This window comes from Mesoplodon mirus, assembly GCF_964341445.2.
Source record: "Mesoplodon mirus genome assembly, contig: HAP1_SCAFFOLD_880, whole genome shotgun sequence".
Taxonomy (NCBI): Eukaryota; Metazoa; Chordata; class Mammalia; order Artiodactyla; family Ziphiidae; genus Mesoplodon; species Mesoplodon mirus.
Window position 1 is genome coordinate 43,718 of NW_028295160.1, and position 144,179 is coordinate 187,896.

Below are 144,179 nucleotides of genomic sequence, written 5' to 3' on the forward strand. Positions count from 1 at the left end.
TTCACTGACAACCCCCATTCTCGATTCCACAGAGTGGAATTTCCCTAGCTTAGTCAATTATCTTGTTATCTCAGTTAACTGAGAATTTCCAATTTAGATATTAGATGTTCCCAAAGCTAAATTTACACTCAAAAAGTGAAGCTTCTGTTTTTAGAAGCTTGAGTCAGCTCAGTCTGAAACTCAGCCCCACCTCCCCGGTCTAGCTGTGTGATTTGGGCCAGTTCCTTAACCTTTCTGAGTCCCATGTCCATGTCATCAAATGAGGATAATAATGATAATAGTAGTTCTCACCCGCACAGGATTTGTTTTGTGGATATAATTCTGTAAATATATATACAGAACATACATAGATGATGTATAAAGCCATGTGAGATACAGTAAGTAGTCCATAAATGTATGCTGTAGCTGTTTGCATTATGTATGCTACTCAAAAGATTATGATCTTTCTTTCATCTCACATCCATCAGAATGGCTACTATAAAAAAAAAAAAGGGAAATAACAAGTGTTGGTGAGGACGCAGGGAAAGTGGAACCCTTGTGCCCTGTTGTGAGAATGTGACTTGGTGCAGCCACTATGGAAAACAGCATGGCAGTTCCTGAAACAATTAAAAATAAAATTATCATATGATCCAGCAAGTCTACTTTTGGGTATATATCCCAAAGAACTGAAAGCAGGGCCTTGAAGAGATATTTATACACCCATGTTCATAGCATTGTTTGCAACAGCCAAAAGGTGGAAACAACCCAAGTGTCCATCAGTAGATGAATGAATAAACAAAATGTGGTGAATCCACACAATGGAATATTATTCAGCCTTAAAAAAGGAAGGAAATTCGGACACATGCTACAGCATGGATGAACATGGACATTATACTCAGTGAAAGGATATTATACTCAGTGAAAGAAGCCAGTCATGAAAAGACAAATACTGTTATGATTCTACTTATATGAAATACCCAGAGTAGCCAAGGTCATAGAGACAGAAAGCAGAACGGTGGTTGCTGGGGGCTGGGATGGGGGGACAAGGGGAGTTGTTGTTTCATGGGTGCAGTTTCAGTTCTGCAAGATTCAAAGAGTTCTGGAGATGGATGGGGGTGATGGCTGCACAACAGTGTGAATATATTTAATGCCACTGAACTGCACACTTAATAAAAGTGGTTAAGATGGTAAATTTTATGTTATGCATATCTTACCACAATAAAAAAAAATGAGAAAAATGAGATCACGATCTAGCCCTTTCCTCTGAACTTTTTCCTGTTGGAAGCCCTCCATCTGCTGGTGAGAAACTAGTCCCATCAATTGCTGTGCTGGGTACTGACCAATGAAATCAGCCGCCAGTTCCCAAACAGGGGACAAAACATTCCCTGAGGACTGGTGAGACCAAACAGGTGAACCCCCAGAGCGAGGAGCACTTGGGGAGAAGCCAGGGGTGAGGTGGGGGTGAGGGGGGAGGATGGGAGCACGACCCAGGCAGGAGGACAAGCGCGATGCAGATGGGGAGCCAGCAAGTGCACCCTCCCAGGCCTGTTTCACTCCGTGGATTTCCCCACAGAGAGTCCACCTGTCACCTTATGTCTCAAAATGCAGGTGTTCGCTTAGAATAACAGAAATGTGAATTAAAATGACACAGGTACCATACTTCACCTCGTAGATCAGTGAAGATCCAATGGGGGGTCAGCACCCTAGGCTGGGGAGGGAGTGGGAGACGGGCGTCCACTGCTGGCAGGACACCACATCCGGAAACCTCTGGTGGACAATTTGGCCATGCCCATCAGAGCTACAGCTGTATGTGTCCTTTGACAGAGCAGACATACCTGCACGTCCGTGAAATGATGCAAATAATAGGAGAATCCCAGCAGCCTTGTTTAATAATAATAAACAAGACTATGGTGTAGGCTCTGGTTCTTTTCTGAGAGGCAGCCCAGAACTGGCAGGGGCCAGGAAAAGGGACGAGAGTCATCCGGCTGGATGGGATCTGGGGTGTGTGTATGAGATCAGTCTGGCTTCACGACCCTCAGATCCCACGCTAGAAGGGCTGACACAGGCTGGAGAGATGGCTCCACCCATGAGAAAGGAGATGGCTGGCAGGACACTGATCACCGAGGGTGAGGGGTGGACACCAGCATTTCATCCCCCTGTCATGTCTGTTCTTTCTTTTTCTCTTCCATCTCCACCCTCGTAGCTGCAACCCTGCGCTGACTTGGGCTGTCCTAGAGCTCAGTCTTCTAGGGATCCTGGGACTTCCCCAGGGTGGGACTGGGGGAGTCCCTGGGGAGGGGTAGGGTCAGTCAGCCCTTCATTGTTTACCCTTCGCTTCTCTTTTCCTCAGAACAAAGTTTATTGAAAGAATACACACACACACACACAAGCAGGAGTTCTGCTGATCAAGAACGGAGAGGGAGGGAGCACTGATGTTGGGGTTCTCAAAGTGTGGTCCTGGAACCAACTCCAGGCGACTCCATTCCCCCCACCTGAACCTGGGGAGCATATAAATGTGAAGATTCCTGGGCCTTATCCCAAACCCACTGGGTCAGAAGGCCTAGGAGTTCATGTTGAACAACCACTCTTAAACATACGGAAAATCCAACAACCACTGGCTTTGGTGTTTCTTCATTCTGGAAGAACTGAGTCCCTTTCTCAGCAGAGTTTAAATAACAGCCACATCCAACTCTAAAGATTACACTTTACAAGGCACATCAAATCATATAAATTATAACTTGCAAGGTTTAGCTGTGAAATGAGCAAGGCTGAGGCTTTTGAGCCATGTAAAATGGGAGAGGGGAGATTGTGAATAGAGCTCCTGATGGCTCGCCTGCACACAGCAGCTGGGATGTTCACTGGCAGGTCTCCCCCTTGTTTACAATCCTTCAAGCCTTCTTCCCACTGCTTTTCAGATAAAGATCAAAACACTTACGGTGACATGAAGGAGGCCGACTTGTCCCTTAGACCTCCTCCTTCCCACTCTGACTTCTGGACGCCCTGGTTTTCTCTCAGTCCCTTGGATTCACAATATGCTCTTCCACCCCAGGGCCCTTGCACATGCCATTCCCTTCTCCTTTTGTCTAGTTAAGTCCTCCTTGTCTTCCATATTCCTTTCCTTTACAGCCCCAATGTTGGAATGGAATTAGTCACACCTTTGTGGGATCATTTGACTTATTTCTCTCTCTCCTGTCAGCTTCCTGATGGCAGGGACCATGTCCAGTTCTGCCATCACTGTACCCCTAGACTAGGCTCGGTGCTGAGGCTCTGGGTAAATACTGTGCAATGAATGAGTGATAGCAAGAGTTATCACTGTTGACTATAAACAGTTCTCACTAGCCTGGCTATAAACAGGCTTCCTATTGCCTTAGGGAACCAAACTCCTTACAGGATATAGAAAAAAGTCTGGAGGGTAAAACCCTGCAAATATCAATATTGATTTTTCCCTGAGCCAAATGATTACAAGTGACTTTTATTTTCTTCCTTATATTTTCCTTTCTCCCAATTTTTAAAAACAAGAAGCATGTAACTACCTTCCATTATCGGAAAGAGTAAATGATGTCAAAATACTACGATACCAATAGTCAAAACAACGTCAGCCTTGCTGATGAGTAGAAATCTTTAGAAGCATGACTGCCTATTCTTTAGGATTGATCCAGGCAAATAAAACAATCTTTTTTATTTGCTATATGTAACCTCTGGGTAAATGCAATGATGACTTTTTAGTAATATAAATCCCTGAATTTTTTTTTTTTTTTTTTTTTTTTTTGCGGTACGCGGGCCTCTCACTGTTGTGGCCTCTCCCGTTGCAGAGCTCAGGCTCCGGACACGCTGGCTCAGCGGCCATGGCTCACGGGCCCAGCCGCTCCGCGGCATGTGGGATATTCCCGGACCGGGCACGAACCCATGTCCCTTGCATCGGCAGGCGGACTCTCAACCACTTCGCCACCAGGGAAGCCTAGTGACGTATTTCTTAAGCTAAGTCCGAGGAGCAGTAAGCAGTCAATTATTTATATACAATGAATGCAACTCAATTTCTGTCTAGTTAATAACTGTCCTCATTAGTTCCCTTTTCCAAATGGCTTATTAATGTCAGTGGATCCTCATCTCAACCCTGTGCACCTCTGAGGATTCTTCTCAGTCTCTGTTTTAGGAGACCATAATAATGATCATTGTGTCATTCACTGAGCACCACATGCCAGGCTCTTTATATGCATTTCTCACTTAATCCTCAGAATAACCCTGTGAGGTAAGAGGTTTACAGACAGGGAAAAGGAGCTCAGAGTGATTAAGTAATTTGGTTGAAGTCACTCAGCCACAAAGTAGCCTAATGAGATTCAAACCCAGGCCTGTCTATCTCCAAAGCCTGTGCTTTTAAAAATTACTACAGTTTTCTAATATCATAGTCCGGTTCAAAACAGAGATCTCTGTCTCTACTTTAGCCAGACAGGAAATAAAACTACCCCAAATCTATGCCTTGTTAGGATAAAGAAGAAACTACAGTTCTTCTTCTTCTTCTTTTTCCTCCCACTTTGCACACTGCACAGATGTTCTGTGTCCTTGAAGGGAGACCATATCATGGAGGAGAATCTCACGGGGAGATTCATGGAGTTATCTTTAAATCTGTTGCGTTTACAATAAACATTCTCAGAAAACTAGGAATAAAGGGGGAAATTTCTCACTTGGTAAGAACATGTATAAAACCCTACAGCTAACCTCCTACTTAACGGTGAAAGAGTAACTGCTTTCCCCTAAGGTCAGGAACAAGCGAATATAAGGATTTATACACTGCTCTTGTTCAGCAGAGTCCTGGAAGTCTTAACCAGGGAAATAAAGCAAGGAAAAGAAGATTCAAGGCATTCACATCTCCTTTTCTGAAAGGAGAAATAAAATTGTTCTTATTTGCAGATGACATGATTGTTTATGTATAAAATCCCAAGAAATCTACAAAAGCCCTTATATAAGAAAGTGCAGTTAAGGTTGCAAGATACCAAGAAGCATACAAAAATCAACTGTATTTCTATATACTGTCAATGAACATGTGGACACCAAAATTAAAAATATAAAACCATTTACAATCACTCAAAAAAAAAAAGAGAGATATACTTAAGTGTAAATCTAACAAAACATGTTCAGGACTCGTATGCTGAAAACTACAAAACACTCATGAGAGACACTGAATAAATGGAGAAATATACCATGATCATGAATTGGAAGACAATGTAGGAGTATATCAATTATTCTCACATTGTTATATAGGATTAAACACAATTCCAATCAAAATTACAGCATGATATTTTGTATATACAGACAGGCTTACACTAAAATGTAAATGGAAAGGCAAAGGAACTAGAATAGGTTAAAAATTTTTTTTAAAGAAAAGTGAGAGGAATCACTCTACCTGATTTAAGACTTACATAGCGACAGTAATCAAGGCTATCTCATAATGGTAGATCCATTATGACAAATAGATCCATGAAACATAATAGGGAACTAAGAAGTAGCCCCCATAGAAAGTATGGCCAGATTATTTTTGACAAACTTGCAAAAGCAATTCAATGGAGAAAGGATAGTCTTTTCAACAAATGCTTCTGGAACAACTAAATATCCACATGCAAGAAAAATGAACTTTGACCTAAATCTCACATCATTAACGACAGTGAACCCAAAATGGTTCATAGATTTAAAAATGAAACTATAAAACACTTAGAAGAAAACATAAGAGAAAATCCTCAGGGTCAGGGACCTTGTGGCATGTTCTTAGACATGACACTAAAAGCATGATCTATAAAAGAAAAACTAACTACCTGGACTTCATCAAGAGTTAAAGCTTTTGCTCTGTGAAATACTCTGCTAAGAGAATGAGAAGACAAGCTACGGATGGGAGAAAATATTTGCAAACCATCTATCTGACAAGGGACTCATATCTAAAATACATAAAGAATTCTCAAAACTCAATGGTAAAAAACTAAACAATTCGATTACAGACACTTAAAAGATATGAAGAGATATTTCACTGAAGAGGATATGCAGAAGGCAAGCACGTACATGAAAAGACATTTAACATCACTATCGATTTGGGAAATGCAAGTTAAGACTATGATGAGATACCACTACACACTTACTAAAACAGCTAAAATGAAAAACAGTGTTTATGCTAATTGCTGGTGAGGATGTGTCTCATACATTGCTGGTGGAAATGAAAAATGGTACAGCCATGCTGGATAAGTCTGGCAGTTTCTTTACAAACCGAATATACATAAACACATATGTTAATCCATGCAATCATACTCCTGAGCATTTATCACAGAGAAATAAAAACTTATGCTCACACAAAAACCTGTATACAAATGTTTATAGTACATTTATTTGTAATAGCCCCAAATGGAAACAAAATGTCCTTCAAAAAGTGAATGGTTAAACATAGGTGATACGTCCATACCGTGGACTATTACTCAGCAATAAAAGAACAAGCTAATAACCTAAATGGATGTCAAGGGCATTACAATGACTAAAAAAAAAAAAAAAAAAAAAATCAATCGCAAAGGTCATAGATAAATGATGAAAATTATAGAGACGGAGAACAGATTAGTGCTTTTCGGAGCGTGGGGACGATGGTGGGAGGAGGAATTGTGACTATAAAAGGAGCATCACAAAGGACATCTCTGATGATGGAATACTCCTATATCCTGAGGGCCACACCCAAATCCACACGTGGTAAAATGGCACAGGACTCCACACATGCTTCGTGCCATTCTCTCTAACATTTGTGCATCTATAATTATTTCAAAATAAAGTTTAAAAAAATCTGTTGAGTGAAGTCTGAGAGTGGTCTGCCTTTCACAGTCCTAAAGGGATTCCATTGCATTTCTCTTTCTGCTTCAATATTTTAATCCCTTTCAAAATGTTAAAAGGCTCAAAGCCACTGTTTTTATAATTCCTTACTTACAATTTCTTCCAACTTCCTTGGCTGTCAATGAGCTGGGACTGTGGACCAAGCCACAGCTAATTCAGAGAATGGAATGAAATGAAGTGAGAGAGCACTGAGGCCATGCCCAGGGCTTACCCTGATTTACTACTTGGAGGTACGGGGGCACGGGAGGGCTCTGAGGGGCCCATAGTCTCCAGAAGCTCTGGAAAGGGCGAGAGGCCATTGCTCAAGCTGGGCACTTCAGGTGGCCGTGGCTGCCACACGCGGAGCAGGTGAAGGTCAAGCATCAGCTCTAAGCCCACCTTCCAAACCACGCCATCAGGGTGGGACACTGCAGACATAGTCAGCAAAGGACACAGGGCCCATCGCACTTTGCACTGTGCTCATTCTTACCACATGTGCCAGGGAGACCCAGCACATGCCGGGATTGGTTATTGGTGGCACACCGAGGAAGGCTGGGACTGTTAGCCAGAGGCTGTGCTTTACAAGAGACTGGAGTCCACAGAACAGTAAGGACTTTTGGTGGTGTGAGGGGTAGGGAGGGTCGGGGACTGGCTAGGAAGAGGTCTTACCTCTAAAACAAGGTCTGAATTTTCATGCCTTCCAATCGTAGTGCTTTTATTCAGGACAAAATAGCCTTCTGCACTCTTTAGATAGGCTTTCATATTCTCTGCTTTCCCTATAAAACGTTTTCAGAAAACAATTTTGTTAGAAAAATACAGTCCTCTAATTATTCAATGTCATATTTAGAATGAATGGAATACACCATAATGTCCACAGGAGAAGTCAGCAGAGGTAGGAGTGGATAGCTGGATTTAACAATGATCACAATGATAATTCTGCACACTTTGAAGACTGTCCTTTTAACAGTGATAGCCGGCATAGATGAGCTTGCTTCTGATCACAAGAGGACATCCTTTATGTAACTCAGAGCACAAACAAGCAATAGCAAAAAAAAAAAAAAAACCCAAACAAATCTGAATTCCACTGATAACCGCTCTCCACCTCCCATTAAGCTTAGTTTGGGGTTAGTTATCTGACAGAATCAAGTACTCAGTGTTACTAACCCACCACTTACTAGCTCTGTGACTCTGAGTGAGTTACTTATTCTCTCTCTATGCCTCTGTTTCCTCATCTGTAAAATGGGGCTAATAATACTCAAAGAGTTTTGTGAGGATTAAATGTGAAGCATCTAGAATGGTGATTGCTACACTAAACACCCATTTGTCCTACTGTGATTGTGACTGTTATTAATCTTGGGCTTCTGAACTTTGACTCAAGAAACCCCAACTTCTACAGAGCTTCTTAAAGTGTGGAAGAGTCAGTCATCGAGGAAATGGGCATTAGAAGATACTTTCTTTTTAAGTCACCGCATTCCTTCATATATTTAGGTTGAAAAAAAAAATGATTTCCAAAGACAAAATATCAAGATTATAGCTTGGCTGTACGGTCAAGACTCTGTACGTATCTTTTGCTGGCATTTTATTATGAAAATGTCAAACACACAGAAAAGTTGAAAGAAGTGGATGGTGAACTTCTATAGAACCACCACCCAGATTCTACAATCAACATTTTGTTCTATTTGCTTTATCACATATCTACCCATCTATACATTTTATATTTTAATGCATTTCAAAGTAAATCCTATACATGGTTTTAAATTTTATTTATTTATTTTTGGCTGTGCTGGGTCTTCGTTTCTGTGCGAGGGCTTTCTCTAGTTGTGGCAAGTGGGGGCCACTCTTCATCGCAGTGCACAGGCCTCTCACTATCACGGCGTCTCATGTTGTGGAGCACAGGCTCCAGATGCGCAGGCTCAGTAGTTGTGGCTCAAGGGCCTAGTTGCTCCGCAGCACATGGGATCTTCCCAGACCAGGGCTCGAACCCATGTCCCCTGTATTAGAAGGCAGATTCTCAACCACTGCGCCACCAGGGAAGCCCTATACATGTTTTTTATTTTTTTTATATTTATTTATTTATTATTATTATTATTTTTTTAGTGGTACGCGGGCCTCTCACTGTTGTGGCCTCTCCCGTTGCGGAGCACAGGCTCCGGATGCACAGGCTCAGCGGCCATGGCTTACGGGCCCAGCCGCTCCGCGGCATGTGGGATCCTCCCAAACCGGGGCACGAACCCGTGTCCCCTGCACCGGCAGGCGGACTCTCAACCACTGCGCCACCAGGGAAGCCCATATATACATGTGTTTTAAAACATAAAAATTTCAGTGACTTCAGCTGGTTCCAAGATGTTGATGATAATTCACATGATATTTGAATTCTGATCCATCTCAGTGCCATGTCAAAGATAGTCTCTTTTCTTTATTTCCTTTTTTTTTTTTTTTGGCTCTGTTGGGTCTTCGTTGCTGCATGCGGGCTTTCTCTAGTTGCGGCGAGCGGAGGCTACTCTTCCTCACGGTGCGCAGGCTTCTCACTGCGGTGGCTTCTCCTGCTGTGGAGCATGGGCTCTAGGTGTGCAGGCTTCAGTAGTTGCAGCACGTGGGCTCAGTAGTTGCGGCACTAGGGCCCTAGTTGTGGCTCGCGGGCTCTAGAGTGCAGGCTCAGTAGTTGTGGTGCACTGGCTTAGTTGCTCCGAGGAATGTGGGATCTTCCTGGACCAGGGCTCGAACCCGTGTCCCCTGCATTGGCAGGCGGATTCTTAACCGCTGAGCCACCAGGAAAGTCCCCAAAGTCTCTTTTCAACTGAAAGGTCACTGAAGTGTGAAGTTGTTAGACTGTGGATAAAAACAAAAATCATCTAGGTGTGACCGTAGAGGGTCTCCGGTCTGGCTCTGCTTTCCATCAACATCTCCATCATCATTCCATCACTGAATCCCTACTAAGTGCCAGGCACTGGGCTATCCTTTTACACACATGGCCTCTTTTCATCCTCAGAACCACCCTGCGAGGCAGGTGTCAGTATTGTCCCGCTTTACAAATGAGGAAACTGAGACTCAGAGAAGTTAAGGTCACACAATAGTAAGTGTGTGACAACTCTGAGCCTTTGCATGTAACCAGTGTACAAACCTCCAGTGCTGCTGGTGGGGCAGAGTAGGGGTGGGGGAATTGCACTGTCTGCTGACACTTGGGACATGTAGTAAAAGAAAGTCCTTGAAACCAGCATTCTATCCTCTGAAAGGAAGACGAGACCCTACCTGGGGGTAAGAGAAATAAAAATAAGCAGCATAGTTTATATTTGTAAACTTTGAGGCCTGTGGATGTCCCACAAATATTGATGCTTTCAGATAATGAGAAATACATTTGATTAAGTTCGCTGTCATGTATACAGGGGAAAAGACATTTCCTCTTCCCAAAGAACCATGCTCTGCTGCCTTCAGTTATTAATCTTCAATTGCAGAGGACCATGTTAGCACGCAACACATTCAAGTCTAATTAAGCTAAAATGGAAACTTCCAAGAAATGTCTCTTCTGCAGGAAAACCACAGGAAACGCCACTAATCGAAAACTTAAACTTGGATCATGTGCATATTTGTTTTTTAGCTCTCACCCCAGACGTCCCCAAGGCTGGGGTCTTCTCTCTGCTCAGACGTCCCCCCTCGGGGCAACCACCTGACTGACCACTCTGGCTAAAGGCACCCTCAGTCATGTTATTCCCCTGCTAGTTTTCCCCTGCTGTGTTTCCTTCCTTGTACTTATCATTCTCTGACATGTTCTTGTTCCTTTCTTTAGTTATGCTTGCTGTTGGTTTCTCTTTCACTAACATATATGTTCCTGGAAAACCAGGACTGTGTTCATTTTGTTCAGAAGCAATTCTTCATGGGTATTTTGTGTTTGTACCCATCTTCAGAGCAAAGGCATTGAAAGATTTTGTCCTGCACTCACTTTCCGAGGATGCTTGTATGGCAAACAGCCTGGGAGGATAGAGGTAATGTTTCTAATAAAGATAACGGCTCCTTCTGGGGCAAAAGTTGGGCAAGTTTGCTTGCAGCCCCTTTCAAAGATTGCAGTTTCCTGAGTTTGGAGTTCCTTACCTGGGACACAGACCCACTGTGCGCACAGCATCCACACTGGCTGCTCTGCACCAGCCCGAGGGACTTTCAGGGCAACAGGAACCAATGTGCATATGCAGCTCTGCTGCCTTTTATGTCAGCTGTGCTGTGAGTAATCAAGTTCTTTGTTTCTGGCCCAGGAGTCTCTTGTCTTCTGCCAGGAACTATAAGCTGGGCAGGCTAACTTACTAACTTTCAAACAGGGTCAAATGTCAGACCCTTTGCAGTTCCTGCCAGTTCTGTGCATTACCCCTTCTCCAGGGCAGGGGGCGGCGGGGGGGCAGAACCTGACACATAGTAGGTGCTTGGGAAACACTTGCTGAGTGAATGAAAATACAAAGGACACCTCAAAGCAAGTCAGTACAGCCAGCTGGCTAGGAAGCTTTGATAGTAACTACCTTTCATTTTTCCTGTCAGTATCTAGCTTACATGACTCCTTGGAAAACCTAAATTCTATCTCTTTAGCTTTTGGATTGGACAATATTTCTCCACCTTAATTTTGCCCTGTGCATCACTTCCTTGCATGAAAACACTGTCAAAGTAATTTGAATGTGTGGAGCTCTGTGAATTCGTTCTTACTCAGCGCCATGGAGCACCATCCATAGGAAAGAGCAAAAGGGCTTCAGTCATCTGCGTTCCCCCGACCACTTTGGATGGCTCAGAATTGGGCTATAGGAGCAAACTTTCTTTTGAGGTTTACAGTGGCCTCAAAGTTCCTTAAAGAAGGGGAGTTCAGGTAAGGGGCGGGTGTGTGTGTGTGTGTGTGTCTGACCATTGGGTGGGTGTTCTCCATAAATCATGGGAAACAGGGGTTCCTCTCTTAATGCCAGCTATACCCACAGGACATCCAAGAGCTGGTGCCCAGGAGAGGCTTAAAGCTCCGTGCCGCCTCCCTTGGGGGGCGAGGTAGGGGCTGCACTTAGGAAGGAACGGCTGGTGTTGGGGCACTTTTTCTGGGGTGCTCCTGGCGACCCGAGCCTGAATCAGAGAGTTCGGACTCGGCTGGCGCCGGGTCCCCTGCCTACCCCAACGCCCTTGACCTCGCAGGGCTGGCCTCCTCCGGCCCAGGTTTCCGCCCGCCGCCTCCTCGCGCGCCGCTCTCACCTGGCCAGAGGAAGAAGCCCACGCCTCGTCCTCCGCCGAGAGCCCTGACCTCCGCTCTGCCGCCCTCCCGCGGAGTCTCCGGGCGAAGGCCCGCAGCCCGCGCGCCCGCCCGGCCTTTTTACAAACGTCGCCACGGCAACGCCATTCTGACGGCCGAGCTGGGAAGGGGCGTGGCGTGCGCGGCGCCCGAGGATGAGGGGGAGGTGCGCTGGCAGCACCCGGCCAATTACAGCCCGCTGCAGCGCTGCGAGCCCTCCCCGACCTGCCCGCTAGAGGATGGAGAAACAGGCTCAGTGTTCACAGAAGTAGCTCCAAGTCTTACAGCGGGGAAGGAGCAGACTCAAGAATCCTTCCTACTGACCTTAGCTCTAGGTTCGCTGCGTTGAGGAGGGGGTGGTCAGGCGTGGGAGGGTAATGGAGCTGAGCCACGAGAAGCTTGGAGGTTAGTACCCCCCGTCCCACCCGAAACTCTAGTTCTCTCTGTTGTGGAGGAGAAAACAGAGTAAGCTGGGGGGGACCATCACTTCTGGGGGTGGGGGTGGAGATGGGAGATGGGTGGGGTGGAAGGAACACTTCTGAAAGAATGGAAGATTCTCCCACGTGCTAGGAAAAGGGTATTTACAAGCCCACAGCCTTACTGTTCCTGTCCTTCCCTGTCAAAACTCGCGTTTATTCATTCATGTGTTCTTTACTTCTACAAACATCACCTGAGTCCCTACAAGGTCAGACGGTGGCCCCAGTGTTGACCTGGATCAGATCCTTAAGAAACCCCCCCGCACTCCCCATGGGCACGGGGCTGGGGGGATGGAGCGTGTGGAGAAGACATGCAAATGCCAACTATCTCCCCTCACCCCATGACACCTTTTTCAAATCAGCCCCTTCTGTCTGGGAGCAGAACAGCCCTGCTGACTACCTACAGAATGCCTCATTTCCCTGGCAGGAAATGACGGACAAGGTGCCCCAAGACAAACTCAAAATATTCATCTGAGAAAGATGAAAGATGGCAGACTCCACTCTAGTCAATTAGAAGAAGATATAAGAGAGAAAAATCATGGAAATCGATATGGGATGGAATATATGGTAAAGATGCTCCCACATGCCTAGAGGCTCTTGGAAATGCACATTCCCTGGCACAGACCTCAGAGATTCTGATTAAGCAGCTCTGGAGCATGGTCCAGGAATGAATTTGTTGCATTCTTGCAAATTCCTTGTGCATTTGTTAAAAGCTTGGCAGAACCTCAGGACTTATTCAACCCTGCAGTTGAATAGCAGAGCCCTCCCAGCACTTGTGCCTAGAAATATTTTCCAGGCCCTCAGTCAGCCTGGAAGGTTCTGCCTGGGTTAGTTCCCTTCGACCAGAAAGACCTTAGGAATGTATGAGGAGTGACCACAGAGGCCGGGGCCCTGAGTGGTAACTTCAGAGGAACAGAGAGGGTCAGGCTCAACTCTCCAGGCACATTTCTGCCTCAGGGCCTTTGCAGTTAATGTTTCTTCTCCCTACAGGGCAATTCCCCCAGGGATCTCCTTCAGCTCCTTTAGATTTTTACTCAAATATCACCCTATTTAAAAGGGTCTTGGAATTCCCTGGCGGTCCAGTGTTTAGGACTCGGTGCTTTCACTGCCTGGTTCGATCCCTGGTCGATCCTGCAAGCCCCATGATGCCACCCAAAAAAACAAAACAAAACAAAAAACACCCCCCAAAAAACATGAAGAACAAAACAAACACCTCACTCTATTGCTCTTCCCTTCATCTTACCACTCCTCTAACATGCTATTTATTTAGTTTCCTTCTCTTATTTTTTGTCAGTCTCCTCACTCCCAACTCCCCCCTGCCCCCCAACTTAAGCTCCATGAGGGCAGGGATTTCTTTTCTCTTTTGTTCACTGCTGTATCACCAGTACCTAGAACAGTGCCTGAATGAACGAATGAGTGAATGAACAGGGGCAACCCTTGCCACCCGCCCACAGCCTTGCCTCCTACTCTTGAGCTGCTGAGCTGAACTGTCCTTACCCCAGGACCTAGGCTTCTGTAGCCTTGGCCCTCCCCAGCCCCACCCCCATCTCCATGCTTGTCTTCAGTCTCATCAACATGAGCACAGAATGCAACCCTGCTCACTGCCAGTCAGACCCTATGGAGCCCATCCAGGCCAGCCTGGAGCCGGAGCTGCCCATGGCCCCCTGATAGGCTTGGGAGAGCATCTGTTACCATTAGTCCATCTCTCGATGAGGAAATACTAAATGGGGAACAAAACTGACATTCAGGCTCACTGGAGCAGAAATTGCCAAATCTTGAAAGGATCCTGCCGCTCCCCACAGGATGCCACAGTCATGTCAAAGGGTGTGTGAAAGTCTTAAAACCCAGTTCCATGTCATCCACTTAAATTTCAAAAACAGAAACTAAAATACCCCAATAACTCATGGCTTTATCATAGCATGTCCTGGGCTGAGTGAGAGTTGTACTTTGCGATGATGGGGTGTTCAAAATACTGCACCTGGGGAATTCCCTGGTGGTCCACTGGTTAGGACTTGGTGCTTTCACTGCCATGGCCCGGGTTCAATCCCTGGTGGGGAAATTAAGATCCCGCAAGCCACATGGCATGGCCAAAAAAAAAAAAAAAGAGATTTCTAGCTTATATGGGCTCCTTGGTGATGCCTGTAATCAATCAATCTTATTGAGCTCTGGGTGGCTACCAAGGCTGTACCGTATCTCCATCAACATCAGGATACTGGTGTCTGAAAGGCCTGGGTGCAGGTCCCAGCTTTGTCATTCCCAGCTGTCCTCATAATACTGGAGCGAGTAATGTTAACTCCGGGCTTTCCACCCGCAGGGCTCTGTCCCAGTCTTTCCTGTGGATCATCTCATTTAATCCTCAGCATAACCTGGGGCAGTAGGTGTGTGTGAAACACCTGGAACAGGGAGCTCTGCAGAGAAACGCTCAAAAATGTCGTGACAGGTATTATTTCTATCACATCACTCCCACTTGAACAGGAAAATAAGGCTCAAGAGACATGGAGGTATGTGACCAAGGTGACACAGCCAGAAAAGGATTTGAATCTAGATGACTGTGATGGGAAGGTATTTTCCCCGGGGACCACAGGTGACAGGTGTCACAGCCACGAGACACCCATGCTCACCACCTGCTTTCCCTCAGCCCTGAACAATCTGGGCTTCTGGCTGTCCTGAAGTTTTGGCAGTGCCTGCAGCAAGAGGGGGAGGGATCTGAGGCCAGGAGCCGGTAGCTGGGGCTTGCCAGGGACCTCTCCTGCCACCCTCTGCGCTTCTTTCCTGCAGGACCTCTGCCCCATAAAATCTCATTGGGCCGCAGTTACCTTCCCTGGGCTGTCCTTGACTGGGAGAGCCCATCCACTGTGCCCCCTCCCCAGATCTGCTTGTTGTCACCTGCATTCCAACAATAAATGAATGCTGGCCTCCTGCCTGGAAGAGGTAGGGAGCTTGCCCAGCCTTTAAGGGGTAAGAGAGCCAGGGAAAGAGCTGGAAAAGGAGAAAGGGAGAGTAAAAGAGAGAGAGAGCGCTCGAAGATCAGGAAATAGCTAAATTGTTGAGTAGGTGACAGATGGGAGAGCAAAGGGCCACTGGAGGCTCCACAGTCCATTACTAACCTGGTGCGATGGGCTAAGGAAATGCAGGTTTTTATACACACACACACACACACACACAGGTTCACAAAAATAAATTCAAACCACAAAATCACAGCTGGTCACTGAGGCCTTCTGCGGCTGTGCTCACCCCCTTCCCCTGTCAGAAAATGAGAAGTCACCCAGGTGTTTTCTCAGATAGAGAAAAGGCTGGTTGGGACGTTCATCTCTTGCAAATCAGAGCTCTGCCAGGGAGCTTCCCTGGTGGCGCAGTGGTTGGGAGTCTGCCTGCCAATGCAGGGGACGTGGGTTCGAGCCCTTGTCCGGGAGGATCCCACATGCCGCGGAGCAACTAGGCCCGTGAGCCACAACTACTGAGCCTGCGCGTCTGGAGCTTGTGCTCTGCAACAAGAGAGGCCGCGATAGTGAGAGGCCTGTGCACCGCGATGAAGAGTGACCCCCGCTTGCCACACCTGGAGAAAGCCCTCGCACAGAAACGAAGACACAACACAGCCAAAAATTAATTAATTAATTAATTTTTAAAAATTAAAACAAAAACAGAAAACACTGTCTCTAAAAAAAAAAAACAGAAAAAAAAGCTTTGCCAGGGAGGTCAGTCTGTATGTTCTGTTTGAAAACTGCAGATGAAGGGTGCTGATCCCACCTCTGATCGGCCTGGTTTCGTTTGTTTGTTTGTTTTATTCTGTCTGTACCTCACTTCTCTCACCTGTAAAATGGAGGTAATAACAGCATTGACTGTAAAGACCACATGGGTTAATATGTGTGAAGTAGTAAACTGTGCCCGGTACCACAGACTCCTTCTGTGAATGTCCGCGTTGCTGTCTGTCTCTTTGCTTGTTTTTGTTGTTTTCTTGATGATGTGGGAGGACAGCACCATCTCAACCCAATCACAGCCATCCTGGGGAGAGCTTTGATTTGCATCGTCTCAGTCCCAACCCAGAGCAAAGTTGACCTCTGAACACTCGCATATCATCTTGCTTGTTGCCCAGGGACCTTTCTGGGTGTGGGTGTCAGAGGCAGGCTGAGCTCCCCTGATCGCTGCTAGAGGGATTCTGAGAATCCAGCTGGTCTCTGTGGGGTGGCACCTGCAGGACAACTCCATAAATTCGACTTGCAGGCATCCAGGCAAATCAACCTCCACTACTTCTTTTTTTTTGAGATTAACAATGAACCATTATGAATGAGGTGAACCAAACTAGCTAATATTTATTGAGGCTTGTTAGGTACCAGCTGCTATGCCATGCACTGTTTTATTTAATTCTTAGTGCAACCCATTTTACAGAAGCGGGCTCAGAAAAGTCAAGTAACTTGCCCAGTTACAAATCTTGTAAGTGATAGGTCCAAGATTCGAACCCTGGCTGTTTGACTCCAGCATATTGTCATTTTTGTAAACTTTTGTTTTCAAAACATAATCTACATCTCGAAAAGAGCACAACTGATAAGTGTACGCTTGAAGAATTTTCACAAAGTGTATGCACCCACCCTAACCAGAACCCAGAACCAGAAGCAGAACATCACCACCCGCCCCCGCCCCTCCGAGAAGACTCCCTGTGCTCACTTCTGGTTACCCCCTCCCGCTTGTCTGACTTCCAATCATAGATTAATTCTGCTTGTTTTTGAACTTCATGGAAATGGAATCTTACAGATTCCATTTGCTGCCTGGTTTCTTTCACTCAACTATGTGAGGTTCGACCACGTTGTCTGATGTAGCTGTGGTTCATTCATTCTCACTGCTGCATTGCTTTACACTCTGTTATCTATTCCTGCAGAACAAATTATGGCAAACTTAACGGATCCAAAAAACACACACTTATGTCACAGTTTGTGTGGGTCAGGAATCCGGGCACTGCTTAGCTGGGTTCTCTGCTCATGGTCTCTCCCAGGCTGCAATGAGGGAGGTGGCCAGGGCTGGGGTCTCATCTGAGGCTCAGCTGGGGAAGGATCCTCTTTCCAGTTCATGTGGTGGTTGGCAGGATACAGTTTCCTGAGGGTTGTTAGTTAGTCTGAGGGCCTCACCTCCTTGCTGGCTGTTAGCCAGAGATCCTGCACTGTTTCTTGCCATGTGGGCCTCTCCATAAGGTGGCTTGCTTCATCAAAGCCAGTGAGAGTCCTTAGAGAGAGTCTCCAGGCAAGATGGAAGTTACAATCTTCTGTAACATAATCACAGTAATGACATGCCCATCACGTTTGCAGCATCTACTGATTAGAAATAAGGTACAGTCCTGCCTACTCGCAAGGGGAGGGGACACAGAGGTGTGAACACCAGGGATAATTGGGGGCCGTTGTGTATGCCTTTTGGTCTGCACATGTGCACATATCTCTTGGGTATATATCTAGGAGTAGAATTTCTGGGTCCCACATACGTCCCGCTTTACGAGATTCTGCCAAACATTTTTCCAAAGTGCAAGTACCCTCTACACTCCCTCAGCAGGCTATGAGCTTCCCAGTTAGAGCACATGCTTTCAATACACTCCTCCCCTCTCTCCTTACAGAAGGGGTGTTTGAGCTGGGGCTCTTCGGGACGACAGGTCCTAATTCTGGGCCCATGTCAGAATCACTGAATTCCCGGGCCGCTTCGCCAGACATTCTGATCATTTGAGGGCTCAGATACAAACTGGAAGGTCCACTCCATAAGGCGAGGATCCCTGTACCCTTGGTGCCCGGAGCAGTACCTGGCAGCAGTACCTGGCAGGTACCAAGGAGCTGGCACTCAATAAATGTTTTTTTGATTAAGTGAATGAGTTTAGGAAATATTGTTCAAGAGATGGGCCCCAGGGCGGGTATAAGCTGCTTAAACGGGAAGGAAACTTTGTTGTGACTGAGGCTGTGTTCATTTTTCTGGGAAGAGGGCTCAGGACCTCAACCAGGTATGTCCCCAACAAAGGTTAAAGGCCGCTGTGATTGGATACTGTCCAGCTTAGTTATTTTATCACATGAAGAAAGAATTGGTCCCGGGGTAGGTGGCATGGGAACTGTGGACAAGGTCCCATGGTCCTTAGAAGTAAAAGGCGAGACAGTGCTTGCCTGGGGTGGCTCATAAACTGAGACCTTGCTTGTTTTGACCTTTGACCCATGGTAGCTCTTTTGGTACATCTAGCCACTGCCTGGCCTCTTGGGACCCTCCCTGTGTCTGTCTGTTGAACAGAAAATTCCAGAAGGCCTCGGTGCCCTGAGTTTCCATCAGGGGCAAGCCAACATGAGCCCTAGCTTTTGAAAAACCCCTTTCAATCCATAGAAAGCCTCCCAGTTTATCTGGTTTGAGATGACCTCATCCTTTGTCACCTTCTCTCTTGTTTTCTGGAGGTTGCTCAGCGTCTTGCTGCTCTCTGCATTCTTTTCTCACGTGAACAGTGCACCTATTTTGGGCATTTTGTCGTTGTTGTTTTGGGTCATTCCCATCACACATTTTTTGTATTCCTTTCCAGTCAGATCAACCTCATGCCTCTCTAGACATTTCTTCTCAGGTTTCCTCTGAATCATTTCGTTCGGTCTAAATATGTCCAGTGTTTCCTCCTTCCTCACTGCACTCCACATAGACCCTCTCTTTTCCCCGGAATAACTGTTCTTTTCTTTCGAATCCCTGACCCAAATCCTCATCTTTCACCATGTTTTCTGACTTCTCCTAAGAACTGATTGTTTTTTGAAACTTAAGCCTCAAATATCATCCCTTCTAATCTGCGTCTGAATTTGGATCACGGTCAAGAAGCAGGCGAGACAGGAATGTGGCTGGGTAATTAGGATCCTCAGCAGAAGGGCTGAGTGTTCATCGGGGGGTCAGAGGGGCCTGGGGATGGAGGGAGAGGTATCTTCTTCTGCCTCGGGTAGGGCTTAGGGTGGGGTTGTCAGGAAAGCGCTAAGAAAAAAGGACCCATTTGACTTGAGTTCTGAAGGAAGAGTAGGATTTCCGGAGGTAGAGCAGGGAGAGCAGAGGATAGTCCAGGGAAGGAGCAGTGGGAATGGAGGCTAGAAGATGAGTCATCAGAGATGCTAGGGACAGGAGTACAGAAGGAGAGGGGTGGCCAGGTGCTGAGACCGCACACTGAAGGTCCATGGTCAGCCTTCAGATATGTTTGTCTGGCTTTCCCAACGTGTTAAAAGACTTTTAATTAGTTGCTGAAGGAATAGGCCTCCTTCTGTGGAGTGACAGAGAAACCTATTCAAATTGTCTTTAGCATGAATGCAAATTCACTGGTTACCAAAAATGAAAATTCTAGAGGGAACCTCTGGGTTCAGGCTCAGATGATTTCATGAGGCCTTGGCCTCTCTCCAGCTCTCAGGGATTCTTTGTACCATGTGGACCCAACCTTAGACAGAATCTCTGTATAATGGTCACAAAAAGGCGGCCAAAGCTCCAACCCTTACATCTTCTCAGCTTTAAATTCCATAGGGAAGTATAGGAGTCTTTTTCCTAAGCTTCCCCCAATGGCCTCACTGCTTCTCATTTTCTCTGGGTGGGTCACAAGCCCATTCCTGAGCCAATTATTGTGGCCCAGGAGACTGCTCTGATTGGCTGAGCTTGAGCCAACATGCCCATCCCTGCAGCCAGAGGTGGAATCAACAGCGTCTCTGAGAAACTGGACTGAGACTAGGAGAAAGGTGTTGTCCGCAAAGGAGGATCATAACGCCATAATATTTTAGAAGAGGTGAATTGTTATTAGGTGACGAAAACCAGATGTCTACCACAGTAGCCAACATGTACAGATCATTAACATCTGGATTTATGCCTTTTTTTGTGAAAATGGGAATATCTGGCAATACCTGGACTCTCTTCTTGTATATAGATCAACAATCTGCTGGGGATGAGTAGAGGCTCCCTCTTTAGATACAGCCTATGTTCTGCCTGCCCAATGCACTGCTCATATTTCCTCTCTGGCTCCTGGAAGCACTTGAATTTTTATTGCCAGCATAATTTGATTCTGTAAAGAAATCTGTTTTTCTCACCAGAATGGAAGAGGCAAATGTACAGGGGTCAAATAGCTCTCCTGGGCTCCCACAAACTCCTGAGGACAAATGCCTGGCCATTTTTAATAGTCTCATTCCTTGCTCATTTTAAAAGCCTTCTTTAAAAAAAATATTGAATACATAGTGATTTTAGAATCTGTTATCTGATAATTCCAACATCTGAAGTCTTTGGGTGGGAGTGGCAGAGGGGTGGTGTCTCAATGTCTTGTTTGTTGTGTCTGCTTACTCTGGCTCATACTGACTTATTGCTTGGATGTTTAGTAATTTGACTGTGATCTCATTCTTGATTGAACTTAATCTGTGGGAATCCTGAGGGGTCTGATTCCTGGCTGCTTTTCTCTCGGAAGTCTTTTTTGTTTGTTTCAGCTGGATGCCGGGGATGCTAATAACCTCTGAACACTGACATTTATTTCCTCAACTTGGAGTTTTCCCACTGAATACATGGAGTGTAAACTTGAGCCCCAGACCCACGTGGTTACAAACCTTCAGGGTGATCATCATCATCATCAGTATTGTGGCCATTATTAGTTTTCCCCTCCAGAGCCACATTGAAAACTATAGGTTTTCATAGGCTCTCTTTTCTGAAAGTCCAGAAAAAAAAATTTTTAAGCCCTCCTCTTGCCAGGGTGTGCAGCATCTTTGAGGGTGCCAGCTTAATACAGGCATCTTAGACTTGGTTAGCTCATCTTGCAAAGGCCCAAGGCTTAATCTCCTGTTTCCTGCACTTACTAAAGGCAAATGGCTTCCTCATTTGCTTATGCTTTGGTTGTAGCTCACTCTGTTTGTGTGTGTGTCTGTATGTTCCTTTGAGATTGCCTACATAAAAATTGTTTTTTATTATGGGATTTTGGAAACACACACAAAACTAGAGAAGCCTGCGATTAACTCCATGTATTCATCATCCAGCTTCAACATTTTCCCAGTGTTCTCTCATTCTTTTTTCTTCCTTTTTGAGTTTTTTTCTAGGTTAATTTAAAGCAAGTTGTGTCATTTCACCCATAAAGACATCCTAACTGAAAGGACTTTTTGTTCCTTTACATTATCCCCGCCTTGACATGATCACAGCTAAAAATACTTATAATCATTCCTGAATATCATCTAATATTCAGTCCATGCTCACATTTCCTTGATTCTCTCAGAGATATCTTTTTTACTTTTATCTTTGTTAGAATCAGGATCCAGACAAGGTCCACACATTACACTTGGTTGTTATGTCTCTGAAATGTCTTTAATTCTGTAACAGCAACACCCCGCTCCTGACCTTTTTTATCCCCCAGCCACTGATTTGTTGGAGAAACTGGGTCTTTTGTCCTGGAGAACATTCACATCCTGGATTTGGCTGATCACTTCTTCTTGGTTTCAGTTAACTTGTTCCTCTTTTCCCCTTGTTTCCTGTAAACAAATAGTTAGATCTAGAGGTCTGAGGAGATCAAAGTCTTTTTGTTGTCCAGACGCCTTCATAGGTGGTACTGTGTGATCCATCCTGCATCACACAGTGAGCACATAATGTCTGGTCATCCTGTTTTTAACGATATTGAGATTGAATGGTAGGTCCAGTGCTAACAGACTGAGCCATCCATTACAAAGTCCCCAACGGCTTTTTTTCCCCCAATAATTAACATTTTTAATTATTCATTATGGTAAAATATACATAATATAACATTTACCATCTTAACCATTTAAAAATATACAGTTCGGGCTTCCCTGGTGGCGCAGTGGTTGAGAGTCCGCTTGCCGATGCAGGGGACGCGTGTTCGTGCCCCGGTCCGGGAAGATGCCACATGCCGCAGAGCGGCTGGGCCCGTGAGACATGGCCGCTGAGCCTGCGCGTCCGGAGCCTGTGCTCCACAATGGGAGAGGCCACAAGAGTGAGAGGCCTGCATACCGCAAAAACAAACAAACAAACAAAACACACAAGTGGCACAGAGGAGGCCAGAATCTTGAGAATACCTGGGCCCAAGGAAATCTTGGAAGATAGTGAGTTAAAGAGAATAGTGAGGATAATGACGATGGTAGGAGAGCATGTATGCTTTGTGGTCCTATGTACTAAGGGTTTTGTATACAAGCTCCCATTGGGAAGGCTACGAGCTAGGTGCCATTTTTATTCTCGTCTTAAAGAAGAGGGATCTGAACTAATTAAGCAGAGGGAAGGTTAGGAGCTTTTCCTGGCTGAGACCACAAGACACAGCAGTGGTCACGCGTCCTAGCCAGGACTTGATTGGCTGGAGATTTGATTGGCAGGAGAGCTGAGCGACTTCTCCTGCCAGAAGCAGCCGGTGCCCTTCAGCCTTTCTTCCACTTCAAGCCCTGAGAAAGGGCTTGCGTGCTTCCCAAGTGGCAACTTCTGTGCATTTAAAAATTTCCTCTTGAAAATCCCAGCCTTAGCCCATTCACAAAAGGTATCTGGGTCCTTTCTTGGCCGTGGCCTAGTCGTATTCACCAAAGAGAAGAGCGCGTCCCATAAGAGCTGGCGGCTTTGGGAGGACCGGGGAAGGCGTCAGCTGGCAGGAAGCTCCCTGAAAGAAATAGAGGAATCCCCACCCATCCATGAGCTGCCTATTCTTCCCCCTTAGAAACGGGGCTTGTGATATGCCAGGCACTGCAGGCATTTTGCCATTTAACCCTCCTGCTGCCCCACGGAGTAGGCCCCTTGCTAACAGTTTTGGTTGCTTTTGTTGAGGAACCTGGGATACAAAGGTCAAGCCATTTACTCAGGGTCATTCGGGGCAGTGGTGGGGCTTCACCCCTATTTCTTTGACTCCAAATCTGGCCTCTGAACTCTGAGAGACACTGCCGGCTTCTCGAGTGATGTGGGAAGTGGATTCGAGTGAGCACGGCCTGGGCAGCGGTTCCCGTCCCTCTTCCACATGGACAGAGCCACAGACCAGTTCGCTGTGAAGGCCCAGCATCTTATACCAAGTCTCATTTTCACAGCCAGAGATATTAGTGTGGAAATAGGACTTTTGATTCTTGAAAGGTCTGCTTGGTGAAGAGATGGTCAAACATTAAAACTACAAACTCCATTTTTTTGGGGGGGGGGCAAGTCTGAAGCTTAAGATGTGTAATTTCATCTCAGTGCTTCAACCTTGCCACCTCTGTGAACGGGTGAAGAGTTTCAAAGTTTTATACAGGAGGCTAAAAACTAAGGCTCCTTGTGAAAATACTAAGTGTAAAACTTAGGAAAGAGGAATTCTACTTTCCGTTCTTTTCTGCTTAAAGACAACGAAGATATACTCCCTGGAAGGAACGGATGCCAAGACAGATGTATACAAGTGCCCTTTAGGATCCAGCAAAACTTTCAAATGTATTATTGTTTTCTTCCCGACAAACAGGGATTTCTGACGACATATTAACAACAAGCCTGAAATGCAAACCTGAGTCCTGGAGTGAAACCCCCAGGAGCAATGGTGCGATGTATCCAAGGGGGCCACCCTGGTAAGGGAGACACAGAAGGAGGGGGTGTGGAAAAGTGAACATGGGCGGGGGAGGGCAGCAGGTGGGGAGGGAATCCTGTTTCTGCCACTTAGTAGCCAGGGAACAGTACCCTCTGTCAACTCAGCTTTCCCCTCTCTCTAAGGGGCTGACACTTGCCAGCATCCCTTGAGGGTTGATGGGAGAGATGAAGCATGTGCGGTGTGGAGCAGGTGCCTGTCCCTTGGTAAGTCTTTCCCCCAGTTGTGAATTCCACGAGTTTGAAAGCTTCTAGTTGTAGCTCTTCTGGGGACCCTGACACAGGTTCAGTTTGGCCATTTCAGACCCTTCTTGGCTGAGGGATGTCCAGCGCCAAACAGGCTGGCATGTCCCTTGCGTTGTGTGTGAATGATGCAGCCCAGGAATAATGCATGTGAAACCTCATTATGTAAATCCTCAGGTTTTCAGTACATGACAATGGCTTTTTTGGGGCCCTTCTCTGTCCCATTCTGTGGTCTGGTGTCTCTGCTTTGGGACCTAGTCTGCCAAGCCCTGGGGGCGGGGGTGGGCACCTTGGGGAGGGGTGAGCTCTCCAGAGGGCACATCAAAGGGAAAGTCACAACTCTGTCACTGGCCCAGCTCTCCCTGGCATTGCTTGGTGTGAAAGGAAACTGTCCTCTGCCTGAGGCAGCCCCATGTCACACACAGACTAAGGCCTGTGATGTTTAATTCACAGCAGTGAGCACTGGAAACACCGCATCCAGGCTCCCTCAGAGCAGGACGGCCACTTTTCATTTCTGGGGCTCTAAGCCAGAGAGCCTGCTGTCTGGAAACCTATTGCCTGGAAGGTTCGCAGGATGGAGGGCAGGCTTCTGCAAGGAACTATCTGACCATCACCTCCTGGTTGAGGAGAAGGGCACCCTTCTATGACCTTGGCCTCCTTAGAGCTCATGCAGGCAACAAACACACACATACAAATACACACACATGCCAACACACAGCACATACTCACATGTACACACATACACGCAAGCATGCGTGTACAAATACACAGCCCCAAGTCAGAAAGACTGGTGTACTATTCTGGCTACTCAGAAGAGCAAACCCAAATCTTTATTCTCAGAGAGCTTATTCCTCGGTGTATCCCTGGCACCTGGCAGAACAATGAAAATCAGAAGCGCCGCCTTTAAAAACACTCGGGCTGTTCACTCAACTGATTGTGGTCATCATTGCAGGAGGCAGGGAAGTCAGATCATGATGCTGGACACCCTTAAGCTCAGTACAGTGCTGTGTGTCAATTATGTCTCAATAAAACTGGTAGAAAAAAGAGTTATCTGGATAGAAAGAACAAGATAAAATACACGAATTATCAAAAGTTAAAGAAATACAGACAAGCTAGACTATGAGTCTCAGAAAGCACTGTTCACAACAGCCAGGACATGGAAGCAGCCTAAATGTCGATGGAGGAGTGGATAAAGAAGATGTGGTACAAATATACAGTGGAATACTACTCAGCCATAAAAAAGAATGAAGTAATGCCATTTGCAGCAACATGGATGGACCTAGAGACTATCATACTATGTGAAGTAAGTCAGACAAAGACAAGTATCATATGATATCACTTATATGTGGAATCTAAAAAAAAATTATACAAATGAGCTTATTTACAAAACAGAAACAGACTCACAGACTTTGAAAACATACTTATGGTTACCAAAGTGGAAATGTGGTGGGGAGGGATAAATTAGGAGTTTGGGATTAACATATACACACTATTATATATAAAATATGTAATCAACAAGGACCTACTGTATAGCACAGGGAACTCTACTCAATATTCTGTAATAACTTATATGGGAAAAGAATCTGAAAAAGAATAGATATATGTATATGTATAACTGAATCACTTTGCTGTACACCTGAAACTAACACAACACTGTAAATCAACTATACTCCAATATAAAATAAAAATTAACTTAAAAAAAAGAAAGTTTAAAAAAATAGAGGCAAGCTAGACTATGAGTCTCAGAGAGGTTAAGCTGACATATATATATAGAATCTAAAAAAAAAAAAATGTTCTGATGAACCTAGGGGCAGGCCAGGAATAAAGACACAGATGTAGAGAATGGACTTGAGGACATGGGGAGGGGGAAGGGTAAGCTGGGACGAAGTGAGAGAGTGGCATGGACATATATACACTACCAAATGTAAAACAGATAGCTAGTGGGAAGCAGCCGCATGGCACAGGGAGATCAGCTCAGTGCTTTGCGACCATCTAGAGGCGTGGGATAAGGAGGGTGGGAGGGAGACACAAGAGGGAGGGATGTGAGGATATACGTATGCATATAGCTGATTCACTTTGTTATACAGCAGAAACGAACACCACACTGTAAAGCAATTATACTCCAATAAAGATGTTAAAAAAAAAAGCTGCCTGAAGTCACACAGTAAATGGCAGAACAAGAGTCTAAACCTAAGTCTGCCTAACGCTAAAGCTATTCTGCCACCTTCCTTTGCAATGAGCGAATGCATTCTGTGCTGCCTGGATCCCACTGGGACCTCAGTTGGCTGTTTCTAAAGGGAGCTGAGGGGCAGCCTCAGAGGCTCTGCTCCGAGCAGGGACCTCTCACCTTCTGCTGCCTGATCGCCCTGGTGACCCTCTTCTCCTGGTGCAGCCGCTCTTCCATGTGCGCCAGGGCCTCCTTCAGCAGCGCCTTTTCTTTGGCCTCTTTGCAGATGTCGTCCTTCAGCTTTGCCACCTGTGACTGGTACATCTGAACCGACACTTTGCTCTGCCTGAGCACACAGGAGAGACAAAGTCTCTTTTCTCCTCAGCTTTCTCACTCACCACCAATGCTCCCGACCTGGGAGATCCTCAGAACACTTCCATATACGCTTGGCTTCGCGGTTTCCTTACAAGTTGGGGGAAGGCTGAAGATGTGGGGACTAGAGGGCAGAATAAATAGCCCATTGGCTGTGGACGTGCAGCATGAAGGGGGCAACGGTTATGCTACCAGCCCCTCCCAATTTCCCAGAGAGGGTGGGGGAACGGATACCACTGAAAATACGCTGGAATTACGAAAAGCACACACATGGTGAAACATCAGACACATTTATAAAAGGTGCACCTTATTCCTTAACAGTAGGGTACTTTAACTGCTGCTTTCTTGCCCAGAGACTTGGGTCCATCAGGCCCTGAGTCACCATCCCGCCTCCCCACTCCACACCCAGGCCTCTGTCCTCTTGTCCTGGTCCCTACGGGTCTGCAGCTGCGCCGAGGTTTAGCCTGGAGAATGGAGGCCTGGGCCTTTTGCCGGGGACACGGGCCATACTTGAGCTGTTCAATGTCCTTCTCGTATCGTCTCAAAAGCTCCTCTTTCCTCTGCAGCTGGTTCTTGAGTAGGGTGATCTTATCAAACACCAGGTACAGGTCTCTTTGTCGAAGCTGGTGGACTCTCTCCCTCTCTTTTGGGGAGAGGTGTTTCATGGACACGTGACCTGACATATCTTTGATGTTCAGCATAGTCCCGAGGGTTTTGCTCATATCCAAGTACTACGAGAAAGCGTTTCACAGGTAAGAGGCCTGGCCCAAGACCGCTGGTGGCCACTTTGAGGAGGCAAACGTCTAATTCTGTTTCATTCATTTTCTGCAGTTGCAGAGAAGAAACACATGCTTTGCAAATGAGTGCATTTGGGGCTTTTAGTAGGACTTTCATTTTCCCCCGCATCCATTTACACTATGCCTTTTTGAGAATTGGGGGGAGGGGTGGAGGGGGAATGACAACAGACATAAACATTCATTCTTACTACCCAGTCTTGCAAGGAATTGGGCTCTGCAATTTCCAGCCCATGCTGGGATAGGAGATGGGTCTCGTGGACCTACTGTAACAACTAAACATGTATGTGGAGTTGATGTTTAAACTATCTGCAGGGCACGCAGGTTTGGACAGGAGGGGACTGATGCTGGGTATACCTACCAGCTTTTCACTAAGATCTAAAGCCTCAGCCACATCCGTTTTCCCTAACTTCTCAGAGACCATGATGGACCCTGGGCTGGAAAGGCCATTTTGAGGCTGAAATAAAACAAAAGAAAAAAACTCACTTGGCATTCCATTATGATTTTCTACATCCAGAAGAATAACCCAAAGAATAATGCAAGAACTGGAAAAAATAATTTGAGAGAGTTGATTTTTTATATCATCTTTATTGGAGTATAATTGCTATACAATGGTGTATGTTCGTTTCTGCTGTATCAAAAAGTGAATCACCTATACGTATCCATATATCCCCATATCCCCTGCCTCTTGCGTCTACCTCCCACCCTCCCTAACCCACCCCTCTAGGTAGACACACAGCACCGACCTGCTCTCCCTGTGCGATGCAGCTGCTTCCCACTAGCTATCTATTTTACCTTTGGTAGCGTGTGTGTGTATATATGTCCATGCCAAGAGAGTTGGTTTTAAATCCATTCTGACTCTGTGAACTGCTTTCTTTATGACTGTGTTCCTACCCCTTCAGAGCACGACTGCCTTTGAAATGATGCATCACTTGTGCCGTTCTTTGGCCACCGTCTCGTCTATCTTCCCTTTAGGCCAGTGGTTCTCAACCGGGGGTGACTCTGGCCACCATACCCCCTCCAGGACATTTAGCAATGCCTGGGCACATTTGTGGTTGTCATAATTGCTGCTGGCGTCTAGTGGGTAGAGGACAAGGATGCTGCTAAACACCCCACGATGCATAGGGCAGTCTCCCAAACAAAGAGTTACCTGGCTCAAAAAATCAGTACCGCTGATGTTGAGAAGACAAGCTCCAGAAAAATGGGGACCATGCGGCTTTTGCTCACTATCTCCCTCCTTGTGCCCAGCATGGCACCTGGCAATGAGTGGTGCATAGTGGGCATGTTTGTTGAATGAACGAATGAAGGTTAAGTGGAAAATAGCCTCCCTCCTTTTTATTAAAGGAATCTCATTTCTGTGCAGCAGAAACCATACCCTCACAAAATTTGGCCCAACCTTCTCCTAGCTCTGGAACCTGGTGGGTGGGCATCCCTTCAGAACCTTTCCAGAGACAATGCAGATAGTGTTTGCAGCTGCATCTCCCTAAGGCCCCAACCAGCCAGCTGGCTGTTGGAAGCCCAACTGACTGCATGGAAAGGCCACCAGACTGAATAGGGGACCTGATCTGAACGACCACAAATAACCATAATAAGACTCCTTAAAAAATAAATTGGCTTTTAATGCTTGCCATGAGCATCTCTTAGCCCTAGCATTTGTTGGCACTACCCTGAAAACCTCTGAGATTTTAAAAAAAACAACTACAAAAATATAAAGGCCCCCAAGTGACTGTGATAGACAAGAGTGGACATATTTGTCTATGTATCTATGGAGATGAGAATAAAAGAGGGTATCTGAAGATGACAATAAACCGGGCAGATCTGCTGCAAAAAGAACCTGAGATGCTGCTCAGTGTCTTCAGCTACCCTGAGCTGCATCCTCTGTACCTCTCCAGACGCCCCCTCTTTTCCTGAGGGGAGGGTCACTAAGGAAGAGCCTGGGCTACAGGATCCAAGCACGCAGTCCCCACCCGGTCTCTGCAGGCTAGCAGACACACCACCAGGGACACACCCCTGGTGTGTCTTCAATCATTATTCTGTGACCTTGGGTGAGGTACTTGACCTCCTGAAGCCTTAATTTTTCTTATCTGTTAAATGGGGACAATAATAGTAACTATGACACAAGGCTGCTACGATGGTTCAATGACATAAGGCATGGAGCCGGCTGAGCTCAACGCCTGGCACACAGTAAGCAGTTCACAGATGTCAGCTATTCTTCCTCCTGCTCTTTCGTTTAATTACTGCCAACCTTGGAGGATTGAGAGTTGGGAGGTTTCCTGCTCTGTGGTGTCAGTGGTGGGATGAGGGCTTGTTGCCAAGGGGAAGGTCAATCTTGGAAGCAGGACCATCAGGACATGAGATCCAGCTGAGCTCCCCACCTGGAGACGGTCCCTCCACTCCCAGCCTCAGAGAAGGAAGGTTCGATTTTATCAGGAAAACCAACACATTTCTGAAGACTCACATCTCTAGACGTGTGAGCAAATGTCTAGAAAAATTGTAGGAGAAAATGCTGGTACAGAGAGGATGGCTTTATTATGTTTTCCAAAAGCTGGTTTAGACCAGCTGCCGCAGCAAGCCACGCTGATCAGAGCTGTCCATTGTCATGTGTCAATCAAACACCCGATCAAACATCCATTTAGGATACAGGGCACCTTCAACCTAACAATCAAATTACTTCTGAAAATCCTGGAAAACACAAACTATGCTCCCTAAGAAAGGAAGGTTTTCTTGGACAATACTCTTTAAAAACTGTTTGACAATAATAACTATCATCTATTAAAGTGCTCGCTATGAGCTAGGCACTGGGATAAGCACTTTACATAATGATCTCCTTTAATTTTTCCATCATCATTTTACAGCTGGGAAATTGAAGTCCCAAAAAGGTTAGGAGCCTGCCCAAGGTCACAGAGCTTGCAGAGCTGGGATTAGGACACAGGTCTCTGATTCTAGAACTTGTGTCTTCTTAATCATCATGGCTCCCTTCTGCTGCCCTTTATGTGTTCATGTTTTTCAGTTTATAGCAAAAAGCAAATGTTAGGCAAGCTCATGGCATAATGTTGTACATTAGCTTGTTGGATATTTTCTGCAGAATATAACATGTGATGTGAAAAGGAGGGCCCAGAGATTGTCCGGGCCAGCATCAGTGCAATGTTATATCATGCTGTACACGATGGGAAGCCGCCTTTCTATTCAAACATTGGATCCCTGGTACGGCCAGGCACCAACCAGTCCATACAGGTGTTAGCCCATCAGGGAGGACCTGGCCTCGAACCAATGATGTATACAGTGGTGCCAGGGCACACGGCTAGTGTCTGTCCTCATGCCCACCCTCCCCACGTGTCAGTCAATGCAGAGACAAAGTTTCTTTGGTTACCGTTCCGATCTCTACTCTTGAAAAAGTTGGCAAGTCAGGTTTTGCATCCAATATTTTCCGAACATTTTTTTCCATCCCGAGGGTCTTTAAGTCTAGAAATGATTCATCCATGTGGTCCTTGTGGTCTATAAAAGAAATAATTTACACTCAAAAGAAAGGCTCAGGAAGAAGTTACTGCATGTAAAAGTCACAGCTGCTATTTACTGGACACTTACCACAGGCCAGTACTAATTAGCTCACCATCCTCCCTTGGCAGGTGAGGCATCGAGGCCCAGAGAGGTGACATGACTTGTCCAAGGCCACACAGCTCATATGAGGCTGCAGCCTCCCAGGGCGGGGGCACTGAGGGGGAACCTTCGGCCACAGGTGTGAGGATGGACTTGAACCCAGGCTTCTGTGTCCTAGCCCAGGGCTCCACCCAGCAGCAAGCTTGGTTTCTTGAAAGCCCTATTCCCTCTAAACAGGGTATTTATCCTGGGAAGTTCCCCAAGGTTGGTCCTTGCACAGCATGCGTCTATGAAAAAGTTTCCACTGGGCCACAGTGAAATAAGAAAAAGAAGGACAAGGTTCTGAGTTTTTCATGAAATCCTGTTTATTTAATATCAAGGCCTGCTCTTGACTCTGAGCTCATGCCTACACATCTATTTTTTTTCCTGCCCATCTTTTTTTTATAACTATGTTTTTTTAGTTATGAAATGATGGGGATAGAAGATGGTGGTCCTGGCAAATTGGTTAGTCCCTAAAGTGAACCCTCAAGTCTGGGGCCCATGGTTCTCAGCACAGAGGGGTGACTAGGCAGGAGGAAACTTACTTGACAAGCTGGCCTTCTCAAGTTCTTTAATTCGCGCACGAAGCTCAGATAAGGCCTTTTTCTGACACTGAATGACTTCCTCATGTCGGGACCCTTTGCACTTGGCTCCTAGATCACTGAAGGACTGCTCCTGTGGCCAGAATGGTGAGGACAGCAGCTTTATCAGTGATCACAATCTCACTCTCTTGTATTTGAAGAAACATGAACAAATCATGGATTAGCAGAAACCCTGTCACTTACTTAGTACCTTGGAAAATATCATTACAGGGCTTCAGCAGAGAAGGAATTTAAAAATTTCATTTCGAATACAAAGTCACATCTAGGAAGATTTCCAACTTTCCTACCTACTTAGCATCATTATAAATAAGAGATCCCCCCTATGTTCCCTCCCCATGTTTTATTTCTTTTTTTCTTCTAATGTTCTTCTAAGCTTGGGTTTCCACTTGTTGTCATTCTGGTCTCATCTCTGAACAATCACATCAAATTTGCTCCTGGAGGGGCTTTTTTTTTTTGCCTGCACCATGAGGCATGCGGGATCTTAGTTCCCTGACCGGGGATCGAAACCGCGCCCCCTGCAGCGGAAGCACAGAGTCTTAACAACTGGAACACCAGGGAAGTCCCTGGAGGGGCTTTTAGTTATTTATTTTTTTTCTGCGTTATGTGGGCCTCTCACTCTTGTGGCCTCTCCGGTTGCGGAGCACAGGCTCCGGACACGCAGGCTCAGTGGCCATGGCTCACGGGCCCAGCTGCTCCGCAGCATGTGGGATCCTCCCGGACCGAGGCATGAACCGGTGTCCCCTGCATCGGCAGGCAGACTCTCAACGCACTGCACCACCAGGGAAGCCCCAGGTGGTTCTTATCGGCCAACTTGGGGAAAACCTTCTTCTCAGACTTTGTGGCTGAAAATGTAGTCTGCAGAGCTGTGCTATCGGTACCAGCTGGGAGCTGTTCAGAAATGCAGAATCCCAGGCTCCCCCAACCCGAGACCTGCTGAGTCAGAATCTGCATTTCAACAACATCCCCATATGATCCATGGACACCTTTGAGTTGAGAGGTGCCACTGTAAAGTATCCTCTAATTGGCTGGTTTCTGGAAAAGTAAGTAGCAGTTTGGGCCATGTGTTTCCCCTGATATGCATGAAGAGAAAGACTGAAATACTATTGGTTGGTCTTGCACACACTTAGACACAAACCAGGAGCCGCAGTAACGACTGGGATTTGTATCAATAAAATCAGCTGCGGTATATAGACAAAGTAACATTTCTAGACATTTCAATAACCTTGCCTCTTCAAGTTGATCTTCAAGTTGATCTCTGAGTTTTAGGATTCAAGCTTCATGTTAATTCCTCCTACATCATTCACCCTCTTTAATTAATTTAGTTCCCAACAAGGAGTTGCTGAGATTCCTCCATCTAAGTACATGCCCTCTGCTTCTCATAGGAAAGCCCATTTCATCAGTTTCCAGTAGTAAAGAGAAGGATGGGGACCACCTTACCGATTTCTCTGCCATTAGCCGCTTGACTCTGGCTTTCAGCTTCTCCTCTTGCTGTAGCCTTTCCTCGGTCAGCTTCTCCTTCTCTGCCAGATGCTGCCGTAACTCTTCTTGCAGCAAATACTGCTGAGTTTCCCGAGAACTGTTGATCTTCATCTGAAATGAGGGGAAGGGGAACTGCAGCTGATGGGGGACAGGACTAACGCAGGAGTCATTTCCACTACCTTTGGGGGCGGGACAAAGGTTCACGAAACTTTCTTCAAAACACAGAAAAATGATGCTTAGCTTAGTAACTAATAGCGAAGTAGTAGAGCATCGTGGTTAAAAGCTCAGACTCTAGATCTAGATAGAATCTCAGCTCTAGTTCTTTCTAGACACTTCTTCGTATAGAAAATAAGTGGGTGAACTAAGGCAGGCCGTCTTCCTCCTCATTCATCCCTGCCGGCCGCTTGGGTGCGGGATTCCGTGGAGAGCATGGGCCCGTGAAGGGGCTCTGCAGCACGCCTACCTGACCTACTGCCCTTTCCAAATTGGCTTTAATGAGGTTTGCTCTGTTCCTCATTTCTTTCAGCTGAAGCAATTTCCTTCTGGAATCCTGCCGAAGCTTCTCTTCAACCTGAAAGGATGATGAAACCGAGGGCTTGCTGCTAATGTGATCATCATGCCCTCTGGGGAAACTCTTCTGGGGGGGCTAATGGCAGTGGGGGAGTCCCTGAGGGGTAGGGACAGCTGCAGCCCAGCAGCAGGGGTCACAGGCATGCACAGGGTGGAGGCAAACTCACAGGGAGTTCCCCCCTAGGGGAAAGGGCCGAGCTCTGCACCCGGGGCTCAACTATGTTCTACCGCACACTCCCATCCCAGCTCGGTCCCTAACCAGCCGTACGACACTCGGAAAGTTACTTCACTGCTCCGTGACTCAGTGTCCTCATCTGTCAAATGGGGATGATGATACTAGTATCACTGCATAGAGTTATTGTGGGGATTCGATGTTTGGAATAGTGCTTAAGGGCTCTGTGAGTGTGTTAAGTACTGTTGTAACCTATGAAAGGTGGACGGGAATGTCCGCCGTACAGTCTCGTTCTAATAACTCGTGATGGGTACTTGGAAATGTTATGATTGGGTTTATTATCATAACTGTTTGTCGTTACCACTTTGAGCACACTCACTGGTGGTAACCTCTCTGGAGGCTTGCCAAAGCAATGTCTATTAAGAATTGCAGCCTGCCAAGGGAGGCCTTTAAAGTGGAGAAGCTTGCCTACTTTTCCCCCCTTGCTTGGGTAACAGTCAACACACGGTAAGCTTGGACGTGCTCCACGCTACCCTTGGCTGGCCAGTGTAGGCCTCGCAGCTGCTCAGTTCTTGGATGCACCTGCTGAGCCCTGGGCCCTGGCACTAACAGGAAATGAGGCAAACTCTCGTAAATAAATGGAAAGTTTTTGTGCTGAAACAAATTCACAGGCTGTTTTTTTAGGGATCTGAAGAGGGGGATCACAGGGATGTAATAAAAGACCCAGAAAAGCCCTTAAGAGCTTTCTTCTGAGTAGTGTGGTCCAGTGGAAGAGCCTCTACCCAGCTCCGTTACCTTGGAAAAGTCATCTAAGCTCTCTGGGCCTTAGTTTTCTCCCAGGTCTAAACATGCTCTGACTTCTATGTCAGCAGCCTTTTTCATATGCTGCAAAAGCCAAGTCCAGCCTTGGACTCTGCCCTTATCTGTGCTCTGCATGAACAGCCCCCGTTCCCGTCCCCAAGCATCAGAGTCACCTTCAGCGGCCGCCCTGCTCCCTCTCTCACACTCGGGGGTCTCATGCCTGTCCTCCAATCCCTCTCACATGCAAGCTGGACTGTGACAAGTGGCCTCCTCGCCTCGAGTTTAGTTTCTTCCAGTGCAATCTTAACGGTACTGTGAGAGTTACCCAGCTGTAAGGCAGCTCTGTCCAACAGAACTTTCTGCAATGATACAGGTACTCTGAGCGAGGCTGTGTTGTCTAATACGGCAGCCACCAGGCACATCTGGGGATCGAGCACTCGAAATGGGGATGGTGTGACGGAGGAACTGAACTAAAAATTTTAGTTAATTTTCATTAATTTCAGTGTAAACAGTAGCATGTGGCTGTTTGCTATGCCAGGGTCACTGAAGTCAGACGAACCTGGAGTCAGACAAAACCGACTGTGCCATTGGGCTAGTTACTTTACTAGTAACTAGTAGCCTTGACTTTCTCATCTGTAAAATGGAGAGGATGATTTCTAGATCACAGCGCTGTTGTGAAGATGAAGAGATGAAATGTTCAAGGTAACTCCTAGTACGTGAGAAATTGTAACTACCATTTTCACCCTGATTACTGTCCACGAATGTCATTGCATCAGTCACTTGTTCAGAAGCCTTAGTAGCTCCCCACTGCCTGTGTGGTACAGAGCTCAAGCACCTGAACTAAGGCAAAACACCAAGCCAGGGATTCAAGAAGCCCCTACGAACTCAACGAGGTAAATAAAACTGAATCCACACCTAGATAAACCATAATAAAACTGCTGGAAATCAAGGGAAAAGACAATCTTAAAAGCAACCGGAGAAAAAGACAGATTATGCAAAGGTACAACAGTTAGGCTTACAGATGACTTCTAAATAGAAATAATAGGAGCCACAAGACAATAGTGACATATCTAATGCTGTATCTAATGTGCTGAAAGAAAAGAATTGCCATTGTAGAATTCAATACGCAGTCAAATGTGTTTTAAGATTGAAGGTAAATATACATCTCCAGACAGACACACAGGCACATTTGAGAATTTGTCATCAGCAGAGCCACAATGAGGGAAAACATTAAAGGGTGTTCTTCAGACACAAGAAAAATGAACCCAGGTGGGTGATCAGAGATGCAGAAAAGACAAGCAACAGTAAGGGTAATGTGTGGATATGATACTGACTATAGAAAAACACTAATAATGTCTTGTGGGGTTTTAAGTATCAAGAGGAGTTTAGAAAATGACAGCAATGGCTTATAAATCTGGAGGGGGTAAGTGAAGTTAAGGTGTTTGAAACTCCTTGCACTGTCAAGGAGAAGGGCATAATTATCAACTACTATTGCCTCTTGGTAAGTTAAGAATGCAGGGCTTCCCTGGTGGCGCAGCGGTTGAGAGTCTGCCTGCCGATGCAGGGGACATGGGTTCGTGTTCTGGTCCGGGAGGATCCCACATGCCACGGAGCGGCTGGGCCCGTGAGCCATGGCCGCTGAGCCTGTGCATCCGGAGCCTGTGCTCCACTACGGGAGAGGCCACAACAGTGAGAGGCCCGCGTACCGCAAAAAAAAAAAAAAAAAAAAAAAAAAAAGAATGCATATTGTAGTCTTCAGGATGACTACTAAGAGAATAGTAGAAGAGTGAAAAACTTAATTAATGTGTGATTTTGGTGAGTCAAGGATGAATGCTATTGTCTTACTATTACTAAGAGAATAGTAAAAAAGTGAAATATTTCCAAGCTAATAGAGGGGGAAAGTGGAATAAGAGAAAACCATCCACTCAGAAGGAGGCAAGAAAGGAGAGAAAAAGGAACATACCACAGATGGTACATCTGGTATTGAGCAAGAAGGTAGATTTAAACCCCAGGACACGAGTAATTACATGATATAAATGGACTAAAAGTCAAAATTGTCAAACTGGATTTTGTAAAAATGATACGCTATCTGAAGGCATATGTCTAAACCTTAAGACAAAAATTGACAGAGAACATATGAAAAAGATATGGTATGAAAACTCTAACCAACAGAAAGCCAGTGATGAAGCTAAATGACAAAGGAGACGTTAAGGGAGAAACGCTACTAGAGATGAAAAGGGACATTTCATGATGATCTAAAGTTTTGCTCTACAGGAGGTATTAGGATTCTAAATTTATATGCACCTAGTAACACAGCCTCAAAATATATAAAGCAAACATCGTTCATATTAAAAGAAGAAACACACAAATGACAAACATGTTGAGATTTTTAAAAACATTCTCAATGATGGAACAAAAAGACAAAAAAAACAATATGAGAATTTAAGTTGGAACAACATCATTGGCAAACTTGATTTAATGGATCAATTCTTTCTTAGATAATTTCACAATTAAGATCTGAAGGCAGTCTAGGGTTGTGGTTACACACAGGAGCTTTGGAGTCAGGCAGACCTGGATTCAAGTTCTGCCACAACTACTTTATGCAAGTGAACTTGGATAACTTCCTTCACCTCTGTGAGCCTCAGTTTTCCCGACTGTAAAGTGGGGTTAATACCAGTATAGACCGCATGGGGTCATTGTGAGGATGAACAGAGATGATGCAGGTGGAGTGCTGGCCCCAGAGTGGTTCCCAGGCCAACCTGTCCCTGCCATACCTTGCTCTTTTCCCGCAGCGTCATAGAGATCAGGCTCTGCTCGGTACTGCTCCTTTTCAGCTCCACCCTGAGCTTCCTCATTTCTTTTTCCATGTCATGGATTTGCTGAAAGAGTTCCAACAACAGGGAAGTCAACTTCACAACTCATTTCATCCGGTTCATTAAGGCAGAAACCTAGTCTGGGATTCGTTAACTCCTTCCCTTGGGGGACAATTCCAGGTATTTGAGGCAAAGTAGACTTTCTTTCAACGGATGCAATGAAAGTGCTGGGTGAGGGAAAATTTGAGTTTCTTTTGAAGATCAGCATGGATCCTGGATTAAACAGTACAAGATACCTATCCACTCATTAGAGTCTCTTTCCTTGGGGCATATTTTTGAGTTCAATCTAAATAAGGGCTGTTTGGAAGACACAATGGGCACAGTTTGGAAGAAAAGAACAATGACATTTTTCTTTTTTCTCATTTGAGGCAGAGAAGTGTGCTCCTGACAGAGAGAAGAACACATGTCTCCTGCCTCCGTCCCAGGCACCGTCCTTCCCAACGGATGGAAAACGTATGCCTGGTGATGTGCACGAGGGTTCGGGCCGGTACAGGGGGTGAACATTTACATTGAGTGGTCATCTTTTCATTGTATTCATTTTTATGTTCACCTTCCATACAAGGCCAGTGATACATTTGCTTTTTATTTTGTTTTTATGAATTGTTGTAAAATTGAATGTATTTAAGTAAAAATACTTCAAGAAGAGTTGTGTTAATAACAGTGTTCAGGGCTGTGATAAAACTTGTGACAGTGGATCATGAAAGTCTGGGCATCACAAGTCCAGGGGTAGGGACCACGGTGAATTTCTAGCAGCATACGGTGGCCACCTCCCGTCCCTTTCCCCAGGGGAAACCTGATGAGGGGCCTTGAGCCAACTGCCCAGAAAATCTGGGGAGAGTGTGTTTTCCATGGTCTTTTCACCCATCTCTTTGAGGCCAGCAAATCAAAGAATTAGGAGACTACATTAACAGACAAACACCCAGAAAGCCCCAGAGCTTGTGCTAGCTAATGGGCCAAGGAACCCCTCCAAAACCCTCAAGGCCACAATCTAGGCTTTCAGTGGACACCTAGGGGTCAGGAGGTTCAACGCACGGTTTTGCAGAGTTTTAACTCTTTCTCTTGGGCTTCCCACTTCTCCTCCTGGGCATCTTCCTTCTGTAACTCTTCTTTCAGCACTGAGCACTGTGGAGAAAAAGGACAAGGCCACGGGGGCTTGGCTGGGGGTCCCAAGTACCTGTGTTCATGCCCAGGAGTGTTTCCTGCTGTATAACCCAATCACACCTCTGAATTCTGAGAGGCGAGACCATTTGTGTGATGGGAGCACGGGATCCTGCAGTCCTTCCCAGTTCACCCCTCTCCTGAGTTCTGAGGAATAGAGCATCTAAGTTCCTCTTCAAAAGCCAGCAAACTTCACTGCAGGGGAAATCCAGCTTTGTAGACTCTGGGTACTTAGGGTGCAGGAATTGGGATGTTTTCACGCTGTGACCGGTGAGGGTGGAGGGGGCCGGGCCAGTGAGCTCGGGTCCATCTTAGGGCTTTTGTGCAGGTTGCATCTCAAAGACACAACTGCCCCGACTGGTGTGGAGGGGTAAACGGAGCTGTCTTGCCCGAGGGCGGCTTGGCAACAGGCATTAAGGGCATAAGGATGGATGTGCCTTCTTTTGACCCAGCAATTCCCACTTTAGGAATGTACCTTAAGGACAATGACTGGAGAAATAAGTAAATCTGTAGTTTCAAGGATGCTCTTCACAGAATTGTCAGTAACAGTGGAAGAAAAAAAAAAAGAGGAAACAACCCAAGTGTTGTTTAGAACAGCAGACCACTTTATAACACTGGGTACATCCAGGAGAAAGTATGTAGCTTTTAAGACGAATGATAAGAGCGTTGATTTATTAGCACGGGAAAATAGTAAGTATTTAAAAATTTTAAAAATGTGCATAGTATAAATTAACTATAAAATGATTGATTGATTGATTTCTAGGCAATATATAGAAATAAGACTGGAAGAACATACATGAAAATATTAACACTGATTACTGAAGGTAGCATTTCCTCTCCTCTCTTTTTATTTTTTCTTCTCAATGTCATCTACTTATTTTTCTAAAATTAACACACATGATATATGTCATTAAAAAAAAAGGCATATCAAATGTTCACAAGAGCAGTACCCTTGGTGGTGACGAGCCCTTGTGCTATTGGCCAGCACAGTCTAGAGGAGAAGGGACCTCATTCTGAGGTCAACGAGGAAGGGGAAACGGGGACATAAATCATCCAAATGCACTTCAGGAGGTAGAAGAGCCAAGCAGGTGCTGTCTTTGCAGATTCCTTCTACTTAGCACCAGCTCTGCATCCCCTTCCCGTCCCCAACACACACACACACACACACACACACACACACACCCCACATTAAACAGCTATAGCACATGCCTGGGAAGACACTCTGCTTGGGAGAAACGAATGCAGAGGGCTTGGCCAGGCACCCGACCTCGGGCAGAGGCAGAAGAGCACAACGAAAACCAGCCTCCCACTTCTCGGAAAACGATTTTGTCATCCCCATTTCACAGATGGGGAAATGGAGGCCAAATAAGTTACAATAAAAGAAAGCTCTGGGATGGGACCCTGGTCTGTCTGATCCCAAAGCTCGTGCAGTGCCTTTCACCAGCTCCAAACTGGGTATGGTACTACGTTCCAGGTGTTACTTACTGTGCCTTTCCTTGGAACCTCAAGATCTGTTCTCACCCCACCCCCATGCAGACCTAGCTATCGGGTAGCCTCTGGGAATCTCTGAGTTGCCACCTGAGATGAAAGCTTTGAGGTTTTACCTTGACTCACAGAAACAGGCACATCATACAAATACTGAGAAATCTTATCCTATAGGGGCAGGATTCTAAAGTTAGCATTGAAGGCAAGATTTGCAAATAGTCAAAGTTACATGTAAAAAGCTCTTTGCTTGCCTACCACGTTCATCTTCCATAGAGACATTCTACACACTAAAGTCTAAGGAAGAAATGAGCGTCTGCGTGTTTGCATCTGGATCTTCAGACGTTCTGCTGTGAAGACAGTTATGAGAACCAGCGGTGCTGGGACCACGATGCAGCCGTGTGGTCATCCATGCTCACAGAGAGATCGTATTCTGCTTAATATTAAACTTTGTACTGGCAGTATATGCTCATAGGTGGGTTTGTTGCTGGGATTAAACAAACTCATTTATAATAGGGGTTAGAAAATGTTTGCTGGATGTGAAAATATATTATGCTTCTTCTGAGCCACATACACACTGTCCTTTGAAAGGCTTCAGAGAAGTTGGCCACCTGCCCAGCAGCTACCCTCCCTGTGTCCTTGGGCACTGGCCTCATCTCACCACCGTGTGTCATGTAACTCCACTGTGTCTGCTTTTTGCAGCTACAATTTGCTGATGACCCGACACTCACTCTGGAGCTGAGGGCTTCGAGCTGGTGATCCTTTTCTTTGTTCTCACTTTTCAGTTGATTCACCTCCTGTTGTAGTTGTTGAACTTGACCATCCTTTACTAACACGTCTCTTTGCAAAGATGACACCATCTCTGTAAAAGAACCAAACCAAACCAAAACAAAAGACTCATGGAGGTGAAAGAGGCAGGAAGGATTATTGGCAACACCATGGCTGTCAGCCAACGTTTGGACAAGACCTTCCAAGCCTGGGCCACCACCGGTGCCCGCCTAGACCTGGGGAGGCTTTTTCCAAGGGTCCCAGAGCAGGAATGGGAATGAGAGCAAAGTCCACGGAACAGGGTTTGAGGCTTCAGTGAGAATGAGGGGCAGTCAGCACCAGCGAGAGGAGAAGCCTTTGGGGGCCCCTTGTGGGCACAGGCCAGCCAAACCTGGGAGGAGAGGCCACACCATGGACCTGGGGAACAAAGTCCCAGCACAGGGAAGGTCTAGGACTTCTTCTCCAGAGGCCAGGAGACGGGCGTGTGGCAGAGGGCACTGCTGGACACTATTGATGGGGTGGTTGGTTTCACAGTCCTCTGAGTTTGGACCCCTCTCTACCACTTATTAGCTTGGTGGTCTTGGACAAGCTATTTCACCTCCCACTGTCTGTCCCACACAGAGTTATTGTAAGGGTCAAATGATGCGATATGTCCCAAGAACACAAAGTGGCTAAATTATGTTTGTTACAGGGCGCCTATGATTTTTCTCAGCAGCCAGCTTCCAAAATGGCCCCAATGATCCCTACCACCTAGAATTCATGCCTTGTGTAGCCCCTCCCAACCTGAATAGGGCTGCCATGGGTAACCAATATGATACTCTGGAAATGACGGACTGTTTCCTCTCAGGCTGGGTCATAAAAGACACTGTGGCCTCCTCTTTGCTCTCTCTCGAATTACTCACTCTGGGGGAAGCCAACTGCTGTGTTGGGGAAACTCAAGCAGCCCTAGAGAGAAGCATGTGTGCTCAGGGACTAAGGCCTCCAGCCAATAGCCATATGAGCAGCCATTCTGAAGGGGGATCCTCCAGCTCCCCCCGAGGCTTTAGATGACATGACTTATGCCCCAGCCGACATCTTGACTGCAACTCATGAGAACTAAGTCACCCCCCTCTCAAATTCCTGAACTACAGATACTGGGTGAGATCATAAATATTAGTTGGGGATTTATCCATTACATTTTGGGGTAACTTGTTATGCAGCAATAGATAACTACTCCATTACTGTAGTATCATTTTTTAAAAACATCTTTATTGGAGTATAATTGCTTTACAATGGTGTGTTAGTTTCTGCTTTATAACCAAGTGAATCAGTTATGCATATATATATCTCCCCATATCTCTTCCCTCTTGCATTGTAGTATCATTTTGAATAAAAGTGGGAAGAAGGGTGCATAAATGCAGTGGTATTGGGTTACCTCATACGGTTCTTTTCTTAAAAGAACATCAGGCCCAGTTTTAGTGGTAGGTTTCAATCAAGAATGTCTATGAAATAAAGCACAAAATGCTCCAGAATTTCATTTTAAAAATGAGCTTTGCCTCCAGGACACAGTTCAGTTACTTGGAAATCCCTCTGGGGCTTGCCACACTTTGAGTGGGTCCAGCCCATCTCAAGCATTATCCCAACCCAGGTCTGTCCGACTCCCTGATCGGAGAAGGTGGGATCTGAGACAGGCTTGATGCTTGGATGAGGTTTCACTGGCCGACATACGGGAGGAAGGTGAGGACCAGCGAGTTCATCCTTCCATTCCTGGTGCCCAGAACAGCACCTAGCCTGGGGGAGGTGCTCAGAAAATATCTGAGGACATCCCAAGTGAGGGAGGAGAATAAGCAGAGACCTGGGGGCAGCAGGGGGTGGGGCTGGGTGTGATTAAGTTGCAGAGTGAGGCAGAAGAAAAGCACAGATTCATACAGAGATGGGGATTCACGTGCGACTCAATGCTATGCCTGGCTTCTACAGCTGTGGGCATGTTTCCTGCTACGCGCTGGCTGCCTTCAGAGTGATGTGCCCCTCCGAGGCTCACTGCCTCCTCCCTGTCACCTGCTTCTCTCCCTCCCCTCGTCTGAGTGGTCCCATCCTCTTCAGGTCTCTAGGCATGTCAGTTTCGGCTTAAAAAACTCCACTGGATTCCCAACACCCTTGGAATAAAAACCCAGACCCCCCGACCCTGCCCAGCCCCACAATCCCCTGTTCACTCCACGCAGCCTCGCTTGCCCTTGGCTTGTCCTTGCCCACCTGAAACAGGTCCTCTCTAAAAGAAGGACATAGCCGTGGAGGATACAGCATAAACTGGTTAGAATCGGCTAGGTCCAAGGGGGCGTAAGATTCGAATTCCAGGGGGAACTGGAGCCCCATTACAGGCTCATTGTAACACATGAGCGAAATGACACACGCACCAGCACCAGGACTGTTCCGAGGCTGACCATAAAGGTCAAAAAGTGGGTGGTGGGGCTTCCCTGGTGGCGCGGTGGTTGAGAGTCTGCCTGCCGATGCAGGGGACATGGGTTCGTGCCCCGGTCCGGGAAGATCCCACATGCCGTGGAGCGGATGGGCCCGTGAGCCATGGCCACTGAGCCTGCGCGTCCAGAGCCTGTGCTCCGCAACGGGAGAGGCCACAACAGTGAGAGGCCCGCGTACAGAAAAAAAAAAAAAAAAAAGTGGGTGGTGGCCCAATGCCTCGAAATCCCCGCCCCTTCCCCAAAATATTAGAGTTGTCCCAATCCTCCCACTCATTAGCCTATAAAATTACCCAGCCCATAAAAACTAACCGCCCCATATTTGGGGGCCTCTAGCCTTCTGAGATGGCCCACACTCTGTCTGTGGAGTGTGTTTCTCTCTAAAGAAATCCACTTCTTACTTTGTCTCTCACTGAATTCTTTCTGCATGAGACATAAAGAACCTGAGCTTTAGTAAGTCCCGAGACCAGATGCGTGATCTCGATTAAAAGATAGTGGGTTCTGACTGGGTTCGAGTCCCAGCCCACGGGTTCAAGTCCCACCTGAGTTCCATGGTTGCACACCCACTAAGCTGGTCCCCCTTGGCCTCCCCCCTTGAAGCGCTGGCCACCACGACACACAGTTTATTTTCTCCACAGCACCACTGCTCTCTGAAGTGGGCTTGTTTATTCATCCGTTTACTTTTATTGTCTGTCACCCCCTCCCAAATCTGTGAGTACAGGAATCTGACTGTCTTGCTTGGCTCTCCCTCACCGGAGCCTGGAACGGGGCCTGACACCTAGAAGGAGCTCAAGAAACATGTGGAAGCAATGAAGGAATCCAGGGAATCAAAGCTCAGTCACAGCTGTGCGTTGGCTGCCCCTCTCCCAACCCAAGCCCTTTATCAGGGGACCACCTCTGATCAAATTAGAAAATGGTTTCCTTTGGGCCCAAGTGCACTCGGCTGAAATGGGTGAGACTATGGGTGCCTTAAAGGAGTGACCCCAGTTTGTCCATGCTCTAGTTTGCACTCAGGCTGCTTTGTGGAACCACCCAAGCCACAAGGCGACCTGTGTTCTCCCTGGTGGGGCCAGTGCTCAGGAGACCTTGTAGCCAAGAGATACCATTCTCTCAAATATTTACCAGGCCCTGCCCTCGGAACTGGGTGGCAAGAAACCTACACTGAGGGAGAACTCTAATGCACCGACACGGGTGATCCCTGAGGCTGCACCCATGTCACGGGCACAGGTGCGCTGGTTGACTGGTGATGTCTGCAGCGGGAGGGCAGAAGCTCTGGAGCCTGAATGCAGAAGGGCCTCACCTGACGTGATGGCGGCGTCCCTCCTTAAGTTCTCGGCCTTGTGCTTCAGGGAGGTGATATCCAGGGTCTGGCTCAGCACCTGGTTGTAGCCTTGCTGTAGGGCACTGATCTGTGGAAGGAGGCAACACACAGTCAGAGGGGGCCAGCCAGGCCTGCAGGACACGCTGGTACTTCTCCAACGTTGGGCAAAGAGTCGGGCTGATCTTGGATCGGGGTGTTGGGGAAACCAAGGTTTTCAGTTGTCACCAGTGGAAGGGGCAGGAGGGGCCTGTTCCTTCAGTGACCACCATGTCATCGGTCCTCAAGACACGAACCTTATCTTTGTGGCCACCCAGGGGCTCGGGTGCTGCTGTCTTCCTATGACCTGTGGGTTTTCAGCCATAAATAGACCAGCTGTTGGTTCCAGATCATCCAGCACTGACTGGATGCACAGCAAAGTTCAAGAGCCGGGAGCAGGTTATGAAATGAATTCCCTCTAATGAGAATAGAGGGTAGTTTATACCTCACAGAACACTCCAGAGTTTACAGAGCCCGTTCACACATGCTACACTGATACTCGTCACAGCGTTGCTGAAGGCTGACGTTCCCATTAATGTGCCCATTTTGCAAGGGAGCCAGGTTGAGACTCAGAGAGGCGAGGCCCCCTGCTCGGCATCACGTGGCTGGTCAGACGTGGAGTCTGATTCAAACCCAGTCTTTAGTTGCCTGGTTCCTCCTTCCCAGGTGGCTCTAGGAATGAACGTGAGAAGTTGGAGGCTGTAAAGCATGGCATGGACTCGGGAGCCGGACTGTGGCCTTCAAGTCCTGTCTCTGCCAGTTAACGGGCTTTGTGAACACAAGGAGGACACCATATTCTGTTTCCTTTTGTTCAGTCTGCACGCGGGGTGATGGTAGTCCCAACCTGATAGGATTGTTAGAAGTATTTTAATAAGTAAGCATGTGTACAAGTGCTCAGATCAAGCCTGGCACACGGCACAGGGGGAAGAGCTATTGACGGTCCTCTCCTCTGACTACCCACGGGGTGTTTTTTTTCTTTTGTTTTGGGTTTATTTTGGTTTTTTTTTGCGGTACGCGGGCCTCTCACTGTTGTGGCCTCTCCCATTGTGGAGCACAGGCTCCGGTCGCGCAGGCTCAGCGACCATGGCTCAGGGGCCCAGCCACTCCGCAGCATGTGGTATCTTTCCGGACTGGGGCACGAATCCGTGTCCCCTGCATCGGCAGGTGGACTCTCAACCACTGCGCCACCAGGGAAGCCCTCACGGTGTGTTTTAGCTTCAACTTCCCTCGTCCGTCTCTGGGGAAGGTAGTTGGTAATCTTTATGTGTGCATTTGTAAGCCTTGCCAGGCTCACTTAAACGCCAGTGTGGTTGTTATTAAGAGGAAATACAGGGGCTTCCCTGGTGACGAGGTGGGTGACAGTCCGCCTGCCGATGCAGGGGACGCGGGTTCGTGACCCAGTCCGGGAAGATCCCACATGCCGCGGTGCGGCTGGGTCTGTGGGCCATGGCCGCCGAGCCTGCGCATCCGGAGCCTGTGCTCCGCAATGGGAGAGGCCACAACAGTGAGAGGCATGTGTACCACAAAAAAATAATAATAATAAAAAAATAAAGGAAATACAGGAATCGTGGGTGGGAGCACCACAGGCCAGCTCTATCTATGGCTGCTGTGAGCACCCTCTAAGTCCATGGCTAAGAGCCCCCTCAAGGGCGGGCCCCCCTCCAGGGGTCTAGGTCTACACGTGGGGTGCGGAAGGCTCTCCATCAAATGCAACGTTGGTAAGGGCCCGAAAGTAGCTGCCAGGCCTCAGCCTCCACAGAGCAGGTACCCGAGAGGCCGGGAAAGAGAGCTGGGCCCAGAACCCCCTCCCTCTCGGTCTGATGTGGCCAGACTGCTTGTTCTGAGTGGCCCGGACATTCCCACCTCAAGGTGCACTGTGGGCCTTTGCCCTGTGATTTTTCAGATGTCAGGCCTCAGTACTCCCACAGGGACACGTTTATTGGGGCATAAATGTCAAGCAATCCGTAGACAGGACAAGAGCTAGCTTGTTTTTTTTTTTTTTTTTTTTTTCGCTGTACGCGGGCTTCTCACTGTTGTGGCCTCTCCCGTTGTGGAGCACAGGCTCCGGATGCGCAGGCTCAGTGGCCATGGCCCACGGGCCCAGCCACTCTGCGGCATGTGGGATCTTCCCGAACCGGGGCACAAACCTGTGTCCCCTGCATCGGCAGGCGGACTGTCAACCACTGCACCACCAGGGAAGCCCCACTAGCTTGTTTTGATAGATCAAAACGGAAGTGACAAGGAGAAGGATGCAATTTCTTTTCTTTTTTTAAAAATAAATTTTATTTATTTATTTATTTATTTTTGGCTGCGTTGGGTCTTTGTTGCGGTGCATAGGCTTATTGTGGCGCCTTCTCTTGTTGCAGAGCCTGGGCTCTAAGCACACGGGCTTCAGTAGTTGTGGCACGAGGGCTCAGTAGCTGTGGCGCACAGGCTTACATGCTCCACGGCATGTGGGATCTTCCCAGACCAGGGCTCGATCCCGTGTCCCCTGCACTGGCAGGCGGATTCCTAACCACTGTCCCACCAGGGAAGTCCTGGGTGCAATTTCTTTGTTCTCCTAAGGTAAGGTTGCCAGATTTAGGGGAGGAAAAAAGGATGTTCACTTAAAATAGGATTTCAGATAACGAATAATATTTTAGTGCAAATGTGTCCCATGCAATATTTGGGACACACGCTAAAACGAAATTCTAAAATTCAAATTTAACTGGGTGTCCTTACTTTATCTGGCAACCCCACCCGAAGAGAGTTCCTAAACTTCAGTCATTCATATACCACTTTCACCATTTTTCCCATGTCTCTTGGCTAGCCCCACTATAATTTCTTAGCATTTTTCGTAGAAGCAGCTCCCTTTTTAAACTTAAAAACGTGCATTAAATTAAAAATAACTGTTATAAGAGTAAATAGAGACTCAGTGTCTTAAATAAAAATAATCCCTCCAAAAAAAGAAATACAGGAATTTCCCTGTTTACCATCAGACCAGGTTGCGGGCATCACGCTAAAAAAAAAAAAAAAAGATTGGGGGGAGGTGTTGGGCATGCCCAGGTAATGGAGTTCGGGCGTGCTGATATGGCCACCAGATGGCGCTCACAGCCTTTGGTCTTGGTTTGTGTCCTTGGAAATCTTGTCATTATTATTCTGGTAGAATTAACAGAACCGTCAAGGTCTCACAAGTTTTCTGACTCGTTTCATGCACCATCATGGTTCAGAGTCTAGGACATTTGGGGCACTTACACTTACTTTTTCCCTGGGGCACCTGAGACATTATTGGGGGGGGGGGTCTATGCTAGAAGTTGCGGGGACACAGGCCACTCTGACCCCCACTCTCCCCAAGGCTATACTTTTGCATGTTTGTGCTTTGGAAACTTTGAGTGAAAAAATTCTTTCACATCTTACTTTTCTCTGTTGGGGGGAAATACAACTTTTCCATAAAAGGTCCTTGGAACACTGAAAGTGTTTGTAAGCTCTTCTCAGCTTAATGCTTTTATTTGCATGATACCAGAGATAGAACACACAGAGACAAACTTCCAGAAGGGAAAACATACGTTCCCCTCTAAGACTCCAGTGGTTTTGACAGATTGAAAATATTTCAATCTGAGTGTCAGAGTTTTAGGATTTCGGATTGCTGGAAAACTCCAAAGAGTCTTCAAACCTCTTTGATACTTTTACTATCAAAGTAAATATCCATATTGTTTGTAATGGCATAAATTCCAAGATGTTTAATGTCTGTTAAGCTGTGTAATAAAATGGGCACTGAATCATAAGAAAGTTAAGAGTGCTAGGAGGAGTGATTGTTTCAGGATGATAATTTGGCTTCTAATTAGCACAGGCGTATAAGAGCACATGGAGGTAAGAATTTTCTAGTGATATTGTAGCGGATCGAAGATCTCTGAGAGCAAATCATTATGCACACACCTTCGGGGACCAGGGAAAACACATAAAGTAATCAGAACCATAAATCAACCTGCCATGTGGCTTATACTTCTGGTGGAATGCTCTGCAGGCAGTAGAATAGTTAAGAAACTAAAATGTCAGTGGATGAAACTCGATTTGAGTTCAAACCGATGGAGCCTCTGGTTCATATATGCCTTGCTATAAAATATTCTTCTTCAGTTATAAGTGAAGCTCCAGTGGTAGGGGAGGCAAGAGCATGATGCATCAGTGTAATTATTTCTAGATAATTTCTTTGTAAAAAAACATTTTTCCCCCAGATATCGGCAGCCACTTTAAATAAAACTCAAATTGGGACCGGCTGATATTCAAAGATATGTGGAAATTATATAATATTCTATGTCAAATATATTTCAATTATTTAAAAAAAGGTATGTGGGGAATTCCCTGGCAGTCCAGTGGTTAGGACTCTGTGCTTCCACTGCTGGAGGCCTGGGTTTGATCCCTGGTCAGGGAACTAAGATCCTGCAAGCCGCATGGAATGGCCAAAAATAAAAAAGGTATGTGGGAATAATTCAGCCTCATCCATGTACCTGAAAAAGACATGTCATTTTCTCAGGAAAGCTCTGAAATGGGAGAATAACTGAAAGGAATATTTCAGCAAAATTGTGTTCAGTTCAAGAAAAAGATGCTCATTAATGTGTCAGCTACCTGTCAAGGTAGCTGTTTGCACTAATAATTCCTACAGGACCTGTTACTTTCATTGTTTTTTCAAAACCAGGTTTGAAGGAGAGTCATTAGTTCATTTACATATTAGAGCATGTATTTGTTGACTTGTTTTTTCTGTCTCCCTCACTAGAGCATAACAGGGGGAAGGATCATGTCTGTCTTGTTCTCTGCTGAATTCTCAGAGCCTGGAAGAGGGCATGGCACGGGATAGGCCCCCCAAAATATTTCTTTGGATTAATGGACGGATGGATGGATGGATGAATAAAGAACAAACAAACAGACACGGTCCTAACAGAGTTCTAGAAGGTTACTGGGCCCAACCTTTGCCTTCATGGAGCTTACAGTTTCCTGCTAGAATCTCCTAGGTTCAGCATACACAATCTGTGTCCTTTCTACAGCACCATTTCTAGGATTGAAACTGTGTACCTAGAATCGGTTACAGAGGGAAAGACAGTAAACAGAGAACAAGAGAACAAGGGCCCCCAAGCACTGACTACGTTTTTTTTTTTCTCTCTCTTTTTTTTTTTTTTTTTTTTTTTCCGTACGCGGGCCTCTCACTGTTGTGGCCTCTCCCGTTGCGGAGCACAGGCTCCGGACGCGCAGGCTCAGCAGCCATGGCTCACGGGCCCAGCCGCTCCGCAGCATATGGGATCCTCCCAGACCGGGGCACGAACCCGCATCCCCTGCATCGGCAGGCGGACTCTCAACCACTGCGCCACCAGGGAGGCCCTCTCTCTCTTTTTTAAAAATGTTTATTTATTTATTTATATTTTTCTTATTAGTCACCCATTTTATACACATCAGTGTATACATGTAAATCCCAATCTCTCAATTCATCATACCACCACCCCCACCCCCTGCCGCTTTCCCCCCTTGGTGTCCATACGTTTGTTCTCTACATGTGTCTCCATTTCTGCTCTGCAAACTGGTTCATCTTTACCATTTTTCTAGGTTCCACATATATGCGTTAATATAGGATATTTGTTCTTCTCTTTCTGACTTACTTCACTCTGTATGGCAGTCTCTAGATGCATCCACGTCTCTACAAATGACCCAATTTTGTTCCTTTTTATGGCTGAGTAATATTCCATTGTATATATGTACCACTTCCTCTTTAACCATTCGTCCGTCGATGGGCATTTAGGTTGCTTCCATGATCTGGCTGTTGTAAATAGTACTGCAATGAACATTGGGGTGCATGTGGCTTTTTGAATTATGGTTTTCTCTGGGTATATGCCCAGTAGTGGGATTGCTGGGTCCTATGGTAATTCTATTTTTAGTTTTTTAAGGAACCTCCATACTGTTCTCCATAGTGGCTGTATCAATTTACATTCCCACCAACAGTGCAAGACGGTCCCCTTTTCTCCACACCGTCTCCAGCATTTGTTGTTTGTAGATTTTCTGATGATGCCCATTCTAACTGGTGTGAGGTGATACCTCATTGCAGTTTTGATTTGCATTTCTCTAATAATTAATGATGTTGAGCAGCTTTTCATGTGCTTCTTGGCCAGCGGTATATCTTCTTTGGAGAAACGTCTATTTAGGTCTTCTGCCCATTTTTGGATTGGGTTGTTTGTTTTTTTAATATTGAGCTGCATGAGCTCTTTATATATTTTGGATATTAATCATTTGTCAGTTGCTTCCTTTGCAAATATTTTCCCCCAGTCTGAGGGTTGTCTTTTCATCCTGTTTATGGTTTCCTTTGCTGTGCAAAAGCTTTGAAGTTTCATTAGGTCCCATTTGTTTATTTTGGTATTTATTTCCATTACTCTAGGAAGTGGATCAAAAAATATCTTGCTGTGATTTATGTCAAAGAGTGTTCTTCCTATGTTTTCCTCTAAGAATTTTAGAGTGTCTGGTCTTACATTTAGGTCTCTAATCCGTTTTGAGTTTATTTTTGTGAATGGCGTTAGGGAGTGTTCTAATTTCATTCTTTTACATGTAGCTGTCCAGTTTTCCCATCACCACTTATTGAAGAGACTGTCTTTTCTCCACTGTATATCCTTGACTCCTTTGTCATAGATTAGTTGACCATAGGTGTGTGGGTTTATCTCTGGGCTTTCTATTCTGTTCCATTGACCTATATTTCTGTTTTTGTGCCAGTACCATATTGTCTTGATTAGTGTGGCTTTGTAGTATAGGCTGAAGTTAGGGAGTCTGATTCCTCCAGCTCCGTTTTTTTCCCTCAAGACTGCTTTGGCTATTCGGGGTCTTTTGTGTCTCCACACAAATTTTAAGCTTTTCTGTTCTAGTTCTCTAAAAAATGCCATTGGTAATTTGATAGGGATTGCATTGAATCTGTAGATTGCTTTGGGTAGTAGAGTCATTTTCACAATATAGATTCTTCCAATCCAAGAACATGGTATATCTCTCCATCTGTTGCTAGCATCTTTAATTGCTTTCATCAGTGTCTTACAGTTTTCTGCATACAGGTCTTTGTCTCCCTAGGTAGGTTTATTCCTAGGTATTGTATTTTTTGGTTGCAGTGGTACCTGAGAGTCTTTCCTTAATTTCTCTTTCAGATTTTTCATCATTAGTGTATAGGAATGCAAGAGATTTCTGTGCATTCATTTTGTGTCCTGAAACTTGACCAAGTTCATTGATTAGCTCTAGCAGATTTCTGGTGGCATCTTTAGGATTCTCTCTGTAGAGTATCCTGTCATCTGCAAACAGTGACAGTTTTACTTCTTCTTTTTCAATTTGGATACCTTTTATTGCTTTTTCTTCACTGATTGCTGTGGCTAGGACTTCCAAAACTATGTTGAAGAATGGTAATGAGAGTGGACATCCTTGTCTTGTTCCTGATCTTAGAGGAAATGCTTTCAGTTTTTCACCATTGAGAATGATGTTTGCTGTGGCTTTGTCATATATGGCCTTTACTATGGTGAAGTAGGTTCCCTCTATGCCCACTTTCTGGAGAGTTTTTATCATAAATCAGAGTTGAATTTTGTCAAAAGCTTTTTCTGCATCCATTGAGATGATCATATGGTTTTTCTTTTTCAATTTGTTAATATGGTGTATCACATTGATTGATTTGCATATATTGAAGAATCCTTGCCTCTTTGGGATAAATCCCACTTGATCATGGTGTATGATCCTTTTAATGTGTTGTTGGATTCTGTTTGCTAGTATTTTGTTGAGGATTTTTGCATCTATATTCATCAGTGATATTGGTCTGTAATTTTCTTTTTTTGTAGTATCTTTGTCTGGTTTTGGTATCAGGGTGATGGTGGCCTCAGAGAATGAGTTTGGGAGTGTTCCTTCCTCTGCAATTTTTTGGAAGAGTTTGAGAAAGATGGGTGTTAGCTCGTCTCTAAATGTTTGATAGAATTCACCTGTGAAGCCTTCTGGTCCTGGACTTCTGTTTGTTGGAAGATTTTTAATCACAGTTTCAATTCCATTACTTGTGATTGGTCTGTTCATATTTTCTATTTCTTCCTGGTTCAGACTTGAAAGGTTATAACTTTCTAAGAATTTGTTCATGTCTTCCAGGTTGTCCATTTTATTGGCATAGAGTTGCTTGTAGTTGTCTCTTAGGATGCTTTGTATTTCTGCGGTGTCTGTTGTAACTTCTTTTTCCTTTCTAATTTTATTGATTTGAGTCCTCTCCCTCTTTTTCTTGATGAGTCTGGATAATGGTTTATCAATTTTGTTTAACTTCTCAAAGAACCATCTTTTAGTTTTATTGATCTTTGCTATTGTTTTCTTTGTTTCTATTTCATTTATTTCTGCTCTGATCTTTATGATTTCTTTCCTTCTGCTCACTTTGGGTTTTGTTTGTTCTTCTTTCTCTAGTTCCTTTAGGTGTAACGTTAGATTGTTTATTTGAGATTTTTCTTGTTTCTTGAGGTAGGCTTGTATAGCTATGAACTTCCCTCTTAGAACTATGGGATGCTTTTGCTGCATCCCATAGGTTTTGGATCGTCGTGTTTTCATTGTCATTTGTCTCAAGGTATTTTTTGATTTCCTCTTTGATTTCTTCAGTGATCTCTTGGTTATTTAGTAACGTACTGTTTAGCCTCTATGTGTTTGTGGTTTTTACAGGTTTTTCCCTGTAATTCATTTCTAATCTCATAGCGTTGTGGTCAGAAAAGATGCTTGATATGATTTTAATTTTCTTAAATTTCCTGAGGCTTGATTTGTGACCCAAAACACGATCTATCCTGGAAAATGTTCCGTGTGCACCTGAGAAGAAAGTGTAATCTGCTGTGTTAGGATGGAATGTCCTACAAATATCAATTAAATCTATCTGGTCTATTGTGTCATTTAAAGCTTGTGTTTCCTTATTAATTTTCTCTTTGGATGATCTGTCCATTGGTGTAAGTGAGGTGTTCAAGTCCCCCACTATTATTGTGTTACTGTTGATTTCCTCTTTTAGAGCTGTTAGCGATTGCCTTTTGTATTGAGGTGTTCCTATGTTGGGTGCATATATATTTATAATTGTTATAGCTTCCTCTTGGATTGATCCCTTGATCATTACGTAGTGTCCTTCCTTGTCTCTTGTAACATTCTTTATTTTAAAGTGTATTTTACCTGATATGAGTATTGCTACTCCAGCTTTCCTTTGATTTCCATTTGCATGGAATATCTTTTTCCATCCCCTCACTTTCAGTCTGTATGTGTCCCTAGGTCTGAAGTGGGTCGCCTGGAGACAGCATATAGATGGGTCTTGTTTTTGTATCCTTTCAGCAACCCTGTGTCTTTTGGTTGGAGCATTTGATCCATTCACGTTTAAGGTAATTATCGATATGTATGTTTCTATGACCATTTTCTTAATTGTTTTGGGTTTGCTTTTGTAGTCCTTTTCTTCTCTTGTGTTTCCCACTTAGAGAAGTTCCTTTAACATTTGTTGTAGAGCTGGTTTGGTGGTGCTGAATTCTCTTAGGTTTTGCTTGTCTGTAAAGCTTTTGATTTCTCCATCGAATCTCAATGAGATCCTTGCTGGGTAGAGTAATCTTGGTTGTAGGTTCTTCCCTTTCATCACTTTAAGTATATCATGCCACTCCCTTCTGGTTGGTAGAGTTTCTGCTGAGAAATCAGCTGTTAACCTTCTGGGAGTTCCCTTGTATGTTATTTGTCATTTTTCCCTTGCTGCTGTCAATAATTTTTCTTTAATTTTTGCCAAGTTGATTACTATGTGTCTCGGTGTGTTTCTCCTTGGGTTTCTCCTGTATGGGACTCTCTGTGCTTCCTGGACTTGGGTGGCTATTTCCTTTCCGATGTTAGGGAAGTTTTTGACTATAATCTCTTCAATATCTTCTCGGGTCCTTTCTCTCTCTCTTCTCCTTCTGGGACCCGTATAATGTGAACGTTGTTGTGTTTAATGTTGGCCCAGAGGTCTCTTAAGCTGTCTTCATTTCTTTTCATTCTTTTTTCTTTATTCTGTTCCGCAGCAGTGAATTCCACCATTCTGTCTTCCAGGTCACTTATCCGTTCTTTTGCCTCAGTTATTCTATTGATTCCTTCTAGTGTGGTTTTTTTTTTTTCAGTTATTGTATTGTTCATCTCTGTTTGTTTGTTCTTGAATTCTTCTAGATCTTTGTTAAACGTTTCTTGCATCTTCTGGATCTTTGCCTCCATTCTTTTTCTGAGGTCCAGGATCATCTTCACTATCATTATTCTGAATTCTTTTTCTGGAAGATTGCCTCTCTCCATTTCATTTAGTTGTTTTCTGGGGTTTTACCTTGTTCCTTCATCTGTTACATAGCCCTCTGCCTTTTCATCTTTTCTGTCTTTCTGTGAATATTGTTTTTGTTCCACAAGCTGCAGGATTCTAGTTCTTCTTGTTGCTGCTGTCTGCCCTCTGGTGGATGAGGCTATCTAAGAGGCTTGTGGAAGTTTCCTGATAGGAGGGACTGGTGGTGGGTAGAGCTGGCTGTGGCATTGGTAGGCAGAGCTCAGTAAAACTTTAATCTGCTTGTCTGCTGATGGGTGGGTCTGGGTTCCCTCCCTGTTAGTTGTTTGGCCTGAAGTGACCCAACACTGGAGCCTACCCAGGCTCTTTGGTGGAGCTAATGGCAGACTCTGGGAGGGCTCATGCCAAGGAATACTTCCCAAAACTTCTGCTGCCAGTGTCCTTGTCCCTTGGTGAGCCACAGCTGCCCCCCACCTCTGCAGGAGACCCTCCAACACTAGCAGGTAGGTCTGGTTCAGTCTCCTATGGGGGTCACTGCTCCTTCCCCTGGGTCCCAATGCACACACTACTTTGTGTGTGCCCTCCAAGAGTGGAATCTCTCTTTCCCCCAGTCCTGCCAAAGTCCTGCAATCAAATCCCACTAGCCTTCAAAGTCTGAGTCTCTAGGAATTCCTCCTCCCATTGCTGGACCCCAAGGTTGGGAAGCCCGACGTGGGGCTCAGAACCTTCACTCCAGTGGGTGGACTTCTGTGGTATAAGTGTTCTCCAGTTTGTGAGTCACCCACCCAGCAGGGATGGGATTTGATTTTATTGGGATTGCGCCCCTCCTACTGTCTCAGTGCGCCTTCTCCTTTGTCTTTGCATGTGGGGTATCTTTTTTGGTGAGTTCCAGTGTCTTCCTGTCGATGATTGTTCAGCAGTTAGTTGTGATTCCAGTGTTCTCGAAAGAGGGAGTGACAGCATGTCCTTCTACTCCGTCATGTTGAACCAAATCTGACTACGGTTTTAAGCAGAATTATGCACTGAGGCCAAAATTCATCAATGACCAATTGCTTTTTTATCAACTTTGTTGAGATATAATTTATGTACAAGATCAGTGGCCAATTTTAAAGTAGTTCTTTAAAACTTAAAAAAAATTTTTTTTTTCTTTTGGATTTAGTTTCAGGAGGAAGGAAGTTGACTGGTAAATCCAGACATTCTGGGTGGAGATTTTTTGGTGAAATTCCCTATAAATGAACCAGCAGCTGCCTTCAGGGTTTGATAAAGGCCTCAGTGTTTGGAACACTGTGGGGTTCCTTCTCCCCATCTCCAGCTCTTTCTGGCTGGGTCCGGGTGGGTGTGAGAGGTGGTCACTGAAGCGACAGGAGTTGGGTGGAAATACAAAGTGGGTGTGAAAGCATGAGGTGTACAAGGTGGCAGAGCTGAGCCCAAATCACATCACTGTCTCTCACTTGCTGTGCAAGCTGTATCAAGCTCCTGGGCATCTCTGAGCATGCCTCAGTCTCCTCATCTGTAGAATGGCATGTGTCAGAAGACTGAGGTTTAAATAGCTAATGAGGGGACTTCCCTCATGGTGCAGTGGTTAAGAATCCCCCTGCCAATGCAGGGGACAGGAGTTCGAGCCCTGGTCCAGGAAGATCCCACATGCTGTGGAGAAACTATGCCCGTGGGCCACAACTACTGAGCCTACACTCTAGAGTCCGTGAGCCACAGCTACTGAAGCCCTCATGCTGCAACTACTGAAGCCCACGTGCCTAGAGCCCATGGTCTGCAGCAAGAGAAGCCACTGCAATGAGAAGCCCATGCACCACAGTGAAGAGTAGACCCTGCTCACTGCAACTAGAGAAAGCCCGTGCACAGCAACGAAGACCCAATGCAGCCATAAATAAATACATTAAATAAGTAAATAAATAAATAAATAAGCTAATGCACCCAAAGCACCTGCACCGGGGCCTGAACATGGTAGGCACTTAATCAAATCTAATATTGTTCTTACAAGGCTAGAGACTTGCCAACCCTGCACTCCCTGGAACTGTACTCCTCACCATGCTGTGCTCACTGCCCATTTCTAACTACCCGGGTGGCTCCCCCCAGGCTCTACCTGAGAGCTGTCACCCTGTGTTGTGACCCCAAGGCCCCGACCCACTTGTCTCTGAGCCCTACCTGGTTTTTCAAGCTCTGGATCTCTCTCTGTTGGGCATCGTCCTCTTCATGCAGAACCTGAAACTTGGGCGGGATCACCCTCTCCTTCTGCCTGGAGGTGGCTGTTTCCAACAGCTTCTGCCTCAGGTTGGCCACTTGGTTCTGCAGGCTTGCTATCACGGTGTCTTTGTATTTAGATTCAAGTTCAAAATCGGAGAGACGGCTGACTTCTTTTCCCAGCAGCAGAATTATTTCATCCTGGGTGGAGGACAGATGGGAAATTTACTAGGTGTGGGTCTGGGTGTAAGGCTGAGCCCATTTAAAGAAAGACAGGAAAAATATGGTATCATTCTTTGGGAAGGTGAGGGCAGGCAGGGAGGGAAAAAGCAGACTTTCAAGGCTATCTCTGTCACTTGGAAAATCTCATAGAGACAAGAATTGGGTTAAAATGAGGTAATTGTATATAGACTCCTGTAATGGATGTCTATACCTCACAGGTACGGAAACTTTTCTCTCCCCGAGAATTAGACTTTCATATTAAGAACAACCATCCCACTTGGGAACTTTTGTTGCTAGAAAGTTTACTTAGAGTGTTTTCATTTATAATATTCAGCCTAGCACACTGGGGACCTAGGAAAGGTAGTTAGGAAAACAACATTCTGTTTGACCACATTCTGCCTATAATGAGGGTTATTTGTTTTAACTTAAAACATTCTGAACTATTTGTTTTCCCTTTCCTCTCTTCTAATATTTCCTGCCTCTTTTGGCTATTCATGTATGAATTTTTTCCAGGTAACTCAATCTGGAAAGTAAATGAGACATGAATACTGATTTATTTGCATGGGCTCATGTAAACTTTTGGCTGGAAAAACAAAATTGCTGGTAGACTGTACCCACAGGTATAATTAACCCTGTCCTCCATCTCTCCAGTGATAAAGATCTGCAGCCAAAGAATTGGTTAGGTTTTCCAAAAAAGGAAAAAAAATTCCCCCAAACTTCTCACCAGACGTTATCAATAAAATGTCAGAAAAACTGAAGAAGAAGAAGAAGAAGAAAAAATTCCCCAGAGGCCTTTTCCAAAGCAGTCACGGGAGGAGGTAAACGGGTAATTTCTGGGCCAGCTCATTCCCAGGACAGCCGTCCAGTCAGCCTCACGACCTGCTAGCTCCGTGACCTGGGGAAGGACAGGGTCTTGCTCATGAGAAAGCCTGTCTGACATTGCCAGCTGCTGCCAGGGGCCTTCCTTTGGATCCTTGTGAAAGTTGGTGGCAAAACTTCAAGAGAGAGCATCAGACATATTCCCTACTCCTGGGCAGTTTCCCCTGTTTCACCCTGTTATGATCAGCCAGGTGCTTATTCATTTCTCATGCAACAAACATTCATCGGGCAGCAACTAAGTGCCAGGCCCCGTGCCAGTGCTGGAATATAAGAAGTTTGCAGAGGGCAGTGGACAGCTGTGGGTTCTGCTTTCCTGCTGAGGGTCCCCTTGCCCTTCTTGGAGGGAGCGTTCCTCCTTCCATTTGGTCTGGGTAGGACTGTCAGTCATGTGCCCTGCTCCTTCCTGTCCCACCTCCCCATGTGCATGTGGCCCAAGCTGGTCAATCAGAGATTTCACACATCGATTACAGAGGGAGAGGATCTTGCCTTCTTTTGGATCATGTAGGCTTGTTTGCCTGAGTTTGTCTTTTCTAACACACAAAGCCAGCCTTATGAAAAAGCCAGACACTGAGGGAAACAGAGGGGAGAAGTTGGTAGTGGGGAGGTGTTCTGATGACATTATTCAAGCTCCTGGATCTAGCCATACCTGAAGCTAGTGGCCCTTTAAATTTTCCAATAAGATGAGCTAATCAATGCTCCCACTCGAGCTAATTTGTTTATTGTCACTTGAAGGAGTCCTGGCAAGTCAGGGTATAAACGACTTATAAAGAGAAAGAATTATTTCTATTATAAATAGGAAAAATGATAAATGGCTTATAAACATTTTCTATAAATAGAAAAAATTATAGTGGTTGCACTATATTTCCAAGTTAAAATTGAGGCGGGTTGAAAAATGGCTACAAATACTTTGCAGTTTTGCCATCCAGTCTATTTCCCCACCCGCTAGTCTGGGCTGGCCCCGTGACTAGCTTTAACCAACGGAATGGAGTGGAAGTGATGCTGCATGATCTCCAGGCAAGTTCTTACAGGCTGTGCAGCTTCTGCTCTGGCCCCCTGGGAACCCCGAGACCACCGTGCTGTGATGAAAAACCACATGCACAAAGGGGCGCACCAGTCCAGGCGTCCTGGCTGAGGCCCTAGATGTGGGAAGGAGGCCAATGGAGACCGACCACCAAACTGGCCAAGCCAGCGGCTGACTGAGGCCGCATGAGTGAGGCCAGGGGACGCGAGCAAAGGAACCTTCCAGGTCAACCCATAGATTCTGGGGAATAATGAATTGCTGTTTGAAGCCGCTAAGTTTTGGGATGGCTTGTTACACAGTGATAAATACAGAATCTGAGTGTGGCTTCTCGCCTTTCTGCAACATTTTTCAGAGTCTGGTCCCAGGATGCCTGGTTGGAACCCCCTGCCTCCTGAAGGTTTGGATTTCCATGTCTGACAAGAACCCCAGGTAGGTCTCCTCCTCACAAACTCTGAGAATTGCTGCAGGAGCAGGCCCTGGCCCTGAAGGAAAGCGAGATATTATAGACTGCTTCTTTTAGAGTAACTTTCGAGTCGTGTCTAAGTGGGGAGAAATTGACCTGGGCCCTTCCCAGGATGGCTTGAATCCTCCTGTTCTGCTCGCATCCCTGCTTTAAACCTCTCTGGTTCTTTAACGAGTCTCTTGGCCCAGGCCTCCCTGACTTCAGTGCTCACTTCCTCCTGCTAGGAATGTGTTTTTGCATCACTGTTCCATCACTGAAGGTTGACCAAGTGATTACTGTGTGGGAGTTAGAAGTACCCGCTGAGAAGCTAACCAGACCTTGCTTTGAATCCTAACACTGCTCCTTGCATTGGGCAGCCTTGAACACATTACTGAACCTCTCTGAGCTTCAGTTTCCTCATCTGCAAAGTGAGGCTGATAAAATCTAGTTTGAAGATGGTGAAGATTAACGAGCTAATAAATGTCAAGTGCACAGGACATGGCCCAGCACACAGTAGGTGCTCAGTACCTTGTAGTTGTAGATGTTATTTGGGATAAAATGAGCAGTGGCCAAACCTGGCTGAATGTCTTGGGAGGAAGAGGTGGTTTCTTGGAAGTAGGAAAAAGGGACGGTCCTTGAGACACAGAGAACAAGAGGCAGTGGCAATCTCTCCATGGTCCCTCTTGCTGCTGTAGCTCTGTGCTTCCCCGAGACCCCTCACCTTATCGTACTGGGCCAGGTCCTGATCCACAAAAATTTCTCTGTAGGGCTCTGCCCCAGGAATTTCCTCGGCCACTGATTGTTCCGACAGTTCCGCGGCGTTGGTCCACACTAACACACAAGATCAACAGAGAATGCAGAGTAGACTGTGAGTTTCCCCAAAGTCTTAAAGAATATTTTCAGATTAACCTTCACATTCATGAGACTTATGCACTGAAAGCATTACAGTAGGACTGGAAAGGGTAAGAGCGGCCTCATTTCTCTTCCCCAGCATTAACTGCACTGATGCACTGTGGTGTATCTCTTTCCAGACTTTTTTCTATGCTGCATAAGAGCTGATGACCTTGGGCAAGTCATTTGCTCTCTCTAAGCCTTCGTTAATTTAGGATCACTGATAGTCTCTGCTATAAAGGGCTATCTGGAGATTAAATAAAATAATGATATAGAGCAGGGGTTGGCAAACTATGGCCCTGCGGCCAAATCTGGCCTTCTGCCTATTTTTGTAAATAAAGTTTTATTGCAACACAGCCACAGTGATTGATTTACATATTATTTATGGCTGCTTCCCAGCTACAAAGGCAGAGCTGAGTAGTTGCAGCACAGACCATGTGACCCACAAATCCTAAAGTATTTACTATCTGGCTCTTTACAGGAAAAGTTTGCTGACCCCTCATGTAGAGCATTTAGCACTAAACATTAGCTATATTTTTTTTATTGCAATCATATCTTTTCAAAAAACAAAAATGCATTTACATGATAGAGATTCTTATCCAGCTTACTTTTCAGCTAACAATATCAAAAACATTTTCCCATGTCAGTATTTGAGGCTGTACTGGGTTCTATTCAAGGGTAGCATTGTGGTCCATTGTCCAACTGTGCCAAACGTGTTTAACTAGGATCCACTTGATAGACATTTAAGCTTTCCTAATTGTTTTCTTATTTACCCCAATATTACAAGGCCTGCTTATATGACTTTTGGGGAGTATGGCATTGTGTTTGGGGGTCCCACTCTGTATCAAATCAGACATCTCGCAATTCACTCACATCAACACTGAATACATTTTTTTTTATTGGTGTAGAAATGTTTGTAAAGATTTCTATAATTCTACTTGTGAGACCACTTGGGCCCAAGCAGCGTATTTTAAATTTCCAAGTGACTATGGTTTCTGGACAGTCACTGCACATTCTTATCTTCTTGTGAAGTGAGAAACTGAACAATTTGTTTTCAGTGGTGATGAAACTTTAATGAGTATTAACATTAATGATGAATGAAGCACGCACTGTCATGTTTGTGGACATTCATCATTTATTCATTTTGCTTCTGCATTTTTTATTTATGCATTTTAGAGTCAAAGATTCCTGCCCCCCAGCCAGGTCTCAAACCTGTTTGTGGACCCCAGAACCTCTAGTGGACATAGCTGATGGCCTGTGGTGCCCAGAGAATGCACAGCCTTGCGTGTTGAATGAGCAGCCCTGGCCACAGTGTTTCCTGGGGCACGAGGAACAGAAGGGCCTGGAACTTCAGCAGCTGCCCATTTTCTCTCCCTCCACCTCCCCAGCTAGGTCCATGATTAGAAAACTTTTACTTGAAGCTCACTGCCCCCATCTGACTCTCTTGGATCCTGAGCAGCTAAGTCCTAACTGACTATAGCAGCAGTGCCTGATAGAGAAATAAAGGGAGCTACAGAATGCAATTTTCAATTTTCTTGTAGTCACGTTAAAAAGGTAAAAAGAAGAGAGGAATTTTTAATGATCAATTTTATTTAACCCAACATATTTAAAAAAACATCATTTCAACACGTGATCGACAAAAAATATGGAGATATTTTATATTCTTTTTCTTCGAGGCATGAAGCCTTTGAAATCTGGGGTTTATTTTACACTGTGCATCTCAATTTGGAAACTGAGTTTTCAGGAGGAAGATTTCATCTGTTTTCAGATTCCTCAAGAAATCGGCTCCCACTGGAGGAAGGTACTGCCTGGCCTGTGTCCCCAGGGAGGGCCTCGGGGTCTGACCCTAACTGGGCCCCTGTCAGGTCTCAGCTTAGAGCTCTGGTGCCTGATGCCATCTCTAGGGGTGACTCTGGCTGCCTCTGCGACCCTGTCGTGGCTGTCTTGAGCGACACTTCCCTGCAAGATGATGGTCGGAGGGGGGACTTCATCAAACTTACAGAACAGGCTGATCGATGGGGTCCCTTTACTGGGGAAGGTGTGTTTACTCAAAGTCTTTGTGGGGCTAGAATTTGCTCTGAGACTCGCTTTCCTTACACCCAGGCAGGGAGGTGCTGGAGCAGTTACCCTTCACCCACCCCAAACTTCTTTACTGGCTACTCTTATTTATCAGAAAGAACCTAAGGGCCATGTATGAAGAAACTGGCTTAACTCTAGCTGCTGGATCCTTCGGAGGTCCCAGTGGGGAGAAGCCCCAGGGAGGGTCGGGAGGGCTGGGGCGGTGGGACGGCGCATATGGGCACGCAGGCACTTTAAGAATTTTCATGCATGAGCTGTTGGCCAAATGGCAGGGGAGTTACTTTAATATTTTAACAACCCCCAGCTGTCCTGGTGCGCTCCAATAATCACCAGTCTGCAGCAGGGTCAGTATGTGTGCACCTTAACTGTGTCTTTCAGAGATTGTAAGTTGTAAATAAAAGTTAAATAACAATCATGGATAGGTAATAACTAAATTTTTAAATTTAAAATTTTAATCTTAAAATTTAAAATTATTAAAATTTAAATTTTAAATATTATAATTTTAAATAATTTAATATTTACTGAATATTAGCTATGCAACAGGCGCTGTGCTCAGCACTTACAGGCAGGATACGATTTCGTCTTCATAACAACCCAGTGAGATAGGCATTATTATTCCCATCTCCATTTTATACGTGAGAGATATGAGGCACAGAGATGTCAAGTCACCTGCTCAAGGACACACAGCTGGTAAGCGGTAGAGTCAAGGGATGAACCTAAGTTTGTTGGATTCAGAGCCTATGCTTTTAACTACTATGCAGTCAATGTATTGAAGCGGGAAGATGTTTATGACATATTATTGAATTTTAAAAATCAGGTAGGGAATTCCTTGGCAGTTCAGTGGTTAGGATTCTGTGCTTCCACTGCAGGGGGCACAGGTTCCATCCCTGGCTGGGGAACAAAGATCCTGCAAGCTGAGCGGCACGGCCAAAAAAAGAAAAAAAAAGAAGGTTACCTATGTTAGGTTCATATGATCCCATTATTGGAATATATATATATATATATATGAATCAAGATGCTATTTTAATAAGTCACTCCACATATTTTCTTTTCTCAGTAATTCTTCCCCACCTCCCATGAGCTCTTGCCATTAAGATTTGGCCTTGGAGCTGACGTTTTATTGCCTTGTGGTACAGGAAGGATGAGTATTAACTAGAACAGGGTGAGTTTTCCCCCAGGCAAAATGACGTTTTCATTTTTGACAATGTCTGGAGACATTTTTGAGAACCACAGTTGGGGGGGGGGTGGTGTTGCTACTGGTATCTCTGGTGGGTAGGAGTCAGGGATGCTGCTAAACACTCTACAGTGGACAGGACAGAGCCTTCAACAAGGAGTTATGCGACCCACCTGTCACTGTGCCAAGATTGAGAAACCCTGACCTGATCTGCAGTAAATAAATCCTTGGCTTTGGGTTTTCAAATAGAATTTTTCAAGTCTAAAGCAAGGTGACAGTCTAACAGTAAACCAATTTAATTGGAAGAGCCCAGCTTTGCTAAGAGAGGAAAGAGCTTTCTCGGAACCCTTAAAAAGAGGTGTTTTCTGTCAAGAGACAGCATGGAGGACTGGAGCACAGAATTTGCTCTAAAGCGTGGAGTAGAGAGGCCCAGACAGAAAGGAACTCCCCATGACACGGGAAGATGAAAGTCCTTTTCTGAGGATGGCGAGAGTGTCAGGGGAACGAGGGCAAACGTTTGGAAACATGAGACCTGGCTGAGAGGCTGAGGAGATAGAGCCCAGGTAGATGTGAGGGACTCTAAGCCATACGACTCATCCTTCATTTCTCCAGGGGGAATGCAAGTCCTTTAGAGAAGCCCCAAGTTCAGCATGGCACTGGAGAAACCGGTGATTACAGTGGAAAAATTTAAATGGCGGAGTGAAAAAAAGAAAAGAAACAGCCCATGTGCCATGTGTCCAAAGGACACATTAAAAAAAAAACCCAAAAACCCTGTATATATGTTCATAAGACAGAACATGATGCATACAACAAAATGAATGAATCTCAGAAATACTATGCTGAGTGAAAAAAGCCTTCCACAAAGGAACATGTACTACATGGTTCTGTGTACTTGAGATTCTAGAACAGGAATATCTAATCCATGGCGGGAAAAGAATTCAGAAGAGTGGGTGCCTCTGGGGCCTGGGGCTGGGAATTGACTGGGGAGGGACATGAGGGAACTTTCTGGGGTGATGGTAATGTTCTATATCTTGATAGGAATTTGGGTTACATAGTTGTGCACGACTGGCAAAACTCAGTGAGCACATTCAAGATCTACACCTTTCAGGGTGTGGTAGCCAGTCTCCAAGATGGCCCCACTGATTCTTGTCTCCTGGTATTCAGACCCTTGCATCATCCTCTCCAATACTGGATGGACTTTATATTAGTTAGCTGGGGCTGCCATAACAAAACACCACAGGAGGTCTTAACAAAAGAAATTCATTTTCTCACAGTTCTGGAGGCTGGAAGTCCAAGATCAAGGTGTGGGCAGGGTTAGGCCTCTCTCCTTGGCTTGCAGACGGCCACCTTCCTGCTGTGTCCTCACATGCCCTTTTCTCTGTGCACGTGCATCCCTGGCGTCTCTCTCTCTCTTCTTACAAGGACACCAGCCCTTGGATTAGGGCCCACCCAATCATCTCATTTGAACTTACTCATCTATTTCAATACACTATCTCCAAATATGGTCACATTCTGTGATATTCGGATTGAGGCCTCAGCATATGAATTTTGGGGGAATGCAATTCAGTCCGTAACAAAGCTTCTCTATGTAACCAAGGATATTGCAGAAATGACACAGTTTGATTCCTGAGGTTAGATCCTAAAAGACATTGCAGCTTCTGCCTCACTCTCTAGGACCACTTGTCTGGAGGAGCTGGCAGCTTGAGGATGCTCAAGCAACGTATGGAGAGGTGCACTTAGTGAAGAACTGAGGCCTCTTACCAAAAGCCATGTGAGTGAACCATCCTACAGGTGGGTCCTCCAGCCCCAGACAAGCCCCCAGAGGACCACAGCCCAGCCATCACCATTACTGCCACCTCATGGACAAGCCTGAGCAAGAATCCCCCAGCTAAGCCATTCCCAACTTCCTGACTCAGAGAAACTAGGAGATAATAAATGTTTACTGTTGTTTTAGGCCATTACATCCTGCAGTAATTTGTTATGCAACAATAAGTAGCAAATACAGGTTTGGGCACCAGGAGTGGTGGAAAATTTAACAAAAACCCTACAATGTGGAGTGGTTTGGGATGGAACAGTGGCCAGAAGCTGGAGGACTTTGGCCAAGAGTCTTTGAGAAAGCCTGAAGAGTCTTAGTAGAAGCCCGATGGCCTTTGAGGAGGCAGTGAGGGAAGGGTTCCAGGAAAGTGAGGAAAATGTTACTGGGGTTAAGGGATCCTTGTTAGGTGGTGGCAGAAGGTTTCCTAACACGTTGCCTGTGGTCATGAGGAAGGTAGAAAATGTTTGTGATGAGGCTGAGTGGTCAAGCTAAAGAGAGTCCCAGACAGAGTCTTGGAAGGTGCTCCCTGGTTACTTCTTGCTACTTATAGTGAAATGTGAGGGGGAGAGACAGTTAAAGGAAGGGCTGTTAAATCAGGGCAATGTTCTGGGCTTGAAAATTCCCTGCCTCTCCAGGTGGCAAATGAAATGTAAGAAACAGGTTCTGGGCAAAGATCAAATCAAGGGCACTCTCAAGAAAACACAGTCCAGAGAAGAAGCTGAGGGTGTGGTTGTAAAATCCTTTGTTAAGAATACAGATCCAGGGCAGTGTCCAAGAGAACCCTTCGGTCAAAGAACTGGGCTTCTAAGAAGCTTCTGTCCTTTGTCAGTCTTTGCAGAAGCCCATGGTGGAAGGGCTTGTGACAAAAAAGTCTGTGGGCGTGGTTTTTGCCTGATAGGATGAACCCCAATAAGAAGCACTGCCAACTCAGACTGACAGAGACCCACAAAAGTAAAAGAAGCGTCTGGACCCCCAAGCTTCTACAGGCAGGAAGCAGGCTATAAAACTATGCAGCCACATCCATGGGACACCTTTCTTAGGAAAGGGAGGACGACTCAGAAGGCGGAACTCACGGACCAGGGGCAGAGCCAAGAGCCCTGGAAAGTCATTTCTGGGCAAGAGTTGGACTGAAGCCCAGTCAAGGAACTGCCGATATTTTCCCAGCTGGACTTCAGAACTGCTTTGGGCCAGGGACTCCTGTGTGTTTCCTGTTTTTCTTCTTTTGGAACAAGAGGAGTGTATGTAGCAGTGATGCTATGTCTGTCCCACCAATATGTGCTGGGTGTGTGAGGGACAGACCCTTTGTTCAGAGGTCTTCAGATTTCTGGAAGTAGTACTTGATGAGCTGAATGTAACGTACTACACCCATGAGCCCCATCTGTACCTGGACTTGATTTAGACGAGATTCTGGAATTTGAGCCGATGCTGTTACTGGGGTGAGATTTTGGGGGGCCTCGGGAGAGAGGAGGAGGAGTGTGAATCATTGAGGACCCGAGGGCAGGCTGTGGTAGCCGGCCTCCAAGATGACTGCTGATAATCCCCGCCTCCTGGTCTTCAGGCCCGTGTGTAGTCTTCTCCCACACTGGAGGGTGACGCCCTGGGTAACCATCAGGATATTGCAGCAATGACAGAGCATGACTTCTGAGGCTTAGTCACAAGAGGTGTTGCCATTTCCATCTTGTCCTCCAGGATCACTTGCTCAGGAGGAGCAGCTGCCGTGTCATGAGAACGCTCGAGCCACTCTCTGGGGAGGCCCATGTGGTGAGGAACCGGGGCCTGCTGCTGACACCCATGTGAGCAGCCGTGTTCGAAGTGGATCCTCTGGCCCAGGTCAAGCCTTCAGATGACTGCAGCCTTACGAGGGACCCTGAGCCACAGCCGTCCTGCTAAGCTGCTGCCAAATTCCTGACCCCACAGAAACCGTATAGATGATAACACATGTTTGATTTTGCTTTAGGCTACTACGTTTGGGGAGAATTCGTTATGCAATCATGATAACTAATACACATTCTGTGTTCATTTTACATGAAGGAGACAAAACATGTTGAGTTCTAGTTAATGGTATATGTGCTAAAACATTTAGGGGGAGGACTACAGATGTGTGCTATTTATTTTGAAATGCATCCAAAAAATAAGATGGATTAATGCAGGACAAGAAGGATGGGTAGACAGAAATGTAATAAAGAGTACAGCAAAGTGTTAGCGGTAGAATTAGGAGGAGAGCTGTCTCTGTAAAATTATTTTTGCTTTGCTGTATGTTTGAACGTTTTCACATTAAAATGCTGGGGTGGGGGCTTCCCTGGTGGCGCAGTGGTTGAGAGTCTGCCTGCCAATGCAGGGGACACGGGTTCGAACCCTGGTCTGGGAAGATCCCACATGCCACGGAGCAGCTGGACCCGTGAGCCACGACTACTGAGCCTGCGCGGCTGGAACTTGTGCTCCGCAACAAGAGAGGCCGCGATGGTTAGAGGTCCGCGCACCGCGATGAAGAGTGGCCCCTGCTCGCCGCAGCTGGAGAAAGCCCTCGCACAGAAGTGAAGACCCAACACAGCCATAAATAAAGAAATAAATAAAATTAAAAAAAAAAATGCTGGGGGGAAATGGCTGAGTAATTTCTTAACTTGGGTGGTTGGTACATGAGCGTTCCTTAGATGATGATGATGATGATGTAAACTGCAGAGATACCTTTCATTTGCTCCTTAGTCTGTTTATTTCAGAATAATAACTATTATTTGAATGGCTGAGGGAAGTGACTAGGTGAGTGGTCCTGAGTGAGACCAGGGAAGGGTGTGGAGGCATCGAGAGACCTGGGGACTCAGAGGGGTCTGGGGCTGGGACACGGAAAACAGAGAATGGGACCTTCACACCAGTGGCCACAGAAGAAACCTGGGAATCATGCCAGGGACTAAGTCGACCCAGCTACTCTGCCAGTAAGCCTGGCAAGGCCAAGAGGATGGTGACAGACAGGAAGTCTCCTCCCCAAGTGCCATGAGGCCTTCTGGGGGGGAGGGGGGAGAAGGAAACCCTGATGGCTGTGTGTCCCCAAAGTGACCAGGCTGTGAGTGACAGTCACTGAGATAACCAGCCTTAAATTTGACTGAAAAGCGTTATTTTAGATTAGATTGAATACATAACCTCTGGAGAAGTAATTTTCTCCATAAGCCTCAGTCTCCTCTTACCTGTAAAATGGTAATAAAATATTTAAAAACCTCCTAAGGCAAGAGGGATTTCAGGTACCAATATGTCTGTACATCTGAGTTGAAGTATATAAATTTAGATTCTGATACAGATTCATATATATTCATATATATGTACAAACACACACACACACACACACTCACCACAGAGGTACTGACGTGTGCAGATGGGCAGAGCACAGTCTTGGAGGAGTTTGTACCAAAAAGTCAACAGGGAGAATTCTGGTGATAAGGGTGACAGCTTATCTTTTACTGTTTTCTAACTTTCTGCTTATCCCAATTTTTTCACATTTGATTATGTTCTACTTCAGAACCAGAGAACATAAGCAAAAGCCAGAGAAAGACAAATATCATACCATATTGCTTATATGTGGAATCTAAAAAAAGGTACAAATGAACTTATCTACAAAACAGAGATAGAGTTACAGATGTAGAAAATAAACTTATGGTTACCGGGAATAAGTGGTGGGAGGGATAAATTGGAAGAGAGGGATTGACATACACAATACTATACATAAAAGAGATAACTAAGAAGGACCTACTGGATAGCACAGGGAACTCTCCTCAATACTCTGTAATGGTCTATATGGGAAAAGAATCTAAAAAAGAGTGGATACATGTAAATGTTGAACAGATTCAGTGTGCTGCATACCTGAAACTAACACAACACTATAAATCAACTGCACCTCAATAAAAATTTTTAAAAAAAGGGGAAAGCAGAAACTGAGACCCATCCTCCTAGCAAAAGCCCCTCCCCTAAGCTGCCAAGGAAGCGCCCATGAGTACCTTGCCTGATGATGGGAACGCTGTGGGCCGCTCTGTCCACCTTGAAGGAGAACATCTTCTCGCTGGCACTCACGGGCCGCCTGTGGGAGGCTGGTGGGACCATGGGGGGCTCGGGGGACCCCTGCGACCAGCTCCTCTGCACTGGCGCTGTCCAGATGCCCGGGTAGAAGGGGGTCTGTGTTGGTGAGGGTGACTGGTTCAGTTGCTGGGTGGCCCAAGGTGGCTGTGGCCTTGGCCAAGGTGCTGGGCCCCTCACCCATGGGAAGGAGACCTGCAGGGGCAGACAAGAGGGTCAGGGGAGGTTACGAGCAGCTGGGGTGGTCTTCACCTTTCTGTCCCGGCGACATAATTGCTGCCCTAGATTTCGGCGTATAAGTCACTTCTCCCAAGAATCCCTCCCACACTCTCCCCAAATTTGGGATGGCGGTCCCCACCATGGGTCACCTTGCACACTATCACACCACCATTTATTGGGTGCAGCCTTCGTGCCAGGCACCCAGTCAAGAGATTCACATGCATTACCTCATTTAATACCCCTGATGCTCTGTGATGAGCCCGAGGCTGAGCAAGACCTAGTGACTTTCCCAGGACCACAGATTTGGCAGTGAGCGTCTGAGCTGGTACAATGCCACCTCTGAGCTCTGAGAGGCTGACAGCTTTTTGTCTACCTTGCTCAGCACCGTATCCTCAGCTCCTAGAATAAACCCTTGGCACATACACAGTAGGTCCTTAAATACTGGTTGAAAGAATGAATGAACACATCTCCGAGATTCAAGCCCAGCTCTCCAGGACACACACATCCACACTGTGTGTCTCCCTGGCACTCCCATTCCACCTGTTCCCCGAAGCCGAGAGCTCTGGGGTGGCAGGCACCCCAACTGGCTCGAAACCCAGCTGGCTCATTAGCCTGTGATCCTCAACATCTGCCACATCTGATTCTTGGCAGACGCTCCATAAATATCTATCGAGGGAACCTTTTTTCATCTGACCCGGCGGAAGATGTCTGTAGCTACTTTCATTAGAGAGCACATCAAAATCCATCTACACCGGGAGAAGCAAATGCTGAGAGGTGCTGACACCTGGCTTTGTCTTGGTTAATGCTGTTGTGGCCGTCCCTCCCCGAGCCTAGTGGTTAAACCGTGACATCGTGAATGCTACCATTTACTGTAATTACTCACCGATTTCTCGCGATAGCCCTGAAGGGGAGGAGCTCTCCTTATTCCTAGCTTACAAATGAGGCTTGGAGAGGTTAAGGAGTTCACCAAGCTCAGGTGGTGGTGGAGAGGGTGGTGGGACTGGGGTTCTGGAAAGCTCTTTCCCTCTCTGTCTCTCTCTCCCTTCTCTGCCCCGCCCCCAGTCTCTTGGCAGAAAAAAAACACACTTTTCAAGGAAGAAGCTAAGTTCAAAGGTTTGCCGCCTGTGGCGGTCACGTTTCTCTTTCTGCAGACTGCAGACACATAATGAGAAACAGGACAGAATGCTTCCGAAATAGGAGCACTGGCAGACAGAACTTCCTATAGCTCCAGCTGGATTGTATTCAAGAGGAAGGTTCTCCACTCACTCAGGTTCCCAAACCAGTCTTTTAGCTACAGTCTTTCCCAGCCAAGTCAAGAATCCGGTGAATTCCCCTGAAGACTTTTTTGGAGTCAGGGAGAACACTGTTCGGGAAAATCAAACTCCAATTGCCTGGCGACACCTGGCCCAGCATTTATGATGACACTGGCCCCGTTGAAACCTGTTTCAGGAACGGACTTGGCAGTGTTCCAGAACTCTGTTACCTTATGTGAAGATTCGAATTTCTCTCCACTGTGGGCACCTCGGTCTCCACCTAAGCTTTCTTCCTTTCTCTCCTTTCAGAAGCTGAGGTGTCCTGCTCCTGCCTTGCACTCACTTCTCCATCCATCCGATCCCTTCCCGTCCTCTCCTCTGGGGCTGTCTTGCCTCAATCATTCCTACAACCTTTCCTCATCGATTTAATAAAGATTTATCGAATGAAAGGGCTGAAGGTGGGAAGGGGGAAATTTGAATATGTTTTACCCCCGCCTGAGAGAAAACAAATCGAGAGACCACGGGTAGTGTGGAGGAATTCCCTTTTGTGCTGGGATGCTCAGGTAGATGTGCCTCACTGCCCACTAACTGCCAGGGTGCTGAAGGGAGTGCTCATATCTCATGCCTCAAGTGATCCACTGCCGTAGTGGACAGGCCGCAACCCACCTGGCTCTTCTGGAAATTCCAGGAATCTCCCTCCCAATCTGTCGGCCCATTGCTGTGGGTGGGGCTAAGCAATCAACCAATCACACTCCCTGGACATACTGATTGGTTCAGTGGTGGGGCAAGTGATCCAATCAGAGCCAAGGAGAACCAAGAAGACTTGGCTGGACACCAGGATCTGGAGTGACCTGGTGGGACTTCAGAATGCAGCCAGCATGAGGGAGTGGAGCCCAGACATGGAGAGAGGGAAGCTGTTTATTTATTTTTCAGATTGTGGTAAATAACCTGCAACATAAAATTTATCATCTTAGCCATTTTAAAGTATACAGTTCAGTGGTGTTAAGTATAGTCACATTTCTGTGAGATGGATCTCCAGAACTTTTTCGTCTTGCAAAACGTAAACTCTATTAACCATTAGACAACAACTCCCCATTCCCTCCGCCACCCAGCCCGTGGTGACCAACATTCTGTCTCTATGAATTGGACTACTCTAAGTACCAAGTACCTCAAATAAGTGAAATCACATGGTACCTGTCTTTTTGTGACTGGCGTATTTCACTTAGCATAATGCCCTCAAGGTTCATCCATGTTGTAACATGTCAGAATTTCCTTCTTTTATTTTATTATTTTTTTGTGTGTGTGGTAGGTGGGCCTCTCACTGCTGTGGCCTCTCTTGTTGTGGAGCACAGGCTCCGGACGCGCAGGCTCAGCGGCCATGGCTCACGGGCCCGGCCGCTCCGCGGCATGCGGGATCCTCCCGGACTGGGGCATGAACCCGTGTCCCCTGCATCGGCAGGCGGACTCTCAACCACTGCGCCACCAGGGAAGCCCTTCCTTCATTTTTAAGGCTAAATAATATTCCACCATACAGTTTAGAGTGTATTTTGTTTATCCATTAAGCGTCATGGGCACTTGGGTGGTTTCTACCTCATGGCTATTATAACTATGCTGCTGTGAACATGGTGGGGAAAATAAGGAAGCTGGTTTTGAGCACTGGCTGGGGTGCTACCCTGAAGTGCTCCATCCCTGAGGCTGGCTAGAGCTGGTTTCTGTTGCTTGCAGCACACAGAGCCCGAACGATAGGGCCCCTAGTGGGAAGGAGCCAAAGATGTATAAACGCAGCAGAGACTCCTAGCTCGTCGGGTTTAAAAATTTAAAAATAAAGGTTTTTTTTTTTTTTTTTTCTCTGAAGCATGTTGGTTGAGGGTAGCTTTAGTTGGATGGTTAAAGTTGGTTTTCTCTAGTTTCCCGGCTTGCTTTATCAAAGGGAAGGTCAAGGTTTTCTCAGAAATTGCTGCTGGCAACTACAACGATACAGGCAGGGAGAAAAGCAAACATAAGAAGAAGACTCACATTAAAAGCTAGCTCTGGGCTGTACAGGAAGCATGGGGTCAAGGTCAGTTATCAACAAGTTTGTTTTTATTATTTATTTATTTTAGATTTAATTCTATTTTTGTCTGTGTTGGGTTTTCGTTGCTACGTGCAGGCTTTCTTTAGTTGCGGCGAGCGGGGGGCTACTCTTGTTGTGGTGCGCAGGCTTCTCCTTGTGGTGGCTTCTCTTGTTTCGGAGTGTGGGCTCTAGGCGCATGGGCTGCAGTAGCTGGGGCACATGGGCTCAGCAGTTGTGGCACGTGGGCTCTAGAGCGCAGGCTCAGTAGTTGTGGCGCATGGGCTTAGTTCCTCCACGACATATGGGATCTTCCCAGACCAGGGCTCGAACCTGTGTCCCCTGCACTGGCAGGTGGATTCTTATCCACTGTGTCACCAGGGAAGTCTTCAAGTCTGTTTTTAGAAACTTTAGTTTAAAAATACACGCTAATGCCTTTTCTCTTTCTTTGTGTCTGTTCTCTGACCATATGGTATGTTGCCATGGTTGGGTTTTTTGTTTTGTTTTTGAGGTAGCATATGTGATAGTCCTGATTTCTTTTCCATACTACCTTTAAAATAGCAGGTTGGGGCTTCCCTGGTGGGGCAGTGGTTGAGAGTCCGCCTGCCGATGTAGGGAACACGGGTTCGTGCCCCGGTCCGGGAAGATCCCACATGCCACAGAGCGGCTAGGCCCGTGAGACATGGCCACTGAACCTGCGCGTCTGGAGCCTGTGCTCCGCAACGGGAGAGGCCACAACAGTGAGAGGCCCGTGTACCGAAAAAAAAAAAAAAAGCAGGTTGTCAACCACCTGGATTAACCATGACCACATCCACGGCTGAATTTATATTAGCTTTAATAAACACAGATCAATGATTTACTCAAGAAAACACTATCCATTTTTTTTCAAATTATCTATTTATTCTTTGTGTTATTTCCCCAATATCTGCTTCTAACCCTGTAAAGAGTATAAGTTGAACGGGAGACCCTAAAAAAAATTCGAAGTAGTTTGCACATCGAGTGCCTACAGTACACATGAATTCTGCCAGGAAGCCCTGGAGCCTGCAGAGAAGGTGGAAACTTAGACCTTGCCCTTGGAGAGCTTGTTATGTGCTCTGCCATTTGTAAGTAATTGTGGACAATACAACGACTATGAGCCACTGTGTAGAGAAGCCTCAGATGTGCCACAGACTGTGCTGGGCACTTAATGCATGTGGTCTCATCTGATCTCCAGAATAATCTTGCAGGAGGCATTTTACCCCTCATTGTGTGGATTAAGAAACTGAAGCTCAGAGAGGTTAAATGACTTGCCCAACGTCTCACGGCCAGGAAGTGGTGACACAATTTGACTCCAATACCTGTGCTCTTAGGACTTCTAGGTTACTCGAAGTCATGATTTATTACCTGCTTTCCATACTCACAAACGGATCTTAGACGATTGGTTAGTGAATGATAGGATATTTTCCAAGTTAAAAAAAGGAAATGAACATTAGATGATGTGAAAAAACACAAGACATCGCATGGGCTACTTAGAAATGGGATTTTCTAGGAACACTGACAACTGTCTTATGGAAGTGTTATTCCTTCTGGTACATGCCACGCCCTGGAAGCAGCTCAGAGGACCCCAGCCTCCATCCGGGAAGACCTGTGGTATGTTCACTGCTGTACCAGAGGAGTGCTGGGGCCAGCTGGTACCCGCCCACGAGAACCGATTGTTAAATGTCCAGGAATTTTGCCAACTGGTTGATAAACACAGCCATTAATAAGAATTAACTTACATAAATTTACACTTAAATTATATCAGAAACAATTGGTATACAAACTTAAAAGTCACCCCTTCCTAATTATTTTACTCTATTTTATTATTACCTATGCTCTTGAGGTTATTTCACTCTACTATATGTTTCTGTCGGAAATGTTACATAGTAATGTGTTACCACACCTCTCTTTCCTTCTCTGTATTCAGGGATGTGTCATTGGGAGCTGGAAATTGACCGTGGAGTGCGTATTACACCATAGAAATGTTATAAATGAGGGCTTGGTTTTTAAAAAGTTTTATAAATAGGTTTAATAATGGTGGTTCATGTAGAGCTTGATTTTGTTTGTTTGTTTGTTTTGTTGATTGCCTAGACTTAAGATGGTAATTGAGAAAATGTTAACAATGCAGATTATACAAAAGCATGTTGTGTCTTAGCCGTTATGTTATGAATAGAGCAAAAAATTGGGGAAACGTTCTTCCAGTATTTAAAAATTATTATCTGATGCAGCAACAAAGTCACTCATGTCACTGATGAACATGTGAAGTTCTAACGTCTTTCTTTTTTCACTTGTGTTATTCATAAATCCAAAATATCCAAAAATACCCACCAGTGCTCAGGTTGGGAACTCTCTCATTCGTCAACTGCAATGAGAAATTGGCTATGGATACAAGAGTTCACCTAAAGTCAATGAAAGCATTCTGTGAGACTCAGCTGGCTATATAGAATTTACAAGAAAGAGTACTGTATATTTTGTTACATGGATAGACTGTGCTACACATTCTTTATATCAGTAAACCTTATGCTATGCATCCATGTACTTTACTTTTTCCAGAGAGCTGGTCATTAAACATTTACCAGCCAATTGCTGGCTGTGCTGGCACCCAGCAGAGTGCCTGCTACTCATGGTAGGTGTTCGCTGACTGAGCTGAACAGTTGGCAAATGGAGTGTAAATAAAAAGCACTTTGATTCTGGGGCTGGGATGGGGAAAATACATGCTAAGCCTGGTGCATCTTGTAACAGCAGAGAGTAAGCAAGTGCCCAAAACGAAAAGGTGGGAAGATGCTCAAGGACACAGCAAGCAATCTGAAAGAGCTCCCAGTGGCCAAGGCTGGAAGAATTTGAGTGAAGAAATATTTAATGAGTATTGGATTATAATTCAAGGCGTAAAATCAGTATACATGGATCCATACTGACATAGATACATTAGTGAGTAAATACATAAAGGAGGGAGAAGAGACCGGCTTCCTTACAGAAGAATTTAACATACATAGATGTGGAGCTTAATTCCCATGGTCTGGAAGGGCCTGGGGGGTAGGGGTGATGGTGGCGAGCAAGCACACTGACCGCAGAATGGAGGAGCCATGGACCTGGAAAGACAGAATGGAGACTAGAAAACATGGCCAGTAGATCTCAGAAGCCAGGAGAGGGTGCTACTTGGTGCCAGGACAAATGGCCTTTATCTCAACAGCTACTGGGGTGTCACCGTAACTCAGAGACGGGTAATAATTCTATGTCCCCAAGAAAAGGGTAAATCACGTACGGGGCTTCAGTGTGAGAAATCAGGGTTATACATTTAGAACACAGAACCGCCAAGTTATACATTATTTTTAGGTTTTGGAACTTAAAAGAATTAAGTCCCTTTGAGCTGTTCAGAAAAGCCATTCGTTTGGGTTTTTCCCAGCTGTGTTAAAGGAGATCTGGCACATCTAATTTTCCCATTTTCTTGTAAATCTTCAATCTTACGGTTTTTCCTTTCCTTTCAAGTTCTAATCAGCTTCCTGGTCAGTCCATAAAATGGGAAATAGAATCTAATGAGAAAACAGCCGGATTTTTGCAAATAGCTTTTGCTACCCGTAGACTTGGCCTGCTTCAATTCGGTCTTGCCAGATAGAGAGACGGAATGAATGAATGAATGAATGATCATCAACTAAGTTCAGAGAAGGAGCAACGTGGTTCTGATTTGGTAACAAAGGGTGTGGTCTGCCAGAGGAAGCAGGACGCGGCCAGGTTCCTGGCCGAGTCTGGGTTCTGTCTCAGCAGGATGCTAAGGGTTCAGCCCGCGCTCCCGTCTCCACCTCCCCCGATGTCATCTGCATCGCCTGTAGACATCTGGTGACAACACAGCCTCAGGGGTCCTTTTGTGTGAGTTTCTGCTGCAGAGGTCGAGACTGAGGCTGTCTGCTGCCCCGTGCCCTCCACTTCACTGGTCTCGGGAAATCGCCTTTGATATAAAACACCCAGCCTCAGGAGTTCTCATCACATCAGTAAGTCCCCACGGGACCTGTAAGAGCACAGGGTAGAGGAAATCCTACAAGGTCAGGTAGGAGATGACAAAGCTTGACCAGAAAGAGGCTTTGTTCTGAAGGGCACCATACTCTCTGGTCATTCACTCAGTTGCCGGCTTCTCAACCCCCGGTACAGTAAAGCCACATCCTCCTCAACAACGGGCCCTATTCAGAGGTCCCAGGAACGTGGAAACACCACCCTTCTTGGGGATGGACAACTAAGGCCCCGACTCTGAGCTTCTCATCACACCAGTCACCACAGGAGAGAAATGAGCAACTCTGCTTCCTTGGAGACTGGCCTGGGACCTTTCCAATGGAAAAGTGGATTATTCATCATTTTCCTCCCCCCAGATCCCTAGTGGCAAATCCCGTTAGGAAGGCTCCACTTAGGCAATAGGAATGCTTCCTAATGTCATGGACATCTTCTTTGTTTTTGCCTCCGCCGCATCCATTTCTTCCATCTTCTGGATGGGCACCTTAATTTTTTTGCAGGGAAGACACCCTTTCCCTGACAATCCTGAGTCCATAGAACTCTGACCCTTCTACCCCAGGGGTGAGACCATAACCCAGGCCAGGCCAATCAGAGCATTCCTGGCCCCTGGCCTCAGTGATTGCTTCAGGGGAAGCCACGTGATCCAAGCCACTGCCAATGAAGATGCTGGCTCTATCCCTGGAACTGCTACTTTGTAGGGTGCTGGGGCTGCTGGTGGCCACTTTCCTACAGGTGACGCAAGAGTCTGTCTGAGATTGGGAAGCTAACAGGGAAGAAAGAGTCAGATTCCTGACCATGATTTGGGCGCCTGGATCCAGCTGGGCCTAAGCTGCAGCTTTTGGCCTTTTCAGTTCCATGAGTTTTTTTTTTTTTTTTTTTTTTGCCTAGGCTAGTTTTAGTTGGTTTTCTGATACTTGCAAACAATCAAATTTCCTGGACAGTATGCTTACTGAGACTTTAGCATAAGCATCACTATGTACTCAGAGTGAAAGTTGTTTTAAAGGTTATGACATGCTCAAATAAAACCCACCAGACTGTCATCATGCACCAAATTTACCTTTCAACTTATAAAAGTAAAGCAACATCTCCAGAGAAGAATGATTTAAGACCAAGGAACCAATCATAAGACAAGTAGTAAAACGCTGCTTAGAGAAACTTTGATAGATAAATAGTTCTCTAGCTACAGCAGGCTTCAGACTACAAACCCCAAATTTCTGCTTCAAAAGGGACTCAGGGAAGACATTCCATAGTTTCATTTATTTCGTTTTTTGGCCTCGCTGTGCACTTGTGGGATCTTAGTTACCTGACCGGGAATTGAACCCAGGCCCTCAGCAGTGAGAGCACTGAGAGCACTGAGTCCTAACCACTGGACCACCAGGGAATTCCCAACAGTCCACAGTTTTAAAAGAAAACTTTCCAGTTGAAGAAACAGGTAAAATTTATAATATGCATCTGTTGTATATATAATATGTTAATGTCTAGTACATTTATCAGATCCATGTCAATGTAATTATATTATTACTATATTTGCAAATGCATATATATGTGTATGTATATTTAGAACCACATATTTCCAGCTCTTTTTTAAAGAGGTATTGAAAAGACTGTTCAAAATTTAGTTTTCCAGCTTGTCTGTTTTTTCTTATTCCTCAGTAAACTTAAGCAATTAACCAGCACATTTCCTGGCACACAGTAAGGCTCAATCTGAGTGAGTTCTTTCTCCCCAGCTCCCCCCTCTATTTTAAGTTCTTCTTTTAGAAACCAAGTCAAATGAAAGAGGCAGGACTGCATAGTGTTACAGGCAGAGGCTGGTCAACGTTTTCTGTAGAGCCAGACAGTAAGCATTTCCAGCCCTGTGGGCCATAGGATCTGCCCAGCTTACTCTGCCATTGTAGCCGACAACACAGGCAATACTGAAATGAATGGGATGGCTGTGTTCCCAGGAAACTTTACAGAAACAGGCGATGGACCGCACTTGGCCCTGGGCCATAACGTGCCGACCTCGGGGTAAGACCTTGGGATCCGGCATCACACAGACTCTGGTCCGGTTCCCGGCTCTGCTCCGTCTCTGGGACCCTGACGAGTGTGTCATTTCTGTGCCTTGTCTGTAAGACACAGGGATACCAACAGCCATTTCTTAGTCTGTGAGAAGTGGGTGAGATAGTGCACGTGAAATGCTGGGAACACTTCCTGGTCCATAATAAATGAGCATAAAACATTAGCCACCAGGTGTGATCACCATCGTCAAAAAAGGAGAAGAAAGGGCGCAACTGAATTTGTCCAGGAACGGCAGCAATATCCCTGGTAAAGAGTTAGTGGGTGGACTTCCCTGGGGGCGCAGTGGTTAAGAATCCGCCTGCCAATGCAGGGGACAGGGATTCGAGCCCTGGTCCAGGAAGATCCCACATGCCGCGGAGCAACTAAGCCCATGGGCCACAACTACTGAGCCTGTGCTCTAGAGCCCGCGAGCCACAACTACTGAGCCCGCGTGCCACAACTACTGAAGCCCACGCACCTAGAGCCGATGCTCCGCAACAAGAGAAGCCACCGCAAAGAGAAACTCGCGCACTGCAAAGAAGGGTAGCCCCCGCTCGCCGCAAATAGAGAAAGCCCGCGCGCATCAACGAAGACCCAACGCAGCCAAAAATAAATAAATAAAATAAAGAAAATAATTAAAGAAAAAACGTTAGTGGAGCCAGGGACTTCCCTGGCCGTCCAGTGGTTAAGACTCCATGCTTCCAATGCAGGGGGTGCAGGTTTGATCCCCGGTTGAGGAACTAAGATCCTGCATTGGTATAGCCAAAAAAAAGGTTAGTGGAGCCAAACAAGCAAGGAAGCCAGATAACTGAAAATGCAGTTTCTCCTATTATCAGTGGCTTTCGTTTTTACCCACATAATGAATCATCCCCTGTCAGCGTGTGAAATTGCAGGTTGGACTGGGAATTGCAAGACCTTCATTAACCGCTGGGCAGTGAAGGACCTGCCTGGGCTCTCATGGCCCCACGATGCTTCGTGCTATTAGGAAAAGGCTCCAAGGGACTCAGGAGAGCCGGCTTTTAATCCTGCCTCTGGATCTACATGATTGATGCCTAACCTTGGGGAAGTCACTGAAACTCTCTGAGCCTCAGTTTATGCCATGATAGGGGTGGTCCCAGGGACCTCTATAAAAACAACTGAAGGGGGAAAGGGGACCTGGGATTAATGAGTAGCTCCTTGGCAGAAATCGGAAATTGAAGCTCAGAAAGGTAAAGCCAGTTGCAGCTGGCATTTCAACTTGGGTCCATCCAACTCCAAAGCCCTTGCTTTCTGGATTGTGTTCTGCAGAGCTTCCCCATTAAAGCAGCAAGGAATATTGGCCGACAGAGGGCGCTCTTCTCGCAAGACAGGACGTCATGACATTGCAGGGACAGAAGACACTATCCAGGAGCCACGTGGGAGAGTCTGGCTGGACTGGGAACAGGGCAGAGCAGGCTACAGGGAAGGCCAGACACAGGCAGTCATGGGGATGGGGGCTGCCGACAAGGAGCTGTCAACCCCCTCATGGAACAAGTCGGCACGTCATTTGTGGCGCCTGGCTTCCTTTTTCATTCTGGCCATTTCCATCCGTTTTGCCGTATTTCAGAACAGAGAAAGACATGATGGATACATACGGGTGATGTGGGTTTCCTTACTCAGCTGCCTTGTAAGAACGGCGCCACTGTGACTAGCACAGCTTGTTTCCACACCTCCTTTCCCAGAGCTCAGAAAGCACGAGTAAAGGCAACAACAAACAAAACCCACAACACGGCGGCACACCTGACTCTGGGACTTCAATTTCCCACGCCTGGTGCCAAGACTCTATGGGATTAATCAACGGTTTCTTCAGGGCATTGCAGATGGCCCTGCGGGTTATGTCCTGCACAGTTTCAGTGGGCGCCATCCACATGGACTACGTTGTGAATGGTGACCCTGGAGTTGTGCAGTATGGCAGCCCTAGGTTATACTTTGATGAGAGAGGTATAATTTACAAAGTATGGTCCTGGGGGCTTCCCTGGTGGTGCAGTGGTTGAGAGTCCACCTGCCGATGCAGGGGACATGGGTTTGGGCCCCGGTCCGGGAAGATCCCACATGCCGCGGAGCGGCTGGGCCTGTGAGCCATGGTCGATGAGCCTGCACGTCCGGAGCCTGTGCTCTGCAACGGGAGAGGCCACAACAGTGAGACGCCCGCGACCACAAAAAAAAAAAAAAAAAAGGATGGTCCTGGGCACAACCTGCCTGCCAATGCACTTTGTCAAACAAGAGTTTTTCTTTATATTTTTCCATCTTGTATGTTATTCTATGGGTAATTTATCTGCAAATGTATTTATCTGCTAGTGGGGGCAGGTCTTGGGAGGTTTCCCTGTCCAAAAGGACACTTACAAAGGAGGCATCTTGGCTGCTCCATGCTGGTTTGCTTGACTCTAAAGCTGAGGGTTATCATGTGCTTATTAGGTGCCAGACGCTGGACTAAGCAATTTACGCACTTTGCCCACTTAATACCACAGTCACTCAAGGTGGTAGGAACTATTGTTACAGGAGTGGGGACCGAGGCCCTGAGAGGTAGATGATTTGTGCACGTCCAGTATAAAAGCCGGTCAAGAGCAGGGCTGGGACGGCGCTGGAGTCAGCCTGACCTCAGGGCACGTGCTCTAACCACTGTGACATCTGCACACACATCTGGATTCCTAAGCGCCCCGCACCTCACCCCCCTCCCCCAGTAAAATGCTGTCACACCCTCCTCTATTGGTTAGGGTCACCACAAAACCTGAACTAAATGCTTTCATTTGGGAACTCTTTGTCGGGAGAAGAACAGTTCTCATCATACTTAATCTGTATGATATCAGGGCAGTCCTCCGTGGAAACTCCATCCAAGGAGGAAACACAGCGCCCTCACCAGGGACCCCAAAATCAATTGGAAACAAGAATAGGCCGGAAGCAAGAGGGCCACGAATTTTTTAGAAAAACTGGGCTTCAAAATATTTGATGAGAGATGCTCTTCAATACCTCTCCCTTTCCCCCTCTTCCTTTCTCTTCTTTTAAATAGCCAGCAGGTTGGGGTCATCAGGAAGTGGAATTTGTAGGAAGGTGTCAGGCAGTCCACAGGCTGCCCTCACACAGACGCTGCAAAGGACCCCTCCATGAATATGAGCATCATGGATGGAAGCTTCTCAAGCTGGGGACGCCCCGGCAGAGAGCACTTTTGAGAAGATGGGGCTGTGGAGAGTCCTGCAAAGTGCCCTGGGCACAGGCCGGGGGAACACTTGTGCAGCTGCCTGTAGTCAACCGAGGAATGAAGCAAGGTGCAAGTGTGTGTAGGAATAAGAATTGAAAAAATCCGTGCATATTCGAGTGACCGTGAGAGTATGCTTTCCTCGGTGTGAAAACCAGTCAAGGCTACTGCTCCAGCTAGCATCAGACTAAATGGTTTTCTCCCCTCCTTTTTCCGCAAGTGGGGATAGTGTTTAATTTGCACTGACAAGCTGTGTGGCCCTGGGGAAATTACTTAACCTCTCTAAGTTTCGGATTCCTTGTCTGTCAAATGGGGATCATGGGAGAACCCATCTCATAGGTTGCTATGAGCGTGAAATAAGGGAGAGCAGGTGAATTGCTTAGCACAGTGCTGTTCACGTCAGTGATTCCTCCTGCTGCTCTCCTGCTTTCTCTTCTTACAAAGCATCTTCTTCCGTCTTATCTACTCAAGGTTAGAGGTCGTCATCACTGTTTCCCACAATTATATAAGAAGCACCTTGTAAAATAAAGTCCCCATTCCATAGTTGTACAACCGTGTGCATAACAAACTTACTCAAAATGGCCAAAAAGTGGAAGCAACCGAAGTGGCCATGGATGGATGAACAGGTAAACAAAATGTGGTGAATCCATACAATGAAATATTCAACTGGAATGAACCATGAGGATATCATACTAAGTGAAATAAGATGGTCACAAAAGGACAAACAATGTAAGATTCCATTTATATGAGGAACCTAGAATAGTCCAATTCACAGACACAGAAAGCATGGTGGGAGGGGAGGAAGGAAGCAGGGGGTTTGATGTGATGGGCTTAGAGTTTCAGTTTGGGAAGATAAACAAAGTTCTGAAGATGGATGGGGGTGATGGCTGCACAACAGTGTGAATAGATTTAATGCCACTGTGAACTGTACACTTAAACATGGTTAAGATGGTAAATTTTATGTGTATTTTACCATAATTTTGAAAATTAAAAATTAAAAACAAACCCCAAAATGAAATACCTCCAAGGTTTCTCCGAGGTTTGGGGTGATAGAAATGGAGGAAAATGTTCTGAGAGCAGTTTCTGGTGATGGCTGCACAACTCCATCAATATATTCAAATTGATTGAATTGGACACTTCAAATGGGTGAAGTTTCTGTTATGTAAATTGTACTTCAGTGAAGCTGTTAAGAGCAAGCAAGCAAACAAACACATGCTGTGATCCGGAGGAAACTTTGGAGGATGAAGGAGCTGTTCACTGTCTTGATTGTGGCTATGGTTTCACAGGTGTACCCATATGTAAAAGCCCATCCACTTACAGACTTTAAACATGTGCTGTTTATTGCATGTCAATTATATCTTAATAAAGCTGTGTTTTAAAAAGGCAGAAGAGTATTCCATATATAACGAACTCCTTATAATATATTAAACTCCTTAGAATATATTAAACAATATAATTTATTAAACAATGCCTCCTTTGGATGGAAATTTAGGTTTCAAATTTTATGCCCCTATCAATAATATTTCAATAAATATCTTTGTAGGAAAAAAGAAGAAAAAAATGCAGATATTGTTTGCTGCTCCCCCTCTTCTTCTCCCCACGGGCAAGCCACAAAGTCAGAATTTCCCAGGGAGGGGGCCTGGGAACCTGTAATTTTACTGAACATTCCTGAAAATTTCTTGGAATCAGACATGTTGGGGCACATTGAATCAAACTTCATGAACTTGGATTTTCAGGCTTGGGAGTGTGAAATCCCCTTTTCTTTGATCCCTAAAAAATTCTGTAAGTGTTCCATACAAATGATTCTAAATTTCGGTTTCCCTCCTATTGGCGGTGCATCAGAATCATCAGGGAGCTTGTGAGAATGCATATTCCCAGGCCCTACTCCCAGGGAGGATGTGTATGGTTGCCAGATTTCGCATAAATAAAGAAATGAATAAATCAATATATAATAAACTATAGGGTGTCCGTTAAATCTGAATTTCAGATAAACACCAAATAATTTTTTTAGCATAAGTGGTTCCTTGCAATAGTTGGGCCACACCTGTACATAACAATGATTTGTTGCTTCTCTGAAATTCAGATTTAACTGCGTGTCCTGTATTTCATCTGGGAATCCTAAGTATGAGTCCTCAGGCCTGGGGTGAAGCCCAGATCTGCACTGTGGGTCTGCTCCCCACGTGCTTCTGACGAGGGGGATCCTTAGAACCCAGGTTGAGAACCCCTGATCAGGTCAACACCTTCTATGTCAGGAGCCCCTCCTCAGGGCGGCCAGTGGATCCCAGTGCATCCCACAAGTGAGCACACTTTAATGTTGGTCCAAGGAGGAAAAGGGGGCTGAGAAGCAGCAGGAGAAAACTGCCCCAGGTTTTCAAAGCCAAACGTGGTGGATGCGGTGTCACGGGCCCTGCAGCCTGAGGGACGGTGCTCATCTTCTCTGAGTGAGTATTTAAGGCTGCCTAGTGGACCCACACCCCAGGATTCTGTCTAGATTCTCTAAACTTTATTTATTTATACCCAGCCTCATCCCCGAAAGGACTTTAAGCCTCGGAGGTCTCAGTCCATGCAGCGTTCTTGGTGCTGGGGAGTGAGGTTAACACGCCGTCTCTCTGGGACACACACGACAGGTATTAATTGTGTGCTCACCATGAATGGGCATTATTCTGGGAGTTTTACAATGATAAGCATCTCATTTGGCCCTCGAGATAAGCCTGCAAGGTCATTGCTGTCGTTGGCCCCATTTTGTAGATGAGGAAACCGAGGTTCAGAGGGGTCCAATGGTTTGTGCAAGAGCGCACCGAGTAGGCCAGTGGCAGAGCTGGGGTTCTGACCCAGGACTGTGTTGCTAACCAGTCCCCATCCTGCCTCCCTACTGAACCAGATACTTCTGGTCACTGAGCTTTGCTGGGCGAATTTTCGGTTACGTTCCGCTTAACCTGGGGCCATACTTTAGGTCCTGATCCCGGGAACATTTCTGATCCGGTGTGATAACAGCTGGCAGGCCTTGAGCGTCTACTCTGGCCAGAGACTTTGACTTTTTGAACATAGATACTCTCTCAACGCCCTGCACCGCTGAGAAGACCCAGACCCAGGCATACAGAGAAGCCTGGCCGAGGTCACAAAGCTAGGAAGTTGCAGAGCACTGATCTGCCTAAAAAGGAAGCATCCATCTCTGCATCTTCAAAAGCACACACTTGCTTTCCACCTCCCCTCGCCAAGCTTCACTTTTCAGGAAAACGCTCTCGCTCCGGGCTGGTCGCTAGGCAACCCTTGCATGTAATTCCACGAAATGCCCAGAAGAGGGCGCGAGGACTCGCTCTCCCCGGGCACCCACGCGATGGGGCTGAACTTCGCAGACTCGCGAAAGGAAGAGTGACGCGCTCCAGACGAACTCCACCTGTGGCCGTACCCGAGCCCTAGGCTGCACGGAAGGTGACACAACACGGCACCTCTGCACCCCACCCCACCCCACCCCCGCAGGGGCCTGGACTCACCGAGGCTGGGTTTTCGATGACCAGTTCGTAGGTCAGCCCTCTGGACCCAAACCTCAGGATGTCTCCGGGTAGGAGCTTCACAGCCACGTTCTGAATGTGGCACTCATTGACGAACGTGCCGTTGCAGGAATTGAAGTCGTGGAGAACAAAGCTGCTTTCGGCCTCATTATATTCAATGAGTGCGTGATGGTTGTCGACGTCTGCAGACTGAAATGCAGAAGGGGGACAGTCAGAGCCAGGAATAACAGGAATAACAAGGAATAACTAGTGCCACTGACACTGGGGGCCCCAATGTGCTAACCACTTCATCTGGCTGGACAGTCACTGCAATCCTCATTTTAAGAGGAGGATGCTGAGGGTCAGAGAGGTTAAGTGACTTGCCTAAGGCCACACAGCTAGTGAGTGGAGGGTCACCAGAGCCTGACAGCAGACCGAGACTAGATGCCCAGTTTTGGGGTAGGGCGTCAGGCAACACAGAGGCAAGAGGGAACTCGGGGGGAATTGGCCAGGAATTGGCCACTTGATAGTTCTCTGATCCCATGCAAGTATCCTTTTGGTTGTCCCGAGTGGCAAGACAGCAGAAATGGCCCAACACAAACCAGAAAGGTCAGTTGGCAAGTGACAACTGTCCATTTACTGCAAGCGTTAAAGTTCAGGGGAGGTTTTGTAATAATTGTTGTTTGTTCTATTAATTTTTAAAATAACATGTTTTTTGTAATAATGCAGAAAATGAGAACTAGAGAAAAACACAAAGAAGACATTAAAATCACTTAGACTCCCGTCCCCCAGAGGCAGGCACCGAGAACACGGTGGTTCACATCCTTCCAGTCTTTTCTCTATGCTTACAATCTTTTTAAAAAGTTTAAACACAATTGAGCTCACACCACAAAACATAGTTTTATAACTACCTTTTAAAAGCCTTGGTGTACAATGAAGGTTTTTCCACTGTGCTTAATTATTACTGTTGCTTCTTTTTTTTTTTTTTTTTTTGCGGTATGCAGGCCTCTCACTGCTGTGGCCTCCCCCGCCGCGGAGCACAGGCTCCGGACGCGCAGGCCCAGCGGCCATGGCCCACGGGCCCAGCCGCTCCGCGGCATATGGGATCCTCCCAGACCGGGGCACGAACCCGTATCCCCTGCATCGGCAGGCGGACTCTCAACCACTGCGCCACCAGGGAGGCCCTACTGTTGCTTCTTAAAAGCTAATCAGAATTTATCTAACCAAAGATGATCTATTTTTCAATAGGGGCCCTGGTGTGACCACATTTCCCTCAAAAGAGAGAGACCCCAGACAGTGATTTGTCAGTGGCGTCAGAAACCTCCTGTGTAACCACTTTAATAAGAAGAATGAGCAAAACTCGGCACCAAGGAGGAAATATCACATCCCCCCCTGGCCCCGGCGCCCTGGACTATGGGCTGCAGGGCACGTGCGAAGTCTTCTGTCTTCTCAGGACACTGCCTATGAGCCATCCACTCCAGCCTGAGACTTTGCAAATATTTTCTAAGTCACTCTTCTCAGAGTGCCTCATCCAACTTTCATAGAGAGTACTTGGACTTAGAAATCTATACTAATGTCCCACAATATAATTATAACCAATAGCTTATAGTAATAATAGCTTATAGTATATGAATAGATAATAATATAACTGCATATATTAGTAGAATATATTAATGACACATTATGTGTAATTACACAAATGCCAGGAAATTTGCTAAGTGCTTTACTGCATTATCCCGTTTCATCTTCACAATAATTCAAAGGGATACTTCCTCATTTAAAAAAAAATTTAATTTTTTATTGAAGTCTAGTTGATTTACAATGTTGTGTTAGTTTCAGGTGTACAGCAAAGTGATTCAGTTATACATATATATAATATCTATTCTTTTTCAGATTCTTTTCTATCACAGGTTACTGCAAGATATTGAATATAGTTCCCTGTGCTGTACAGTAGGTCCGATAGTTACTCATTTCTTAGATGAGGAAACTGAGGCATAGAACGATTAAGTGTGCCCACAGTCAGCCACTTTGACTCGCTTGGCTTGTTCCCAGGTTTGCCTGATTCAAATGACTGTGCCGTTACCCACTTTTCAAATTCCTACCAAACACTTTGGCACTTAAAATACTGAAACACAAGAAGAAAGCAGGAGTAGCTCTATTAATTTCAGGCAGAGCCAACTTCAGAGGAAGGAAAGTTATCAGGGATAAAGAGAGGCGATACATAGTGATAAAGGGGTCGATTCTCCAAGCAGACATAACAGTCCTTCATTGTATGTACCCAACAATAGAGCATCAAAGTATGGAAGGCAAAAACTGATAGAACTGCAAGGAGAAGCAGATGAATCCATCATGGTAGCTGGAGACCTCAACAGCCCTCTGTCAGTGACGGGCAGACCCACCAGGCAGAAAATTAGGAAGAATGAAGTTGAACTGAATAGCACTACCATCATCTGGATCTAACTGGCAACCACACAGCTTCATCCCACAGCAACAAAACACACATCCTTCTCAAGCTCCCATGGAACATTCACCAAGCAGACCACATTCCAGGCCACGAAATATACCTCAACAAATGTAAAAGAATAGAAATTATGCAAAGTACGTTTTCAGAACACAATGGAATTAGGCTAGAAACCAATACCAGAAAGACAGCTGGAAAATACCCAAATATTTTCAGATTAAACAACACACCTCTAAATAACAGATGGGTCAAGGAGGGAGTCTCATGGGAAATAAAAATTTATCTTGAGCTAAATGAAAATGAAAATACAACCTATGAAAATTTGCAAGATGCAGTGAAAGCAGTGCTTGGAGGGAAGTTTATGGCATTGAAGGCATACTTTTGAAAAGATCTAAGCTTCCACCTTATGAAACTAGAGAAAGAAGAGCAATATAAGCCTACCACAAGCAGAAGAAAAGAAGCAATGAATGAAATAAAAAGCAGGAAAACAATAGAGAAAAGTCAGCAAAATAAAGAGCTGTTTGGTTTTTTTTTTGTAAAGATCAATAAAATTGACAAACCTCTAGCAGGATAACCAAGAAAAAAAGAGAGAAGATACAAATTACTCAGATCAGAAATGAAAGCGATGGCATCACTACTGATCTCATGGACACTGAAGGGATAATAAAGGAATATTATGAATAATTCTATGCCCACAGATTTTATAAGTTAATGAAGTGGACCATTTCCTTGAAAGACACAATCTACTGAAACTCACACAAGGAGAAATAAATACTCTGAAAAGACTCATATCTAGTAAAGAATTTGAATCAATAATGAATAACCTTCCAAAATGGAAAGCACCAGGCCTGGATGGGTTCACTGGTCAATTCTATCAAACATTAAGGAAAGAATGATACCAGTTCTCAATAATCTCTTCCAGAAAATAGAAGAAGAGAGAACACTTCCCAGCTCATTCTGTGAGGCCAAACTTATTCTAATAGCAAAACCAGATAAAGATATTACAAAACAGGAAAATTGCAGACCAATACCTGTCATGAATATAGATGCAAAATCCTCAACAAAATATGAGCAAATTGAATCCAGTGATGTATAAAAAGAGTTCTACACCACAGACAAGTGGGATTTATTCCAGGTATGCAAGGCTGGTTCAATATTTGGAAATCAATTAATGTAATCCATCACATCAACAGCGCAGAGAAATCGCATTATCATAACAGTAGATGCAAAAAGAGCATTTGACAAAATTAAACACCATCCATGATAAACTAACAAACCACCAAACCACCACAACAACTCTTGGCAAATTAGGGATGGAGGGGAACTTCCTCAACCTGATAAAGTACATCTATAAAAACCCTAAAGCTAACGTCATATTTAATGGTGAGAAACTAGAAACTTTCCAATTAAGATCAGGAATAAGGTGAAGATGTCCCCTTTCACCACGCATTTTCAACATTGTACTGTATCTCCTAGCTAATGCAACAAGGCAAGAAAAGAGAATAAAAGATAGATTGGGAAGGAAAAAGAAATCTTCTTTGGTGAGGTGTTTGTTCAGATCTTTTGCCCATTTTGCAGATGGCATGATTGTCTATGCAGAAAATCCCAAAGAACCGACAGAAAGCCCTCCTGGAACTAATGAGCAATTATAAGCAGGTTGCAGGATACATGATTAATATACAAAAGTCAACTGATTTCCTATATACCAACAATGAGCAAGTGGAATATGAAATTAAAAACACAACACCATTTACATTAGCACCAAAAAAAAAAAAAACTGAAGTACTTAGGAATAAATCTAACAAAATACTTAGCTATATGAAGAGGTATATGAAGAAAACTACAAAATGTTGATGAAAGAAATCAAAGTAGTCTAAATAAATGAAGAGATATTTCATGTTTATTTGAAATTCCTTAATGATGTATGATGTTTAACATCTTTTCATATGCTTATTTGACATCTGTAGATTTTCTTTGGTGAGGTGTCTGTTGAGCTCTTTTGCCCATTTTTAAGTTGGGTTGTTTGGTTTCTTATTGTTGACATTTAAGACTCATTTATATTGTTTATTTATTTTATTGAAATGTAGTCGATTTACAATGTTGTATTAATTTCTGCTGTACAGCAAAGTGATTCAGTTATACATATATATACATTCTTTTTAAAATATTCTTTTCCATTATGCTTTATCACAGGATATTGAATATAGTTCCCTGTGCTCTACAGTAGGACCTTGTTGTTTCTCCATCCTGGATGTAACAGCTCACATCTGCTAACCTCAACCCCCCACTCCATCTCTCCCTCAACCCCCTCCCCCTTGGCAACCACAGTCTGTTCTCTATATCCATGAAGACTCATTGATTTTGGATACATGCTTACAGCATCTTTATTCATAAGTGCCAAAAACTGGAAGCAACCAAGATGTCCTTTAAAAGGTAAATGGATAAACAAATTGTGGTACATCCATACAATGAAATACTAGTGATAAAAATAAATGAGTTATCAAATAACAAAAAAGACATGGAGGAATCTTAAATGCATATTGCTTAGTGAAAGAACCTAGTCTGAAAAGGTTACATACCGTATGATTCCAACTGTATTAAATTCTGGAAAAAGTAAAACTATAAGGAGAGTAAAAGATCAGTGCTTGCCAGGGGCACAGGGGCTCTGGGGCTCAGGATGAAGACGAGGGGCACAGGGGATTTTACGGCAGTGAAAATATTTTTTTATGATACTGTAATGGTGGATACTTGTCACTATACATTTGTCAAAACGAAAGAACGTACAACGCAAAGAGTGAACCCTAATGTAAACTATGGACTTAGTTAATAATAGCATATCAATATTGGTTCATCAGTTGTAACAAATGTACCGCACTAATGCATGATGTTAATAATAGGGGAAACTGTGTGTATTGGAGGGGTGGATATATGGGAACTCTCTGTATTCTCTGCTAAAATTCCTGTAAACCTAAAACTGTTCAAAAAAATAAAGTATTAAAAAATTAAAAACACATTAGTTCTTTGGAAAATGTCACCCATATCATCTTCATCACCATTGCCATTGATCTTTGTGTCCTTTGAACCTTTGATAACCCATGAATGAGAGAAATTCTGTGTGTTACATTTTGTTTTTCTCTTGCCAGGCTTCACTGCTTTCAGTTCCTCAAAAACTGTCAAGCCATTATTAAGAAATCAAAGCAAGCAGGAAGTTTTAAATGACTCCACAAATTTGGGTGAGCATCTGCCACATGTCAGGCCAGGAGACAGCTTCGTAGTTCGGCCCTATAATATCACTCGCTCCCTTTACTTGGAAAATTGCTAAATGCTGCTCCTGGACAGACGCCCTGCTGCTAATACAGACTGACTGTATAAGCTCCATCCTACTCAGCTGTCCAACTATGAGATGAACTGTTATTTATTTATTATTATTTTTATTATTATCCTTATCATCATCTAACATATTTTGAGGGCATCCTGTGAACTGGGCCCTGCTGAAGCATTTTGTCTGCATTTTTATCATTTAATCTGCATGACAGCCCTAAACAGGGTCTCTATTATTATCTCCATCTTAGAGATGAAGAAGCTGAGACTCAAATGGTGAAGTGAGAGGACAGCATTACCTTGATACCAAACCCAGACAAAGACACTACAAGAAAACTACAGACCAGTATCTCTTATGAACACTGATACCACAATCCTCAACAAAATAGGAGGAAACCGAATTCAACAGCACATTAAAAGGATCATACACTATGACCAAGTGGGATTTATTCTTGGAATGCAGACTTGATGGTTCAACATATGAAAATTAATCCACGTAATACATCACATTAACAGAAAGAAGGAAAAAAATGATCATCTCGATTGATGTACAAAAAGCATTTGACAAAATGCAACACTCTTTCATGATAAAAGCACTCAACAAACAGGGAATACAGGGAAATTACCTCAACATAATAAAGGTCAAATATGAAAGGCCCACAGGTAGCATCATACTCAAAGGTGAAAGACTGAAAGCTTTTCCTCTAATTTCAAGAATAAGATAAGGATACCTGCTTTTGCCACTTCTATTCAACAAAGTACTGGAAGTCCTAGCCAGAGCAATTAGGCAAGAAAAAGAAACAAAGGCATCGAAATTCGAAAGGAAGAAGTAAAATTATCTCTGTTCACAGGCAACATGATCTTACATGTACAAAATCCTAAAGAGTCCATGAAAAACCACAACCCTCCTAGAACTAATAAATAACATTCACTAGCAAAATCGTAGGGCACAAAATCAACACACAAACATCAGTTGTGTTTCTATATGCTCACAATGAACAATCTGAAAAGGAAGTTAAGAAAATAATTTCATTTACAATAGCATCAAAATGAATAACATATTTTGGGATAAATTTAACCAAGGTGGTAAAAGATGTGTACACTGAAAACTACAAAGTGCTGCTGAAAGAAATTAAAGACACAAATAAATGGAAAGACACCCTGTATTCGTGAGTTGGAAGACTTAATATTGTTAAGATGTCATTACTACACAGCAGGATCTACAGATTCAAAATCCCAACAGCAGTTTTGGCAGAAATAGAAAAATCCATCCTAAAATTCATATGGAATCTCAGTGGGCCCCAAATAGCCAAAATAATCTTGAGAAAGAAAAGCAAAGCTGGAGGTCTCACAATTCCTGATTTCAAAACTTACTGCATACAAAGGTACAGCAATCAAAACAGTGTGATACTGACATAAGCTCAGGCACATAGGCCAATAGAATAGAATAGAGAGCACAGAAATAAAACTTTGCATATATGGTCCAATGATTTTTGACAAGGGTGCCAAGATTATTCAATGGGGAAAGAGCAGTATTTTCAACAAATGATGCTGGGAAAGACTGCAAAAGAATTAATTTGAACTCTTATCTTACACCATGTATAAAAATTAACTCAAAGTGGATCAAAGACTTAAACAGAGTCTAAAACTATAAAACTTTTAGAGGAAAGCACAGGAGGAAAGCTTTATGACATTGGATTTGGCAATGCATTTTTGGATATGATACCAAAAGCATAGGCAGCAAAAGTAAAAATAGATAAATTCAACTATATCAAAAATTAAAACTTCTGTGAATCAAAGGACACAATAAACAGGGTGAAAGGCCATCTAGAGAATGGGAGAAAATAGTTGCAAATCACAAATCTGAAAAAGGGTTAATATGAAGAATATATAGAGAACTATAACTCAACAACAACAACAAAAAAGAACCCCCAAATAACTTGATCAAATATGGGCATAGAACTGGAATAGACATTTCTCCAAAGAAGATATATAAATGTCCAACAAGCATATAAAAAGATGCTCAACATTACTAGTCATTAGGGAAATGCAAATCAAAACCACAGTGAGATACCACCTCATACCCATTAGGATGGCTACTATCAAAAACAAACAAACAGCAACAGAAAATAACAAGTGTTGGCAAGGATGTAGAGTAGGGGAACACTTATGCACCGCTGAGAATGTAAAATGGTGCAGCTGATATGGAAAACAGTAGAGCGGCTTCTCAAACAATTTAGAATAAAATTATCATATGATCCAGCAAGTCCACTTCCGGGTATATACCCCAAAGAATTGAAAACAGGAACTTAAAGAGTTATTTGTACACTCATGTTTATAGTAGCATTATTCACAATTGCCAAAAGGTGGAAGCCACCCAAGTGCCCACTGACCGATGATTGGATAAGCAAAATGTGGTCCATGCATACAGTGGAATATGATTCAGTGTAGGAGGAAGGAAATTCTGACACATGCTACAACATGGATGAACCGTGAGGACATGATGTGAAATAAGTGTCACAAGAAAGCAAATTTTGTATGATTCCACTATGTGAGGTACATAAAGTAGTCAAGCTCATAGAAACAAAATAGAACGGGGGTTGCCAGGAGCTGGGGAAGGGGAAACGGGGAATTGTTCTTTAATGGGTACAGTTTCAGTTTTGCAAGATGAAAAATTCTGAGGCTGGTTGCACAACAATGTGAATAACTTACAACTACTGATCTGTACACTTAAAAGTGGTTAAGACGGTAAACTTTATAGGTATTTTACCACGATTTAAAAAATGGCTAAGATGAAGGGACTCACTCAACATCAGGATGCTGGCACAGGGCAATGTCAGGGTTTGAACCCAAGTCTAATTCCAAAACTTGTACCTTTGATTTGTACCCTGTGATTTTCAGAGTAGAGAGTGATTTAATAATGAGAGAGGAGACAGGCAGGACCTAATATACAAAACAAGTGCATTTTTTAAGGCTCCTGCATTGAAAATGTCTTTAAAAAGTATATAGTGAGTCCATAAAATATTGAGACGTTTAAACTTCTATTAACAATGACCATCTGCTCTGATGACCCCTGTGCTTTAAGGAAGCCTCCTCGGGAAGCTGACTTAGTTATGACATTGCCCTGAGGTTCACTGACATTGTCGCTGAGGTTCGACGTGTACCTGGAACCGTCCTTTGGAGCTAGGTTTCAACCTTGCATCACCTGGCACTGGGAAGCCCCATCTCAGACCATAACCTCCCACTCCCGGCCTTCCTTATCCTCTGTCTCGTCCTCTCCTTGAGTCACGTAGCCTTTGCTCCCTGTTTGCTCCCTATGGGTAATGCCCTATGCTCACCCAGCCTGGGCCCTGCTCAAGCTCACCAGCTCCTTCAAGTCCATCCCGGCCCCCAAACCCTCCTGCCACCCTCACACTTCTGTCCTGAGGCTGGCCCAGTGCCCTTTGGGCACCCCAGACAGCAGGTCCCTGCTCTCAGGCTTTTCATTCTACTTTGACAACAGCCTCCTAGGTCTTCACCTCCTGCACCTGCCTGCATCCTCCGTCTGCTTCTCCCGACCCTCCTCCATCCCTTTACACGGCGCCCTCTGCCCAGCAGGCCCACCTGTGCGGCTACATCCATGGGCTGATGGGCTCCTTGTGTCTGGTTTCTGGTTGGGTTCGGCCAATGGGGGGGTTAGAGATCAGAGCAGGGAGGAGAGAGCTTGGGGTACTTACTCCCCTGGCTTCCATTATCTGGGGCCACACAGCTTCCCTCAGAGGACTCTACCCAGCCCTCGGGGTCTCCGGGTCCCAGGAAATGCCCCTGCCCCTCACCCCTCAGCTCTGGGGGTGGGAACAGTCCTCACTCATACTAGCTCTGGGCCCTGCACTATCCTTTGAGGTTTCTCTGAGCTCTGCCCACTCCCTATGGAGTCCCTTCAGGAAACTCCCCTCCATCACTCCACACCCCTGTGAATGTGCCTTCAGCTCCCTGCCAGGACCTGGACTTCCCAGGCATGGCGAAGCTCCTAGATGGGAACTTCAAGCCGTCTCTTAGCTGCCAAGGGCCTCCGGGTGGTCCTGCCTTCATCCCACCCTGGTCTGGTCCCTCTCCTCAACCATCTCCTCTTCTGCATCCTCACCTTGACAGTGTAACTTCCGTCTAACCTGTGAACGTGCTCACCACCCCCCCGGCCTGGAAACACCGCCCCTTCCCCCTTCCTTTCCTTTATTGTCAAATGGCTTCAAGAGGTTCCTCTCCCGCTGGGTCCTCAACCCACTGCCATTGCCCTCGGGGGCCTCCTCGGGCTCTCGGCCTCCCTGTGACATGTGACACAGTTGTCAGAGAGAGGCACGTGGCCTGGTGGTTCAGGGGTTGGGGGAGCAGGGCAACGTGGTGGTTATTAGACTGGGCTCGAGTCCAGCTCTCCTACTTCCTAGCAGGGTGACCTTGGGCAAGTGACACCTCAGCTTCCTCATCTGTAAGGTAACAAAAGGACAGTCTTATAAGCTACTGCTGACGTATAAATGATATAATACATACTAAAGCACTTAGAAGAGAACATAGGGCAAATGGGAAATGTTCTCTATTATGAGCAAGAGGATGGGCTCTGGAGTTAGAAAGCCTTGAGTTCAAGTCCCACCTCTGCTACCTTCCAGCTGTGCAGCCTGGGGCACGGTTCTTTGCTTCTCTTTGGTTGCTCCCTGAGCAGCAAAAATGAGTTTGATAAGCTGGGCTTCGTAGGATTGACAAAAGGTACTGCTTGGTGACATGTTCAAAGGAGTGGGATAACATTTTTGAAATTAACTTGTGTGTGTGTGTTTGTGTGTGTGTGTGTGTGTGTTTTATCTATTTCTTTTAACCTTTTGGTTCTAGGCTATCCCATCCCCCAGCCCCATCCCCCAACTGCCTCCAGAAAGGGATGTAGTGCAGAAATAGTAAAAAAAAAAAAATGGGGTTTTCAAAAGAATAAGGATATGAGGAAACGGCCAGGCACTGGTGAGACGACGGGTCTGGGATTGGAAGGAAAGAAGAAGCTTCTCTGCTTCCCCGTCCGCTGGATCCTTCCTCCCCGGTCTCCCCGGGAGAGCCCTGTGGACCGGCAAGGCCTCAGGAGAGGCTGGTCCTGAAATTAGACTGCCCGAGCGTGGTGCCCAGTGCCCCAGCCTCCCTCTGTGACCTCAGGCAGGATACTCAGCCTATCTGTGCCTCAACGCCCTCATCTGTAAAGTGGGGCAAACAACATTAACCTCCTAAGGATGAAATGAGTTAATACACTCGAGAGTGAAAAGAACAGTACCTGGCACAAAGCAAGCTGTCTCTGTGATGAATACCCTCAGCCTGGCAGCAGCTCTCTGGCTCCCTCACCTCTCTGACTGCTTCCAGGTCTCCACGCCGGGCTCCTCTCCCCTCAGATGTCCGTTTCCTCCGCACTCTGTCCATGGGCTGGGGCCACTATGCCACCCCCTCGATTCGCAGGTGTGTATTTCCAACCCCTGGTTCATCTCCAGACCCCAAACTGCCTGGCTGCTTCCGGGATGTTGAGGTGCTCACTCAACCAGTCCTGCTTCCTCCCCTGTTGGTAACGGTATTATCACCTGCCAGCTCATCCAGCCATCTTTCTCCGTGGCCTGTGGCATTGATCCTACTGATTCTTCCAGAAAGCTCTCAGACCAGTCCCAAAGCAACAGTCCAGTCAGGTGGTAGTATTAATGTGGTGGGCAGAATGGTCTCCCAAAGATGCCCATGCCCTGATCCCCAGAACCTGGGAATATGCTCCATGACGTGGCCAAAGGGTCTGTGACGATGTCAAGGTTACTAATCAGTGCTCTTAAAAGAGGGAGACTAAGGACTTCCCTGGTGTTGCAGTGGTTAAGAATCCGCCTGCCAATGCAAGAGACACGGGTTCGAGCCCTGGTCCGGGAAGATCCCACATGCCATGGAGCAACGAAGCCCGTGTGCCACAACTACCGAGCCTGCGCTCCAGAGCCCACGAGCCACAACTACTGAGCCCACGTGCCACAACTACTGAATCCGCGTGCCTAGAGCCTGTGCTCCACAACAAGAGAAGCCACTGCAATGAGAAGCCCGTGCACCGCAACAAAGAGTAAACCTCGCTCGCTGCAACTAGAGAAAGCCTGTGCTCAGCAACGAAGACCAAACCCAGCCAAAAACTTTTTAAAAATTTTTTAAAAAGTGGGAGACTATCCTGGGTTATCCAGGTGGGACTAATTGAACTCCACCAGTCCTTATAAGCAGAGAACTTACTCTGGCTGGATTGGAGAGATAAGTGGTGTTTCTTGCTGGGCCCCCACTTAACAGCCCCAATGCTCCTCTTCCTGGGAAAGCACCAGGTCAACGTTTCCTCTTTACCCAAATCCCCCCCTAGATGGCAACACCTCAGTCTGTTGCATGAATGAGGATCACAAGAACATTCATCTCACATTTCACTGACAACCCCCATTCTCGATTCCACAGGGTGGAATTTCCCTAGCTTAGTCAATTATCTTGTTATCTCAGTTAACTAAGAATTTCCAATTTAGATATTAGATGTTCCCAAAGCTAAATTTACACTCAAAAAGTGAAGCTTCTGTTTTTAGAAGCTTGAGTCAGCTCAGTCTGAAATTCAGCCCCACCTACCCCGTCTAGCTGTGTGACTTGGGCCAGTTCCTTAACCTTTCTGAGTCCCATGTCCATGTCATCAAATGAGGATAATAATGATAATAGTAGTTCTCACCCGCACAGGATTTGTTTTGTGGATATAATTCTATAAATATATATACAGAACATACATAGATGATGTATAAAGCCATGTGAGATGCAGTAAGTAGTCCATAAATGTATGCTGTAGCTGTTTGCATTATGTATGCTATTCAAAAGATTATGATCTTTCTTTCATCTCACATCCATCAGAATGGCTAGTATAAAAAAAAAAAGGGAAATAACAAGTGTTGGTGAGGACGCAGGGAAAGTGGAACCCTTGTGCCCTGTTGTGAGAATGTAACTTGGTGCAGCCACTATGGAAAACAGCATGGCAGTTCCTGAAACAATTAAAAATAAAATTATCATATGATCCAGCAAGTCTACTTTTGGGTATATATCCCAAAGAACTGAAAGCAGGGCCTTGAAGAGATATTTATACACCCATGTTCATAGCATTGTTTGCAACAGCCAAAAGGTGGAAACAACCCAAGTGTCCATCAGTAGATGAATGAATAAACAAAATGTGGTGAATCCACACAATGGAATATTATTCAGCCTTAAAAAAGGAAGGAAATTCGGACACATGCTACAGCATGGATGAACATGGACATTATACTCAGTGAAAGGATATTATACTCAGTGAAAGAAGCCAGTCATGAAAAGACAAATACTGTTATGATTCTACTTATATGAGATACCCAGAGTAGCCAAGGTCATAGAGACAGAAAGCAGAACGGTGGTTGCTGGGGGCTGGGATGGGGGGACAAGGGGAGTTGTTGTTTCATGGGTGCAGTTTCAGTTCTGCAAGATTCAAAGAGTTCTGGAGATGGATGGGGGTGATGGCTGCACAACAGTGTGAATATATTTAATGCCACTGAACTGCACACTTAATAAAAGTGGTTAAGATGGTAAATTTTATGTTATGCATATCTTACCACAATAAAAAAAATGAGAAAAATGAGATCACGATCTAGCCCTTTCCTCTGAACTTTTTCCTCTTGGAAGCCCTCCATCTGCTGGTGAGAAACTAGTCCCATCAATTGCTCTGCTGGGTACTGACCAATGAAATCAGCCGCCAGTTCCCAAACAGGGGACAAAACATTCCCTGAGGACTGGTGAGACCAAACAGGTGAACCCCCAGAGCAAGGAGCACTTGGGGAGAAGCCAGGGGTGAGGTGGGGGTGAGGGGGGAGGATGGGAGCACGACCCAGGCAGGAGGACAAGCGCGATGCAGATGGGGAGCCAGCAAGTGCACCCTCCCAGGCCTGTTTCAGTCCGTGGATTTCCCCAGAGAGAGTCCACCTGTCACCTTATGTCTCAAAATGCAGGTGTTCGCTTAGAATAAGAGAAATGTGAATTAAAATGACACAGGTACCATACTTCACCCCGTAGATCAGTGAAGATCCAATGGGGGGTCAGCACCCTAGGCTGGGGAGGGAGTGGGAGACGGGCGTCCACTGCTGGCAGGACACCACATCCAGAAACCTCTGGTGGACAATTTGGCCATGCCCATCAGAGTTACAGCTGTATGTGTCCTTTGACAGAGCAGACATACCTGCACGTCCGTGAAATGATGCAAATAATAGGAGAATCCCAACAGCCTTGTTTAATAATAATAAACAAGATTATGGTGTAGGCTATGGTTCTTTTCTGAGAGGGAGCCCAGAACTGGCAGGGGCCAGGAAAAGGGACGAGAGTCATCCGGCTGGATGGGATCTGGGGTGTGTGTATGAGATCAGTCTGGCTTCACGACCCTCAGAACCCACGCTAGAAGGGCTGACACAGGCTGGAGAGATGGCTCCACCCATGAGAAAGGAGATGGCTGGCAGGACACTGATCACCGAGGGTGAGGGGTGGACACCAGCATTTCATCCCCCTGTCATGTCTGTTCTTTCTTTTTCTCTTCCATCTCCACCCTCGTAGCTGCAGCCCTGCGCTGACTTGGGCTGTCCTAGAGCTCAGTCTTCTAGGGATCCTGGGACTTCCCCAGGGTGGGACTGGGGGAGTCCCTGGGGAGGGGGAGGGTCAGTCAGCCCTTCATTGTTTACCCTTTGCTTCTCTTTTCCTCAAAACAAAGTTTATTGAAAGAATACACACACACACACACACACACACACACACACAAGCAGGAGTTCTGCTGATCAAGAACGGAGAGGGAGGGAGCACTGATGGTGGGGTTCTCAAAGTGTGGTCCTGGAGCCAACTCCAGGGGACTCCATTCCCCCCACCTGAACCTGGGGAGCATATAAATGTGAAGATTCCTGGGCCTTACCCCAAACCCACTGGGTCAGAATGCCTAGGAGTTCATGTTGAACAACCACTCTTAAACATACGGAAAATCCAACAACCACTGGCTTTGGTGTTTCTTCATTCTGGAAGAACTGAGTCCCTTTCTCAGCAGAGTTTAAATAACAGCCACATCCAACTCTAAAGATTACAGTTTACAAGGCACATCAAATCATATAAATTATAACTTGCAAGGTTTAGCTGTGAAATGAGCAAGGCTGAGGCTTTTGAGCCGTGTAAAATGGGAGAGGGGAGATTGTGAATAGAGCTCCTGATGGCTCGCCTGCACACAGCAGCTGGGATGTTCACTGGCAGGTCTCCCCCTTGTTTACAATCCTTCAAGCCTTCTTCCCACTGCTTTCAGATAAAGATCAAAACCCTTATGGTGACATGAAGGAGGCCGACTTGTCCCTTAGCCCTCCTCCTTCCCACTCTGACTTCTGGACGCCCTGGTTTTCTCTCAGTCCCTTGGGTTCACAATATGCTCTTCCACCCCAGGGCCCTTGCACATGCCATTCCCTTCTCCTTTTGTCTAGTTAAGTCCTCCTTGTCTTCCATATTCCTTTCCTTTACAGCCCCAATGTTGGAATGGAATTAGTCACACCTTTGTGGGATCATTTGACTTATTTCTCTCTCTCCTGGCAGCTTCCTGATGGCAGGGACCATGTCCAGTTCTGCCATCACTGTACCCCTAGACTTGGCTCGGTGCTGAGGCTCTGGGTAAATACTGTGCAATGAATGAGTGATAGCAACAGTTATCACTGTTGACTATAAACAGTTCTCACTAGCCTGGCTATAAACAGGCTTCCTATTGCCTTAGGGAACCAAACTCCTTACAGGATATAGATAAAAGTCTGGAGGGTAAAACCCTGCAAATATCAATATTGATTTTTCCCTGAGCCAAATGATTACAAGTGACTTTTATTTTCTTCCTTATATTTTCCTTTCTCCCAATTTTTAAAAACAAGAAGCATGTAACTACCTTCCATTATCGGAAAGAGTAAATGATGTCAAAATACTACGATACCAATAGTCAAAACAACATGTCAGCCTTGCTGATGAGTAGAAATCTTTAGAAGCATTACTGCCTATTCTTTAGGATTGATCCAGGCAAATAAAACAAACAATCTTTTTTATTTGCTAGCTGTAACCTCTGGGTAATTGCAATGATGACTTTTTAGTAATATAGATCCCTGACATTTTTGTTTTGTTTTGTTTTGTTTTGTTTTTTGCGGTACACGGGCCTCTCACGGTTGTGGCCTCTCCCGTTGCGGAGCTCAGGCTCCGGACACACTGGCTCAGCGGCCATGGCTCATGGGCCCAGCTGCTCCGCGGCATGTGGGATATTCCCGGACCGGGGCACGAACCCGTGTCCCTTGTATCGGCAGGCGGACTCTCAACCACTTCGCCACCAGGGAAGCCTAGTGACGTATTTCATAAGCTAAGTCCGAGGAGCAGTAAGCAGTCAATTATTTCTATACAATGAATGCAACTCAATTTCTGTCTAGTTAATAACTGTCCTCATTAGTTCCCTTTTCCAAATGGCTTATTAATGTCAGTGGATCCTCATCTCAACCCTGTGCACCTCTGAGGATTCTTCTCAGTCTCTGTTTTAGGAGACCATAATAATGATCATTGTGTCATTCACTGAGCACCACATGCCAGGCTCTTTCTATGCATTTCTCACTTAATCCTCAGAATAACCCTGTGAGGTAAGAGGTTTACAGACAGGGAAAAGGAGCTCAGAGTGATTAAGTAATTTGGTTGAAGTCACTCAGCCACAAAGTAGCCTAATGAGATTCAAACCCAGCTCTGTCTATCTCCAAAGCCTGTGCTTTTAAAAATTACTACAGTTTTCTAATATCATAGTCCGGTTCAAAACAGAGATCTCTGTCTCTACTTTAGCCAGACAGGAAATAAAACTACCCCAAATCTATGCCTTGTTAGGATAAAGAAGAAACTACAGTTCTTCTTCTTCTTCTTTTTCCTCCCACTTTGCACACTGCACAGATGTTCTGTGTCCTTGAAGGGAGACCATATCATGGAGGAGAATCTCACGGGGACGTTCATGGAGTTATCTTTAAATCTGTTGCGTTTACAATAAACATTCTCAGAAAACTAGGAATAAAGGGGGAAATTTCTCACTTGGTAAGAACATGTATAAATACCCTACAGCTAACCTCGTACTTAACGGTTAAAGACTGACTTTTTTCCCCTAAGGTCAGGAACAAGTGAATATAAGGATTTATACACTGCTCTTGTTCAGCAGAGTCCTGGAAGTCTTAACCAGGGAAATAAAGCAAGGAAAAGAAGATTCAAGGCATTCACATCTCCTTTTCTGAAAGGAGAAATAAAATTGTTCTTATTTGCAGATGACATGATTGTTTATGTATAAAATCCCAAGAAATCTACAAAAGCCCTTATATAAGAAAGTGCAGTTAAGGTTCCAAGATACCAAGAAGCATACAAAAATCAACTGTATTTCTATATACTGTCAATGAACATGTGGACACCAAAATTAAAAATATAATACCATTTACAATCACTCAAAAAAAAAAAAGAGAGATATACTTAAGTGTAAATCTAACAAAACATGTTCAGGACTCGTATGCTGAAAACTACAAAACACTCATGAGAGACACTGAATAAATGGAGAAATATACCATGATCATGAATTGGAAGACAATGTAGGAGTATATCAATTATTCTCACATTGTTATATAGGATTAAACACAATTCCAATCAAAATTACAGCATGATATTTTGTATATACAGACAGGCTTACACTAAAATGTAAATGGAAAGGCAAAGGAACTAGAATAGGTTAAAAATTTTTTTTAAAGAAAAGTGGGAGGAATCACTCTACCTGATTTAAGACTTACATAGCGACAGTAATCAAGGCTATGTCATAATGGTAGATCCATTATGACAAATAGATCCATGAAACATAATAGGGAACTAAGAAGTAGCCCCCATAGAAAGTATGGCCAGATTATTTTTGACAAACTTGCAAAAGCAATTCAATGGAGAAAGGATAGCCTTTTCAACAAATGGTTCTGGAACAACTAAATATCCACATGCAAGAAAAATGAACTTTGACCTAAATCTCACATCATAAACGACAGTGAACCCAAAATGGTTCATAGATTTAAACATAAAACTATAAAACACTTAGAAGAAAACATAAGAGAAAATCCTCAGGGTCAGGGACCTGGTGGCATGTTCTTAGACATGACACTAAAAGCATGATCTATAAAAGAAAAAATAACTACCTGGACTTCATCAAAAGTTAAAGCTTTTGCTCTGTGAAATACTCTGCTAAGAGAATGAAAAGACAAGCTACGGATGGGAGAAAATATTTGCAAACCATCTATCTGACAAGGGACTCATATCTAAAATACATAAAGAATTCTCAAAACTCAATGGTAAAAAAATTAACAATTCGATTAGAGACACTTAAAAGATATGAAGAGATATTTCACTGAAGAGGATATGCAGAAGGCAAACACGTACATGAAAAGACATTTAACATCACTATCGATTTGGGAAATGCAAGTTAAGACTATGATGAGATACCACTACACACTTACTAAAACAGCTAAAATGAAAAACAGTGTTTATGCTAACTGCTGGTGAGGATGTGTCTCATCCATTGCTGGTGGAAATGAAAAATGGTACAGCCATGTTGGATAAGTCTGGCAGTTTCTTTACAAACCGAATCTATATAAACACATATGTTAATCCATGCAATCATACTCCTGAGCATTTATCACAGAGAAATAAAAACTTATGTTCACACAAAAACCTGTATACAAATGTTTATAGTACATTTATTTGTAATAGCCCCAAATGGAAACAAAATGTCCTTCAAAAAGTGAATAGTTAAACATAGGTGATACGTCCATACCGTGGACTATTACTCAGCAATAAAAGAACAAGCTAATAACCTAAATGGATGTCAAGGGCATTACAATGACTAAAAAAAAAAAAAAAATCAATCGCAAAGGTCATAGATAAATGATGAAAATTATAGAGACGGAGAACAGATTAGTGGTTTTCAGAGCGTGGGGACGATGGTGGGAGGAGGAATTGTGACTATAAAAGGAGCATCACAAGGGACATCTCTGATGATGGAATACTCCTATATCCTGAGGGCCACACCCAAATCCACACGTGGTAAAATGGCACAGGACTCCACACATGCTTCGTGCCATTCTCTCTACCATTTGTGCATCTATAATTATTTCAAAATAAAGTTTAAAAAACTCTGTTGAGTGAAGTCTGAGAGTGGTCTGCCTTTCACAGTCCTAAAGGGATTCCATTGCATTTCTCTTTCTGCCTCAATATTTTAATCCCTTTCAAAATTTTAAAAGGCTCAAAGCCACTGTTTTTATAATTCCTTACTTACAATTTCTTCCAACTTCCTTGGCTGTCAATGAGCTGGGACTGTGGACCAAGCCACAGCTAATTCAGAGAATGGAATGAAATGAAGTGAGAGAGCGCTGAGGCCAGCCCAGGGCTTACCCTGATTTACTGCTTGGAGGTACGGGGGCGGGGGAGGGCTCTGAGGGGCCCGTAGTCTCCAGAAGCTCTGGAAAGGGCGAGAGGCCATTGCTCAAGCTGGGCACTTCAGGTGGCCGTGGCTGCCAGACGCGGAGCAGGTGAAGGTCAAGCATCAGCTCTAAGCCCACCTTCCAAACCGCGCCATCAGGGTGGGACACTGCACACACAGTCAGCAAAGGACACAGGGCCCATCGCACTTTGCACTGTGCTCATTCTTACCACATGTGCCAGGGAGACCCAGCACATGCCGGGATTGGTTATTGGTGGCACACCGAGGAAGGCTGGGACTGTTAGCCAGAGGCTGTGCTTTACAAGAGACTGGAGTCCACAGAACAGTAAAGACTTTTGGTGGTGTGAGGGGTAGGGAGGGTCGGGGACTGGCTAGGAAGAGGTCTTACCTCTAAAACAAGGTCTGAATTTTCATGCCTTCCAATCGTAGTGCTTTTATTCAGGACAAAATAGCCTTCTGCACTCTTTAGATAGGCTTTCATATTCTCTGCTTTCCCTATAAAAGGTTTTCAGAAAACAATTTTGTTAGAAAAATACAGTCCTCTAATTATTCAATGTCATATTTAGAATGAATGGAATACACCATAATGTCCACAGGAGAAGTCAGCAGAGGTAGGAGTGGATAGCTGGATTTAACAATGATCACAATGATAATTCCGCACATTTTTAAGACTGTCCTTTTAACAGTGATATCCGGCATAGATGAGCTTGCTTCTGATCACAAGAGGACATCCTTTATGTAATTCAGAGCACAAACAAGCAATAGCAAAAAAAAAAAAAAAAAAAAAAAAAAATCTGAATTCCACTGATAACCACTCTCCACCTCCCATTAAGCTTAGTTTGGGGTTAGTTATCTGACAGAATCAAATACTCAGTGTTACTAACCCACCACTTACTAGCTCTGTGACTCTGGGTGATTTACTTATTCTCTCTCTATGCCTCTGTTTCCTCATCTGTAAAATGGGGCTAATAATACTCTGTATCCCAAAGAGTTTTGTGAGGATTAAATGTGAAGCATCTAGAATGGTGATTGCTACACTAAACACCCATTTGTCCTACTGTGATTGTGACTGTTATTAATCTTGGGCTTCTGAACTTTGACTCAAGAAACCCCAACTTCTACAGAGCTTCTTAAAGTGTGGAAGAGTCAGTCATCAAGGAAATGGGCATTAGAAGATACTTTCTTTTTAAGTCACCGCATTCCTTCATATATTTAGGTTGAAAAAAAATGATTTCCAAAGACAAGATTATAGCTTGGCTGTACGGTCAAGACTCTGTACGTATCTTTTCCTGGCATTTTATTAGGAAAATGTCAAACACACAGAAAAGTTGAAAGAAGTGGATGGTGAACTTCTATAGAACCACCACCCAGATTCTACAATCAACATTTTGCTCTATTTGCTTTATCACATATCTACCCATCTATACATTTTATATTTTAATGCATTTCAAAGTAAATCCTATACATGGTTTTAAAATTTATTTATTAATTTTTGGCTGTGTTGGGTCTTCGTTTCTGCGCGACGGCTTTCCCTAGTGGTGGCAAGCGGGGGCCACTCTTCATCGCGGTGCGCGGGCCTCTCACTATCGCGGCTTCTCTTGTTGTGGAGCACAGGCTCCAGATGCGCAGGCTCAGTAGTTGTGGCTCGCGGGCCTAGTTGCTCCGCGGCACGTGGGATCTTCCCAGACCAGGGCTCGAACCCATGTGCCCTGTATTAGCAGGCAGATTCTCAACCACTGCGCCACCAGGGAAGCCCTATACATGTTATTTATTTATTTATTTATTTATTTATTTATTTATTTATTTATTTTAATTTTTTTTTTTTTTTTTTGCGTTACGCGGGCCTCTCACTGTTGTGGCCTCTCCCGTTGCGGAGCACAGGCTCTGGACGCACAGGCTCAGAGGCCATGGCTCACGGGCCCAGCCGCTCCGCAGCATGTGGGATCCTCCAAGACCGGGGCACGAACCCGTGTCCCCTGCATCGGCAGGCAGACTCTCAAACACTGTGCCACCAGGGAAGCCCATATATACATGTGTTTTAAAACATAAAAATTTCAGTGACTTCAGCTGGTTCCAAGATGTTGATGATAATTCACATGATATTTGAATTCTGATCCATCTCAGTGCCATGTCAAAGATAGTCTCTTTTCTTTTTTTTCCTTTTTTTTTTTTTGGCTCTGTTGGGTCTTCGTTGCTGCATGCGGGCTTTCTCTAGTTGCGGCGAGCGGAGGCTACTCTTCCTCACGGTGCGCAGGCTTCTCACTGCGGTGGCTTCTCCTGTTGTGGAGCATGGGCTCCTGGTGTGCAGGCTTCAGTACTTGAAGCACGTGGGCTCAGTAGTTGCGGCACTAGGGCCCTAGTTGTGGCTCGCTGGCTCTAGAGTGCAGGCTCAGTAGTTGTGGTGCACTGGCTTAGTTGCTCCGAGGCATGTAGGATCTTCCTGGACCAGGGCTCGAACCCGTGTCCCCTGCATTGGCAGGCAGATTCTTAACTGCTGAGCCACCAGGAAAGTGCCCAAAGTCTCTTTTCAACTGAAAGGTCACTGAAGTGTGAAGTTGTTAAACTGTGGATAAAAACAAAAATCTCTAGGTCTGACCGTAGAGGGTCTCCTGTCTGGCTCTGCTTTCCATCAACATCTCCATCATCATTCCATCACTGAATCCCTACTAAGTGCCAGGCACTGGGCTATCCTTTTACACACATGGCCTCTTTTCACCCTCAGAACCACCCTGCGAGGCAGGTGTCAGTACTGTCCCGCTTTACAAATGAGGAAACTGAGACTCAGAGAAGTTAAGGTCACACAGTAGTAAGTGTGTGACAACTCTGGGCCTTTGCATGTAACCAGTGTACAAACCTCCATTGCTGCTGATGGGGCAGAGTAGGGGTGGGGGAATTGCACTGTCTGCTGACACTTGGCACATGTAATAAAAGAAAGTCCTTGAAACCAGCATTCTATCCTCTGAAAGGAAGACGAGACCCTACCTGGGGGTAAGAGAAATAAAAATAAGCAGCATAGTTTATATTTGTAAACTTTGAGGCCTGTGGATGTCCCACAAATATTGATGCTTTCAGATAATGAGAAATACATTTGATTAAGTTCGCTGTCATGTATACAGGGGAAAAGACATTTCCTCTTCCCAAAGAACCATGCTCTGCTGCCTTCAGTTATTAATCTTCAATTGCAGAGGACCATGTTAGCACGCAACACATTCAAGTCTAATTAAGCTAAAATGGAAACTTCCAAGAAATGTCTCTTCTGCAGGAAAACCACAGGAAACGCCACTAATCGAAAACTTAAACTTGGATTATGCACATATTTGTTTTTTAGCTCTCACCCCAGACGTCCCCAAGGCTGGGGTCTTCTCTCTGCTCAGACGTCCCCCCTCGGGGCAACCACCTGACCACTCTGGCTAAAGGCACCCTCAGTCATGTTATTCCCCTGCTAGTTTTCCCCTGCTGTGTTTCCTTCCTTGTACTTATCATTCTCTGACATGTTCTTGTTCCTTTCTTTAGTTATGCTTGCTGTTGGTTTCTCTTTCACTAACATATATGTTCCTGGAAAACCAGAACTGTGTTCATTTTGTTCAGAAGCAATTCTTCATGGGTATGTTGTGTTTGTACCCATCTTCAGAGCAAAGGCATTGAAAGATTTTGTCCTGCACTCACTTTCCGAGGATGCTCGTATGGCAAACAGCCTGGGAGGATAGAGGTAATGTTTCTAATAAAGATAACGGCTCCTTCTGGGGCAAAAGTTGGGCAGGTTTGCTAGCAGCCCCTTTCAAAGATTGCAGTTTCCTGAGTTTGGAGTTCCTTACCTGGGACACAGACCCACTGTGCGCACAGCATCCACACTGGCTGCTCTGCACCACCCCGAGGGACTTTCAGGGCAACAGGAACCAAAGTGAATATGCAGCTCTGCTGCCTGTTATGTCAGCTGTGCTGTGAGTCATCAAGTTCTTTGTTTCTGGCCCAGGAGTCTCTTGTCTTCTGCCAGGAACTATAAGCTGGGCAGGCTAACTTACTAACTTTCAAACAGGGTCAAATGTCAGACCCTTTGCAGTTCCTGCCAGTTCTGTGCATTACCCCTTCTCCAGGGTAGGGGGCGGCGGGGGGACAGAACCTGACACATAGTAGGTGCTTGGGAAACACTTGCTGAGTGAATGAAAATACAAAGGGCACCTCTAAGCAAGTCAGTACAGCCAGCTGGCTAGGAAGCTTTGATAGTAACTACCTTTCATTTTTCCTGTCAGTATCTAGCTTACATGACTCCTTGGAAAACCTAAATTCTATCTCTTTAGCTTTTGGATTGGACAATATTTCTCCACCTTCATTTTGCCCTGTGCATCACTTCCTTGCGTGAAAACACTGTCAAAGTAATTTGAATGTGTGGAGCTCTGTGAATTCGTTCTTACTCAGCGCCATGGAGCACCAGCCACAGGAAAGAGCAAAAGGGCTTCAGTCATCTGCGTTCCCCCGACCACTTTGGATGGCTCAGAATTGGGCTATAGGAGCAAACTTTCTTTTGAGGTTTACAGTGGCCTCAAAGTTCCTTAAAGAAGGGGAGTTCAGGTAAGGGGCGGGTGTGTGTGTGTGTGTGTCTCTGACCATTGGGTGGGTGTTGTCCATAAATCAGGGGAAACAGGTGTTCCTCTCTTAATCCCAGCTATACCCACAGGACATCCAAGAGCTGGTGCCCAGGAGAGGCTTAAAGCTCCCGTGCCGCCTCCCTTGGGGGGCGAGGTAGGGGCTGCACTTAGGAAGGAACGGCTGGTGTTGGGGCACCTTTTCTGGGGTGCTCCTGGCGACCCGAGCCTGGATCAGAGTTCGGATTCGGCTGGCGCCGGGTCCCCTGCCTATCCCAACACCCTTGACCTCGCAGGGCTGGCCTCCTCCGGCCCAGGTTTCCTCCCGTCGCCTCCTCGCGCGCCGCTCTCACCTGGCCTGAGGAAGAAGCCCACGCCTCGTCCTCTGCCAAGAAGCCTTGACCTCCGCCCTGCCGCCCTCCCGCGGAGTCTCCAGGCGACAGCCCGCAGCCCGCGCGCCCGCCCGGCCTTTGTACGAACGTCGCCACGGCAACGCCATTCTGACGGCCGAGCTGGGGAGGGGCGTGGCGTGCGCGGCGCCCGAGGATGAGGGGGAGGTGCGCTGGGAGCACCCGGCCAATTACAGCCCGCTGCAGCGCTGCGAGCCCTCCCCGACCTGCCCCCTAGAGGTCCCCAGCCCCGTTTCCAGGATGGGGAAACAGGCTCAGTGTTCACAGAAGTAGCTCTAAGTCTTACAGCGGGGAAGGAGCAGACTCGAGAATCCTTCCTACTGACCTTAGCTCTAGGCTCGGTGCGTTGAGGAGGGGGTGGTCAGGCGTGGGAGGGTAATGGAGCTGAACCACGAGAAGCTTGGAGGTTAGTTCCCCCGTCCCACCAGAATCGCTAGTTCTCTCTGTTGTGGAGGAGAAAACAGAGTAAGCTGGGGGACCATCACTTCTGGGGATGGGGGTGGAGATGGGAGATGGGTGCGGTGGAGGGAACACTTCTGAAAGAATGGAAGATTCTCCCACGTGCTAGGGAAGGGGTATTTACAAGCCCACAGCCTTACTGTTCCTGTCCTTCCCTGTCAAAACTCGCGTTTATTCATTCATGTGTTCTTTACGTCTACAAACATCACCTGAGTCCCTACAAGGTCAGACGGTGGCCCCAGTGTTGACCTGGATCAGATCCTTAAGAAATCCCCCCGCACCCCCCATGGGCACGGGGCTGGGGGGATGGAGCGTGTGGAGAAGACATGCAAATGCCAACTATCTCCCCTCACCCCATGTCACCTCTTTTCAGATCAGCCCCTTCTGTCTGGGAGCAGAACAGCCCCGCTGACTACCTACAGAATGCCTCATTTCCCTGCCAGGAAATGACTGACAAGGTGCCCCAAGACAAACTCAAAATATTCATCTGAGAAAGATGAAAGATGGCAGACTCCACTCTAGTCAATTAGAAGAAGATATAAGAGAGAAAAATCATGGAAATCGATATGGGATGGAATATATGGTAAAGATGCTCCCACATGCCTAGAGGCTCTTAGAAATGCACATTCCCTGGCACAGACCTCAGAGATTATGATTAAGCAGCTCTGGAGCATGGTCCAGGAATGAATTTGTTGCATTCTTGCAAATTCCTTGTGCATTTGTTAAAAGCTTGGCAAAACCTCAGGACTTATTCAACCCTGCAGTTGAATCGCAGAGCCCTCCCAGCACTTGTCCCTAGAAATCTCTTCCAGGCCCTCAGTCAGCCTGGAAGGTTCTGCCTGGGTTAGTTCCATTCGACCAGAAAGACCTTAGGAATGTATGAGGAGTGACCACAGAGGCCGGGGCCCTGAGTGGTAACTTCAGAGGAACAGAGAGGGTCAGGCTCAACTCTCCAGGCACATTTCTGCCTCAGGGCCTTTGCAGTTACTGTTTCTTCTCCCTACCAGGCACTTCCCCCAGGGATCTCCTTCAGCTCCTTTAGATTTTTACTCAAGTATCACCCTATTTAAAAGGGTCTTGGAATTCCCTGGCGATCCAGTGTTTAGGACTCAGTGCTTTCACTGCCCGGTTCGATCCCTGGTCGATCCTGCAAGCCCCATGATGCCACCCAAGAAAACAAAACAAAACAAAAAACACCCCCCAAAAAACATGAAGAACAAAACAAACACCTCACTCTATTGCTCTTCCCTTCATCTTACCACTCCTCTAACATGCTATTTATTTAGTTTCCTTCTCTTATTTGTTGTCAGTCTCCCCACTCCCAACTCCCCCCTGCCCCCCAACTTAAGCTCCATGAGGGCAGGGTTTTTTTTTTCTCTTTTGTTCACTGCTGTATCACCAGTACATAGAACAGTGCCTGAATGAACGAATGAGTGAATGAACAGGGGCAGCCCTTGCCACCCGCCCACAGCCTTGCCTCCTACTCTTGAGCTGCTGAGCTGAACTGTCCTTACCCCAGGACCTAGGCTTCTGTAGCCTTGGCCCTCCCCAGCCCCACCCACATCTCCATGCTTGTCTTCAGTATCATCAACATGAGCACAGAATGCAACCCTGCTCACTGCCAGCCAGACCCTACGGAGCCCATCCAGGCCAGCCTGGAGCCGGAGCCGCCCATGGCCCCCTGATAGGCTTGGGAGAGCATATGTTGCCATTAGTCCATCTCTCCATGAGGAAATACTAAACGGAGAACAAAGCTGACATTCAGGCTCACTGGAGCAGAAATTGCCAAATCTTGAAAGGATCCTGCCGCTCCCCACAGGATGCCACAGTCATCTCAAAGGGTGTGTGAAAGTCTAAAAACCCAGTTCAATGTCATCCACTTAAATTTCAAAAACAGAAACTAAAATACCCCAATAACTCATGGCTTTATCATAGCATGTCCTGGGCTGAGTGAGAGTTGTACTTTGCAATCATAGGGTGATCAAAATACTGCACCTGGGGAATTCCCTGGCGGTCCACTGGTTCGGACTTGGTGCTTTCACTGCCATGGCCCGGGTTCAATCCCTGGTGGGGAAATTAAGATCCCGCAAGCCACACGGCATGGCCAAAAAAAAAAAAGAGGTTTCTAGCTTATATGGGCTCCTTGGTGAGGCCTGTAATCAATCAATCTTATTGAGCTCTGGGTGGCTACCAAGGCTGTACTGTATCTCAATCAACATCAGGATGCTGGTGTCTGAAAGGCCTGGGTCCATGTCCCAGCTTTGTCATTCCCAGCTGTCCTCCTAATACTGGAGCGAGTGATGTTAACTCCGGGCTTTCCACCCGCAGGGCACTGTCCCAGTCCTTCCTGTGGATCATCTCATTTAATCCTCACCATAACCTGGGGCAGTAGGTATGTGTGAAACACCTGGAACAGGGAGCTCTGCAGAGAAACGCTCAAAAATGTCGTGATGGGTATTATTTCTATCACATCACTCCCACTTGAACAGGAAAATAAGGCTCAAGAGACATGGAGGTATGTGACCAAGGTGACACAGCCAGAAAAGGATTTGAATCTAGATGACTGTGATGGGAAGGTATTTTCCCCGGGGACCACAGGTGACAGGTGTCACAGCCACGAGACACCCATGCTCACCACCTGCTTTCCCTCAGCCCTGAACAATCTGGGCTTCTGGTTGTCCTGAAGTTTTGGCAGTGCCTGCAGCAAGAGGGGGAGGGAGCTGAGGCCAGGAGGGGGTAGCTGGAGCTTGCCAGGGACCTCTCCTGCCACCCTCTGGGCTTCTTTCCTGCAGGACCTCTGCCCCATAAAATCTCATTGGGCCGCAGTTACCTTCCCTGGGCTGTCCTTGACTGGGAGAGCCCATCCACTGTGCCCCCTCCCCAGATCTGCTTGTTGTCCCCTGCATTCCAATAAGAAATGAATGCTGGCCTCCTGCCTGGAAGAGGTAGGGAGCTTGCCCAGCCTTTAAGGGGTAAGAGAGAGCCAGGGAAAGAGCTGGAACAGGAGAAAGGGAGTGTAAAAGAGAGAGAGAGCGCTCGAAGATCAGGAAGTAGCTAAGCTGTTGAGTAGGTGTCAGATTGGAGAGCAAAGGGCCATTGGAGGCTCCACAGTCCATTCATAACCTGACGCTATGGGCTAAGGAAATGCAGGTTTTTATACACACACACACACACAGGTTCACAAAAATAAATTCAAACCACAAAATCACAGCTGGTCACTGAGGCCTTCTGCAGCCGTGCTCACCCCCTTCCCCTGTCAGAAAATGAGAAGTCACCCAGGTGTTTTCTCAGATAGAGACAAGGCTGGTTGGGACATTCATCTCTTGCAAATCAGAGCTTTGCCAGGGGCCTTCCCTGGTGGCGCAGTGGTTGGGAGTCTGCCTGCCAATGCAGGGGACATGGGTTCGAGCCCTTGTCTGGGAGGATCCCACATGCCGCGGAGCAACTAGGCCCGTGAGCCACAACTACTGAGCCTGCGCGTCTGGAGCTTGTGCTCTGCAACAAGAGAGTCCGCGATAGTGAGAGGCCTGTGCACCGCGATGAAGAGTGACCCCCGCTTGCCACACCTGGAGAAAGCCCTCGCACAGAAACGAAGACCCAACACAGCCAAAAATAAATAAATTAATTAATTTTTAACAATTAAAACAAAAACAAAAAACTACTCTCTCTAAAAAAAAACAACAACACAGAAAAAAAGCTTTGCCAGGGAGGTCAGTCTGTATGTTCTGTTTGAAAGCTGCAGATGAAGGGTGCTGATCCCACCTCTGATCGGCCTGGTTTCGTTTGTTTGTTTTATTCTGTCTGTACCTCACTTCTCTCACCTGTAAAATGGAGGTAATAACAGCATTGACTGTAAAGACCACATGGGTTAATATGTGTGAAGTAGTAAACTGTGCCCGGTACCACACACTCCTTCTGTGAATGTCCGCGTTGCTGTCTGTCTCTTTGCTTGTTTTTGTTGCTTTCTTGATGATGTGGGAGGACAGCACCATCTCAACCCGATCACAGCCATCCTGGGAGAGCTTTGATTTGCATCGTCTCAGTCCCAACCCAGAGCAAACTTGACCTCAGAACACTCGCATATCATCTTGCTTGTTGCCCAGGGACCTTTCTGGGTGTGGGTGTCAGAGGCAGGCTGAGCTCCCCTGATCGCTGCTAGAGGGATTCTGAGAATCCAGCTGGTCTCTGTGGGGTGGCACCTGCAGGACAACTCCATAAATTCGACTTCCAGGCATCCAGGCAAATCAACCTCCACTACTTCTTTTTTTGAGATTAACAATGAACCATTATGAATGAGGTGAACCAAACTAGCTAATATTTATTGAGGCTTGTTAGGTACCAGCTGCTATGCCATGCACTGTTTTATTTAATTCTTAGCCCAACCCATTTTACAGAGGCGGGCTCAGAAAAGTCAAGTAACTTGCCCAGTTACAAATCTTGTAAGTGATAGGTCCAAGATTCGAACCCTAGCTGTTGGACTCCAGCATATTGTCATTTTTGTAAACTTTTGTTTTCAAAACATAATCTACATCTCGAAAAGAGCACAACTGATAAGTGTACGCTTGAAGAATTTTCACAAAGTGTATGCACCCACCCTAACCAGAACCCAGAACAAGAAGCAGAACATCACCACCCGCCCCCACCCCTCCGAGAAGACTCCCTGTGCTCACTTCTGGTTACCCCCTCCCGCTTGTCTCACTTCCAATCATAGATTAGTTCTGCTTGTTTTTGAACTTCATGGAAATGGAATCTTACAGATTCCATTCGCTGCCTGGTTTCTTTCACTCAACTATGTGAGGTTCGACCATGTTGTCTGATGTAGCTGTGGTTCATTCATTCTCACTGCTGCATTGCTTTACACTCTGTTATCTATTCCTGCAGAACAAATTATGGCAAACTTAACGGATCCAAAAAACACACACTTATGTCACAGTTTGTGTGGGTCAGGAATCCGGGCACTGCTTAGCTGGGTTCTCTGCTCATGGTCTCTCCCAGGCTGCAATGAGGGAGGTGGCCAGGGCTGGGGTCTCATCTGAGGCTCAGCTGGGGAAGGATCCTCTTTCCAGTTCATGTGGTGGTTGGCAGGATACAGTTTCCTGAGGGTTGTTAGTTAGTCTGAGGGCCTCACCTCCTTGCTGGCTGTTAGCCAGAGATCCTGCACTGTTTCTTGCCATGTGGGCCTCTCCATAAGGTGGCTTGCTTCATCAAAGCCAGTGAGAGTCCATAGAGAGAGTCTCCAGGCAAGATGGAAGTTACAAACTTCTGTAACATAATCACAGAAATGACATGCCCATCACCTTTGCAGCATCTACTGATTAGAAATAAGGTACAGTTCTGCCTACTCTCAAGGGGAGGGGACACAGAGGTGTGAACACCAGGGATAATTGGGGGCCGTTGTGTATGCCTTTTGGTATGCACATGTGCACATATCTCTTGGGTATATATCTAGGAGTAGAATTTCTGGGTCCCACATACGTCCCGCTTTACGAGATTCTGCCAAACATTTTTCCAAAGTGCAGGTACCCTCTACACTCCCTCAGCAGGCTATGAGCTTCCCAGTTAGAGCACATGCTTTCAATACACTCCTCCCCTCTCTCCTTACAGAAGGGGTGTTTGAGCTGGGGCTCTTTGGGACGACAGGTCCTAATTCTAGCCCCATGTCAGAATCACTGAATTCCCGGGCCGCTTCGCCAGACATTCTGATCATTTGAGGGCTCAGATACAAACTGGAAGGTCCACTCCATGAGGCGAGGATCCCTGTATCCTTGGTGCCCGGAGCAGTACCCGGCAGCAGTACCTGGCAGGTACCAGGGAGCTGGCACTCAATAAATGTTTTTTTGATTAAGTGAATGAGTTTAGGAAATATTGTTCAAGAGATGGGCCCCAGGGCGGGTATAAGCTGCTTAAACGGGAAGGAAACTTTGTTGTGTCTGAGGCTGTGTGCATTTTTCTGGGAAGAGGGCTCAGAACCTCAACCAGGTATGTCCCCAACAAAGGTTAAAGGCCGCTGTGATTGGCTACTGTCCGGCTTAGGTATTTTATCACATGAAGAAAAAACTGGTCCCACGGTAGGAGGCATGGGAACTGTGGACAAGGTCCCATGGTCCTTAGAAGTAAAAAGCGAGACAGTACTTGCCTGGGGTGGCTCATAAACTGAGACCTTGCTTGTTTTGACCTTTGACCCATGGTAGCTCTTTTGCTACATCTAGCAACTGCCTGGCCTCCTGGGACCTTCCCTGTGTCTGTCTGTTGAACAGAAAATTCCAGAAGGCCTCGGTGCCCTGAGTTTCCATCAGGGGCAAGCCAACATGAGCCCTAGCTTTTGAAAAACCCCTTTCAATCCATAGAAAGCCTCCCAGTTTATCTGGTTTGAGATGACCTCATCCTTTGTCACCTTCTCTCTTGTTTTCTGGAGGTTTCTCAGCGTCTTGCTGCTCTCTGCATTCTTTTCTCATGTGAACAGTGCACCTATTTGGGGCATTTTGTCGTTGTTGTTTTGGGTCATTCCCGTCACACATTTTTTGTATTCCTTTACAGGCAGATCAATCTCATCCCTCTCTAGACATTTCTTCTCAGGTTTCCTCTGAATCATTTCGTTTGTTCTAAATATGTCCAGTGTTTCCTCCTTCCTCACTGCACTCCACATAGACCCTCTCTTTTCCCCGGAACAACTGTTCTTTTCTTTCGAATCCCTGACCCAAATCCTCATCTTTCACCATGTTTTCTGACTTCTCCTAAGAACTGATTGTTTTTTGAAACTTAAGCCTTAAATATCATCCCTTCTAATCTGCGTCTGAATTTGGATCACGGTCAAGAAGCAGGGGAGACAGGAACGTGGCTGCGTAATTAGGATCCTCAGCAGAAGGGCTGAGTGTTCATCGGGGGGGTCACAGGGGCCTGGGGATGGAGGGAGAGGTATCTTCTTCTGCCTCGGGTAGGGCTTAGGGTGGGGTTGTCAGGAAAGCGCTAAGAAAAAAGGACCCATTTGACTTGAGTTCTGAAGGATGAGTAGGATTTCCGGAGGCAGAGCAGGGAGAGAAGAGGATGGTCCAGGGCAGGAGCAGTGGGAATGGAGGCTAGAAGATGAGTCATCAGAGAAGCTAGGGACAGGAGTACAGAAGGAGAGGGGTGGCCAGGTGCTGAGACCACAGACTGAAGGTCCATGGTCAGCCCTCAGATATGTTTGTCTAGCTTTCCCAGCGTGTTAAAAGACTTTTAATTAGTTGCTGAATGGAGAGGCCTCTTTCTGTGGAGTGACAGAGAAACCTATTCAAATTGTCTTTAGCACGAATGCAAATTCACTGGTTACCAAAAATGAAAAGTCTAGAGGGAACCTCTGGGTTCAGGCTCAGATGATTTCATGAGGCCTTGGCCTCTCTCCAGCTCTCACGGTATCTTTGAACAGAATCTCTGTATAATGGTCACAAAAAGGCGGCCGAAGCTCCAGCCCTTACATCTTCTCAGCTTTGAATTCCATAGGGAAGGATAAGAGTCTTTTTCCTAAGCTTTCCCCAATGGCCTCACTGCTTCTCATTTTCTCTGGGTGGGTCACAAGCCCATTGCTGAGCCAATTATTGTGGCCCAGGAGACTGCTCTGATTGGCTGAGCTTGACCCAACATGCCCATCCCTGAAGCCAGAGGTGGAATCAACACCATCTCTGAGAAACTGGACTGAGACTAGGAGAAAGGTGTTGTCCCCAAAGGGGGATCATAACACCATAATATTTTAGAAGAGAGGTGAATTGTTATTAGGTGACAAAAACCAGATGTCTACCACAGTAGCCAACATGTACAGCTCATTGACATCTGGATTTATGCCTTTTTTTGGGAAAATGGGAATATCTGGCAATACCTGGACACTCTTCTTGTATATAGATCAACAATCTGCTGGGGTTGAGAAGAGGCTCCCTCTTTAGATACAGCCTATGTTCTGCCTGCCCAATGCACTGCTCATATTTCCTCTCTGGCTCCTGGAAGCACTTGAATATTTATTGCCAGCATAATTTGATTCTGTAAAGAAATCTGTTTTCCCCACCAGAATGGAAGAGCCAAATGTACAGGGGTCAAATAGCTCTCCTGTGCTCCCACAAACTCCTGAGGACAAATGCCTGGCCATTTTGATAGTCTCATTCCTTGCTCATTTTAAAAGCCTTCTTTAAAAAAAAATATTGAATACATAGTGATTTTAGAATCTGTTATCTGATAATTCCAACATCTGAAGTCTTTGGGTGGGAGTGGCGGGGGGGGGTCTCAATGTCTTGTTTGTTGTGTCTGCTTACTCTGGCTCATACTGACTTATTGCTTGGATGTTTAGTAATTTGACTGTGATCTCATTCTTGATTGAACTTAATCTGTGGGAATCCTGAGGGGTCTGATTCCTGGCTGCTTTGCTCTCGGAAGTCTTTCTTGTTTGTTTCAGCTGGATGCCAGGGATGCTAATAACCTCTGAACACTGACATTTATTTCCTCAACTTGGAGTTTTCCCACTGAATACATGGAGTGTAAACTTGAGCCCCAGACCCACGTGGTTACAAACCTTCAGGGTGATCATCATCATCATCAGTATTGTGGCCATTATTAGTTTTCCCCTCCAGAGCCACATTGAAAACTTCAGGCTTTCATAGGCTCCACTTTCTGAAAGACCAGAAAAAAAAATTTTTAAGCCCTCCTCTTGCCAGGGTGTGGAGCATCTTTGAGGGTGCCAGCTTAATACAGGCATCTTAGACTTGGTTAGCTCACTTTGCAAGGCCCAAGGCTTAATCTCCCGTTTCCTGCACTTATTAAATGCAAATGGCTTCCTCATTTGCTTACGCTTTGATTGTAGCTCACTCTGTTTGTGTTGTGTGTCTGTATGTTCCTTTGAGATTGCCTACATAAAATTTGTTTTTTATTCTGGGATTTTGGAAACACACACAAAACTAGAGAAGCCTGCGATTAACTCCATGTATTCATCATCCAGCTTCAACATTTTCCCAGTGTTCTTTCATTCTTTTTTCTTCCTTTTTGAGTTTTTTTCTAGGTTAATTTAAAGCAAGTTGTGTCATTTCACCCATAAAGACATCCTAACTGAAAGGACTTTTTGTTCCTTTACATTATCCCCGCCTGGACATTATCACAGCTAAAAATACTTATAATCATTCCTGAATATCATCTAATATTCAGTCCATGCTCACATTTCCTTGATTCTCTCAGAAATATCTTTTTTACTGTTGGTTTGTTAGAATCAGGATCCAGACAATGTCCACACATTACACTTTGTTGTTATGTCTCTGCCATGTCTTTAATTCTGTAACAGCAACTCCCCGCCCCTGACCTTTTTTATCCCCCAGCCACTGATTTGTTGGAGAAACTGGGTCTTGTGTCCTGTAGAATATTCACATCCTGGATTTGGCTGATCACTTCTTCTTGGTTTCAGTTAACTTGTTCTTCTTTTCCCCATGTTTCCTGTAAACTAATAGTTAGATCTAGAGGACTGAGGAGATCAAAGTCTTTTTGTTGTCCAGATGCCTTCATAGGCGGTACTGTGTGATCCATCCTGCATCATACAGTGAGCACATAATGTCTGGTCATCCTGTTTTTAACGATATTGAGATTGAATGGTAGGTCCAATGCTAACAGACTGAGCCATCCATTACAACGTCTCCAAGGGCTTTTTTTCCCCCAATAATTAACATTTTTAATTTTTCATTATGGTAAAATATACATAACATTTACCATCTTAACCATTTAAAAATATACAGTTCACTAATGTTAAGGATATTCACATTGTTGCTTAACCAACCTCCAAAAACTTTTCATCATGTAAAACCGAAACTGTGTACCCCTTAAACAACTACTCTCCATTTTCCCCTTACTGCAGCCCCTGGCAACCACCCATCTATTTTCTACTTCTATGAATCTGGCTACGCTAGGGACCTCATATAAGTGGAATCATATGGTATTTGTCTTTTTAGTGACCGGCTTCTTTCACTTAGCATAATATCCTCAAGGTTCATCCATGTTGTAGCATGTGTCAGAATTTCCTTCCTTTTTAAGGCTGAATAATATTTCCTTGTGTGTATATACCTTGTTTTATCCATTCATTTGTAAATGGGCACTGGAGCTCATCCAGCAACTTTTTACCTAATAGGTTTAGCATCCTTTGAGGATCATTCCCTGGATCCGTATTTCTTGTGGGGTCACAGAGTTGTGATTTTTTTCTGATTGTTATTCCTTTGGTAATTATTAGCTAGAATCCTTCATCAACCATTTGTTTATTTGTTTATCATAAAATACAGTTGGTTCAGGGAAGGCAGAATAAGAGATTGGTTCTTTCCTCCTATGTGTCATTATTCAAAGAAGCAACTGCCAAAGTGACCAGTGAGTTTTAAAAAATATCATTAGGAGTCTTTGATTTAAACAGTGTAGATGTGTTTTAATCCACTGAACTCATTATGTGGTTTGAGGCTCGTACTATGCCACCTCAGGGGTTCATGCAGGTTGGCTCCCGTGTTTTTGTTTTTCCAGGTGGAAACTACGCAGTATTTACTTGGAACCACCTATGTTTGTATTGCATTGGTGTGGTCTTTAGACAAACAACTCTGCCTCTCAGTTTTCCTTCGCTGTACAAGGAAGTTGGACAAAATGAGCTCGAGCACCATTCCTGTTCAAAACTCTCCCTTTTGTAGCATTTTCATTACAGAGAACAGTATGGTTTAGTCATTGGATTCTTCCAGTCCTGTGACTGAATGCAGTTACCAACACCTTCCTTTCAGAAACATGAAAATTGCCACCCTGCTGATATTGTTTTTAGTCTACTTCTCCAACCTGCATTTTCCCCCAGTAGACTTAAAGCTGTACCTCTCAGTTAGGGATATTTTGCCTCCCAGGGGACTTTTGACAATGTCTAGAGACATGCTTGATTGTCACACCAGGGAGGAGCTACTGGTATCCAGTAGGTAGAGGCCAGGGATGCTGCTAAACATCCTACAGTGCACAGGACGGCCCCCCTCACATAAATGCTCTCCGGCACCAAATATCATTAGTGCCAAAGCTGAGAAACCCTGACTCGAAGAAATCCATAGAGATAAAATCATATTCCTCTTACTTATATGTTTCAATGAAAGGAAGTACATATAAAAACGTACACATCTGAGAATTCGGCTATACATGACGTAGGACAATGAGATCGTCTTTTTTTAACCTACCCATAGAATTTAGTCATTTGATGTGCATCTCCTTACTGTTTCCCATTCAATCTTATTTCTGGCTCCTATTCTACCCCTTGAGACCTTTCTATTATTGGCCTGAGGGAAGGTTAATGGACAATTTTTACTGCTTTCAGGTCAATGGAAAAATCTTAGGTCTTAAATTTTTTTTTTTTAGACTCGGGAAATAAACATCAAAATCAACTTTTATCGTAAATAGCAGTTAGATATTTTTGGTCCCAATTCCTCTTTGCCATTTTAATTGATTGAGTGGATATTTTCAATAAACTTAGCATTACCTTTCAAATTATTGCTCTCTTCTGCTCACAGCATCTCCTGTGAGATGTGTATTCCTGAATCTTTCTCTCTCATGCTTTTGTGCTGATTTGAAAGAACCCACTTGCTGCTAAAATGAATGTATCATCGGCAACTGCTAGAATGGTGTTTCCTTTCCTAATCAAAAAGTCAATTCGTGGGCTCATACTTTGACTCTGATTTTCAAAACAGACAACTAATTTGTCAGAAACAAAAAAAAATGCAGCTTTTATCTTTTTTTGTGGTTGTTGTTCAGCTTTGAAAGAGGCAGCATTTAGATAAGGCAGGTACATTTATTTTCATTTTTGGCTGCGTTGGGTCTTTTTTGCTGTGCACTGGCTTTCTCTAGTTGCAGCGAGCGGGGGCTACTATGCGGGCTTCTCATTGCAGTGGCTTCTCTTGTTGTGAAGCACGGGCTCTAGGCACATGGGCTTCAGTAGTTGTGGCACGCGGGCTCAGTAGTTGTGGCTCACGGACTCTAGAGCACAGGCTCGGTAGTTGTCGCACATGGGCTTAGTTGCTCCGCGGCATGTGAGATCTTCCCAGACCAGGGCTCGAACCCATGCCCTCTGCATTGGCAGGCGGATTCTTAACCACTGTGCCACCAGGGAAGCCCAGGCAGGTACATTTATTCACTTGTTTATATCAAGTATTCACACAATTTCTCTTTCCAACACATATATTCACAGCTTGTCAAGTTTTACCCAAAAAGTGAAGGAAAAAGCTTGCTATCCCATTATTATATGATTTTTCTCTCTTTTGTGTTTTGTTAAAGTAGATGCTGATGATTTTTCTTGACTGGACATATCATCAAGGATGCTTTCTGAAATAAGTCATCTTGATGATAAACACTAAGGACATTTTCTTGCATTTAAAGTTCCCATGCACCTCTCCAATTTTATACAGTATTGAGCCTAGGTGATCTCTGAGATGCATGCTGTATTGTTTGACATTGGTTCTTTTTTCTGATAAGGAAGACCTATAGCCCAGAAGGCTTTTTGCCATAACTTTTGCTTCCCAAATTGTATTCTAGTTGGTTTTGTTGTGGTTATTCACCCTCCATTAGTTCCAAGTATGCTTTTAAATAATCTAAAATTTCTCCCAATCAATTTGAGTTTCTAACTACTACTGACTCTTTTCTTTCCCACAGTTTTTATATTACAATTAAACTCCAGGTTTTAATGCACAGAGTTGGGACTGGAGATAGAGAAAAGGAGAAAGGGAAGAGAAGTCTGTTTATATCATGCCATGGAGAATTTGATTTATAGTTCTGGACTGGGGAGGGATAGGAAAACAGTCTTTGTAAAAGACTATTTCTTTAAAGGAAAATGCTAAGTACCACACTCAGACTGGTCTCCAAGGATGATTGTTTCCTGCTTCTTTCTTATGGAACTGACACCGGGTGGCCAGGCTCTCTGCTGGGAATCCTCACTGCCCAAGAGAATGGATTTTCCTTTGTTCAGGGCAGCGTTTTTCAAACTCGGCCCCATTGACTGTGGGGTAGAACAGTTCTTTGTTGTGGGGACTGTCCTATGCATTGGTGGGTGTTTAGCAGAATCCCTGCTCTCCTAGATGCCAGCAGCAGCTCCCCCTCCGGCCACTGTGACTTTGCCAAATGTCCACTGGGGGGCAAACCCAATCCTGGTTGAGAACCACTGATCTGAGGTGAGAACATTCAGTTCTGGCGTTGGCTTGAATCCTTAACAGTGTCACTGCAAGCTGAGAACGTTTTGTCACATGTTGCATCTGGGAGCTGGTCGGCTTGTATCAGCATGTCATCCACCTAACTGCCTTCCTGGAAAGTGCAGAGTTCCAGGGGTCTGATGGGACACATGGCAGTCAGGCGGGTTGGTCCCAAGGAAACTCCTGTTGCCAGGGCTACGTTTTAAAGGTGTCTGGTGCACGTGTATACATGTTCTCTCTAGTGGCTTTTCTGGAGAAATTTGCATCTGTGTATTGTGTGCTCGTATTTCCCTATCTTTCCCTCCCTCTCTGGGTCAGCTTGCTTCGCAATGTCCAAGGAGAGCAGGTTTCCTGACCATTACTCTCCTTCAGTTATTGGAGGATCTGAGCCTGATGTGCTGTGGCTCGCTGTCACGTACCATCCCATCTTCAGGCACTCTGGGACATCGCTTCCTAGGCCAGCTGCATTGCTACAAAGAAACCGGGGAATGGCTTTCTCCTGTCGGCTCAGCATGAAAGGTGCTTCTGAATGGTCTGACGGTGCCTTGCGAACCACCACCCACACAGGTGGCAAGAACTTTGGAAAGCATCCACCCCTCTGCCATGAGGCTGTCATGAGGGGGTGCAGGCTTCCCATCAGAGGCACACGCTTCCCTGTCGGGGAGTGGACACAGGGGGGTCTGAGCTGGAGGTTCCAGGCGCCTGTGCCTGGCTCATCCTGCACCCATGAACTTGGTTCTACCCCGCTGCCCACCGCCACCACTGCCAGGCGCTGCTGGGCCATCTTAGTGGCTTGCCCTTACTGGTGATCTGCGATCTGAATGCCACCTAGCGAGAAAGCTGATGGACGACTTCATCAATGAGCTGTAGGACTATGGGCAACCCTTGTCTGCTCTGGGCCCGTTTCTCCCCCTGCAGAATATCACATGTGGCTCCATCACCATTCCCTGCAGGGTGTTCTGTGAAAGCTGACCCTGGAAGATGCTCTGTGGGGAAAAAGAGTTTTGTGGCCAAATGGGTTTGGGAAATGTGACGTCATACAGCATCTGTTTGGAGATTCATAATGTGCACAAACATTTGAGAGATTTTCCGGAATTCTCTGCACCCAGGTGTCCATGTGGCTCACTCGTCACTTTTCTGCAATGTGATTTCCCTCGAGACTTTTCCTGATCACCCAGATCTGTGATCCCTTCTCATCTGTCCTTTACCCTGCCTCATTTGTCTTCACAGCACTTCTCATTTTCTGACATTGCATCATATTTTTATTTATTGGTTTATTTTATGTCCCCCCTCCACCCAAGATGTGCCCTCTGTGTCAGCAGGGACTTGATCCATTTGTTTGCAGATTATCCCTAGCATGTGACCCATAGTAGGTGCTCAGTAAAAATGTGTTGAATGAATAGACTGTTTAACTTGGAGATTCCCAAATGGAGCTCATCAGGGACGTTTTCCCATTAAAACCCTGGGAAATGTGCTTGGGGACTCACCAGGAAGAGGGTGGCTAAAATCCTGAGGGCCGTGGTTCCTAGTACCAGCCACTTAGTTCTGAGTACACAGACAACTCGGCGTTAGACTGAAAACAAACAAAACGGACGTCATGAGAGTTGCCATCACGTGCCTTGAGGAACCAAGCCTTGTGCAAGGCTGACCCCAGGGCTGCCTCAACTGGTCTTACCTACGTGGCCCTGCTGCCGTTCTCCTGAGATGGCTTTATATGAAGATCCCTTGCAAACTATTGGTGGCGCCTGGTGAATTTTCCCAAAACACGGTTTCAGAAATGAGTGTGAGGCTCACACTTGGGGAAGTGCTTGAATCTTCAAGTTCTCCATCAGGAGACTGTGGTCTAGTCACAGCCACCACGTGGCAACTCCCCCCCACACCCCCGCCTCCACTCTGTGTCAGGTGTAGCTTTGGCACATTGCCTGTGGTTTCCTCAGGGGCTCAAAATTAGGAAACTCCAGGGCTTCCCAGGTGGCGCAGTGGTTGGGAGTCCGCCTGCGGATGCAGGGGACACGGGTTGGTGCCCCGGTCCGGGAGGATCCCACATGCCACGGAGCAGCGGGGCCCATGAGCCATGGCTGCTGGAGCTGCGCATCTGGAGCCTGTGCTCCACAACGGGAGAGACCACAACAGTGAGAGGCCCGTACCACAAAAAAAAAAAAAAAAAAAAAAACAATTAGGGAACTCCATTTTGGTGGTGTAGAGAGGAAGGCTCAGAGGGATCCAATTATTTGCTCACGATCATCCTTCTAGGAAGCAGCAGTGCTTGGATTAAAACAAAGTCCTCCCCAGTTGAAAGCCCATCTCTCTCCCTCTGCACTTGCATACAGAACAGGGGCTGTCCTTTTGTACCTCCACACTTAAATACTCAGCACAATTTGTCCTAGGAGCTAAATGGGCCTGGCCAGGGCCCTTAAGGCAACAAATGAGACCAGTAATCCTCAGAAGGGCTCTTCGTGTACTGCCCATTTATGGCCTGTGGTTTGATTGATCCATCCATTTCCAGGGATGAAGCTGTGTCCCATTTTCAGTTTTGCTCCACAGTTGTGGGTTTAGTTTAGATTTCCCATCTCACACGTGTTCATCCAGAGCCAAGGCGTCTCAGAACATTGGGCATCAAGCAACAGAAACCCACTGCAACGCGTTTAAGCATAAGATAGGACTTTATTGAAAGTAGCCTGGGGCATCCTATAGGACAGTGAGTGAGGCCAGGCTAAGGAGAGCCCAGAACTGTCTCTTTCTCTGAAGGACTGTTTTCTCCGTGAACCTCTGCTTCATGAGTCTCCTCTTGCAGACCAGCTTTCTCTGTGCACGTGGCTCCCTGGTGGCTTTCAAGTTGATTAGATCCAGTGCAAGTAGCCAGTCCACAATGACCATGGTCATGGTCACCCAAGGCCACGGGACCCACTTTGGGAAACACTGTTCAAGCAAGGACCCTTCCCATGGAGAGCGGGGCTTCATGCTTTGTCCCCAGAACCCAGAACAGTACCCTGGCACATATCTGTGGAGCTCCATACTTACCTGTGGGTGGAAGCAGCTGACTTAGCTGCACACACACACCAGGCAGCGCTCTGCACTGCAGTCACAGTTGTGCCCCAACACGATCTTTATCTCAATCATCTGCTTGTGGCTCCCCTTTTCAGAACTGTAACTGGTCTGAGAAAAGTGAAAATCAAAATCGAGACCAGGTGGAGTATCCACTGTGGGCCCAGCACTGCCTGATATGATGCAAAGGCAGGGCGCGCCTTCAAGGACATGGACTACATTTAGGATCCGACCTTAAAAGGGGAATTTATTGGGAGGACACAGCATTTCTTGTGGAACCCAGGGGCAGAAGTACAGCTGGGCTTTCCAAGGCATCAGGACCAAAGACCAGAAAGTCATCAGGACACAGCTATGTCTGAGGTCTCATCCTTATGTCGGCCTCTTTCAGCAGTCAGCTTCTCTCTGTGCTGAGGTACGTCCCCTGCTTCACTCACCTGTGGCCCCTTAATCCCTGATACCACATTGCCCAACCCAGGACCTGGGAGAGATGAGCCTAGCACAGCCCAGCTTCTGATTGGTTCTCCTGGGTCAGGTGAACACATACCTATCAGCTGTGACTTGAGAGGGTGGAGGTCACATGGCACCAATATGGCTGCTGAGATTCCTCCTTTTGGGTGGGGTGGGAGTGCTGGGGGGAATTTTCTTTGCTCTTTCATAGCCCTGGGGCCAGTTAGGGCCCAAGAACAGGTGAGGTGGGTGGCTTTTGATTTTTCTCCCCTGTCTCTGCCTTTCTTATATTTAGTCTAAGAACAAAAACACGGCGGAGAGGAAAGGAAGGGCCAGGGTCTTCTGGTTTTTACCTTTTTAGCTTTTTCTGTAGTGAAAAGATAGAGAGCTCTGAGAAGTCTGAACCAGTGAACAAGCAGGACGAGTGTGCCTTCGGGAATTTTGAGGTGAAAGTGACCTCCTGCTTTGGTTTTAATTTACTCTTGCAGATAACTTCCTTGTCTTCCTAGGCACTATTCAGGGCTCCAGCCTATTGCTACCATTCCCAGCTAACATTCTCCCTGCCTTCCTTTTAGACGGAGGTGCATCCATGCTCCATATTTTACGTACTAAACATCCATGAGCTATTCTCTGAACAACGTGAATAATTTTCTACTTGATTGTTTCCACACATACAAAACAACTAAGGTCCTCTGTGCAATTCCCACAGCACTCCTGCCGTATAGGAAGAGTCCAGAAGTGTTCAGATCAAAGTGGGGGGCTGGTCTCTAATGAGTTGAAGATTGAGCCCCGTGTTGGTTTGCTAAACACAGTGATGAATTCCCACAAGCTTAGTGGCCTAAAACAACAAACGTATTCTCTCATGGGTCTGGGGGCTGGAAGACCCAAATCAGCATCAGCTGGGCTGCAATCAAGGTTTTTCAGAAGGACCAAACTCCCTTGGATGCTCTAGGGAGGAGTCCATCCCTTGCCTCTTCCAGCTCTGGTGGCTGCTGGCATCCCTTTTTTCTTTTTCTTTTTTTTCTTGCTATGTAGGATTCCCATCTAGGGAAATACAATAATTTATATGTGCATTTTCCTGTTGATGGACATTTAAATTGTTTCCAATTTTCAATATGATTTCTTTTAAAAAATTTTTTATATACTTTTTCAAGGTTACTTTACATTTACAGTTATTACAAAATATTGGCTATATTCCCTGTGTTGTACAATACATCCTTGAGCCTATCGTACACCCAGAAGTTTACATCTCTCACCTCCCCACCCTGTATTGTACCCTCCTCCCCCTCCGCGCTGGCAACCATTAGTTTGTTCTCTGTATCTGTGACTCTCCTTCTTTTTTGGTATATTCGGTAGTTTGTTGTATTTTTACATCCATATATAGGTGATATCCTACAGTATTTGTTTTTGTTTGACTTATTTCACTTACCACAATGCCCTCCAAGTCCACCCATGTTGCTGCAAATGGCAAAATTTCATTCTTTTTTAAGGCTGAGTAGTATTCCATTGGTTATATGTACCACATCTTCTTGATCCATTCATCTCTTTTAAATTTTTTTTTTTTTTTTTTTTTTTTTTGCGGTACGCGGGCCTCTCACTGTTGTGGCCTCCCCCGTTGCAGAGCACAGGCTCCAGATGCACAGGCTCAACGGCCATGGCTCACGGGCCCAGCCTCACCACGGCATGTGGGATCTTCCCGGACCGGGGCACAAACCCGTGTCCCCTGCATCGGCAGGCGGACTGTCAACCACTGCACCACCAGGGAAGCCCCTATCCATTCATCTCTTGATGACACTTAGGTTGCTTCCATATCTTGGTAATTGTAAATAATGATGCTCTGAACATTGGGGTGCATGTATCTTTTCAAATACATGTTTTTGAAAACACGTGTTTTTGTTTTTTTCGGATTTATACCCAGGAGTTGAGTTTCGAGGTCATATGGTAGTTCTATTTTTAGTTTTCTGAGAACCCTCCATACTGTTTTCCACAGTGGCTGTGCCAGTTTACATTCCTACCAACACTGTACCAGGGTTCCATTTTCTCTAAAAATTGTAAATTTTCTTCCTAGGGGTAATTGAGATGGTAGTTCAATAATAACATAAGATCAGGTGAAGTCTAAAGAAATTTTAGAAAACCTGGATAAAGTAAGAAAACATCTGTTCACTGGTATCTGAATGTTAGAGAGACACCAAGACATGTGGGCCAAGTTCTGGAGAGAAGGGAAACACAGACGCAAGCTTGACATTTGGTGCAGCTTTTCTCCTTGGGGCATTTGCAGATTCAAATCTAACAGCCTAGGAGCTGAAAAGCCAAGGAGTTCAAAAGACTCTAACCACAGAAGCTGCTGGCATCCCTTGACTTGTAGGTGCAGCACTCTAGTCCTGCCTCTGTGGTCACTGCCTCCGCCTCTTCTTTGTATATAATCTCCTCCTGTCTCTCACTTATAAGTACACTTACAGATGGCACTTAGGGCGAGGATAGTCTCAACTCAAAATCCTTATATCCGCAAAACTTTACCTTGTAAGGTAACATTCTCAGGTCCCAGGGATTAGAGCCTGAGATCTTTGGGGCCACCAGTCAGCCCACTGTAAGCCCTAAACGTCTTCTCTCCTGAGGAAGGTCTAGGCTGGGCAGAAACCCCGACAGACATCTACCAGAGGCCAGATTGAGAGCCCTTTTAGAAGGTCAATTCTCAGCTCATTTGGAACCTTGCTATTGCCCTTTTTTTTTTTCTTTTCTTTTCGGTACATGGGTCTCTCACTGTTGCGGCCTCTACCGCTGTGGAGCACAGGCTCTGGACGCACAGGCTCAGCAGCCATGGCTCACGGGCCCAGCCGCTCGGTGGCATGTGGGATCCTCCCGGACCGGAGCACGAACCCGTGTCCCCTGCACTGGCAGGCAGACTCTCAACCACTGCGCCACCAAGGAAGCCCTGCCCTTTCTTTTTTCCTCCTGTTTGTCCTCAACAGGGGGAAGCATTAAGAGTAAATGAGGGGCTTCCCTGGTGGAGCAGTGGTTAAGAATCCGCCTGCCAATGCAGGGGACACGGGCTCGAGCCCTGGTCCAGGAAGATCCCACATGCCGTGGAGCAACTAAACCCGTGCCCCACAACTACTGAGCCTGCGTTCTTGAGCCTGCGAGCCACAACTACATTAGATATCCTTGACTTATTACACTCTATGCCCATTACTATTTTCACCACCTCCCTTGTAATGCTTGAACCTTGGCTATGACCCATTGTCACCTCTGGACAAATAGTTTCTGCTCTATTTTCTGTCTTCTGTCCTTCTGGGCCACTTCTATCTACCATCATTACCCAAAGAACTGACTTTACAGATTCTATATGCCAGTGTGTAAGACCTGCAGTGTTTTAAGAAGTATCCCAACTTAATGATGGTGATTTGGGGTCATTACTAAAGCACTCGGGATCATACATATTCTTTTAAGGTAGTTTTACAGGACAACGCACATTGGTATTTTTCTCCTATTAACAGAGTAGGAAATTGTGGGTTGATGTGCAGTTATTTCGATTAAGAAAGCAAGATATGAACACTGCTTCTTTGCTGGGGTACTTGGCACTGCTCTTTCTCGTGCTGGGACATAGTTTGCGCCTTTACAGCCTTGCATCTAGGCGTACTGATCAGACTAATGTTTGGCTTTATGGGATACGTTGACCAGTCTGATTGATATTCTGGTACATACAGGGTACTTGGTCATGGTTGCTCACCTCTGAACCTCAGCTTCATCACCTGCAAAGTGCAACTAATAGCATATCCGCTTTGTGGGGTTTTTAGGGATTTGGCAAGCGTCATAGTGCCTGGGACATGCTAGAGACTCAGGTGATGCAGTAATTACTCAAATGTGCATTTTCAGTGGATCCTTCCCACCTGGACAGGGTGACTTAACAGCCTTGGGAGAGTAAGAGCAGGACAAACAGCAAGGGCAGCATGGGCCAAGGGAAGGAGGTGAGAACTGACATGCAGGGAGCCCTCTTGCTGGTATCACCAGAGGGCCCATAGTGAGCCAGGATGTGGGGAGAGACTGGCCGCTCAGTAAGACCAGGTCAAGAAAGGCCGTGTGAGGGGGCTTAGCTTTTACCTTGTGGTAGAAGTCATCCAAAGGAGAAAGTGGAAGATGGGTAGGTATAGACTTCTCCCTTAGGAATTGTCCTCAGGGTCTGTTTATCTCCTGGCAGGGTGCGTTCAACGAGTTGGCCTCTCCAGCACATTCTAGAGAGGACTGGCCAGGTCTGACCTTCTGGAGATACAGCCCTGACCTCCTGGCCACCTCACTGAGGAGAGGGCTCATGGGGGAATCAGCTTCACTCTGCATCTGTCCACCAGTCCTGCACCCTGGACTCCAGGACCACTCACTTGCAAGAGGCACATCCAGCTGCCAGAGGAAGTGACATTTCCTGACTCATCTGGCTAAGAATGAGCAGAGTATCACTGACCATTCCAGGGGAGTAGATGCCACAGAAGATCAAGATGCGGACAAGCCACAGAAGATCAGAAGGAACAAAGGTCAGTCCACGTGGGAGTTCACATGGGTGCCTCACAGTCCCCAACAGGCCCTCGAGTTTCCCTTCCAGCCCAACACACACTCCACCTGCCCACAGTCACCTGTGCCACCATCACAGAGCCCCACAGAGCTCCAAACATCCTCAAACACACAAACTCCCTACTTATAAGCAAATGCCTGACTGTGTGCCCAGAACCCTCCTGCTCCAATATACATGCACTACAAACCCCAATAAAATCACAGCCACAGTCTTGAATACAAAATCACACCCCCAACGGCCCCTGATAATCAAACACCTAAATCCTCATACCCCACAAAAATCCACCCAACCCCATATAACCCCTCAATGCAAACACACAAACCCTTCAACAATAGCCAGATATATTCAAACCAAACTCACATACTTCTTAATAGAAGACACAACCCCCCAAATCCAAATAGAACACATACAGTCTGCACACAGCTGTCAACATCCACGTATGTACAATGCCTCAGAAGCTGAGACAAACACAAAATACCATCAGAGAGACACAATGTTTCCAACCTTCTCCTATATACTCCCCCCAGAACACATCATGACCTCACACCCCCGATACAAACATACACCCATCTCCCTCTTGAGATACTATAAACAGCCTCTGTCACATCCCCTGATTATACACACACAGCTGGCAGCCCCAATTTACACTGACAACCCCAATCTCTGCAAATTCCTCCACATCAAAAATACACTCCCTGGACTCTTACCCTACAGGATGAGCATGTGTATAACCCCTGCACTCTGCATACACACAGATCCAACACACAAAGCATTAAAATGCACACCCCTACCTCTTCTCAAATGCCTGCACACGTAGCCTCAAAACACCCAGAAGCAGCCCCCCACCCAGCCACACCATGCTACACCAACCGTACACTCACAAAGGCACTCACGCCCCTCATCTCTCCCCAGATCACGCATACACAGTCTCTACACAGCTTTACTATTACCCCAAACCATCCTATGCCCGAAACATACATCCAAGAGTTCCCCACACAGCCCTAACCGATGATAGAGGCAGCTGTACTGGGGCATCACGGTACCCTGAACGGGCAAATGCCGCTGAGGTAAGTGCCTCCTACGTTGCTGCATTTCTTGCTGCTGTTGCAAATCATCCCTTGACCCCACCCAGGCTGACTGGGACACCCTAAACAGGAAGTGGCAGCATAGGAGTCAGGAAGAGGAAACTCCATTCCAGGTGCTCCCTGTCACCATCCATTGCACCAAAACATCAGATGACCAGCATGAACAAGAAACAGAGACATGTAACTATACCATGGTTGAAAGGCAAATTTTTCTAGAAAACATTTGTCCAAGGGAAGGGGGAGAAGGGTGCTCCCCCTAATTCTAAAGCCACGCGGTTACGATTCAAAGAAACGGCAGATACAGTCCAACAGGCGTGGGGCTGCATCCATGTTGTAGCTGGATACGAAAAAGATAAGTTTTCGGAAGCCCCAAATCTCGCTTGCCAGTAAAGGCACATGGGCCCCGCTGCCCCACTGGCCAGGAACCCAGCAGAGGACCCTTAAGGGATATAGGGACTTCTGGGACCCTTACTGATCTCCACCAAGGGGTGGTGCCATCACACAGCTCCATCCTTCATGAGATGACTAACAGACCTCCCTGTATTGGCAGCTCTGGAGATCAGGGGTCCCTAATGATGTCAACTTGAGACCGCCCAAGCACAAGTTAGAAATTTTTGCTCAGGCGCTGCAGACTCTTCAGGAGACTGGAGTGATGGGTAGCTGTCACCTCTCCGAATCCTGTACCCTGACCTCTGCCAACGCCTCTGCCTTAGGGACCTGGCAGATCCCTGGAGCGTGGCCCTCCTCTGGGACACTTGCCCATATACTTCTCTAATTTTCCTTGGGACACACATAAACAAATTTTCTTATGGCTCTCATTGACCACGGGAGCTCAAATTACAGTGCCTCCTGGGAACCCCTCCAATTATAAGCAAGGGCCACACTTTAGATTACAAGGCCTAGTAGTCAGGGGAGTAGAAAGCATTCAACTTCCATTGAATGTCACTATTGAAACAATCTTTATTAAAAATCTTTTAGTGGTGGTAGCCCCTTTGGCCCTACCCTTTCCCGTTACAGCTATGGATGCCTTGATGTACTGCAACGCCATTTGGAACAAACCCAAATTCCTGGCCTTCCTGGTGGAAGCTGAAACTGGGAGCCCATAAGACTGCCACCTAAGACAGTAAATATCCCCCAATAACATGTATGACAGGGGGCTGTGGGATTGCAGCCCATAATTCAGATTTTAGGAAAAGAAGAAGTCATTAAACACACCATTTCTCCTTTTCAATTTCCCCATTTGGCTGCTATTAAAGCCTGCTATTAATGAGTGGTGACTTATAATCAACTACTGAAATATAAGTGCTGATCCCCACTATTAAGGCTCCCATTTCCAACACTGTCCAGTTCATTAAGGATAAGGATATCCAAAGGGCTCCAGGGAATTACTTTGCTGTGACAATCTAGCTATTATGTTCTATTCAGTACCAGTTATTAAGGAGTCCCAGCTGCAGTCTACTTTTACTTCAGAAAGCACCCAGTATGTTTTAACCTGTCTGCCTACTGGCTATCTTAACAGCCCAGCTATTGCCCACAGTCTTTGCTGGCAAGACCTGGTGTCCCCTTGCACCGTCTGGCACTATACTGAGGTTCTAATCCACAGCCCCTCAGGAGACTGGTGCACAAGGCCCTAACATGGTTGGTGACCCATCTATAACATACAGGTGGGCTATTTATTGCCCCACATAAAATTCAAGGGCTGTCCACAACTATTAAATTTCTGGGCATTAACTGATCCTCTAAAAGCCAGGAAATTCCTTTTGCAGCTAAACCTCAGCTGTTAACTATTCAGCCCCCCAACACACTATAGCAAGCCCAACACATCTTACTTAGGTCTCTCCACACTTTGGAGGCAACGAATACCACACTTGTCCATCATTCTTAGACCCATTTATGCAGCCACGTACAAACCCTCCATAGTTTACTGGCCAAGAGCTAAACAATAAGCTTTATAGCAGGCACAAAGCTCAATTAGTCAAGCCCTCCCACTGGTTCCCCCTGGCTGCTCCTTCTGGGCTGAGAATGGACTATGTGTCCCGGACCCTTTGGACTAACACAGCTCCTCCTAGCTGCCTGTGGGCTTCTGCACCAGACGGCTGCTCTCTACACCACTACACCCCCTCAGAACCGATTTGGGAACTGGTTCCTTGGTTTTGGTCTTGGTTTTGTGTGCACTGATGCCAGAATTTGTTTGCGTCTTTTGCGTTTGGGTGTACAAAATGGGAAATACTCCATCAACCCTGAAGGAGAGCCCTTTGGGTGGGGCCTATAGTAGATAAATGGGTGTAACATAGCCCTGAGCCTATGACTAAGAAAGACATGTATACTATTGTAATAGGGTGTGGACCCAAAATATAGGATCACAAGGGCGGTAGCCCCTAAATGGCTCACTCAATTTTTATAGGATCTCGCAGTTAGAAGTGTTTTGCAAAACAGCAAGCTGCACCCACAGTTGTTCCACCTGCCCACCCTCTCCCCATGCCGCCATCATATTCACCACCTCCTGTTTCCCCTACCCACGGGGATCAAATAGAAGTTTCTGTGTTAACCCCCAGAGGACAGGAGCCTGATTTAGTATCACCATCTAAGACTCCACAAGCCACCCAATTTGGACTGGGAGCCACATCCACAGCAGGGCAAGTTCCCTTGTGCGGACATCCTATAAGAGGCCAGGGGACTCCCTTGGCCTTGAGGTGTCCGATTCTAATTTCCCCACAGGAGCCCCGGGGAACTTTGACAGTGGGGAACGAGTTGATTGACTCTCCAATAGATACCACTCCCCAAACCCTCCCTGTTTATCTTAAGAGGCTTGTAAATATTAAACAAAGGGGAAACAAAGTCATCCTAGGAAAAACTTGCCTGTATCTTTGAGATGCAAATGTCCTTTCTGGTCTTCTCAGGAACTCTCATCTCTGCCATCTTTCTAAAATGCACCTTTTTGAAAGAGGGTAAAGTAATTTAGAAACTGACTTATCAAGGATAAATAAAAAACCTAAGTGTCTTTTCTGTAAAAATTCAGCCATCTAGACAAGTGAGTTGGATTTGTTCCATCTGCCAGAAACCTAATTTGAATCCAACCTCTTTTTGTAAACTGATGGGCTTCAAAATGGCTGTACCTGACTCAGTGCTGAAATTCTGAAATGACAACCATGACATCTCTGTATGTTTGTGTCCTTGTAGGTGTCTTTGTCTTTGGATAACATTGCTGAGGTTGATTTGTGGATGAGCTCTATTTAATTGGCTTAAAGAAAAGTAAGCACTTACACACCAAACTATTCTAAATACAAGAGAAACTGAGCTAAATGAGCTTCAGGTTCATGTGAACTGGGAAATATTCAGTATTAATTAAGACCTGGTATTAACGTTCGTTTGTTGATCTAATTAATATAGACATGCTGTTAGAGTCATCAACATTAAGTATAATACTTTTATTGTGCCTAGGTTTAATATAAGCTAAATAAAATCTTGTTATATCTGTTGCAAATTTGTCAGCAAGGAAATAACTTGATGTGAAGAAACTTTTAAGGAAAGAAAATGCAAATGAGGTAAGAGCTTTAGGTGAACTTTTTAAAATACTTATCTTTTAGGAAGGTCTATCTAAAATTAATCTCTCCACATATTTGACCACTTGAAAGTCAGAATTGTGCTAAAGTAAGTGACAGAAGGTTTATGGAAAGTGGACCCTGAAAAAAAGAGTTCTGTACGTGGTCAGGACTAAGTTTAAAATAAGTTTAATTGGGTAAATACATTTTAAAAGTAAGCTGGTGCACAACTTGAATTTCGCTTTTCTCTCTGTTAAGAAGACAAGGTTTCTTAAGATTTTGGACTGCCTTTGATACCAGATTTTAAGTTTTTCTACCTTTTAAGAGATCTGTTCTGTACTTGCCTTTGAAATCTTTTATTGTTACTTTGGCTAAGTGAATAACTATTGTTTCACAGTGACATGGCATCCTATCTGTTTTAAGCCCTTTTCTTATTTTTTTGACAAAACTTCCCAACTCAAATTATAATGAAGTTCCTTTGACCTCTAGCTAACTTTGGGGTGCTTCAAAGGGCCCCTGAAACACCCCAAGAGAGATATTAACTAATTAGGTTGAATGACACGGGAAGTGTTGTCAAATAAGCAATAAATCTTCTTAGGTTCTATTGTATGCCAAATGACACAGGTATTCTACAGATTATATGGAGTTCCTAAAATTTGGTATGTCCTGGTAAAATGTTACCAGTCAGAATTCTCTTTATTAGCTGAAAGTGTTGCATGTCACCGCAGTAACCACGTTACTTTCTCAATTGCACTGTAATCAGATTGAAACGTGCCTTCTTAAGTCTTTCACCATTGTACACAGTCATGGTTTCACTCTGATGCCTTTGCAAAAATGCTTCCTCTTCAAGAAGATTTATAGAAAGGACCTTTGGATAAATACAAGTTTCTGATTTTCAAACCATAAAGGTGAACTGGGTAAGAACTTGAAGAATTCTAATGGGAAACCTGATGGCTTCATAAAGCTGTTAACAAAAACGATTAGTTGCACATGCCTGGGTAAAAGGGTTATAATTTTGGTTATAATTATGGTTATAACTTTTATGGTTTCTATCTGAAAAATGACTGTTTTCAATCTGTGTTTTCCAGGTGTAAGCAAAACGCTCCCCTTAAACTCATTATGATTTACAGTCATGTGTTAAATTATACCCTTGTAAGCAGAACTGAAACATTTATCTTTTTCTCTCTACCTGGGTGATCCTGCCAGTAGCATATGCTTGTCTCCAAGATTAAGCCATGCACGTCTAAGTACGCACCGCTGGTACACTGAAACAGCGGATGGCTCACTAAATCAGTTAGGGTACCTCTGGTCGCTCGCTACTGCAATTGGATTACAAGTAGTTATACTGATCATTGTTCTTTGTTTCCAGATTGTTTGCTCTTTGTGTCTCCCTGCTGTACTGTGTCTTTGTTAACGTTACTAGCTGCATTACTTATATCCTGTCTACTTTATAAGATTGGTGTCTCTTACAGTACCCAGTATGGAACCAGGCCTCCAACAATACTTCAATGGCTAAACGTCTTGAGGAAATAGACCACATTTATAACATGAAATAATTTTAATAGTGTGATTCTAGGTACAGGAGGAAGCAACAAGGGAAAATGTCTCCTGGATCATAATTAGATAGAGGATCCAGAAGATCTTTAATTAGCAATAGGGCCTAATCCAAAGACTAGCACCTGGAGTGGCATATCAAGAATTCTCCCCTGACCTGGGATGAGCCTCCCAGCGCCGTGGGACAAAATTTGATCCTGAAATGTCTCCCAAATATGGGTCAAAATCCTGACCAAGAGGAGAGGATCTGAGAAATGGAATATTTCCTGACACATCAGTCATTAGCGACTGCAGCCCCCCAATGTGAGCCGGTGAGCCCTGACGAAACTCAGGATATGAGAATATAGGATACAGGCCCCGGATAGCTGAGGCACATATCAAATGACTGAGTTCAGTGAGCCCAGACTCTTGCATCTTCCCGTCCATAGAAAAGTGCTGAATTCCTTAACTTGAGATGCTGCCTCCCAGGCTTGAAGCCCTCAAAGTTCCCATCAAAGAGATCGTAACTCTCAACTTTTAGGCTGAGAATATTTTTTTAAGGCTACAGGTGTAAAGGACACACTTTCCAGAGAGGAACAAAAAAAACAAAAACCCAACGTTTGGAACACTGGCACCAATGGTGGACACTCCCGGAAAGATCCATCTGATGAAGCAATTAGAAGGGCCGTCACCCCCTTTTATCCACAAGACTGTGGAATGGACATTGACAGTAGGGAATTGTAACAGGGAAGAGCCAAATCGGACTCCACATGGGATCTGTGCCTTTTACTTTAACCTTTGCCTTCTGCTGCATTTGTTCACTAAAAGGATACTGTCTGTACCTGTACATAATGGCCTGCCTCGGGGAACCCTGTCCCTCTGTCTGAATGTTAAACCAAAGTGCCTTTGTTCAGGGAAACATATGGACTCCTTCCACCTGTGGATGGCTACAATTAAGAAGAAATTAACACATCTCCTCCCCGAGGCTGGCCATTCCAGGGGCTATTCGCAAAACTTCTGGCCTTCTTACTTTACCTCCTTATCTCCTCCCCATCTCTGTATTATAAAAGAAACTGGCACCCAAACCCCGATAAGATGGTTATTTTGAGACTTTACTCTGCCATCTTCTCGGTCTGCTGGCTTTCTGAATAAACTCATATTCCTTGCCTCAACACCTCATCTCCGATTTATGGCCTGTCGTGCGGCAAGCAGAGCAAGCTTGGACTTGGTAACATCTTTACTCAGGACACGGTGTCACAAAGTGGGACACTGTTTTCTGTTTGTTTTGTTTTTGTTTTGGGCCGTGCCATGTGGCTCGTGGGATCGTAGTTCCTCGACCAGAGATCCAACCCGCGCTCCCTGCAGTGGAAGCTCGGAGTCCTAACCAATGGACTACCAGGGAATTCCCATGGGACACTGTTACCTGGCAGTCACGGCCCTCACCTTTGTGAGACAGAGGTAGTAGTGTAGCAGGATTGAGAACGTTGTGACGTTTAAAGATTAGGTGGTGAAAGCAGGATTTCACAGGAAGTTAATCTAGTGATACTTGCAGAGAAATGCTGTCAATTCAGCGTTAAGAAGACTGTGGACAAGGTGTGGAGTTTGCAAATAAACTTCATTTTCTAGAGTCAAATCTGCCAAGGCTTCCACTAAATTTGCAGTTGCGGCTATAACCTTAAGACACCTGAGACGGGCAAAAGCAACTGAATCGAGCTGTATGCTATAACAGGCAATAGGCCTATGTTTACCACCATGCTCACACAGTTCTGCACGGCCTGATTATGCCTTTCATGCACAAATAAAGTAAAAGGTTTTGAATAACCTAAGGTTAATCTATTAAGTAGAGATCTCTTTTCGAACTTAAAAGGGCTAATATACTTTGCCTCCAGTGGAGATCTCACCTTAAAGTATCCGGATCGGGCTTCCCAGGTGGCGCAGTGGTTGACAGTTCACCTGCCGATGCAGGGGACACGGGTTCGTGCCCCGGTCCGGGAAGATCCCACATGCCGCAGAGCGGCTGGGCCCGTGAGCCATGGCCGCTGAGCCTGCGTGTCCGGAGCCTGTGCTCCGCAACGGGAGAGGCCACAACAGTGAGAGGCCCGCGTACCGCAAAAAAAAAAAAAAAAAAAAAGTTTCCGGATCAACCTGAACCTGATCATTTGGGCAACCCTAAGGCAGGCAGCTCCTGCACTGCTTGTTTTAGCCTTATAAAAACCTGCTTGTGTTTATCTTCCCGAGCAAAGGCTTCAGGAACTAAACCTTTAATAAGTTCACAGAGTGGAAGAGGTAACAGAAAAATGTGGAACCTAGAGCTTGCAATAACCAGCTAAACCTAGAAATCCACAATGCTAGCACTTAGTTGTGAGTCTAGGAAGTTCCTGTATCAGCCTAATTCTCTCTGGAGATAGCAGAATTCCTTCAGTGCTTAGATTACGTCCTAGGTAATGAACAGCGTCTACGGATAATTGTAATTTTTCCTTTGTGTTCTTTCTCAGCTAACTGTTGCAGCAAATAAATGGAATCTTTTATGAATGCCTTATGGAACCTTTACAGTAGCTGAGTACAGCAGGAGGTTATCTCCATATGGTAAAAAGGCTGATTTCTCAGAGAACTAGAGGGTACTTAAATCTTGGTGAAGTACTTGGGAGGAAAAAAGAAGGAGTCCCAGTGAACCCTCGAGGCATAAAAGTGCAGGTATATTGTTGATTGTTCCAAGTAAAGCCATGTAGATATTGGCTGTTGGGTCTCCGGGATGCTGAAGAAAGGTGAACAAAGGTCTCCAACTGTAAACCATTTCAAGTCAGTTCAAGCTTGTGACACAAGGGTGGCTAGGTTTGGAACAACAGGAAAACAGGGGAAAACTATTTTTATTAACAGCTCCCAAGTCCTGGACAAATCGCCATCCTGCCAGGTTTCCAACCAGGCAAGATTGGCATGCTGCAGGGACGAGTACAGGAATGATTACCTCCTGGGCAATTAGGTCTTCTACAATAGCTATGGGACCTTGTATGACCGCAGGCTTTAATAGCTGTTGAGGAAACCTAGGGAGAGGTTTAGCTACATCTATCTGAATCTTTATAGGTTTGCATTTTTTTATTCTTCTCATGTTAACACTGTCAGAAGTAGCCCCCAAATTTGCAGGCATCTCCATCCAATTAGGGAACTTTTGTTGAACTTCCGCTTTTAGGTCCAGGACAGATTGTAAGGAACATAACTGATCAGGTTCACGTTGATCAGGAAATTTTAAGGTGAGATCTCCACTGGAGGCAAAATGTACTGGCCCTTTGAAGTTAGAAAAGAGATCTCTACTGAATAGATTAACTGGGGCTATACTGCATAGCAGAAAGGAATCTTGGTTGAGATAAAAATTCTCTCTGAACTGTATTAGGTACTCCCACTATGGAAACATCCTCTTTACTCAGAGGGACCTGTTGTTCTTTGAGGGTGGGATTTAGAGTAGAAAGCACAGCTCTGGTTAGGGCTAGGGGTAGGGTGTTAAAGGGTTAGGTAATTATGTTTACAGTTAGGGTTAGAGTTTAATGTAGATTTCAAAGTAAAATATGAGAGTGGGGTTTAAAGTAGAAAGCATAGCTCCAGTATCAACTAAAATTTGGCAGTTTTTCATTATATTTTCCTCTGGGCTGTTTAAGGTCATTGCTGGTAATAGTTTACCAGAGAACCTCTGGAGTTCTGCCAACTAGGGGAGAGGGTCACGGGGGGGCCCTCCCTTTGAGACAGATATGAGACCATTTGTGAAGAGTTTGCATAGGACCTTTGAGGACACCTCTTTTTCCAGTGTCCTCACTGATTACAAATGAAACATCAACTTTGGGTCATCAAATTGATCATGGACCCCTAGGAGGTTGTAATGGGGAGGCCCAGGTGTCATTTTGTGTCCCTTGCCTTAGAGCTGTTGTAACTGTAAGGCTATGAGCTTGGTGGATTTCTGTTTGTGATCTTGCTCCAAGGTCCTTTCAAAATGCTCAGCTACAGTCACGAGTTCAGTCAGGCCTATAGCCTCCCACCCTCTTTTCTGCCCTTTTATCAATCCACTAATCTCAGAAGATAATCCACTTACAAAGAGGGCAGTTAAAGCAGGCTGAGTGGCCTTTTTATTCCTTGGAACACCAACTGCTGTAAAAAGAGAGCTTCCAAACTGGCTCTAAAGTCTTCCACAGATTCACCCCTCTTTTGTTTGTACAAGTGAATAATACATCAATCATTATTAGGCCAATTAATAATAGACCAAGTGTGAGCAGGGAAGATTTTAGGAATAGCTTATAAAAGGTTAGTTGTTATTCTGCAAGCCTTTTTAGGTTGAGGATCTTGAATATCATCCTAGGGATTATGTCATTTTGCTTCCCACATCCATTCTGGGGCTTCCCCCAGTCCTACCAACATGTGTACAAGTGGATAAAGATCTAGCAGTTTGGGGACATACGCCCTGACAGTGACTCTAAAGTCTTTAAAAAATGTTGGGGGTTCCTCCAAGGTTTAGAGAATTCTTTGACTACAGCTCTCAGTTCAGTCTTTGACCAAGGGGTAAAGGACACCTGAGGGGGCTCACCTGCAACCTCAGGTAGTTTTACTTTAAATGGCAATTGTTAAATATTCTTTTTGGAATAGAAAAGTATTTCAGACAGAAAATGAGTAAAACAAGAGTACTCAGGTGAAAAAGGAAAGGGGGGGACAGTAGGAGTTAAATCTGCAGTCACATCCGTCCTATGGTCTTTTGTTTCAGGTACCTTTTGTCTCTTTAATTTTGCATTAGCTTTTTGTTCTAAGTCTCTAAACGAAGCTATTTTGGAATCTTGAAACCTTCTGTAAACTTTTACATACCAAGTAAAGCAGGCATCTCATTCTCCCTGTGCAATCTGTGAACCCTTGCTCTCTAGTGTTTTCCTTAAATGTACAATCTTGTCTAACTGGAACATGCCCCACAATGACCACTGTAATTCTAGATCAATATTAGTATAATTTTTCCATCTTTCTAAATATCTACAACCTCCAGGACCATAGTTCTTAAATATAAAATAAGCAGGTGTGCCAGAAGCTGGCATTCTCCACTCTTTGGCGATAAAGGATCTCATTTCCTTAGCTAGCCTTTGTCAACCCAAAAGAACACACAAAAAACCTGCGCCTTAATATATCAGCAGTAACAAAGAGATGTTACTATGTCCTGGACAAAAGAAGGCCTGGTATGCACCACCACCGATTCCCAGGGATCCTTGGACTGAGGAAAAAGATCCAAACGGCAAATCCCAAGGAAGGGGGACTGCAAACTGATTCCAAACAAAATGGAGAACTATAGCCACCACCAACAGCTCCAAGCATGGAAACTGGGGGCTGATTCCAAACAGATGGGCAAGTGCAGACTACACTGTCAGCAGTGCCCAGTGTGGAATCCAGGGAACAAAATCAGGGGCTATGGTTTACCACTCAAAAATATACTGGCAATAACCAAGAGATGTTACTGTGTCCTGGGAATTTCCATCTGAAAGGCTAGGGGTTTGGCCTCAAGGAGAATCCTCTACCAGCCAAACTGACCTGCCCTGTAAAGGAAAGCCAGTTAGATTGGGAGCACAAACGCAAAGAGAATGGAGCTCAAACCAAGAGGAGCTTACCAACAACCTTCAGGAATGGCAAGAAAGACAGTGAACTCAAAGGAGTTGTGGGCACCACACCTGTTTCTCCTTGTCCCAAATGTTATCA

At 45.5% G+C, this 144,179-nt stretch overlaps 1 protein-coding gene across 1 annotated transcript; it reads right to left on the bottom strand.

The window, feature by feature from the left end:
* Positions 1-26,641: 26,641 nt before the first annotated feature.
* LOC309797681 (forkhead-associated domain-containing protein 1-like) lies at positions 26,642-106,099 on the bottom strand (the record flags this gene model as incomplete). The annotated part of the gene is made up of 15 exons (XM_082646131.1): positions 26,642-26,807; positions 27,344-27,564; positions 27,989-28,084; positions 30,998-31,122; positions 31,809-31,932; positions 33,814-33,915; positions 37,662-37,766; positions 38,793-38,882; positions 41,132-41,262; positions 44,922-45,030; positions 57,397-57,633; positions 60,718-60,827; positions 69,940-70,210; positions 86,297-86,503; positions 106,007-106,099. Coding segments are annotated over 15 exons (2,187 nt in total), but the record flags the coding sequence as incomplete, so codon positions are not given.
* Between the last annotated feature and the right edge of the window lie 38,080 nt (positions 106,100-144,179).